A 144,179-nucleotide genomic window follows, 5' to 3' on the forward strand; every position below is an offset into this window, starting at 1 on the left:
TACATAAGTTCAAGAAGAGGACGAGATAGAGGAGGTTGTGGACGCAGCCAAGGAGGTGGTCGAACAGGTAATCAGAATTATGGCCAGCAGCAGCAACAACAACAGTCCCAGAATTCACAACAACAACAACACGCAGGTGGAATAGGCCAATTCAAAGGCAGGGGGAGTCAAAGAGGTCGTGGAAATTGGCAAAGGTAGTATAATGATACACGTGGATGCTTTTATTGTGGGTAAGCCTAGACATGTGCAGGCAGATTGTTATAAGAAGCAGGCTGACATGCAAAATGGAAAATTGCAGCAAAACAACTATGCATCCTCGAGCAGAAACAATGAGGATAATGAAAGGTAATTTGTTATGCAGCATGTCGTTAATGCCATGTCTGAAAATGTAGAAGCAGCACATAAAGATGATGTATGGTATGTTGATTCAGGTGCTTCGAACCACATGACAAGTCATGGGGAGTGGTTCAAGAAGATGGAAAACCTTGAAAGACCAGGTTTTGTGGAAACAGGGGATAACACTGCTCATCCAATTGCCCATGTTAGAGATGTGCCATTGTCTATGCAGGATGGCAAAGTGAAGTACCTTGCAGAGATGTACTTCATGTTCCGAACATAACAAAGAATCTGGTTTCAGTTGGCCAGATGATTGAGCAGGGTTTGCAGGTTCGGTTTAATCCTGATGGTTGTTATGTTGAAGACTTTAAAGACAAGTGCAGGTTGGTTGCAAAAGGCAACAGAGTGGGCAGAATGTTTACATTGAATGTAAACATGCCTGAAGTAAGTGCTACGATGTTTGCAAATGGTTCAAGAATTGTTGCAGACACAGACATTTGGCATAAAAGAATTGGACATGTGAATGTGCAGAGAATGAAGTCTATGCAGACTAAAGGAATTGTGACAGGGCTGCCAAAGTTTAAAGTTGAAGGTATGCAGAAAATATGTGAAGCATGCCAATTTGGAAAGCAAACAAAGCATGTATTTCCACGTAACAGAAATGTGAGCAGAAATGCACTAGATGTTGTGCATTCATATGTATGGGGTCTTACGAAGACCATGTCTATGGGAGGCTGCAAGTATTATGTGACATTTATTCACAACACAAGGAAAGTGTGGGTATACTTCATGAAGGAGAAAGGTGAGGTGTTCACTCACTTTCAAAATTTCAGAGTGGCTAAAAAGCAAACAGGGAAATATGTAAAGTGCCTAAGGTCAGATGGAGGGGGAGAGTACTTCTCCAATGAGTTCTCTGAACTTTTGAAGAAGAATGGTATTCGGAGACAGTTTACATGTAGATACACTCCGCAGCAAAATGGAGTTGCTGAGCGGAAAAACATGCACATTGCTGAGATTGCGCGAGCATTGATGGAAGAGAAGATTATGCCGCATAGCTATTGGGGGCTGAGGCTGTTTCTACATTAGTTTACATCATGAACAGGACTCCAACTGCAGCCATACATGATGTAACTCTAGAGGAGAGGTTTACTGGTAGAAAACCTGATTCGTCTCTCATTTGAAAGTCTTTGGATGCATTGCATATGTGCATGTGCCAGATGAGCTGAGAACTAAGGTGGATCCAAAAGCCGAAAAATGTGTGTTTATTGGATATTCCCTTGAGCAAAAGGGATACAGGTGTTATAACCCTGCTACACGTGAGTTGAGGGTAAGCAGGGATGTTGTTTTTGATGAGATGAGCAGCTGGTATGCTGCTGAAAAGCTGTTGGGACTGATGTGAGTGGAAATGTGGTTGCACAGAGAATGCAAGTCAGCAATCACAGTCTTTGAGTGGACCAGGAGAGTCCTCATCTAGTGGTTCAGTTGATAGACCATGGAGTGGCAGGCTGCGTAATAATACCAGTCCTGCAAATGTGATTAGTACATCACATAAAGGCAAAGAGAAAGTGGTTGAGCCCCTTAGTATGCCTGACATTTTTACAGGGCATTCTCATGTTGATAGAGAGTAGTGGCTCAGAGATATGAGCCTTGATGAGGAGCTTGGGATACCAGCTACTATGAGAACACCTGGTGTAAAGAAGGCTATGGAAGCCATGAATGCAAAGCTGCGAAGATCTGGGAGAGTGAAGAACCTTGTGCAGAGGTTTATCTATGATGGTTATGTGGCACATCACTATGCATACATGGCAAAAGTTGTATAGGTTATAGAGCCCACATGCATTGATGAGGCTGTTGGAAATGTGTGTTGGGAGATGGATGTATGGAAATGAGACTTGGGATTTAGTGCAATTGCCTGAAGGCAAGAAAGCCATTGGATGCAAGTGGGTGTACCGTAAGTAAAACATAACAGTGATGGAAGCATAAACAGGTACAAGGCTAGATTGGTAGCCAAAGGATATGCGCAGACATATGGCATTAATTATGAGGAAACTTTCAGCCCAGTTGCCAAGATGGCAACAATGAGAGTTGTGATAGCAGTGGCTGTGTCAAAGCAATGGTCTTTACATTAGATGGATGTAAAGAATGCATTCTTGCATGGGGATTTGCAGGAAGAGGTGTATATGTTGCAGCCACCTAGTTATGAGGATGTGAGTCACCCCGAGCATGTTTGCAGGTTGAAGAAAGCCTTGTATGGCTTAAAACAAGCACCAAGAGCATGGTCTGACAAGATTTCTGAATATCTTGTCACTATTGGCTTTCATGTAGCCAACGCAGATTTCTCGCTGTATGTGAGACACAGTGATAAAGGGGTTGTGCTTGTTGTCATCTATGTAGATGACCTGATCATTATGGGGGACCTTGATGCAGAGATCTTTGATGTAAAGATCTTTCTTAGACAGAAGTTTGAGATGAAGGATCTGGGGAAGCTCAGATATTTCTTGGGCATTGAGGTGATTAGGTCACCACATGGTATTGGATTACTGGAGAGAGAGACAGTATGGCTTGGACATGTTGTCCAAGTATGGTATGACAGGCTGTAAGCCTATCTCAGTGCCATTGGATCAGAATGACAAGTTGAGTGCAGATTCAGGAGAGATTATGGAGGATCCTACTATGTATAGGTGCATAGTAGGAAGCTTGATCTACATGACGATCACCAGGCCCGATTTGAGCTATGTTGTTGGGTTGGTGAGTCAGTTTATGCAGGTTCCACGGAAGCCGCATTTGGATGCATTGAGACGCATACTGAGGTATGTGAGGTCTACTTTGCATTGTGAACTATTTTATGAAATTGGGACAGAAATATGTGTACATGGGTACACAGATGCTGATTGGGCTGGTAGTATCTCAGATAGAAGATCTACTAGTGGCTTCATGTTTTCTTTGGGGAGTACTGCTGTGACTTGGAGCAGCAAGAAGCAGCCTATCAAGTACAGAGGCCGAGTACAAAGGTGTTGCTATGGCAACAAGAAGCAGCCTACGGTTGCTCTATCAAGTACAGAGGCCGAGTACAATAGACAAGTTGTCATTTTTTGTGACAACATTAGCAGTATACAGTTGGCCAAGAACCTAGTTTTTCATGCTTGCACGAAGCATATAGAGGACCACTACCATTTCGTTAGAGAGAAGGTCTTGGCAGGAGACGTTGACCTTGTTTATGTCAGCACACAGGATCAGGTCGCTAACATCTTCACCAAAGCATTGGGTACAGAGAAGCTCCGCAGATTCAGGGCTTCGCTTGGTGTACATGAGATGGAGTTGAGCTCGAGGGGGAGTGTTGAGATATCGAGCTCATCTAGTGAGGCGGTGGACACTGATGACCCGCCTGGGGGATAGGCCCCACACTTACACCACTGGCATGGTTGGTGAGATCATGGGTGATATGCAGCCAGTGGGATGACAGTCTGTGTGACAGCCATTCTAGAGACTGGCATAGTTATAGCGCCAACTCATTTAGTTGGGTTCACACTATAGAGAACCCTAGTATGTATTTGGTTGATTGAGTACCTTTTCATATTATGTACTCTTATCTTTGTATATGGTGTGTTGAGTGTTGTGTGAAGAAGAAGAAGATTTTCAGCCTCTCACCTTGTGTGTTCTCTTTTAGGGTTTTGTGAGTGCTAGTGAGGTGGTGGACACTGATGACCCGCCTGGGGGATAGGCCCCACACTTACACCACTGGCATGGTTGGTGAGATCATGGGTGATATGCGGCCAGTGGGATGAGAGGCTGTGTGACAGCCATTCTAGAGACTGGCATAGTTATAGCGCCAACTCATTTAGTTGGGTTCACACTATAGAGAACCCTAGTATGTATTTGGTTGAGTACCTTTTCATATTCTGTACTCTTATCTTTGTATATGGTGTGTTGAGTGTTGTGTGAAGAAGAATAATATTTTCAGCCTCACCTTGTGTGTTCTCTTTTAGGGTTTTGTGAGTGTGTGTGTGCTTGCAAGAGCTCAAGCTCTCTTCTCCCCTGCATCTTTTCACTTCTTGCTACCCCAACTAATAACAGAACTTCCAAGAAGAAACATAAAGTTGCTAGTCTCTTGTGTAAGACACTACGAGCCCCCAATCCATGTACATGTACTTGTACTCTAGCCTCATAGAAAAGTCTATAGTGTACTACAAACTTGAGTATCCTTCTATAGCTGCATCCAAGTGTGGCTTCCTGGGGCTCCATATAAACTGACTCACCAATCAAATAGTATAGTTTAAATCTTGCTTGGTGATAGTCATGTAAATCAAACTCTCTACAATACGCTTGTACATATTAGGATCCTCCAAAGATTAAGATCACCTGTATTTGTAGCTAGCCAATTTTGTGCTATGCTCTAATGGCACTGAGATTGGCTTACAACATGTCATTCCATACTTGGAAAACATGTACAAAGCATACTGCCACTGTAAAAGTCAAATCCCATCATGTGATCTTATCACCTCTATACCCAGGAAGTATCACAACTCACCTAAATCCTTCATCTTAAACTTCTTCTTGAGGAGCATCTTCACCTCATGAATAACATCACTGTCCCTTGTGACAATCAAGTCATCAATGTAGATGACTACTAGAATAATCTCCATGTCAGTCTTCTAGATATATGAAATCCAACAGTGACAAGATACTCTCCTATCTTCTCTGACTATTGTGCAACCTACAAACCCTTGGTGTGCATGGTCTACATATCTTGGTAGCTGTACCATGTAAACCTTCTCTTGTAAATCACCATGTATAAATGATTCTTTACATCCATCTGGTGTAAAGGCCATTTCTTAGAAGTAGCCGTAGCAATGATTGCTCTCACAGTTGCCCTCCTAACAACTAGATTGAAAGTCTCCTCACTGTCAATCACTTAGGTTTGTGCATATCCCCTGGCTTTACTAATCTTGCCTTATACCTGCTTGCAGACCCATCTAAATTTTGTTTTTCTTTATAGACCCACTTCTAGGTACCGTCTTCTTCTTAGGCAAAGGCACAAACTCCCATGTCTCATTTACATCCAATGCAGCCATCTCTTCATCTTCCCAATACTTATGTCTAAGTGCCTCCTCAAAGCGTGCGGGCTTTACCTCTTGTATTGTGTTGACTATATATACATAACGATGGGCTGTATACCCATCATATCTCAACCTATTCACTATATATCTTACCCTCGTAGACCTGCTCGTACACTTGAATCAATGCTTGGTGTTCTTGACGCTGCTTTGGCTCTTTATGCACCTGGTGTAACCATAACAGGGATCCAAAACTCCTCATCAAGGCTCTATTCTGAGCCACTATCCCCATTGATAAATTAATGACATACTGAAATATCAAACATTACGATACGCAAATCCACCTTCTCTTTTTCCTTTCGTGACACGTGAATTCGCTAAATTTTCAGTTGTAATACCATCGAATGATGAGTCAAAATTCATGGCATTTTGCCTCAACCTTCGTGACCGAGATCTAAAAATAGACGTTGACTACGTACCTATGATTGCTGCTCTCCATTTGCTACAGCCACAACCTCTATTGAATCCTTCATTATTGTATACCATCTCCTTATCTCATAAAAAACAATATCTCTACTCACTCACATCTCATGAATAGTGGGATTATAACATCTATAACCTTTATGCTCAAGGGAGTATCTAATAAAGATACATTTTTCTACCTTAGGATCCAGTTTGCTCCTCACTTCATTCGGCACTTTCTTCAACCCCATTTGGATGTAGTGTACCTGGATATAATCTGTCTCTTTATCCCATACTCTCTTAGATAATCACTAAATTCATTGGATAAATATTCTCTCCCACCATGTGATCTTAGGCATTTTATATGCATGTCTTTGTCTTTCTTAACAATAGCCTTGAAGCTCTGAAAGTGTATAAACACTTTACTTTTCTCTTTCATGAAATATACCTACACCTTCCTAGTGTGGTCATCATCAATGAAAGATACATAATACATCCTTTGATTGGATGCCATTTTTGTTAGTCCCCAAATACCACATCCAATGGTCTTCGACTCGCATTCCTATCATATGAAAATACATGCTTAGATTGTTTTCTCGATTGGTATGCTTCACATACTTTGTAAATTCCATCTACTTTGAACTTCGGCAGCACAACTATAACAATGCTTTGGACATGCATATTTTTAAGCCATCGCTGAATATAGACATGACTGATACGCTTATGAGGATATTCTTCTTTAGTCAAACCCACACTCAGGGGTGTTAAATCACCTTGCAGGGAGCTTCACATGGCCATCCCCTCTCCTTGAGCAACCCAAGCACATCCCCCATTGACTCTACATCCACCCCCTTGTCGCAAGATAGCTTATGGAGACATCTTCCTCGATGTAGAGTTACGACCCTCTCTCCCCTCCACCTTCCACCTCTGCTAAGAACAATAACCCAGGTCACATACTTGCTTCTCCACCCCCAAACCCTCACCACTCTCCTACCACTCCAAGCAAAGACTTCAATGGACTTGGGGACCCCGCTAAGCCCTTTTAGCCTCTACAACCCATCGACCAACCTCAAAGTAGGTAGGATCCCGAAACCCTCTGTGTCAAAGAGTCCAAACAGATCCCCCCTCCCCAAACTTGCCCCATCCAACTGAAGCAACCCCCTCGATCCTACACAGAGTTTGAGCTAGCCCTCCAAGTTCTAGGTATCGTTTCTTCCCCACACATTTGAGGACCCCAGTCTCATCATTGATAGAACTGACATCTCGCTATCTTGAGGAGAAGATGAAGAGCGGAGCAGAGCCACCACCCCAAGGAACACAGAGGATACAAGAGGCCTCATGCCAATGCCCACCCCATCATCAACCATAGAATGATGGGAGAACAACCCATTTGAAGCCCGTTTGGAGAGGTCTTGTCATCCTCTCTGAGAGGATTATCACTATATCATGATCCTCTCACTATATCCTGATCGTTGTCTCCTTTGTCCTCTTGCTTCACATTGACGGAAGGCTTCATGGACTAATAAAAGGCATGTGCCTCCCTGTACTCCTTATCTTAGATATCCTGAGGTATGTTGCACCACCTAGGGTTTGAAAAATGTCATTAAGCAGTCATGCTTGCAAGATGTTGAAGCACTACATACATCATCAAAACATATCTAGACAATCAAATGATTTGATAATGATATTTCGCAACATTGTGTTCTTCTAGAAGCAATAAAATATATTGGTAAACTTGAAAATTGTCATTTAGGTGCTAAAGAGATGTTGGTGGGGCGATCTTGCATGAGCTACTGCTACTTCCACGCGCTGTGGTCGTCTAGTTGAGGGCTGCACATATGATGATGGAGGGGGCTGGGAAAGGTGCAATGGATCGCGTATTGGAGTCTGTTAACACCCGGCATCAGGTGGCTTACAAGGTGACGGTGAGGTGGTGTCAGGGAGGGTTGGTGGGTGGATGCTGCTCCTAGGTTGGGCTTGGTGGAGATTCTCGGGTGGAGGTTCCTGTCGCTGGTCAATCGGTTTGGGGGTAGGCACGGGGCGAGAGCAAGGGGGGTGTCCTTAAGGAAACTCTTCCTGGGGATCTATGCGAGGCTTCTTGGATGGTCGTCTCCGAGGGTGGTAGCTCCAAACTTTCTAGCTGTGGCGTTAATGTAAATGTTGTGCACCTTGTGATGGAACAGGACCACCCAGAGTTCACAAGGTGCACAACATTTAAAAATAGACATCGACTACGTACCTATGATTGCTGCTCTCCATTTGCTACAGCCACATTGTTGTTTACATCAACCTCCATTGAATCCTTCATTGTTGTATACCATCTCCTTATCTCATAAAAAATAATATCTCTACTCACTCATATCTCATGAATAGTGGGATTATAACATCTATAACCTTTATGCTCAAGGGAGTATCTAATAAAGATGCATTTTTCTACCTTAGGATCCAGTTTGCTCCTCACTTCATTCGGCACTTTCTTCAATCCCATTTGGATGTAGTGTACCTGGATATAATCTGTCTCTTTATCCCATGCTCTCTTAGATAATCACTAAATTCATTGGAGAAATATTCTCTCCCACCATGTGATCTTAGGCATCTTATATGCATGTAGACTTTGTCTTTCTTAACAATAGCCTTGAGGCTCCGAAAGTGTATAAACACTTTACTTTTCTCTTTCATGAAATATACCTACACCTTCCTAGTGTGGTCATCAATGAAAGATACATAATACATCCTGATTGGATGCCATTTTTGTTAGTCCCCAAATACCACATCCAATGGTCTTCAACTCGCATTCCTATCATGTGAAAATACATGCTTAGATTGTTTTCTCGATTGGTATGCTTCACATACTTTGTAAATTCTATCTACTTTGAACTTCGGCACAACTATAACAATGCTTTGGGCATATAAGCCATCACTGAATATAGACATGACTAATACGCTTACGAGGATATTCTTCTTTAGTCAAACCCCCTATAGATTCCACACTCAGGGGTGTTAAATCACCTTGCAGGGAGCTTCACATGGCCATCCCCTCTCCTTGAGCAACCCAAGCACATCCCCGATTGGCTCTACATCCACCCCCTTGTTGCAAGATAGCTTATGGAGACATCTTCCTCGATGTAGAATTACGACCCTCTCTCCCCTCCACCTTCCACCTCTTCTAAGAACAATAACCCGGTTCACATACCTACTTCTCCACCCCCAAACCCTCTGAACCACTCTCCTACCACTCCAAGCAAAGACTTCAATGGACTTGGGGACCCCGCTTAAGCCCTTTTAGCCTCTGCAACCCATCAACCAGCCTCAAAGTAGGTAGGATCCCGAAACCCTCTGTGTCAAAGAGTCCAAACAAATCCCCCCCCTCCCCAAACTTGCCCCATCCAACTGAAGCAACCCCCTCGATCCTACACAGAGTTTGAGCTAGCCCTCCAAGTTCTAGGTATCGTTTCTTCCACACATTTGAGGACCCCAGTCTCATCATTGATAGAACTGACATCTCCCTCATCAAGGGCTATCTTGAGGAGAAGATGAAGACTGGAGCAGAGCCACCACCCCAAGGAACACAGAGGATACAAGAGGCCTCATGCCAATGCCCACCCCATCATCAACCATAGAATGATGGGAGAACAACCCATTTGAAGTCCGTTTGGAGAGGCCTTGTCATCCTCTCTGAGAGGATTATCACTATATCCTAATCCTCTCACTCTATCCTCTGCTTTTTCTAGTAGGAAACTCAATGGAGCTAAGATGAACTACACGACCATAGAAACAAAAGGGTTGGCCATGGTCTACGGTGAAAAAGTACATCCACTATCTTTTAGCCAACAAAGTAGTATTCTTTATGGATCACCAGGCATTGTTATATCTTGTTAATAAGCCTTGCATAATAGAACATACTTACATGTTGGTTGCTCTTACTCTTAGATTTTTACTTGAGGCAATGTAAAGAAAGAAACACAACATGTTCTAATTGATCGTATTCCCACGAATTCCTAACGGCAAGCCCACCAACCAACTAGAATCGATGATGATCTCCCAAATGTGTACTTGTTTAAGATAGACATGATGTTGCCTTATTGGAGCAATGAAATATCTTGATAACTTGCAAATGGTTTTTTGCAAGATCAACCATTAAACAAAGATAAGATGCAATGGCTTATCAAGCTAGCAGAATAACTATATAAGTTAGGTAAAGATGATATTTTGCAGAAGTGTGTTCAAGATAAGATGCAGTGGCTTATCAAGCTATGTGAGTTAGGTAAAGATGATATTCTGCAGAAGTGTGTTCAAGAGGATAAATTTATACACATGTTAGAGAATGCACACTCTAGGATTGTAGGAGGACACTTTGGTGGGAAGTGACATCACAGAAGGTTCTCCAAGCAGGACTATGGTGGGTGGCCAACACTATTTGGAAATGCAACAAAATTTGTCAAAGGTTGTGATGAGTGTCAACAATTCACTGTACCACACTTTGGTGGGAACTGACATCACAGAAGGTTCTCCAAGCAAGACTATGGTGGGTGGCCAACACTATTTGGAAATGCAACAAAATTTGTCAAAGGTTGTGATGAGTGTCTACAATTCACAACATAGGGACATCATACCCCTCACTCCAGTTATAGTCCAACAACCTCTTAAGAAATGGGGAATTGACTTTGTAGGACTCATTAGCCCTACCGCACAAAAAACCCAATCTCTCTATATCATAGTACCAACATATTATTTCACCAAAGCCAGGACTACTAGGAAGGCCAATGCTTGTACTACTACTAAATTCCTATATGAGTAGGTTATTTCTAGATTTAGATACTGTTTAGAAAAGTTGTAGCTTCACAACAAGCATGACAAATCCAAGGAGTAAGAACCCATCTAGCAAACCCTCAAGCTCTACCAATCCTATTGCTTGGACTCCTCGCAATCCAATCCCACACAAGAGAGGGAAGCTAGAAAGCTTTCTCTCCACCTATACTATCTCTCTCTCTCTCAATATCTCCCTCTCCATAGCTACATAGCTAATCATAAGACAAGAATCATGCAATCATCAAGCTCTTAACATGCACACACATCCTTACACAAGGATGCAAGCAAGATAACAAGACTCATAGCCATAGATATGCAAGATATGGAAATACTCAAGAGATAGGAAATCACAAGAGAGTGCAAGTAGAGAAGCTCCCTAAGCTAGAGCTCGATGTTGATTGTATTACACGAATCCCTTTACACACTCCCCTAATTCACGTATATAGAATTAGGGCTTAGCTTGCCCACACTGATAGGGTGTCCATAACTAGATAGTTCTCATGTATTTACAAGCCTTATCAGTGAGGCCGGTCAAGAGCCTTTTACACACCCCTAGTCTTGTTCAACTCTATGTTGAGCTTTCAGTTGGTCTCGTCTTTTTGTTTGAGATACATGTTTGATTTTTCTAGGTGGTTCTATAGTCTCAGCTTTTTGTGTTTCTTTAAAAAGTGCATCTTGATGTTAGATGTAAGAGTTCATAAGGTGCTCGTATTTTGCCTCCAACAAGGCCTTTGAGCCCTGAATGTGTTGATCATCCATTTCTAGTGTGCTTATGGTAGCCTGGGCTTCTTGGAGCTTTACTTCATAGTGCTCAGCTTTGGAGGTGTGGAATTGTAACAATTGAGTGTGCTAAAGATAATTGATTATTCGGCATAAGCTTTGGTAACGTGGAGGGGCTATTATGGCTTCCTTTACTTTCTTTGCCTCTTTTGAGAGCCTTCTAAATTGGCATGTCCATTGAGACATGACTATAGCCCTATCTGCCTCTTGGGTGTCTACTTGCTTCTGCTCATTAGCCTCTCCTTCAGTCTATCTATGGGCTATAGTTTAGCTTCTTATTTCTTTGGGTCCTCCCCCTTCTTAGTTGTTTTGGCCTCCTATGTGTCTGTGTCTATCTATAAGAGCCAAATTGTTCTAACAATTAGCCATGCTCATTGATAGTGATAAACAACTTTCTTCTCCATTTCTTCGGCTTCACGCATTCTTGTGTGCATGCACATGCGTGCACACATTTACATGTGCATGTAATCCTCTAGATATAAGCTGATCATTGGTGCATGTAATCCTTTAGATATAAGTTGATCATTGGTCCTTACATGAGATAGTTGTGGTATTTGAGTTTTGCATCCTAGTCAACATTAAAGAAGGCTTGGTACTTTTGAAGTGTCGCATGCTCTCATGTAATATGGAAAGGAAAAAAACTATGTTAGGACAAAAGTGATCACCCTTTACTTTTCTAGCCAACACCTTATTGCATACTAAGTAGACTGGGCATGAGCTAGATGACGATTAGGATATATTAAAAAATGTGTAAGGGTCACTATCTAATCTATCTTCCTTGCATCATGCAAAGATAGGGAGTCGTGTTTAAACAATCTAAATAGGCAAGCACATCAATGTATGAAAGCTAGGCTCCACACCCAAGGGGGTCGCCTTATGTTTATGTAATAGCATGGTAGTTAATGGAGGGGGGATATTTTTAATTGAGAGACTAACATGCATATACATGTAGGAGGGGATTAAACAAGTAGTTGTTTAATTTGATTTATGTATGTATATTTACATAAGGGGTTGAAAATTCAAAATCTTAACATATGTACATACAAGAGGGGGTAAACAATTGTGTAAAAAATATTAAATGGGTATTTTACATACATGCATGCTTACACCTGGTTATATGGGTTTTTATAGAGTGACTACCTCGAGAGGCTACATCAATTGTATGCATTATTTAAAGATTGCTCATATAGGCTAAGATTATAAAGTTCCTCACTCATGATTTTCATGTTCCCATAGTTGACATGATTTTCATTTCTGGTTACATGTGGTAAACAGAAATGTATGCATGCTTACACTGGTTATATGGGTTTTTATAGAGTGACTACCTCGAGAGGCTACATCAATTGTATGCATTGTTTAAAGATTGCTCATATAGGTTAAGATCATAAAGTTCCTTACTCATCTATTTTACATACATGCATCCTTACACCTGGTTATATGGGTTTTTATAGAGTGACTACCTCGAGAGTCAATTGTATGCATTGTTTAAAGATTGCTCATATAGGTTAAGAAAGTTCCTCACTCATGATTTTCATGTTCCCATAGTTGACATGATTTTCATTTTTGTTTACATACAAGAGGGGTAAACAATTGTGTAAAAAATATTAAATGGGTATTTTACATACATGCATGCTTACACCTGGGTTATATGGGTTTTTATAGAGTGACTACCTCGAGAGGCTACATCAATTGTATGCATTGTTTAAAGATTGCTCATATAGGTTAAGATTATAAAGTTCCTCACTCATGATTTTCATGTTCCCATAGTTGACATGATTTTCATTTCTGTTTACATGTGGTAATTATAGAGTGACTGCCTCAAGAGGTTACATCAATTGTGTGCATTGTTGAAAGATTGTGCGTATAAACTAAGATTACAGAATTCCTCACTCATGATTTTCATGTTACCATTGTTGTTAAATGAAAAGAAAACAACCATCCAAGATGTTTTGCAATTAAGTGGAACTTTAAAGAGGAAAGCGTGATGGATATCACCATTGAAATGCAACCACACTCCCATTTCAACTACCAAGACTCACAATTTCCAAAAATAAGGTTATAGAGGTTCAAAACTTGTTGGATGAAGTAGGGGATTCATGTGGTCTATGTATGTCTCATTTGGTTGGCATGGTGGTCATTCATATATACAAGAAGTAGGATCTTCACAATACAACTTTAAAACTCAAAATTTCACAATAACACAAATAGAGAAGAATATCATATTATTGAAGTGATAAAATAGATGACAAAGTCACACCTGTGTGCTTCTATGAAGAGCTTCTATGGCTGATCCAAAACTGCTAAGATGAGGTTGCATGCTCGTAGAAGCTAGGGAGTAAACTCACAGTGATGAGTGATGAACTGTGTAGAGAAGGGGCTAGCCATATTTATACAGGTATGTATATGCAAAGCATCACATGGAGCAACCATGTAGGTCCGTGGTCATACTCGATACTATCATCCGAGTGTAGAGTCGACCCATAAAAGTACTAGAAACTGCTAGGCAGTTGTCCCACTTCCCACAACCATCTGGGCTCATCTTGTCCCCACAATATCAAGACAAGGTGTCCAAGAGTAAAGTCTACCTACTTCATGTATGAATCAGCCCACTACAACATGTAGCATCCAACAAGGATTTGATTGCCATGGACATCAAAGGTTTAGGTTCTAACTCATGGTTTTCCCAACAACTCACTCCAATCCTTCGATCAGCTCACTTGCGGACTTCATCCCACATACATGTGACAAGCTAGTCTCCTCTCTTTTGACACTCAAATGTGTGACTAACAACTAATGATTGTTCTCTAAAAATATATATACTAAGGTTATAGTCTTTAATTTCCACGACACATTATGCTATAATCCTAAATATGGTTGATGCTCTCATTATTCTTCTCCAAAAGGCCACCTTCCATATTCTAATCGTTTTCTTTTAAAAAAATATGATATTGTACATTTTAGTTAGAGCCCTTGATTTTTCGAATTAATTGTTCAACAAGTGTTTTTTTTTTCTTTATACGTGCATTCACATGTACTTCTGGCTCCACGTTGTGTATGAATATTTACCATTTATTTCCGAATGCATCAAGAATCAACAGGCACACCGAGCCCGTTAATCTTAGTCTTGTGAGTGAATAGCGATTCGTAAGGAACACTTTAATGCAAAGGTAATTTCAATTGCACCTCTATTTATTGTTCTCATTTGTGGTGCCCAAAGCATATCTCGAATGCAAGCATCTTTCTCATTGCATATCCGATCAACAACAACAATAATAATAATAATAATGTAGAAGTGGGTGGGGAGAACATATTGCCAATGGTCATCCTCTTGTGATCTTGTTTGGACTAACCGTTTTCCTCCTAATGATGCCCAAACCCTTTTCACCTCGCACTCCTCTTCTTCTTGCCACTCCAGTGGTTTATGCCCAAACTTATTTTACTCTCTACTCTTCCCAGCTCCTTTACCTCTGCCCCAGGAAAACAAGAGACCCTACCCTTGCATTTGTAAAATTCCTCTCATAATTTCCCGCCTCCAAAGTTATTGTAAAAGAGCAAGCAAAAGAAAATTGTTAAAACTAACATACCATCAACTAACGATCAATTGATACATATATAAGTATTCAATTTATTAAATTCTTGAATACTTCATGCATCGAGCACCATCACTAAGCACGGATCAAGAACCACTAGAATTTGTGATCTTATCGCAGGTACCATGCTGATCTTCCAAGTATGGAGCTCCACAGTTTCACGCCATGTGACATGCAGGCAACTTTCGACATAGAGAACCTTCTTGATAGAGAAAATGCAGTTACTTGTCAAAAAACATACAAGTAATCTCATGCAATGAGAAGTTCCAACTCTTTCGTTTCGTGAATTGAAAATGGATCTGCAGGAGCTGAAAATATAATTATCAACATTTTTTGTTGACATTGTGTCATGATCCTCATTTACAAACGTTATTATTTTCAAATGAGCCTTATATTCATTACTTAACAAAGCAGGCAGGCAGCATTAAAGTGGACAAGGAATATCGCCTGTCCACTTTTTTATAGGCAGGCAGCATTAAAATGGACCATGTTCAGTACAACCCCAACCATTTCACCTCTGCTCACTCTGAGAAGTTTTTGACAAGGGGGCCCGAGCCCTTCGGGAAGCCCTGCGACAATGTTATGTGGAAGACTGTCCAGAAATACCCAAACCTACCCTGATGGCGACTAGCATAACATGTCTCTAGAGTAGGGCTCACAACAGGACACACTGCACATCACCAACCCAAAACTGGTAATTAGGTTGAGTATGTCCATGTGGCAACCAAGTGCGGGGTGCACTTTGACAACTGGGTTTACAAAAACGGATAGAGATTGAGAGACCGTTACAGCCACACATGTTGGCACATGCGTTTGTCATTAAGAAATCTCAACTGCATTTGGAAAGTAACTCTTAAGTTTTGGTATATCAGATAGCACACGTTACATCCTCACATACTACAATCAAATCATAAGTGAAAGATGATGGCATGATAGCAGCCAGAAGAGAACCATAAAGGAGATCGGCAAGGTTCTTCAGCATATTTTGTTGGGAATACAAAGCAGGGGAAAACGGACTGTGTGCAGCTTTATACCATATGGACCTTTCCAGTCCTAGATTAACTCTAACCGAAAACTCTAGCTTCCGCCTCCCTGGCACGCTCGTCTTCTGACTCCGACTCTTCGGATCCTTCAGCATCCAAATCAGCGGGTTGTCCAGCTTCTTGGCCGGATGAGGGCTGCATCTTGCTCCTTTTCTCCATGCGTTTTTGCTTCTTCTTCTGACGCTTTGCCCTCTTTTTTGCAGTACGGTCCTCTGCAACCTTCAGCCTCGACTCTCTCCGAGCTAGAAACTCCGATTCCTCATTCCTCTTCTGATAATCCACCTCCATGCGAGCAAGACGATCTTGTTCCCGGCGTCGCATTTGTCGATACTGCCCACAATAAATTGCAAGTCAGCAAAAAAGTGCAAGCCATAACTTATGATAGAATACACAAGACAATCTACCTTTCCTACTCAAAATATAAATTGGCTTGCTAAGGTTACCTATAGGTCTGCAGTGTCAGCACAGTGTCATTTACTCATGTCATGTGCATGTGCATGGGCATGCCTAATCCAAGGCTACTCCGGATAGGCAGTAGATAAACATCTAGATTAAAGCTCTAGCATGGGTCCAGGTGTGCACAGAAGACAGCCAAATGGACAAAGGCCCTGTTGGCCAGGTCTGAAATGCTTATGGAGCAGGTTGGCAGCATATATAAATATATGGGATTTTTCTGCGCTGGTCGGCCAGTTTCTTGGGCATGTGCTGGGCCTATAAAAGGCTAGACCATGGGTCACTCTTAGCATCACACTCCCCAATGGAATGGGGTCTTAGATTAGGGTTTTGTTTACCTTTTGGAAAGGCCTAAGGCCACAGACAGTGTACTCTTATGAATATACTGAAAATACAGTCATTTCTCTCTCTCCATTCTCTGTCTATGCTGATTGTACTTGCATCACGTGTTCCTATGCAGTGCTTAGGGCTGAAAGGAGAGTATCACATGTTCCTATGCAGTGCTTAGGGCTGAAGGTGTGCAGTCCAAGGAGAGTAACACGACATGGAAGAAGTTCCTAGTAGGTTAATTGGTGGTGTTACACAAGGGCCCAAGGGATGGCAGTCCTGTGAGTTGGGTGCCACTTGGACACACGAGGAAAGGCTTTCAAGCAACAGTTCCATGGGAGGATGATCCTCCAAGGGGTGGAATGAGAGTGCCACACTCAATACTCAAGAATAGAAGACCAGAGAAAGTGTTTAGGGACAAGGCATGAAGGGATGGGGGACAGGATGGATCAGATGCATAGATCTTCATCAGATTTGGCGTGGATTTGGAAACCGGGCCGGGTTTTCAATGAAAAGATTGCCAAGAGGGAAGGATGACGGGTTTCGGACTCCGTGAATAGACAATGGGATGATGACAGTCATCCAAGAACAGAAGATGGAATCCCGTCATCAAGTTTAGCAAAGGGGGATGTCGTATGCAAGACATGTGCATGCTCATTCCATGAGCTAATCTCTGATAGGTAGCAGGAAAAACACAGGTTCAGGGGCATTAGCCAAGCTTGATGGTGTGCAAGAGAACCCAGGGGAAGTACAGGAGCCTGTCAACTGCAGAATCAGAGCTGGCCGACATAGTCTTCAAGTCGGATTCAAGATGATGCTCGCCGATAGGTCGGCCAGGTCTCATGCACCAAGAAAAGCTATAGAAGGGGCTATGCCAAGTTGTTAGGACTCACTCACTCCTCTAGGGAGTAGGGTCAAGAATAGGTTTAGATTAGTGAACACCACCTTTTGATGGCAGCCCAAGGCTGGCCAAGAATTGTACACCTTTTTGTACTACAGGGCTGAAAGAAGACACCCAAAGCTTCTGCATGTGACAAACTTATCATGGTGTTGGCTGCAGGAAGGATTTTCCTTGTCCAAGGACCTGGCCGACAAAAGGTCGGCCGGTCCATTTGGTCTTCAAAGGCCCATATATGGCAGGAGCTTGGCTCGCAGATGATCTTCTCTCACCTTTTGGGTGTTAGGCCATAGACTAGGTTTAGAGTAGGTGATACTACCTTTTATGGGGCAGCCTATGGCTTGTCAAGATTGTACCTTTTTGTACTATATGAAAGTACTGAAAACTCATCTTTTGTATGCATTTTGCATCTACATGTTCCTACAAGGTGTTTAGGGCTGAAAGAAGACTCCCTGAGTTTCCGCATGTGACACAATGTCACATGCACCCATGCACTAAGGTGCAATGTGACATACTTGCTCATCATCAATGCCATACTCGTACAAAAGTAGTACCTTTTTTAAGATTATTTGTCGTACACCGTGACCCCATTGTGAGCCCTAGTCCAAGGATATGTCAGGCACGAGCTACGTAGGTCTTTCCAAGCCTTAGTTGTCAAAGTCTGTCACTTCACCCACTTGGAGAACAATCAGTTCATGTAGGCTAACCTTGCATAGCAAGCATATAGAAGCATGTAGAAGTGTTAGCAAAGACATTCAAGGCTCTAGGCGGGCCCTATGGCCAGCCTATGAGCCTTGCTTGTGGGCCACCATGGGCCATACCAATAGGGGCATACAAGGTGTCTTATACACAATCAGCAACCCTACAGGGGATTGGGCAGCCTGTCGGCGAGTGTCAGCCAGCAGCCAAGATAGCCTCTATCATACCTGTGAAGAGATGATGAGAAGTGAGAGCATTTAATGCTAATGCCAGCAATCATGAACATTATTTACTACCCAACAGCAGTCCACATGACTGACCACCAGCTTATGAGCATATATAAGAAGCCCTCAGCCCTTGCATAAATCATTTCATTCTTTTATAAACATTGCAAAAGTATGTGTGCTTGAGTCTTTCGACTTGTGTACATACATCAATTCAGCCAAGCACTCATTGTGTATCAAATGCAGAAGCTATGGGAGTCTTCTTTCAACCCTAAACATCATCTTGGAACAACCTTATGCAAAACACAAGCAAGAGAGATGGAGAGAAGAGAGAGAGAGAGAGAGAAAGCTGAGTTTTAGTATATTCTTTAGTACAAAAAGGGTACATTCTTGGCTAGAGGCCTTGGCTGCCCCTCAAAAGGTGAAGGAATGAATGAGTCAAAACAATGAGCCAGAATTGCCTTTTATAGGTCTTGAATCCCTTATGGACTGGCCAACCTCTTGTCGGTCAGATCCTCGACAAAATATTCCATTGTTGTTGCAGGCGACACGAGTATATTCCCTTCATGAGATTTGCATTCCGTACCCGTACTCATCCGATGAGCACCTTCCGTACTTTCCGTACCACTCCATACGTACCGTACCTCGTATGGATAAGGTCTTCGTACCAAATATGATGTTCAATGTACAACACTTATTTGGCTCATTTTTTAGTCAGTGGTCTTTGCTCAGTAGTTAATAGATTAGTTGTCATTTCAATATTACCATTGTCTTTCATGCTATTTTTGTATGGATGCTAGATATTTCTTATTTTACACACATACATACATACATACATATGTATGTATGTATGTATGTATGTATGTATATGTATGTATGTATGTATGTATAGTAAAAAACGTGAACATACTTAACATACTTATCTTGATGCGTGCTTTACGTACTCGTACCGTACACGTACCATACCGCACCGTACCTAAAGTACTCAACCACTATGATGAGATGGATCATAGCCTCCCGAGTCCTCCACAAGGTATTCCTGCCCGTGCTAGCAGCACAAGCTCCTGTGTTTGGTCCAAAACTGATTCTTTATCTGTTGCCCTTCAAGGATTAGCCCCTGGGATTAGCCATGCACATGACATCCCCCTTTGCTAAACTTGATGATGGGATTCCAACTTCTGTTCTTGGATGACTGTCATCATCCCTTTGTCTCTTCCTGGCATCCCAAACCTGTCATCCTTCCCTTCTTGGCAACCTTTTCATTGAAAACCATGCCTGGTCTCCAAATCCAACTCCAACCAAATCTGCTGAAGGTCCGTGCATCTGTTCCATCTTGTCCCCTACCCCTTCTGATGGGGAGAAAACCAGAATTAGGGTTTAGAGTTCATTCATGGGAGACATACACAGAGAAGAACAAGGGAGAGAGAGAGTTGTGGGGATAAGTCAACTCATGAGGCATGAGTGTGTGACTCCCCTATCACACATGTATATTGCACTAGTACACATAGTGCACTTAGTACATTAAAAGTACTAAGTGTACTATGTACTATAACTTATGGGCTTGTACACACTATAAGGGTGGGCATTATGCCTTTACCCCAACAACCTCCCACTTAAAGGCAAAGTGCCCTTAAGTAAAGGAAAAGAAAAAAAAATCAGCATGTACATGATAATATACAAGGCCATATCAAGGCTGAAAATGGCCTCATCCAATGCCCATCAAGTGTCTGCAATGAGCAAACCGCTCCGGAGGCAAACTCTTCGTCAACAGATCAGCCGGGTTGTCATCCGTATGAATCTTAACAAGCTGAATTTGCTTGTTCTCTATCACCTCTCTGATGAAGTGATACTTCACATCCACATGCTTCGTCTTTGCATGAAAAACAGGGTTCTTTGCCAACTGAATGGCACTCTGACTGTCACAATGCAACAATGGAATATCCCCTGTATAACCCAAATCAACCACTAACCGAGATAGCCATAATGCCTCCTTGCAAGCCTCTGTGGCTGCAATATACTCGGCCTCTGTAGTAGATAAGGCAATGCACTTCTGCATCCTGGATATCCATGACACAACACCTCCTGTGAATGTAAATACATAACCGGTAGTAGACTTCTGGTTATCTGGATGACCGGCATAATCCGAATCCGTATAACCATGCACTAATGCATCCTGTTTGCCAAAACAAATGCACAAATCCTGTGTGCCCTTCAGGTATCTCATGACACCTTTCACTGCTTCCCAATGCTTCTTGCCAGGGTTGGCCATGTATCTAGAAACCACTCCCACTGCAAATGCAATATCCGGCCTAGTAGCAACCATGGCATACATGAGACTGCCACAAGCTGAAGCATACGGAATCTTGGCCATATCAGCCCTGTCTCTATCTGACTGTGGGCTGTCCATAGCACTGAGTTTCACATATGGAGGCAAAGGAGTACTAGACTTCTTCCCCCCGTCCATATTGAACCTCTGCAAGACTTTGCCAATGTATTCCTTCTGAGACAAATACAACACATGCTGATTTCTGTCCCGAAGTATCCGCATACCCAAGATGTGATTTGCATCACCCAAATCCTTCATATCAAAGGTTTGATGCAGCCTCTGCTTCAAGGCATCCATCTCTTTACGAGATTTCCCGGCAATCAACATATCATCAACATACAAAATGAGAATCAAGAGACTGCCATCCAAAGCTTTCTTGGTGTACAAGCAGTGATCTATGTCACTTCTCCTGAATTTCTGAGATTTCATGAATGTATCAAATTTATGATACCATTCTCTTGGTGCCTGTTTGAGCCCATAAAGACTCTTTTTCAGCTTGCATACAAGCTTCTCCTTTCCACTCACTGCATAACCCTCTGGCTGCTGCATATATATCTCCTCATGGAGATCACCGTGAAGAAAAGCAGTCTTCACATCCATCTGAATCAAGTCCAGATCATCATGCGCAACCAAAGCCAACACAGCTCTAAGTGTGGTCATTTTGACCACTGGAGAGAAGATCTCATCAAAGTCCACACCATATTCCTGCTTGAAGCCCTTAGCCACTAACCTGGCTTTGTATCTTGGCTTTGCATCTGGTGCAACTTTGAGCCTGTATACCCACTTGCATGGCAAAACCTTCTTGCCTGCAGGCAAATGCACCAACTTCCATGTTTCATTTTTATGCAGAGAATCCATCTCTGACTTCATGGCACGCTCCCATAGAGCTTTGTCTGCCCTCTGTAAAGCCTCTTTGTAACATGAGGGCTCCCCACAGTCAGTGAGCATCAAGTAGTCAACCCCTGGAACAAACCTGTCAGGGGCTCTGGAGGGTCTAGTGGACCTCCGTACCCAATGACCATCATTTGCAGGTTGCTGTCCAGCCTGCATATCACCCATTGGTGGCTCCTGTTCCATGCCATAAGGCTGAAAAATCATGCCCGGTATCTCCTCTAACTGTGGTATATCCATAGGGATATCTTCTGCCATATCTGGCTGTCCATTTGGACCATTTTCAGCACCATTTAAGGGCTGGTTTTCCTGCTGTAATGGCTGATTTACAGCCCTTTGTTGTTGTCCATGATGTCCATCATCATCAAAGATGACTCTGCCAGGCTCCTGTTGCCTTGCAGGCTCCTTATACATGCATGTTTCATCAAAAATGACATCATTGCTGCGTATGATCTTTCTATTTGTGGGATCCCAAAGTCTATACCCCATTTCACCTCTGTCACCATATCCTAGGAATATGCATTTGTCAGACTTAGGATCAAGTTTGGTGCGCATTTCCCTGCGTATGTGCACGTACGCAACGCAACCAAACACTCTCAAGTGCTTGTATGATGGAGGCTTCCCTGTCCATACTTCTTCTGGCACTTTCCCACCAAGCCTCGTGTTAGGTGACCTGTTTATAAGGTGAACGGCTGTCATAACAGCTTCAGCCCAAAAACCATGAGGTAATGCAGCATGTGACAACATAGAACGGACCTTCTCCTGTATGGTCCTGTTCATCCTCTCTGCTGTCCCGTTTTGTGGAGGATCATAAGGAGTAGAGAGCTCCCTCTTGATGCCTTTAGCATCACAAAAGTCCTGAAACTGTTTGGACATATACTCTCCACCATTGTCGGAACGCAAAGCCTTCAGTGTTTTGCCAGTTTGATTCTCAACAAGAGCAACAAACTTCTGAAACACTGAGAAAGTATCACTCTTCAAACGAAGAGGATAAACCCACACCTTGCGTGTGGCATCATCAATAAAAGACACAAAGTATTTTGCCCCTCCCAAAGAAAGCTGAGGCATCTCACATACATCTGTATGCACAAGCTCTAACTGAGCATCTTTCTGTCCAAGAGCTTTCTTGTGGGGGCACTGTAGTTGCCTACCATATATACAATGCTCACAAAATTGAAAACTTGAAAACTTTAGAGAAGGCAAGTAACCCAAACGAGACAATTGCTCCATTCCCTTGACACTCATGTGTCCCAACCGGCTATGCCACGTAGAAATTTCCGGCAGCTCGGTTGCATTTACATTAGCATGGTGACAAACACCTGCATGCATGAAGTAAAGAGTGTCCACCTTAGAGCCTCTGGCAACAACCAGTGAGCCCTTACTAATCTTCCACTTTCCACTACCAAATGTGGTAACATAATCAGCATCATCAAGCTGTCCAGTAGAAAGCAGATTCTTCTTGATCTCAGGTACATGCCTGACATCATGGAGCATAAGCTGTGAGCCATCTGAAAATACAAGCCTCACATCACCTCTGCCAAGAATTTTGCATGCATGGTTATCACCCAAATAAACCACTCCTTCATTGCCAGCAGTGTACCTGACAAACAAGTCTCTGCAACCTGTGACATGAAAGGAGGCACCTGAATCAATGATCCATGAGTGCATACCATGACCACCTGTAAGAAGTGAATGGGCATCAAGTGAAGACGTAAAGAGGACCTCATCCTCACTGCCACCTGCATGTGACACATTGATTTCTTCGATCTTGACTCCACTTTTGCCCTTTGGCTTTACATCTTTGGCTTCATCCTTGTCTTTGTCTTTGCCTTTTCCCTTTTCTTTTTGATCATTTTTCCATTTATAGCATTGCTTTTTGATGTGTCCCTTCTTGCCACAATAATGGCATTCCAAATCCTTTTTGGAGCGAGACTTGCTCCTTCCCCTTTCTTGGCTTTTCCCCCTTTGCTGGGATCTCCCACGTGCATTCATTGCATTGGACTTTCCAACAGAGTTGTTCTTCCTATTCATCTCTTCTTGAAGAAGAGCACCCTCAACATCTGCATATGACAGCATAGCATTCGAATTGCTAGTGGCTGTCCTGAATGTGTCCCAACTCTCTGGCAAAGTGCATAACAAAAAAGTGGCTTTGAACTCATCGTCCATTGCCAGCTTTTGATTGATAACTTGGCTGACAATACCATTAAACTCATTGAGATGGGCTGTCATAGATGCCCCTTCCTTCATCTGAAGACCTATGAGTTTCTTCAACCAATACACTTTGCTTGAGGCACTTTGTTGGGCATACAAGTCCTGCAATCTCTGCCACATTCCCCAAGCTGTCTTCTCTTCACGAATGCTGAAAAGTAATGAGTCTGACACAGACAACATGATAGTAGATGCCAGCTCATCCATATCTTCCCACTCTTCAGCTGTAAGAGAAGCGGGCATCACACCCCTTTCTTTGATAGGCTTGTGCTGCTTTTTCTGGAGCAACACATTGTAGCACTGGGTTTGCCAAATATCATAGTTATGCGAGCCTTCAAGCTTCTTGATGTGAAGCAATGAAGAGCTCTCACCTGTGGTTGCCATAGCAATATGCAACCTTTAATGCCTGACTCCCTGCAAATGTGCTAACACTGCACCCAAAATGTGCAAACACTGCACCCAAAGCACACAAAGTGCTCACAAATGTTCTCCCAAGCTTTATCTCCCACTGCGGAAGCAAGAATGCAACTTTTCTCCCACTTTATGTGATGAAAACACCAAAATCTGGTTGCTGCAGATTTTGGACAGCACCTTAAATGTGCTCTTTTGCCCTTCCAAAGTACTGTACAGCAGTACCAAGTGCTCACCAATGATGTACCAAACCTGTACCGGCAATTTCAGCAGCTGAAATTGAACCTTTTGGTCACTCAAAACAGTGTACAGCCATGCCAAAACTTGCACAAAGCTGTGCCAAATCTGTACCAGCAGGTACAGTAGCAATAAATGCTCTCCTGGCTGTCCAAATGAGTGAAAATCAGACTTTTACAGTCTCGAACACTGCATACAACAGTCCCGAACAGAAATTGGGCAAAAGCCCCTTGACTGCAAGCTGATTTTTGAGGATTCAAGGCATAAATGGCTTGCCTGCTGCTTTGCCAAGCTCAACAAGCATACGAACTTGAAAAGCCCCTTGATTTGAGATCAATTTCTGATCATGCATGGTACATTGGCGCACATGAAGGCATCCAGAGTGTTCACGATGCTTCCCCCTGGCCACATATACATCAAATACATGAAAGCCCCTTGATTTACAGGCACATTGAGTGCTTGTAAGGCATCAGCACATTATCCACATCATCAAATGCGATTGCCTGCATGCAAATCAACCAAATCGGCACAAAAGCCCCTTGATTTGCACTGCAATTTGCTGCAATTTTGCCCAAATGTGCGATTTTTCACATCATACAGCATGTATGAGTGCTTAATTGCACAATTACATCAAAAGCCCCAAATTTCGACATCCAATTTCCTCTGAAATTTCTGATTTTTTTCTGATTTGTAGGTTGATTTCTGTTGCAGGAGAGGGGGGGGCGTGATGAATATACTGGTGCTGTATTGATGCAGATGCTGATGATCCTGCAGCTGTGCAGGTAGGGAGGACGGCTGGTTTCACCTCTGCTGAAGGGCTTCAAGAGATACCAGCTTCGCTTCTGGCCTCTTCACCGAGTAGCAGCGCTACATACGACCAGGCGCCTACCCCCCTTGCGTGTAGCGCCAGCGCTAGGCGAATCTAGCCAAGCGATGACGTAGAAGGCGAACCCAGGCGGACAGCCACCCGACTCGTCGATTGCAAGTGTAGGCGCCACCCGACTCGTCGACTGCAAGTGTAGTGATGCTGCTTTCGTTCACGCCACGTTTGCACGTCAGTTGAGAGCGCCGCTGCTGCCTTCGCCACTCGCTCGCCTCCACGCTCAAGCCTGCTTTCGCCTAGCGCATCTACGCCAGTTGGCCAGCTCATGCTTCGCCTATCGCTTCGTTCAGTTCGCTGCGATTTTTGTGGCTTTACGCCTAGCGCCTGCCTGCGACCTTCTACGCCATCGCTCCCAGCTGCTGTTTTCGCCTAGCGTATGTACGCCCAGCGCTATCTCCGCCAGCAGCGCTAGTCTTCGCCTGAGTATAGACAAAGGCCTACGACTGCCTAGTCTACCACTTCACCAGCTCCACGTAATCAGTTGATGGAAGCAGGCGACCAGCAGTTGATGGAAGCAGGATACGACCAGAACAGACTTTGGACAGAAATCATCAAGGAGAAGAGGAAGGGAGGGATCACTAAGGGCTCTGATACCAGTTGATGGGGAGAAAACCAGAATTAGGGTTTAGAGTTCATTCATGGGAGACATACACAGAGAAGAACAAGGGAGAGAGAGAGTTGTGGGGATAAGTCAACTCATGAGGCATGAGTGTGTGACTCCCCTATCACACATGTATATTGCACTAGTACACATAGTGCACTTAGTACATTAAAAGTACTAAGTGTACTATGTACTATAACTTATGGGCTTGTACACACTATAAGGGTGGGCATTATGCCTTTACCCCAACACCTTCATGCCCTGTACCTGAACACTTTCTCTAGTCTTCTTTTCCTGAGTATTGAGTCTGGCACTCTCACTCCACCCCTTGGAGGATCATCCTCCCTTGGAACCGTTGCCTGAAAGCCTTCCTTGGTATGCCCCAAGTGGCATCCGACTCACAGGACTGCCATTCCCCTTGAGTCTTGTGGAACACCACCAACCAACCTCCTGCGAACTTCTTCCATGCCTTGTGTTACGCTCCTTGGACTGTGCACCTTCATCTAGGACTGAATCAGTGTTTAGCCTTGTTGAACCTGATGCTCTGATACCAATGTCATATGCGGAAGCTCTGGGAGTCTTCATTCGCCCTAAACACTATCCTGGAACAACTTAATGCAAAACGCAAGCAAGAGAGATGGATAGAAGAGAGAGAGAGCTGAGTTTCAGTATATTCTATAGTACAAAAAGGGTACATTCTTGGCTAGCCCTTGGCTGCCCCTCAAAAGGTGGAAACACCTAATCTAAGCCTATTCTATGACTCAGCCCCTTGGAGGACTGAATGAGTCAAAACAATGACCTAGCCCAGCCTTTTACAGGCCTTGAATCCCTTATGGACTCGCTGACCTGTTGTTGGCCAGGTCCTGGACAATTATTGCTACAGCCGACATGACTATATTCCCTTCATGAGCTGGCTATCAGCCTCCTGAGTCCTCCACAAGATATTCTTGCCCATGCTAGTAGCACAAGCTCTTGTGTCTGGTCCAAAACTGGTTCTTTATCTATTGCCCTTGAAGGATCAGCCCCTAGGATTAGCATGTACATGTGCATGCACATGACATTGTGCTACAGCCCAAGGCAAAAGCTATCTTCAGCATTCAGCCTTCAGTATTGCATCTCCCTTAGCATATCTAGGTGTGCATAATGCTCTCCGAAATGGCTTCACAATTGTCTTCAACCCGTTTGTTGCTTCGATGACGTTTGGTCTACATCATCCTTGCATTTGGCATTCCTCAATCAACCATCTTCACTAAGTTTTATGCACTGTAAAGAAGTTCTCCAAAGCAATAAAGTAAATACTCCTCTTGCTTGCGAGAGGGGGCCCTTAAGTGGGTACATTGGGACCCAATCTAGTCACTAGTGTCGTCTCTACATTCTCTCTCTATCTCCTGTGAGTAAAGATTAAAGTGGATTGCTTCATAAACCCTTAACCCTAACCCTAAAAATCAAAAACCCTAAATCAACAAATCGGCCTTAGAATTAGATATAGCAAGAGTTGTATGGAAGAGCAAGAGAGAATGCCCCATCCAATTTCCCTTAATTTTTCCAATTTTGCTTAATTTATGAATTCCCCAAAATTCTGTAAAAAAGCCAAAAAACAAAAAAGATAGTATGCTGCAGAGATACTCGGGTACCTTGAAACGTTCTGGCATCTTCACCACTCTTTGTACATCGGTTGGCAACGTTTGGGCCGAATCGGCACCCTCATGAAGGGTCACGACTTACGACATTCTAACCAAAAAAAAAAAAACCAAGGCTTATGTTATAAGGCTTAAAAGCCTTTGCTTAGACACGTAAGCAACCCGACAAGCCATGGCCCAGCCAACCCGACCAGCCACAGCCAACCCGACCAGCCGCAGCCAGCTTGGTCATGTTTTTTATTAAAAAAAACAAATAATAATAATTTTTTTACACAAAAAAAATGATCACCATCATGCTACACTGCGTAAACTTCCACCCGCGTTAAGACCCTTTTCCGGGTGCATCTCCTACGTACATGCTCGGGCTACCAATTTTTCTCTGCACTTGCAGCAATGGCCAAAGACATTCCCAACATTAGTTTCATTGATGAGCCTGACCTCTTGAATCTCCTCCACAATTCTCCTGCAGAGACAGTCCATTCCGACCCAGTCCCGGAGGTCCCAATCTCCTCCCGGAACCCCAAAGTGCTGCACCCGATTCTGAACCAGTGGATTCCACTCCAATTCTTCACTCAGAGGCGCCGGCCAGCCCTACTAGAATCGAAATCAGCCCGTAACAATGCAGTAGACTATGAGGTACAATTTTCTTTGCCCTTTGGTGATGATGATGTTGAACCAACCATCAATTATCATTTATCCCTAGCTTTTTCCCTTCCCAGAATTGATCTTTGGGGACTTTGGGGTATATTTATCCTCGCCGAACCAAGCTATCTCAAACATTACACCCATATTCTCACCCGACAGCCACATCTGTGTTCAGTTATCGACAAGTGTCAATTGGGCAGTTATCAGGTGCATCAGCTTGCGGAGCTGCCTTGTTGTTTCCATTGTCGGCCTGCCACTCCTGATTACACATTGCGGTCGGTAGTTCCCTCTCCAGTCGCCTCACCCTCGGTGCTCGAGCCTTTACTTACTCCCGAGGCTTCCCCGGTGGTAATTGCTTCTCTGGCCTCTCCGGTTCTTCCCACTCGCAAGCCTGGTGAACCCTTGTCTCAGGACCCCTTTTATCGGGTGGTCATTAGCAGCGTCACCAACGAGAGTTTTTCCCCCCATGCCACACCCTTCGGGCTGTCCATTGGATGGTCCTCACTAGGGCTCAAGCAGCCCGTCTCGCCGCCGAAGCCGCTGCAGTTCGAGATATGGCAGAGCATGGTGACGACAACGACCGACAAGGTCGTGATGCAGATGATGATATGGACCGGCTGGCCCAGCCTATAGATGATGAAGAAGACTGTGTTGAACCACCGAGCGAGTTGCAGCAGCTCCGGTCTCGAGTGCTGACAATGCAACTCCATTTCAAGCGAATGATGGAGAAGTTGACTTCCCGGATGGATGCCATCCAAATGAAGGCTGTAGCAGTGCCCTCTCCTTCCAGTTCCAGAGCTTCAATGGCGGCCCTTGCAGACAATCTGGTTGACATTCCTCCAGATGTCGATAACGAAGACGTAAGAATATTGTATCGCTTATTTCAAACCAATAATTCTAAGAAAATTGATTTAAAACCACCTCAACCGTACGATGGAAAAAGAAACAAAAGAACAATAGACCAGTGGATTTTTAAAATGAATCTGTACTTTGGGAATTATAATCTGTCAGAGCCCAAGAAAGTCGCATTTGCCTCCTCCCTCTTGTCGGACACGGCCTTTTTATAGTGGTAACGCCGTGTAGCTGATCAAAAGACTACTCCCACTTGGGACAAGTTTTAGCACGCCCTTCGCAAGTAGTTTGAACCAGCAAAAGCAAATTTTCGGAGCTTCGCTCTCTTTCCAAAAGTGGCTCTTTGTCGTCGTACATTACCCAATTCACGAAGTTGGAACTCGAGGTGGCCAATCTCACGACGACAGACAAGCTCCATTACTTTGTGGAAGGTCTACATCCATCACTTAGACGTGAAGTTCGGAAGTACAACCCAACCTCAGTCCAGGATGCCATTCAGTTTGCAAAGCACATCAACGATATTAATTTTCCAGTGCCAGACAAGATCTAGGCCAGTCTTCTTAACAACAACCGCAACAAGATCGATTCCAAAGGCGCTCGACTTCTCAACAAGGAGATCGTCAACAACAACCTCGACAGCAATCAAACTTTCGACAACAACGACAGCAGAACTCGACTTCTCAACAAGGAGATCGTCAACAACAGCCTCGACAGCAATCAAACTTTCGACAGCAACGGCAGCAGAACTTGAATTCAAATCTTCGGCCAAGTCGTTTTGGAGACTCCTCCAATCGTCGCCAGCAACACAACCACAAAGTCCCAAGAGATGGCTTGTGCACAATCTGCGGTGGTGACCATCGCTGGTTCGAGTGTCCTAAGCAGCCCGATACCAGTAATGTCCGGAAGAATTCCAATTTTGAAGTCTCGACATCGGATTCTGGCCCGACAGCATTAGGTAAAAGAAAGAAGATTGCTAGTTCCATCTTGCAAACTACAATCTCTCCAATTATAGCCCAGGAAGCAGATGACCGTGATACGGAGACCATTGCACAAGCTCGAGTCCCCTTGGCATCCTAGGTGCTTACCCTCCTTGGTTCAGTTGCAGACAAGCCTGTAAATGTTTTGATCGACAGCGGTTGTTCCACAAACTTCATTGGCACCGCTATGGTCAGACGACTTCATCTTCGTACCAAGCAGAATAAACATCCTTCTACAATCGAATTAGCAGATGGTTCTACCTTGGAATGCGACAAGTTGGTTGCAGGGTTATCCTTTTCAATCGACAATTATCGAGATAAGCTGGATTTTGAAGTCATGCCTCTCTCTCGCTATGACATCATCCTTGGGCAAGCATGGTTGCACCAGTATGATCCCTTAATCATTTTTCGAAATGATACATTGCAATTTGTCAAAGGAAATCAATGTTTTCACTTACAATGACTTTTCAGTCATAAGCCTCCTCCAGTCATTTCTGCTTTGCAAGCCAAGCGGTTAATTCGCAAAAGAAATGCGCCAGCAGCCCTTCTCATGGTGCAGGCAATGGACGTAGACGATTCAGCCTCGCCATCAACAATCTCCTATTTGCAGCAACCATTCTTCCAAGAGTTTGTTGATTTGTTTCCAAATGAATTACCTAACGAGTTGCCGCCTAGACATCCAATTGATCTTGTCCCTGGCGGTACTCCTTCTAGAGCTCCTTATCGTGTCTCATTTGCAGAATCACAAGAGATCCAAAAGCAGCTCAAGGAACTTCTTGACAAAGGACATATTCGCCCAAGCAAGAGTCCCTTTGGTGCTCCAGTCCTGTAGGTGAAAAAGAAAGACGGTTCAATTCGTCTTTGCATTGATTACCCTGCACTTAACAAGCTGACAATTAAGAACAAGTTTCCCTTGCCATGCATCGATAAACTGTTTGATCAACTTCTCGGTACAAAGGTGTTCTCCAAGATTGACCTGAAATCAAATTTGTATTCATCAAGGAGATGAGTACAAGACAGCTTTTCGAACGAAGTATGGTCATTATGAATTCTTGGTAATTCATTTCGGGTTAACCAATGCCCCAGCTACATTTATGACTCTTATGAATGAGATATTTGGACCACATCTGGATAAGTTTGTCATCATTTATCTTGATGATATTTTGGTCTTCAATAAGACAATCAGTGAGCATAAAGAGCATCTTTGGATTGTGTTCTCAATTCTTTGAGCCAATGTTCTCTTCATCAACAAGAAGAAGAGAGAATTTTTCAAAGTTCATCTAGAGTATTTGGGACACATCATTTCCATAGATGGCATTTCAGTGGATCCTAAGAAGATTGAAGTTATTGTCAAGTGGCCAATTCTAGTGACAATTTCTGATCTTTCTTGGATCTTGCTAACTTTTATCACACGAAGGTGTACCGATTTTCCGAAATTGCAGCCCCTCTAACAAAGTTGACAAAGTAAGAAAGGCTTCAATGGCCCCCTGAAGCAGAAGCAGCTTTTGCAGCACTAAAAGAGGCCTTGACTACTCCTCTCGTTCTGGCAATTGCAAATCCTACTCTTGGGTTTGAAGTAATGATTGATGCTTCCGATCGTGCTTCCGGTGGTGTTCTTATGCAGCTTGGATGTGTCATTGCTTTTGACAGTCATAAGTTTTCAACCATACAAATGAGGTATCCAGTTTATGACAAGGAATTTTTGGCGATAGTTCATGCTTATCGTACTTGGAAGCATTATCTTCTTGGAGCAGATTAAGTTGTTAAGATAGATTATCATTCCTTAAAGTATATCTTCACTCAGCCTGTGATGAATCCTTGACAAGGCAGATGGGTTGAATTTTTATCGAATTTTCACATGACTATTGAGTATGTGCCTGGCCTTCAGAATGTTGCGGCTAATGCTCTTAGTCGCATGCCTCAAGCAACCGTGATGGCAATTTCTATAGTGACAATGGAGATCCCAGATTGTTTTAAAGATCAGTATTTTACTAATAAGGATTTCTCAAGTGCTTTTCATGTTTTGCATTCGACACAGCCGACTCCTTCAGAATTGAAGATTTATGCTTCATACTCTCTTATGGATGGTCTTGTTTATTATCAAGATCACATATGCGTGCCGCACAATGCACATTTGCAAAAGATTTTACTGCGTGAACATCATGAAGTACCTTATGCAACACACCCTGGAGTAAACAAGACGTATAGATTATTGACGTCGTCTTATCACTGGCCTCAGATGAGACAAGATGTTATTAAGTTTGTTGCAGCATGCCACTCTTGTCAACAGATGAAACCTGGTAGACAATTACCTCAAGGTCTTCTTCAGCCCTTGCCAGTACCACAAGAAAGATGGGAAAGTATTAGTATGGATTTAGTTACTTCCTTGCCGACGTCTTCCAAGGGAAACACAGATTCTTGTGGTTGTGGATCGAATTTCTAAATTGGCTCACTTCATTCCTTGTAAGAAAGGAGCTACTGCGCCAGACGTTGCTTCATTATTTGTGGAGTATATTTTCAAGATTCATGGCCTACCAAAGTCGATTATTTCTGATCGTGATCCGAAGTTTACTGGACATTTTTGGACTTTGTTATTCAAGTCTCTTGGAACTAATCTCTTGTTCAGTTCAGCTTATCATTCTCAGACAGATGGTTAGACTAAAAGAGTGAATTAGATTGTAGAGGAAATGCTTCGACATTATATTCAGTCTCAATTGGCATCATGGGAAGATTGTTTGTCTTTGGTAGAGTTTGCCTACAATAATTTTGTCCATTCGGCAATCGAAATGACTCCTTTTCAAGCAATGTATGGTCATACACTAGTTATGCTGACAAATTTTGTTTTGCAACATAAAGTGGCATTAGCTGACCAATTAGTTCAAGAAATGCAAGACATTATTCTTCAAATTCGTGATTAGATGATTCGAGTTCAAGAGAAATATCAAAAGAATGCAAACAAGAGCAGAAGACATACAGAGTTCAACGAAGGTGATCTTGTTCTACTATATGTTGCGTCTCATCGGTATAAGACAATAAAGTTCGTATTTCCGAAACTCAGGCCTAGATTCTATGGTCCTTTTCGGATTTTGAAGAAGAATTCACAACTCAGTTATAAGTTGGAACTTCCTCCTTCTTGGGAAAAGATTCATCCGACCTTTTATATTTCTTGGCTTAAGAAGTAGTATGTTCAAGGAGATTCGCCTATACCAGATGTTTCCTCCTATGTTCCTGAAATTGAAGATGAACATTTTATATTAATTCTTGAGGAGATTCTAGATGTTCGAGAGAAAGAGACTCGGAAAAAGCTTACCACGGAGTTTCTTGTTAAGTGGAAAGATCTGGATGAGTCAGATTCTACACGGCAAACTTACTAGAAGGTGCTGCCCCAGGGACCAAGGTTGATGTGTACGTACTGTACGTTGTGTATATGTACGTACTGTACGTTGTTCCGTACAGTAAAAATTTTTATGTACGTAAAAATACGTACCATTGGCAAACAATAGGACATTCAACACCTTTCTACATTTAAGGTACATAAAAGTTTGAAACATTCAAGAATCAAAATAAACCAATTTGCATGTAGTATGTACTAATTTCAAAACACACATCATATACTTGACACAATGGCTGTCAAGACAAAATAGACGTAGAAAGGCTCATACTAGAGCATACAAATAACAAATGTCTGATGTCAACCTAAAAGGCTCATACTAGAGCATACAAATAACAAATCATAAATGTCTGATGTCAAGAGTCAAGACTCAAAAGTAAAAAACACTAAGCAATAACAAAGAGTCTCGACTCGACTCTCGAGACTCTACTCTCTGAATCTCAAAACTCCTCATCGGATGAGGATGATGACACTCCTGAAGAGAGCAAGTCCCCATCTGTCAGGACGTTGCCCTCTTCATCATACTCTGGCTCTGCCATCATACTCTGCTGTCCTGGATCATCATCCTCCGTAGGCTGAATGAGAGGAACAGCCTCATTTGCCCGTCTCCGAGGAGTACGGACAGGAAGCTTTCCTCGCCGAATGGTCTCTCGTCGTGAAACTTCTGGACCTGCATCTCACCCGACTAACGGGAGACTGAGAACTCGCGCACGTGACCTCGTCACACGTCGATCCACACTCTCCAGCTCTCTGTGCAGCATGCGAATAATCTCCTCCTGATCGTTTCTCACAAGCTGCTGCTGCTGCTGCTGCTGCTGCTCAATCTCCTCTGCACTCCCCTCCGAGACCAACTTCAATTTTGATGGATCTGTCTGTTAAAAAACAAAATGCAATTCAGTGTTCACATTATTAACAGCGTAGAAAGTAGCAATTAGTAATTACAAATATTCGCTTGTAATATGTATAAACGCTAGCCCAAAGTTTCAACTTTCTAACCTGCTTGGGTGTCCCCAAAGCGTGGTAATCTCGCACAAGCTTCATATTTGCTCGGCAGTAGACCAATCTCTCTAGCTGTGCAGTGCTGAGTCGATTACGGATCTTCGTGTGAATTAGCGAATAAGCGCTCCAATTGCGCTCGCATCCACCAGCAGAGCAATCCTACATGTCACATGTGCATTGTGACGTGTCAATGGTGACAAATTACAATGGACATTGGACATGGTCATAGACAATAGACAGTGGACAATGAACCATGGTCCCAGGTCCATAACACATGTATGAAAAATGTAAAGATAGAAAACTTTACCTGTGAGAGGACACGTAAAGCGATACGAGTGAGCTTTGGAAGACCTTGTCTTCCATAACTCTGCCACCATGTAAGAGAGAACTTCGTTGCCTCCGGCCTCAACGCCACAGCTCTAGTAAAGGATGACCCTAAATTATTTTCATAGCTTGCGAGCTCTGCATCAATGTCCAACTGCTCATCCTCCTCGCAAATCAAGCCAATGTACGCATCCTTGCCCTGTAGTAGACTCCTGTCATTAAAAAGAGTTGGCTTCTTGTAGAAAGGATGAAGCAATGCAGCCATCGCACGAATGGGCCGACTCATAAATGTCCATCTCTTGTCTACAATAGCCAAGATCTCTTCCCGACTGTAAAAGCATTGACGCAACATTAGTTAACAGGCTGAATTTTGATTATAGTATTTACTATTATACATTATAGTATTATACTAAATATTTAATAGACTCTAGAGTAATCATTGCAGAAGCAAGTACATACCGATCAAGCGCCAGTGATCTGCAGCCTCTGATGTGTGTCTTCATCTCTGAGAAGAGATGACAGACTAGGCCCATGGTGGAGCCCTCCATGTCTGTGACACGCAGCAACACATAAATTGGCTGCAATGCTACTATCATAGCCTGCACCTCCGACCAAAAGGACTCATCAAGCACCCGCCGCTGTATGTATCTAGTGGACTCCTCCTGTGCGTGATGCATCTCTCTCCACTTCGGGTCCACTACTGTCTGTAGAAGTGGATCCCTCACTGCATAGAGTCGCTGCAACACAAGATACATATATGCAAATCTGGTCTTCAAGGGCCGCACCATGTCAAGTGTACTGTGACTCCTAAAGATAGCCAATGCCTTGTGCTTTTTGCGAAAAAAAGTAGTCATTTTTGTGGCATCGGAAACAATAGGCAACACCCATGTTTACTTCCGAATGTCCTCCATCAACAAGTCAAGACAGTGAGCTGCACATGGAGTCCAGACAATGTTCTTAAACTCTGCCTCAATCATCTCACCCATAGCCTTGCAATTGGAGGCATTGTCAGTAATAACCTGCACCACATTCTCTGGGCCAACCTCAAGTATAGCCTGCCGGATGTGCTCATAGATAAACTCACCTGTAATCCGCTCTCCAGCCTTTCCTGCATCAACAGCACGCAAGAAGTACGTGCCAAGGCAAGACGACACAAGAATATTAATGATGTGTCGCCTACGAATGTCACTCCAGCCATCTGAAATGATGGTGCACCCAAACTGCCCCCAACCTGCCTTCACTGGTACCAATGCCTTATCTATCAATGCTTTCTGCTCCTCAAGCGTAGTGGTCCGCATCTTATTGTATTCCAACCCCGACCAATCCTCTGTGTGTCCAACCTGGGCTATGGAGAGTGCAAGCAATCTCCATCTCAGCCACTTTTTGGCGCTCCTTCACCCAAGAAAGAGAGGCCACTCGAGAAGGCAAGGTAGTCTGCCTTGGTGCATGCATCTCTCCATCATCCTCCACATAGTCCTGCTGCTCATGCATGGTACGAGCCCTCTTCCTACTGCCAGTGGGCTGCTCCTCCTGAACCTGTGAAGAACCACCCAAGTCTCCCAAGAGTGCATCATGGAGAGCATCCTGTGTCTGTTGACTACCTTTCACCTTTTTCCCTGCACCCATTGCTGGAAAATTCTCAGCAATCAACTTATCCCTAATGTCCTTTGGTACTGCCTTGCACCCTGCACAGTTATTGGTTGTGCCAATGCCTGTCAAGTGCATAACGACGCGAGAAATGGTACTGGTGAGCTGAAAGTTGCAATACTTGCATTGCCATCGTCGCGTGCCAGATCCAGCTTGCCCTGGCGTGTTGACAATGCGGATCACATTGGTGTGCTCTTGCCAATACGGGTTAGTTGGCTTAGGCATGATGGCTCTTGAGACTTTTGTCTGCACCTGCCAAGTGCGCAGCACATATGCAAGAGAAAGAGATAAGACTCAAGACTCAAGAGGGAGAGAAAGAGAGAGAGAGGAAGATGCTCAGTTTACCTACACGCACGCCTGGCGGCAAAGTTCCAACGCTGTGGTCGCCTGGTCTTTTTCGAAAACTTTCTGCTCTCGCCTCTCTGTAACGCACGCTCTCTGGAGTCCAATAATTAAAGTTGAAAGGCCTAGTATTTATCCAAAGGCCAGCCGCCAGGCGGGCGCCCATTCATACACGCTCGGCGATTTTCAGCCAAAAAAAAACCCACACGGATCAGATCCGTACGTACGTATATATCAACCATGCCAGGGACCAAATCGATATGATGATCCTCAGGATGAGAGGGTGGAAAACTGAGTGGGAGATCATCCTTAAGCAAAATGTCTGAATGAGAAAGGAGATCTGCCAACTAAGGAACTAAAGAAGAAGATGAGACAGTTGTTATCGATGAGATAGAAACTGTTTGAGCACGAACATAAATCAATGCTCCTTCTGCTCTCTTGCAGATAGCTCATCGGGACTGGAGATGAGAAATCATAGGAATGCCAAGAATGCTCCTATCCCCACAAATCATGACAGGCTCAGGAAAACCTTTAGAGATCATAGAAAGTTCTTGAATTATTCATGACAGGCTCAGGAAAACCTTTAGAGATAATAAAAAGTTCTTGATTTATTGCTTTTCTAGCTTCAAGGCCTTGCTTTTTGGCCCTCGAGCTGCTTTTTGGAAAAGCATCTTTTAGTTTTTTTGTTAGGTTTAGGGTTCCGCATACAAACACACGCAGAGAATAAACAGCAACAAGAACACTACATAGATCGTGATTCATGCTCACACAAAGAGGGATAGCATAGAATGTGTGGAGCTCAAGAGTTGACTCCATAATATCAAAATACAATAATAATGGAAGTGTCCTTTCACACTAGATGTCCAAGGGAAAAAACCCAAAGGAAGAAAAGTACCCTTGGTTAGCCCATGTTCACATGTGGTACTACTCATAGCATAGATGTCAATAAATCCCCCCTATAGTGGCAATGTGAACCTGTATAAGCTCGGTAGCAGATCACTCTCTATAGGAGAGTAAGCCTAAAGCTTTGCGGAAAGCTTCAAACTTCTCTCGAGGCAACGCCTTTGTGACAAGGTGGTTCCAAACGTAGTGAACGATACGTTTAGTACGTTTGAAAAACGTGCTGAAAAGATTCCAAATGAAGTCAACACTGCCCCCCATATATATGTATATAAAATTTATAGTTTACTTATAAAATTTTGAAATATGACGTTTGAAGATTCATCAATGAACATTAAAGCACTTACTAATACTATACAACCTTTAATTTTAATTTTGCACAACTTACAACTTACAAGTCACAAGTGATAATGGCAAATGCAAATATCAAATAAAATAATTAAACAATGAACAGAGATGAAAGTGAGATGGATCATGGATAAATCCAAAATCATAAGACTGTAGACATATGTCATACATGATACTACAAAGAATATGATCTCAATTCATATTCCTAGAGGCTAGGCTCCTCAAACTAAGAGCTTGGGCTTGACAAACAAAGCTAAGTCTAGACTAGTCACCAAAAAAAAAAACTTGTAACTATAAACTATAATAGCAGCTAGCTACTCATCTAAACCAGATGATAACTCTGAAGAAATATCTCCATCCATCAACATGTTGCCATCCAAGTCATAGTCAAGCTCTCTGACCATCGGCACTGTAGGAATGGCGTCACTCGTATCTATGGACCCCTCATCTGAGGGACCATCATCATCATCATCATGTGCAAGAGACTCGCGCTGCTGAGCTATCTGAGCACAGCCTCGCCCTCAAACCCACCACGACGGCCTCGACCACTTGGACTGCTAGTAGAAGCTCCATGAGCATCACATCTACAATACTCATAGCTCGTGATCGAGCACGTGTAACCCTGTGATCTATGCTCTCAAGCTCTCTGTGAAGCTCTCGGTATATCTCCTCTTACTCATCTCGCAACCAATCCTCCTGAAGCTAAGCCTCCGCATCACTAGTATGAGCGAGGGACCTATCGAAGATAAAGGGATCCACCTGCCACATGTGACATGGCACATAACACACATCAAGAGTCAATACTCAATGCTCAATGCTCATGAGCATTCATTAGGACTCAAGAGTCAATGCTCACGAGGTTACGCATAATGAAGTTTAATAATAAACATTTCGAGTTGGCAGGTAATTTACCTCTTTCACACCAGTGGCTGTCTTGAGTGTGCGCAAAAGACGGAGGTTGGATCGACAAAACACCAACCTCTCTTACTCCCAAGTACTCAAGCGATTACGGATCTTAGTGTGCACAAGAGAGTATGCATTGCAATTCCGCTCGCATGCACCAGCAAAGCAACTCTACACATGCCACATAGCACTAGCAAATGTCAAAAGACAAGATTACACATTGGCTGCATTGTACAAACTAAGAACTTCAAAGTTACAAACCTGAGATAGCAATCTAAAGACCACTTTCTGGACAGTTTTGGCCTGGTATCCATGGATGTCCCACGTAAGTGGTTTCACCTTCCCCTGAACTGATGAGGCATTCAACTTGCCAAAGAAAACTCCCACCCCATTGCGGTAAACGACCAACTCCTCATCAAAGGTTACCATGTCATCATAGCTAAGCACTTGAGACATGTAAGCAGCCTTGAGCAAATTGAGTTGCGTGTTTGTTTGGAGCTCGACCTTGTTGAACATCGGATGGAGTAATGCTGCAATCCCATGAATGGGACGATGCATGAAATGCCATCGTGAGTCAACAATGGCCATTACCTCGCCACGTTTGATATTCCAAAATAGATATCCAATAGTAAGTATATCATATAACCAAAATTACACCACGTGCCATAAACCATATTACATAATAGATATTGGTCCTTGGATATACCTAGTAGGAGTGATAGTTGACGAGGTGACTAATGACACCATCTCTCTCATCCAATGAAAATGATGATAGAGGAACCCCAATGTAGAGCCCTCCATGTCGCTGAATCAGATGAAGACATACATGGGTTTGAAGCCCTCAATATCAAACCAAAAAGACTCATCCAACACTTTGCGTTGGATGTATCGAGTGGGCTCGCTGGTCGAATCACGCATCTCCCTCCATGCCGGTGATACCACCGAGGCTCGAAGTGCATCCTATACCTCATGTAGCATGCTAAGCACAAGATACATATAGGCAAATCGGGTCTTGGATGGCCGCACCATGTCCAAGTGTGAGTGGGATCGGAAGATAGATAATGCCAAGCGTTTCTTCTTGAAGAAGGTAGTGATGCGTACGGTCTCATGCACAACCAGCTTCACCCATCGAAGCTTCCCAATGTCCTCCATCATGAGGTCCAAGCAGTGTGCAGCACATGGAATCCACACAATGGATGGGATCTCTGCCTCAATCATCTCTCCCATGCTCTTGCAGTTGGACGCATTGTCCGTAATGACCTGCACCACATTCTCTTGGCCAATATCAGTAGTAGCCTCCTTGATGTGCTGGAAGATGAATGCTGCAGTGATCCTCTCCTTTGCCTTGCCTGCATCCACAGCACACAAGAAATATGTGCCCATGCAACTAGAAACAAGGATGTTGATGATATGTCTTCTCCACACATCACTCCATCCATCTGAAATGATACTACAACCATGCTTCTTCCAACAATCTCTTATTGCCTCTAGTGCATTCGCTATGCGCTGTTTCTCATCCTGTAGCATGGTTGTCCGCATCTTCTGTTAGTCTAATCCATACCAGTTCTCACATGGACCTACATTGGAGACAGCTTTAATCATTCTCTTCCATTGATCCGAGCGAAGGACATTGAAAGAGATATTGCACTCAATGAGAGTGCGCTCTATCTCTATCTCTACCTTCTGCTGCCTCTCCTCCACCCACGAGGATTGGTTCAATGTACCACGTAGAGTGGCTTGATGGTGTCGTCCTGCACTACCACATGCAATATCCTCCACATGAGACTATCCATCATCTACTCTAGCCCTCTTTCGGCTAGGGCCTGCACCTGAACCTGTGGATGGCCCTTCCACTGAGCCTGACTATGACATCTGTCCACCCACATATGAACATGTTGGCTCCCCAACGGCTGATGGGCCCATATGCACAGGTGTATCTAGCTGCTCATCCTTAATGATGACTCTACCAGCCCTACCAAGCTATGATCCGAGGAACATCCGTGGGTTTTCCCGTCGAATCTCATCAACCACCTCCTGTGGTGCATTTACACATGGTCCAATGCCACCTCCCGTACCTTGGCCAACATGATAAATAACACGAGTGGATGTGCTAGTAAATATTCCTCCACAATATTTGCACTTCCACACGCGCATGTTGGAGCACCTGACACCTGGGGTGTTGGGTGTGCCTTGAATGATGGTGTGCTTTGCCCATACGGAACTCAGTGCACGCGGCATCTATGGCATATGCACAAAAAGCAATCAAGAAAATGGAGAAATGTCAAGACGACTCAACAGTGTTATAATAAATATTTCAAGCACAAAACGATTCAGCCTGTGTGTAGGGGAGGTGCGGCAGAGGGAACCTTGTGGGCATAGTTGTCAGGTACAATACCATACGGTTCGTACGATACGACTCCATATGGGAAAATACGGTACGATATTAAAAAAATTTCTTGTCATACGATAAAATATGGTGTTTTAAAAAAATACTTATAAACTTAGGTATTTCCAATTCCAAATATGGAGTATTTTAGAAAGAAGGGAAGCATCATAGTACAGAGGAAGCTCGAACAACCATAGATAAGCCCAAAAAAAAAAACATTACCTCCCAAAAAAAATAATTTTTACAAAAAAAAGTCGGAAAAAAAATATTTTTTGCCAAAATCCGTACGAGTCCGTACGATGAGCCGTCATACGCCGTACGGAAACAACCCTGCTTGTGGGAGAGAGTCTGAGAGAGAGAGAGAGAGAAAGAAAGAAAGAAAGAAAGATATATTAACGTCCTGTCGAGGCCAAAGCTGACCTATAGGACAGATCAGAATACATCTTTAATTTGAATGTCAGTTGGAGAGAGAGAGAGAAATGAAATGAAATGAAATGTTATATTAACGTCTTCAAAAGGCCATAATGACCTATGAGACCAAAAGTTACATCATGGTGGATCTGATACAATGTCTGGATAAAAAAACCCAGAAAATGAAAAATAAAGATGATACTACAGGCACCTAGAAAATGAAACTGGAAATGGAAGGTAAACAGAAACCCTTATAGGGTGTGAATATAGTGAGGGGGGGGGGGGGGTACGCTATGGAGGTGAGTGGAATATAGTGAGGGGATACAATATCATGTGGGACGGAGGGGTACACTAGAGAGAGAGAGAGAGAGAGAGAGAGAGAGAGAGAAATGAAATGAAATGAAAATGAAATGATATATTAACGTCTTCAGAAGGCCAAAATGACCTATGAGACCAAAAAGGTTACAACAATTGGTGGATCTGATACAATGTCTGTGTAAGGAAAGCTAAAAACAACTAAACAACTAACTGAAACTGAAACAACTATGAGGAAAAGTACGGTACTAGGAGCTCCTAATGGATAACATCTGGGAGGAAAACTCCAGCAACACATCATACACATCACTATCCAAAGATGTCTCTCATCGGTCGATGGCGGATATCCTCAATGTCCTCCATGGTGAGTACTCTGACTGGACGTCTCCCATGCCGTGCTAGTATGGTCTTGATCCTCTGTTGTAGTCTCCGCCGGTGTCGAGATGGGCCTCTCATCTTGGGGCGCCTGGACCGCCCCAGCTCTATAGCCCGATCAATCAGTGTACCTCTGGTGCTGTTGTACTCTGGGGCTAGCTGCAATGCCTGCTGGCCTGACTGCTCAATCTCTAGTCGAAAGAAGTCTGTAATCTGCCTCTGTAGGTGTCTCTCCCTCTCTGATCCCCTCCCTCTCAGGAGACCCTCTCTATGTCTACGCAGCTCCAGCAAGTACAATCGGAGGCATCTCTGATCCTGGTATCTCATGACTCTAGAAAGTGGTCCGAAGCCCTCTCTGAACAGGCAGTGAAAGCGGCCTCGTATCTCATAATATACTGGACAGTGACATATGTAATGTAACTTTGTCTCTGGCTCCATCTGGCACAGCTGACAAATCCTGGCCTCAGCTGGTACTCCTCTGAATCTGCCAGTCTCAATCTCTAGCTGGTGTGAGGATGTGCGCATCTGACCAATAGCACACCGTACCCCATGAGAAAGATGAGTATCCATGTAGCTGGGTCTAATCACAAACCCATCCTCCGTGAGCTGGAGAAGATGATCTCTATAGAAAGCCATCTTCGTACCAAGCTCATGTGTCGGCTGTATCCATGTCCTCCTAGTGTCTAGCTGAGTCAAGTCCTGCCTGATAAGTCTGGTAATCTCTGCCCGTGTGAGAGAGAGGGAGGGTGCATCCAGGGAGTACTCAAATGGAGGTAGCCTGTCCATACTAAAGCCATGCAGCTGGAACCAAGCTGTCATCTGTGCATACCAACATGATCCGTCTCCCTGTGATGCCAACTGTCGTGAAGACTCCAGGGCTAAGCGAGCATATCTATCTCTAGGGAGAGCCCAAGTGCTATGTATAAAGGAGACTGATCGAGTGAGTGCCTCTACTACCAATGGGGGGGCAGCCATCTCTGCACGGATAATATCATGTGGTATGGAGGCCTTGGCCCTAATCATCCGAGAAATCATAGAAACCAAGGACCTCTCCATACGTCTCCATCCATGGGTGCTACCAGCTCGGCTGTGGTGATAGGTCCCCATATCTCCACTCCATACAGCATGGCTGAAGTGACCAAAGTGTCAAAGAGCCAGAGCTTTGTTCGAGGTTCCTGAAACTGAACCTGCGAACACATCCTCTCTAGTCTCCCCAATGCTGCATAAGCTCTCGTCAATCTGGTCTCCGCTGCTCTCCTCAAGGAAAATAGTGGGCCACTAAAAACCACACCAAGGTAAGTATATGCATCTGTATACTCCACTGTCTCCTGACCATATGTAAAGGTGGGTATTGACCTCCTAACCCACTGTGCTGTGGTGTTAAACACCATCACCTTGGTTTTACCAAGGTTAACAGACAATCCACTGTCCTCTGCAAACGTGTGCAATGCATCCAAATGACGCTGCATCCCCTCTGGAGAATCTGAGATCAGCACAATATCATCAGCATACAATAACAGCAGAATCCATGTCCCTGCTAGCTGTGCTCCTATTTAGTGGCCCACTATTTTCCTTGAGGAGAGCAGCGGAGACCAGATTGACGAGAGCTTATGCAGCATTGGGGAGACTAGAGAGGATGTGTTCGCAGGTTCAGTTTCAGGAACCTCGAACAAAGCTCTGGCTCTTTGACACTTTGGTCACTATTTTCCTGAAACTGAACCTGCGAACACATCCTCTCTAGTCTCCCCAATGCTGCATAAGCTCTCGTCAATCTGGTCTCCGCTGCTCTCCTCAAGGAAAATAGTGGGCCACTAAAAACCACACCAAGGTAAGTATATGCATCTGTATACTCCACTGTCTCCTGACCATATGTAAAGGTGGGTATTGACCTCCTAACCCACTGTGCTGTGGTGTTAAACACCATCACCTTGGTTTTACCAAGGTTAACAGACAATCCACTGTCCTCTGCAAACGTGTGCAATGCATCCAAATGACGCTGCATCCCCTCTGGAGAATCTGAGATCAGCACAATATCATCAGCATACAATAACAGCAGAATCCATGTCCCTGCTAGCTGTGCTCCTCTGTCACCCTCCCGCTCTACATAGTCTGAAACCTCATCCACATACATCCCAAATAAGGTGGGAGAAAGGGGGCAGCCCTGTTTCACCCCAATAGTGTGCAGAGAGAGAGAGAGAGAGAGAGAGAGAGAGAGAGACTTGAGCGTGTGCGCGAGAGAGAAAGAAAGAAAGAAAGAAAGCTGTATTAACGTCTACTAGAGGCCGAACTCGACCTATGAGACAAATCAATGTACAACTGTCAATGTCTTCTGGATGTCCAGAAAAAAAAGGACAAAATGAACATGAAATAAAGTATGAAAGTATTGAGCTAGTGGGGGGGTGTGATGGATGGAGCACTACTGCTAGAGGCTCAATATGCAACCTATATGCGCGGGGGAGAGAGAGAGAGAGAGAGAGAGAGAGAGAGAGAGAGAGAGAGAGAGAAAGAAAGTTATATTAACGTCTACAAAAGACCCCAAGGGCCTATGAGATCAAAAGTAATACAATGGTACCATGGGTACACTCAGCCATGGAAAACTAAAAGAAAAAGTAAAATGAAAACATGTGACAGTACATGTGATCAACAGATGATCCTGTGTACAGTGAGAGATGCTGTGATCAGCTACTGTCGATACCCACCTCGGCCAGAACCGATCTGATGGTGGAGTGAATGTCAGGCCTCTGTGATGGGAGTGTGACATGTCGACGGAGAACCTCATGAATCCGTCTCTGTATGGTGGAGGGTCCTGATGCTCTGGGTCGGGGACGTCTCGCTCGCAGAATAGATCCAGCTCTCTCACTAAGAACTCCTATGGGGCGTGGAGCTGGATTGTGGGTATGGGTATGGGTGGTGGGCTCTGATGTCTTAGTAGAGGAACTGTTGTGGGCAGTAGATTCCGATGTGGATGTATGTAGCACAAGGAAATCTATGATGGCTCTCTCTGAGGTGTCCTGTCGGAGCCGGGACTCTCTCAGCATGCTGCCTCAACACTACATCCCTGTGTCGTCTAAGCTCCATCAAGTACATGCCCAAGCACCTCTAATCCTCAAACTGTATCACCCGTGTGAGTGGTCCGAATCCCTCTCAGAAGAGAGAGAGAGAGAGAGAGAGAGAGAGAGAGAGAGAGAGACTTGCGGGAGAGGGAGAGGGGGAGAGAGAGAGAGAGAGAAAGATAGATAGATAGATAGATATATTAAGCGTCTACTAAAGACCCAATGGGCCTATGAGACCAAAGTGATACAATAATGTCCATGGCATATCTCATCATGGAATGGAAAATAAAACAGAATGAAAACATAAATATAGCTAAGAGAGAGAGAGAGAGAGAGAGAGAGAGAGAGAGAGAGTTGCACGGAGGGGGGAGGGGAGAGAGAGAGAAAGAAGAAAGAAAGAAAGAAAGCTGTATTAACGTAGAGAGAGAGAGAGAAAGAGAGAGAGAGAGAGAGAGAGAAAGAAAGAAAGAAAGATTTTATTAACGTCTTCCAAAAGACCGAACTCGGCCTATGAGACAAATCGGAGTACCTGTATGGGGTATCCTCTGTCATCCCAACAAAATGAAAAAGTACTGAATAAAAAAGCTGAATCTGGGTGTGCAGGGGATGGAGCTCTATTACTAGAAGAATGCAAAGCTATATGCATGGAGTATACAATCATGATATGCAACCTAGCTAGCTGCATCCTGTACCATACTGGGGGTATAAAATGGTATACATCAGTGAAGGGGGTGTCCACAGCTCCCTGAAGAACATGCCTGGGTGTGCTCTGAAGCGAGCCAGTCGCTCCGCACCCTCTCTGTGAAACTGAGCTCTGATCTCTGTCATCTCTCTCTGGTATAGGCGTGGTGTCCGAAAGCCAGGTGTCCTCTGTCTCCTGCGGGCTCTAAGTGTCTCTGCTCTCTGGAGAGTAATTCCCTGCCGTGTAGGGGCTGGGAGGGGTATGGATCTCTGAAAAAATGTAGTGATCTCTGTCTATCGCCCCCCCTCTGGAGCTGTCTGAGCCTGTAATAATGTCTCTCTGTGGCGCTGTATGTCTAGAATGTATCTCCCCAGTATGCGCTGGTCTGCTGTCTCAAAGATCTGGCGTAGGGAATGTGGCTCTCTGAATAAAATGGGATATCTCTCTCTGATGGCTGTATATGCTCTGCATCTGCATACATAATGCTCCTCACTCTCCACCTCCTCTCTGCACAATCTGCATACCCTCTCCTCTCGGGGGATCCGTGCTGCTCTGCCAATCTCAATCTCCAATCAGTGTGATGAAACTCTGAGCTGACCAATAGCCACTCGGGAGCCGTGTGGTAAAAAGCCCTCCATGTATCTAGGCCTCTCTATAAATCCATCATCAGTGATACTCATGAAGTGATCTCTGTAGTATAGCATCTTCGGTGGAAGAGGCTGTGTAGGCGATATCCATGTCTCTCGTGTATAGAGCTGCCATAGATCCTGTCTCAATACTCTGTTCCTCTCACTATGAGAGAGACGGATATGTGGTGCATCCCTGTCATACTGGAATGGTGGTAGATGATCCATGTCTAGGCCATGCTGTGAGAACCAATGTGTGACCTGTGCATACCATGATCCTCTGTCTCCTGCCTCAGCCAACTGTCTAGATGCCTGAAAAGCTCTGTATGATAATCTGTCCTGTGGCATCTCTCTGAATCTGTCTAGCAGGCATATAGTCTAAAATATGGCCTCTACCATCATAGGAGGCGCAGCAAACTCTGCTCGGATAATGTCATGAGGTACTGACGGTTTGCTGCGTATCATGCATGCCATCATGAGGGCCTGTGGTCTCTCTATCTGTGTCCACCAATGGGTAGCAAGGCCTGGCGCCCATACTGCTGCTCCATACATCAATGCCGGTGTGACTAATGTGTCAAATAGCCACCCCTTCGTCCGGGGCTCCTGAAAATGCGCTTGGTGGCACTGTCTCTCTAGCATAGCCAATGCTGCATATCCCCGTGTCAATCTAGCTCTGGCTGCTGAACCCATGGTAAAGCGTGTGGCTGTTGCAGAGAAGGTAACCCCTAGGTACACGTATGATGTCACCACCTCCACCTGGCATCCTGCGAGAGTGAATGTCAGCTGACTCCTGCCCTGTCTCGATGTATGAAAGACCATAACCTTGGTTTTCCCAAGGTTCACAGTAAGACCCCTCTGTGTGCAAAAATCATCGAGTGCATGTAGATGCTGCTGTAGACCACCTGGGGACTCAGACACTAATACAATATCATCAGCATAGAGCATAATATGTACTGAGGTACCTGCTAAATCAACTCCATCTCCGCCTCCCCGTGTAATGAAGTCAGCCACCTCATCAATGTATAACCCAAATAGCGTGGGGGAAAGTGGGCATCCTTGCTTCACACCAATGGTGCTAGCAATAGTCTCGGACATACCTCCTGGACATCTGACTCGCCCAAAAACCTGCTCATATAATGCATAGATGCCCCATGTCATATCTGCTGGTATGCCAAGAGGCTGCAAGCGCTGAAAGAGCCTCTCTCGTGGTACTGTGTCAAATGCCTTGCGGAAATCCACAAAGCAGCAATAGAGCTTTCTCTTCCTCACTCTGGCTGTCAGTGGCCTGGTCTGTGCCCCATAGGCCCCAAACCGCTAATCCATGGGTCGGCCATCAATGATGACCCGACCATCTCGATAGAAGGCCTTCTTACCTTCTCTCCTCGCGTGTAAGACTCGTGGCATGCAAGTTCTCCTATGCTCAAGCTGCATCCTCGTGAGATCATCATCCAAGAAAATAGGAGCTCCCTCTAAACCCCGTAGTATGACCCTCTTCCTCACGAAGGTGACCCTCTCGGTCTCTCCTGCAAACTGTAGGATGAGGGCTCGCTTGCGTGTTGAGTCTTTCCCGGCTCTCCACGCTTTGGTGAAGGGGAGAGGGTGCTCTTCCTTGTAGCCGAGCTTCATGCATAGAAGCTGTCCATCTTTCTCGGGAGTGGAGTCGGGTGTCTCGGCTATACCTGTGACTCGAATGTTGAGGCGGCGGGCATGCCTCATCTTCTCCTCCTCAATGGTGGTGTGAGTTGAACGTGTGCGGGAGAAGGAGAGAGAGAGAGAGAGAGAGAGAGAGAGAGAGAGAGTTGAGCGTGTGCGGGAGGGGGGGAGAAAATGAAATGAAATGATATATTAACGTCTCTAAGAGTCCATAGTGGCCTATGAGACCAAAACTGAGAGTACATTTGAAGTTGGTGTCTCATCAACGAGAACAACTAAATGAGACTAAAAAGTACAATAAACTGATTGTCCTACAGTTATAAGAACAGAACTCTAAGACTCCGAGATGATACTGAGTAGAAAATACTGGAAAATACTAGAAAATGTATATCAGGTAGATCCATGTATGCTGATCAGTTGAAGTGTTGCCCTCTCCTTAGATCAAGTATCTCCGCCATGGGGCTGTCTAGAATGGAGAGGTCGTAGAAGCGAGGTAGGCGCCTTCGATGCCGAGCAATAATGGCTCTGATATGGCGATGGTGAGGATGCCGTGGTCGGGATCTTGGTGGACGTGGCCGACGAGCACGACATAAGATAACTACTCTATCACTAGTGACTCCCTGGGAGCGTGGTCGGTGCCCTGATGGCCCAATGGAGGAGGTATCAAGAGGTGTGTGGGCTGGGTTGCTAGTGCTGGTGCCGAAGAAATCTGTCAAGGTCCTACATCATAGCTCGGCCTCCTGTCTGCCAAGAGGGAGAAAGAAAGAAAGAAAGAGATTTTATTAACGTCTTCCAAAAGACCGAACTCGGCCTATGAGAGAGAGAGAGAGAGAGAGAGATTGACTTGAGCGTGTGCAGTAGACTTGAGCGTTGCACAGATCAGCAGGAGAACCTTGAGCGCCGCACAGAGGCTGTTGCACGCACGTAAGGAAAAGCGGAAAAAAAAAAGACGACGTTAACGTTCATCTATTTTTTTAACCTACAAAATCATAAGTGTCACGTTTACTAACGTTAGTGAACGTTCCAAACGTTTGGATTAAATCCAAATGTCGTTTGGATGCAACCTTGCTTCGTGAACAGATTTGTAACATTGTCCTGTGTAGAGCAGTAAGATAATGAGATCTCCCCTACATGAATCCTCTCCCCCCTTGACATAGTGATAATGAATCTCTATGTGCTTAGTACATGCATGAAACACTGGGTTTCGGGCCACGGCTATAGCACTCTGACTATCAGTGAGTATGGTGGTGGGTGTTTGCTGACACTAGCGAAGATCAATCATCAATCTCCTCAGCCATACACAATCTATCGTGGCTGTAAAGGCTACCTTGTACTCGGCCTCATAAGTAGATGTGGCAACAGTGGGCTGCTTTTTGCTCAACCATGATATGCATGAATGCCCCAAAAAAGAAACAATTCCCACTCGTGGATTGCTGTGTATCATAGTCACCAGCCCAATCCAAATCGTTGTAAGCATGTAACTGCAAGCAGCCCCCCCTCGGATATACCAATGCAAGATCCAGGGAGCCCTGAAGATAGCGGAAGATCCGCTTCACTGCTTGCCAATGCTTTGTACATGGGCTATGCATAAATTTGCTACACTGGGAAACCCCAAACTGAATATCCGGGCATAAGTATATGAGGCAGTCCACTGCTTGGCTGTAAACACTCGTATCAAAAGGCTCTCCAACACCATACATGCTCAATTTCAGCCCTGGCTCCATCGGAGTAGAGATGGGCTTACAATCTTGAAACCCAAATTTGTGCAACAGTTTTTGAATGTACTTTGATTGGTGTACATAAATCCCAACAGCTGTCAGCACAAATTGTATGCCCAAATAATAATGCAACAATCCTAAATCTGTCATCTCAAATGACGTTTGCAATTCAACTTTGAATGCTGTAAATTTCTCCATATCATTCCCAGTTAGCAACATGTCATCCACATAAAGAATGAGCATAATCAAAGTGCCATGATCGTCTTTCACATAGAGGGTGCTCTCAGTTGGACTATTGCGAAAACCCTGCGTGGTCAAATAAGTATGTATCTTCTCATACCAAGCTCGGGGAGCTTAATTGAGACCATAAAGTGCTTTTCCAAGCTTGCATACTTTGTTTTCATGACCATGCATCACAAAACCAATGGACTGATTTACATAAACTTCTTCCTGCAAATCCCCATTGAGAAAAGCTGATTTTATGTCCAACTGTCTTCCAGATGTATTGTATGTGCCAAGGATTAAGAAGAACTTGTTGTCCGTCTCCTCTTTTGCTAAAAGAGGATATGGAGTGAATTTGAGGACGACAGATGCACATTGAAAGGCCGTGAAGGTGGCTATGCATTGGTCACTTCCGACACATTGTACCATGGGTTATTACAGCTTGACAGGTTTGACACGAGAGAGCATGATGCTCATGTGGTTACCACTCTGACACCTGCCATGCAAGAGCCAAAATTGTGGCATGCTAGGTTTGGGCATGTGAATTATGGCAGTTTGATACTATTGCAAAGGCATAAAATGGTACAGGATATGCCTCATGTAGAGCTGCCACCAAAACATGCATTTGAAGGGTGCATATTGGGTACGATGCACAGAAATGCATTCCCAAAAGATGGATTAGGGCTGTCCGGAAATTACAGCTTGTACACTGATGTGTGGGGTCCTATGCGGACACCATCTAATGGAACGCATCTATACTTTGTAACCTTTATCGATGACTACTCCAGATTTGCTTGGGTGCATCCCTTGAAAGCAAAATCTGATGTATTTGCATGTTTTCAGCATTTTGTGGCACAAGCTGAAAATCAAACAGGTTGCAAAGTGCAGACCCTCCGTACAGATCGAGGAGGGGAATACATGTCCATTGCTTTCAAAGCTTTTATGGCAGAAAAAGGCATAAAGCATCAACGCACGATGCCATATTCTCCTCAGCAAAATGATGTTGCTGAGAGAAAGAACAGGTCTTTGATGGAAATGTCTAGATACATGGTTAAAGGCAAAGGCTTTCCTCGCAAATTCTGGATGGATGCCCTACCAAAGCATTGAAAACCATAACGCCATATGAGGCCTAGCATGAAAGGAAACCTAAAGTTGATCACTTTAGAGTTTTCGGATGTATAGCTTATGCACATGTACCTCAGCAATTGCGAGGTAAGCTTGATGACAAAGCAACTAAGTGCATATTTGTGGGTTACAGCAGTGGCAGTAAAGGCTACCGTCTCTTTCTTTAACACAGGATTTTGGCCAGCAGAGATGTTGTGTTTGCTGAAAATTCAGACCAGGCACCTTCAGGCCCACTTAACATGTTTGAAGGACTACTCTCGTTGGGAATTGATGGCACAAGAGATCAGCCGTCAACTTTGCCTAATGGACAGCATTTCGGTGCTCAAAATCAGCCCATGAATGAGCTCATTACACCTAGAGGAAGCAATGGAGCAAGAGCGGACAGCCGGAGGAGGCTAGAGTTGTGCCTCGTTGACTGCTCGTTACATTATAGGAGAGTAAACTTTCAGCTCCCCTTGGTAGCAAGACACGGGCTGGTTCACGTAATGCAAGAGAACAGGCAGATGTTGCTTGCATGAATACACTTTGTGATGCGGATGAGACAGATTCATTTGAAGAGGCTCGTGAGGATGAGCATTGCGCAAAAGCCATGCAAAATGAGATGGATTCTATCCATAAAAACAGCATATGGAATTTGGTAGACTTGCTTGCTGGCAAGAAGCCCATTGGCACAAGTTGGGTATAGAAGTTGAAAAGAAAGTCTGATGGTACCATTGACAGGTACAAGGCCAGGCTAGTGGCCAAAGAATATGCCCAAAAAAAGGGCATTGGTTATGATGAGACTTTTGCCCCTACTTCTCGTATGGCCACAGTTAGATGTGTTGTTGCATTGGCTGCCCATCATGGATGGAAAGTGCATCATAAGTATGCACCATCTACTGTTGTGAGGATCACCTCACCGACACCCTGAACCGGATAAGAAGAATTGTTTGCACATGTTACCCGTTTGCCTTCAGGGACAGCCATAAGCTTCTTAAACAAATCCCTCTGTGAGGTAATGTGTTTAGAAGCACCACTGTCAAAGTACCATGTGTCGAGTCTTTCATTGACACTGAGAGACATATGCTCCAATGATGCATCATAACTGCAAGTAAAAAAAGTCCACTCATCTATTAGAAGTCATCTCCTGTCTATATTCATACACCAGGGCCTCTGTTGTGGGTGTGCCCGCCCTGTATAAGGTGTTTTATCATTTTTCCACACTCCCCGTATTTTTTCCTATTTTTTCCCATTTTTTCTAGTGGTGGGAGGGTTGCCAGAGGATGCCAGGAGCACTCCAGTGCTGGCCGACTGCATGTTTATCAGTCGTAGGCTGCTGGGCTGCTGGCCGACTGGATTTCCTCAGTCATGGGCATTTATCTGCTGGCCGACTGCATTTATGCAATCGTGGGACTTTTTTCAGCAGTCGTGGGCACTTTATCTGCTGGCAGACTGCCCTCTCAGGGATGTATATATAGCCCCTTTGCCCCCACCACTTCCTCATTCAGTTTTCTCGGGATCTTGTGTATAGAGAAGAGTTTACACACCTATCTCTCTGTGTTTCTTGTGCTGTTTATTTTCTGCAGTCTACTTGCTCTTGTCTACCCAAGTTTGGTTATCATTTCCGCTGCATATTCTGACATGGTATCAGAGCCCTAGGCTCTAGACAGATCTTGGGCGTCTTTCTGAGCAAGAGGGGGAGCGTTAGGCTGCTGATTGGTGGACTGTTTTGGGCTGAACGGGAAGAGAAGGTGCAAGAGGAAGGCGGGCAAAGGTGCTGGACAGCCACTTGCAGGTTTTCAGATTTTTTTTCCCCACCCACCCACCCTTTTCAGGTTACTCTCCGCGATGGCAGATTTACTAGAGATGGCTGAGAAGCACATGAAGATTCCGACTCTCCCCACGTTCCCAGTGGATCGTCAGTTGGACGGGTCCAATTACGGCATCTGGAAGGTCATGATGGAGTCGGTTCTGGAGTCATATGACCTTGCTGATTTTATTATCATCGGGGTGCCGCGGCCGGAAGCTGAGGAAGGGGAGTTATTATCGACGAGGAAGGACCGAGAGGCACAGGCACACATGTGGGATCGTGTCAACGCCAGGGTCCGGTCGTTTATTTTCCTCAATTGCACACCACAAGTGATCAATCATGTGAAGCACATGACGCTGGCGAGAGGCATATGGGAGCACTTGGCTTCTTTGTATAACAGGGTGTCACCCATGAAACGGATCTCCTTGGAAGTGCAGATGCGGGTTATGAACCCTGCAAAGTCTTCGACGATGCGGGAACACATTAACAAGCTGCAGGCCCTTCAGCAGGAAGTCCTACAAGCTGGGAAAGAGATATCATCTGAAGATATGGCCACCACTTTGCTTTCCCACTTGCCTGGTCAGTATTCTGCTTTCTATTCCTCGTTGATCACGAGTGGCAGGCTCAGCACCATTACTTGGGAGGAGCTTGTGCCAATGGTCTTGGACCAGGAGGAACGTTTCACGAACCCTCCTCACGGCGGAGGTTCAGAGGCCTTAACTGGCCAACGGTCGAAAGGCCGGAATACCAACAAGGGCAAAGGGAAAGCTTCACCAGAGAAGTCTTCTGAGAAGAAGCTTGATCCAGAACGAGAGAAGCTGAAGGCCGAAAGATCTTGTAATGATTGTGGCGAGAAAGGTGTTGGGTTTTATGCTGTGTATGCACCCAGAGGAGTGCTAGTGATCATCAATAGATTACTGGGGCACTTTTTACTTCAGTTAGTGGAGGTTTTTTCCCCCAGTTTAGCTTAGTTTCACTTATAAGCAGTTTATAGGTGTTTTGGTCCACCCGGCACATTTTATGGCTGGACATGTGAACACATCTCTTTAGGTCACTTATTATGTGGCTATTGTACTTCACATTTTTTTGATCAACTGAATACACTGAAGTCGTGTTCTCTCTCTGTTGCTCTCCACGCCTGTTTGCAGCATCTCCAAACCCTAACCCTAACACTCCATTAGCCTTCATTTGGTATCAAAGCTGTGTTGGCCTGCCATTGCCCAGCTTGTACACAGCCGCCTTCTGTTACTGTCCGTACTGCACTGTCCGTACATCTGCCCGTACACTACGCCGTCTACAATACCCATACAGCCTCGCCAGCAGCTGCCGTACCTGTTCGCCGCCGTACTGCAGCTTCAGTTCCTGTCAACGCCGCCTTCCACTGGTATCGTACTGTACCAGCCCGTACAGCACCTGTCAGCGCCGACTGTACCTGTCAACGCCGACTGTACCTGTCAACGCCGACTGCACCAGTCAGCTGTCAACACCGACTGCATCTGTCAGATCCCCTCGTACTGTATCTGCCTTCCTGCATACAGTCAACTGCACCAGCTGTACCTGGTCGCCCTGCCCGCTCAACACAGTAAACGTACCTGCACACAGTAAACATTTGCAGTCGCCTTCTGTTCCGTACAGTACAAGTCGACTGTACTTGCACAGTACAGTCAACTGTACTTATTCATTTGGTGGACTGTACCTGCATATATTCAACCTACTCAGTACAACTGTGGTAAGCATTACAAATTTTGTTTTTTGGACAATTCTATTTTCTCTGTGAAAATCTACAGGCACAACAGGCAAACTTTCTTGCAAAGAAGTCTACAGGCTTTTTGCACAATTTTGGATGCAGTGAATTTGGGCATTTTTGGGGCATTTTGGCATTGTGTACGTCGTCTTTACTGCTCTACTCAGTCATTGGTGCATTGAGCTGCACATTCAGAGGATTGAGAGTGCAGGCATATTTGGGTGAACTATATTCAGTGGAGTACAGTTGTTTTCAGGGTTCTTGCTATTGGGTTTTTTGATACACAGGTACAACATTGTACATAGGCATAATGGCAAATCAACAGCAGAGTGATGTATTCACGTATTCGTCTAAGGAAGACAAATTGGACGGCACGAACTACTCCTTGTGGAGTTTTATGCTGAAAAATGTGCTTGTGGCAAAAGGTCTTTGGGATTTTGTTAGTGGTGATGAACCACGTCCAGGTCCATTGGCTCCAGAGACTCCTCCCCAAGGGGGTGCTCGTGGACAAGGACAACAGGTACAGGCTCCAGGGTAGCCATTGCCTGTTCAAAGAACAAATGCTCAAAAGACATGGGATGCCAGGGATGCACAAGCTTTGTCACTCATTGCATTGTCAGTACAGAGGTCTATTATACCTCATATTCGTTCAGTTGGCTCTTCACAGAATGCATGGGTGACTTTGGAGCAGATGTATGCTGCTCGTAATGAGGCTCGGATCTCATTTTTGAAAAGAGAGCTGGAAAATCAAAAAATGAATGAAGGAGATGATATGTCTAGCCACTTAAACAAGCTGCAGGATTTGAGAGAGCAACTCATCAATGTGGATGAGATTATTCCTGAGACACAGCTTGTGTCCACCATCTTGCACTCTTTGCCAAGATCTTACTTGGCTTTTCATACCTCTTTGAACCTCAGCATGAGGAATGCTGTTGAACCCCTCAAGTATCAGGAACTTGTTGCTCTCTTGCTACAAGAAGAGCAAATGAGGAAGAATATGAATATGAACACAAGTGCCGAACAAGCATTTACTACAGGTCAAAAGGGGAAAGGAAAAACTCAGCCAAAGAGTTCAAATCAGAATTCAGGTGATGGTGGTTCATCTCAGGATACCAAGAAAGGTGATGGACAGCCCAAGAAGAAGGGCAAATGTCATTACTGTAAGAAGCCAGGTCACCACATCACTGAATGTAGGAAGAGGATTGCCAAAGAGAAGGCAAAGGAAGCTGGGATGTCTGTTAATGATGCTTCTAAAGCTCCTCCAGAGACTGCTTCTTTTGTTGAGGACAGGGATTACTGTTTTTATACATGCAGCTATGATGCCTCTTGGTCTTCACAGGCACTCAGTATGACAGAGCATGCATGTACTTGGTATTTTGATAGTGGTGCCTCAAAGCATATCACATCTCGCAGGGATTTGTTTAGTCATGTTGGCCCTGCCCCTATTGGCAAAACTGTTCAGTGTGCCAACAATGCTTCATATCCAGTTCGTGGCATTGGGGAGATTCAGCTCACAGCCATTGATGGCTCCATTTTCCGCCTTACAGATGCCTTATATGTACCAGGGATAAAGAAGAATTTGTTGTCCATTTCTTCTTTAGCACATTGTGGTATGCAAGTCCACTTTGATGATGATAAATGCATGGTCAGAGACAAAGCTAATGCTTTGACCTTGATGCTTACTGGTACATTATGTCATGGACTTTATCAGTTGGATGCATTTCAGCCAGTGGATCAGTCTGCTTATAATGCATTCACTCTTACTCCAGCTATGGTTGATGCCGAGTTATGGCATGCTCGCATGGGACATGTAAATTTTGGTAGTCTTATGCTTATGCAGCGACATGACATGTTTACAGATCTACCTCTCATGGAGAAGCCTCCAGATCACATTTGTGAAGGATGTATTTTGGGAAAAATGCATAGGTTTTCCTTCCCATGTGATCAGGCTCTACGAGCAACTGCAAAGTTGCAGCTTATACACAGTGATCTTTGTGGTCCCATGCAGACGAAGTCATTAGGTGGTTGCTTCTATTTTGCAACATTTATTGATGACTTCTCTCGTATATGCTGGGTCTATCCTTTGACACACAAATCACAGGTATATGATGCATTTTTGGCCTTTGTAGCACTTGCTGAGACAGAGTCAGGATGCAAGGTTAAGACTCTCCGTTCTGACCGAGGGGGGGAATATATGTCACACATGTTGAATTCCTTTCTTGGGAGTAGAGGTATAAAACATCAGTATACTACTCCTTATACTCCACAGCAGAATGGGGTTGCAGAAAGGAAGAATCGGTCACTCATGGAGACGGCCACATGTATGCTAAAGGCAAAAAGGCTACCACATATCTTTTGGGTGGAAGCTGTCATGTATGCTTGTCATATTTTGAATCGATGTCCCACAAAGGCATTGGTTTCCATTACTCCTTTTGAGGCTTGGCATGGCCGCAAGCCTTCGGTATCACATTTTCGTATCTTTGGGTGTCTTGCATATGCACACATACCCAAAGAGTTGAGGAAGAAGTTGGATGATAAAGCCACAAAATGCATTTTTGTTGGGTATAGCCGTGAGAGCAAGGGCAACCGGTTATATGACCCACTATCCAGGAAGATATTCACTAGTCGGGATGTGATTTTTTATGAAAAATCAGAAATATCCATGGCTGGTTATGATGCAAATCAGGCTGAAAATGATGCGTTTGAAGGTCTACTACCTATGGAGTTTCATTCCACAGTTGGTGATCCAACTCATGAGGGTACAAGACAGCCAGCAAATGATGTAGGTGGTGCAGAAATTCAGCAGCAAATTGAGCCAGAAGCTGAACCAAATATGGGGCAGCAGGCACCACAGGTCAGACACATACCTAGATGGTATTTGAGGACATTACAGGACAGCCATTTAGAGGGTCCTCTTGCTGGTCGTACTCGTAGGGAGACACGGACCAATGAGCATGCACACATCATGGATTTGAATCTGGTTATGGCAGCCAGTTTACAGGATGATGATGAGCCTGATTCATTTGTGGATGCACGAGATAATGTGCATTGGAACAAAGCCATGCAGAATGAGCTTGATTCTATTAAAAGGAATCAAACATGGGATTTGGTTGATCTGCCCAAAGGCAAGAAAGCAATTGGTACTAAATGGGTCTATAAGTTGAAAAGACATGCAGATGGATCCATTGACAGGTACAAAGCCCGTCTAGTTGCAAAGGGCTATGCACAGAAAAAGGGCATTGATTATGAGGAGACATTTGCTCCTACATCCCGTATGTCGACACGTAGGTGTGTCATTGCATTGGCTGCACATCGTGGTTGGGTTGTTCACCAGTTAGACATAAAGACTGCATTCCTACATGGGGACCTCGAGGAGGAAGTTGAGGGCCGGATGGAGATTATTCCCGACGGAAAGGGGGGCAAGCATGCTTCCCGTGTTCTTTATGTCCCTGCTCTGGGTTTTCATCTTTTGTCAGTGCATGAGGTATGCAAGACTGGCTTTCGGGTGGAATTTGAGGAACATTCAGTTGCTCTAAGGGACCGTGAGACAGGCAAAGTTGTTTGGGAAGGCGGCGTGGAGAATGGCATCTACAAGCTCTCTGCACTCTCCTCATTGACAGGCTCTCAGGTCGGAGATTTGTGGCACTTTCGTTTTGGCCACTTAAATGTGGATGCTTTGCGGCGCACCTTCCGGGACCAGATGGTGGTTGGCTTGCCAGATGTTGGTAATAGGCAAGGACGCTGCAGTTCTTGCATACGTGGTAAGCAGCACAAGGAATCCTTTCCGAAGCAGGCTTCCAGGCGGGCTTCGAAACCATTGGAGTTGATTCACACTGACTTGTGTGGACCACAGCAGATACCATCCTTGGGAGGATCTCTCTACTTCATGCTGCTTGTTGATGATTGTACCAGATTCACGTGGGTCTACTTTCTTTCACAGAAGGACCAGGCTTTTGCTCGGTTCAAGGATTGGCATGTGATGGTGGAGAAAGAGTCTGGATATCAGGTTAAGACTCTCAGGGCTGATAAAGGAGGTGAATTCTCCTCAACTGTATTTTTCAGGTTTTGTGCAGATCATGGCATCAAAAGGGAATTGGCCAATACCGGTTCGCCTTCGGAGAATGGAGTTGTTGAACGTAAGAACAGGACTGTGGTGGAGATGGCGAGGACCATGCTGAAGCATCGTGATCTTCCTCGTCCACTTTGGGGTGAGGCTGTGGCAACGGCTGTCCATACCATTAACCGCTCTCCGACGACTTCTGTACCCAATATGACTCCATTTGAGGCATATTTTGGCAGGAAACCCGATGTCTCGCACTTCCGTGTCTTTGGGAGTGACGCGTATGTACATATTCCGAAGAAGCAGAGGGGGAAGCTTGACTCCAAGTCCCGCAAGCTGGTATTTGTGGGGTATAACTCTCTTTCCAAGGGATACAGGTTGTATGATCCAGAGAGGAATGAGATTGTTGTCAGCCGGGATGTGGTCTTTGACGAGCATGTTCCACCATCCATTGTCGAGGAGCCGCCACTTCTTGGAGATCCAGAGAAGTCTGATGATGATTCCCAGTCTTTCATTCCAGTTGATCTACCTCAGTCATCACAGGAGGTTGAGCCCGCAGCTGGAGTTGAACCCCCGTGACCACAGGAGGCTCCACGATCTGTTCGAGTACCTAGGTGGTTGTTAGACACCCTTCGGGAGTCAGGTGTCACGGAGCTACCCTCCGAGTGGACCACAGAGGACGGCCCTCGAAGATCACATCGAGTCCGAGATAAAAGCAACACGGCGGAGCTTCTTCAGGTGAACTATGCCTTGATGTCTCGTATCATGCGGGACAAAGAGCCCACTTCCGTAAAGGAAGCCCTTTCACAGGATACTTGGAGGAAAGCCATGCAGGTGGAACTTGATGCCATCGAGAAGAACAACACTTGGGAGTTGGTACCGAGGCCGTCGAAGCGGTCAATCATTGGTGTCAAATGGGTCTTTAAGACCAAATACGCGTCTGATGGGTCGGTGGACAAACACAAAGCCAAGCTTGTGGCTAAAGGTTATGCTCAGCGGCCAGGCATCGACTACGAGGATACCTTTGCACCGACAGCGCGGATGACCACAATTCGGACCGTTCTTGCCCTTGCTTCTTCTCAGAGGTGGCCCGTGTATCAGATGGATGTAAAATCTGCGTTCCTTAATGGTGACCTGCAGGAGGAGGTGTACGTTGAGTAGCCTCCCGGCTTTATTGTTCCAAGATCGGAAGGGATGGTTTACAGGTTACGTAAGGCCTTGTATGGTCTTAAGCAGGCTCCCAGGGCTTGGAATCAGAAGATTGATTCCTTCTTTATTCGGACTGGATTTCAGAGATCGGTTGCAGATCCGAACCTGTATCTCTTTCGGGAACGCGGCATGGTCACACTCATCATCCTTTATGTGGATGATCTCATTCTCACCGGCGGTCATGTGGAGCACATTGGAGTGACGAAGGCTGCCTTGTCAAAGGAGTTTGAGATGACCGACTTAGACTTACTCCACTTCTTCTTGGGATTGGAGATCTGGCAGACCCAGAGGGGGTTTTTCGTCTCTCAGCAGCGGTATGTTCATGAGTTGCTTGAGGAATTTGGGATGGAGAACTACAAGCCTATTACTTCGCCGATGGACCCGCACACAAAGTTAACCGTTACAGATCCTTGTGAGCCAGTTGATGCCTCGCAGTACCGGAAGTTAGTTGGTTCATTGATCTGGTTGCTGAACACCAGATTGGACTTGAGCTTCTCCGTAGGGCTGTTGAGCTCTTTTATGCAGACGCCATTGAAGTCTCATTGGGACGCAGGATTGCGGTGAAGGCATGGGGCTCAGTGGATCAGAATGTAAGTTCTTCAAGCGAAGCCGTCGCGGAGGATAGCAATGTTTTCTAGGTAAAGTCAAGTTGCCAGACGTCCAAGGATGACAGTGAGGAGACACGGCAGGGAATGAGGGATGATGACAGTCATCCAAAGAGGTAGGTTGGATCCTCGTCATCAAGTTTAGCAGGGGGAATGTCACGTGCATGCCACGTGGACATGCTTCTGCCCTGATCTGGATAGGCAGTAGGACAGAGTCAGACACCTTTTTAGGGCTGAGTGGGACCAAGAGGGCTGTAGCCAATGACCACCAACAGAGGATGAGAAGGCGTGGACCAGGCGACAGAGCCTCACAAGGCTATGAAGGGCAGCGTGGAGCTTTCATTAGTGCAGCCAGCAGTCGATAGGTAGCCAGCAGCAGCCCGACAGGAGGGAAACGCCAGAATTGTGTTGGTCGGCAGCATTAAATGCTGGTCAGCCAGATTTGGTCCAATTGGCTCAGTTTGGGTCCAGTCGGCCAGTTTTGCAAGGGCCTATATAAAGAGGGCCAGGTCTCTTAGTCATTCATTCAAGTTCCCACTTGGGACTTGGGTCATTAGTTAGAAGTGCAAGAACCTTTTCAAGGGAAGCTCAGCTTCCAACATGGCATTGTAACAGACAAGTATATGAATAAGATTTTGAGTAGGTTAGGTTACTGTTTCCTCTCGTGTTTTTATCCAGTTGTTTGTGCATCAAGCATCTAGTGGGAGTGCTGCGTTTTCTTATGAGTATTGTTATGGATTTTATCTTTGGATTGCCAAAGTCAGGGAATGATGGTATATGGACCTTTTCAGGATACCAGAAGATCAACCATGTATGTCATCGGTTTGACCTTTCAGATCGTTGAAGGATATATAATGCCCTCCATGACAATTTATGGAAACCATGTATGTACATGGTTACCCCTTGAGGAGCTTGTTTTGAAGGATCCACCAGGGGTGGAAGAGCTAGAACAAATTCTTTTTCATTCTGTGATGCAAAATGGATGCCAGAAAAGTACTTCAAAGACTATCCATATATACTTTGAGTTTATGAGGAAGTGGTTGGTTCAGATATATTTGAAGTACATGCATATAGATGTCTTGCGATCAAGAGGGAGGGATTGAACCTCGAGTCCTTTTCATTGCATATATATTGGATTGGAATTGATCATTATTCTGTTTATATAATGGTTACTTGGACATGCTCTAGTTTGGGTGGCAATGATGCCCGATAGCCCAAGGAGCATGTATTTGGGTGGCAACGATGCTAGATGACCCATTGACGGCAACGATGCCAGAATTGCCGGATGACCCATTGGACGACAACGATGCCAGATATCTTGGACTTCACAACCGGGTGGTCATTGCGACCAGATGGCCTAGATGATTGTATTGGATTTCACAGTTGGGCGGTCATTGCGACTAGATGATCTAGATGACTGTATTGGATTTCATAGTCACGCGGTCAATGTGACTAGATGGCCCATATGACTATTGAGGAACTCTCGGGTGGTCCTAGTGACCAGATGGCCTTGATTGATAGTCTGAGCGGTTTCCCTCGGGAGCTAGATAGCTCAATACGGTTTCTGATGAAACCAAATAGGACAATCCATAAACAAGAGGATCATTACTTGTGCACTGCATACTTATGTATGTTTGAATTTCTTTGACTTTGTGTGTTGTTTTTGATGTATGGACAATGCTTGGATTTATGGCATGTAGTCCACTGGGCTCCAGACTACCTAACTAGTACCTAGAATACCCAGTAAACACGAATGATGCATACTTGTTTGTTGACTAGCTTTTGCCTAGTTCTTGCAGGAGGTAGGTATGCAATTATTTTATCTAACACATGTGACAGGCCGTGAAGACGTGCCATCAAGAACAAAGACATTGATCAAAGATAAGGCATAGAGATGTTGCCAGATGAGCAAATGACACTACAAATGTGGGGAATGACCAGATGCAAAAGCTCACCCCGACAGGGCTAGTAGTGGAAAATATTTGAAACATATGGATGTGCTTGGAACACTTGCAGTTCGCAGTTGAGGACAACTGCGATATAAGAGGGAGGGAATGTAACTATTTGGCCCTCCTAACTCTATTTCACATGATGGAACACATGCTCGGACACATGGACAGGTTGATGAAAGCATGGGAACAGGGATCATGAAGGTGGGCCAAGAAAAAGCACCAATTTTGGACAAAAAGCAAGAAAAAGAAAAAAGTCAAACTAAGTTGACGGCGAGCTAAGAGCACCATTGAAAAAAGGAGACTGAGCCGGATCAAAAATATTGGCATCTATGCTATGAGTAGTGTCACATGTGAACATGGGCTAACCAAGGGCACTTTTCTCCCTTTGGGTTTTTTCCCTTGGCCATCTGTGTGAAATGACACCACCATTATTATTGTATTTTGATATTATGGAGTCAACTCTTGAGATCCACACATTCTATGCTATCCCTCTTTGTGTGAGCATCAATCACAATCTCTCTCGTGTTCTTGCTGCTGTTTATTCTTTGTGTGTCTATGTCTATAGAACCCTAACCCTAATAGTGGTATTAGAGCAAGGTTGCCCCCCTTCTGCACGGAGTTCTATTCACGTAGTTCTGTCCGTTGACACTCTGCGGTTCCGTCAACAGGCATGCAGCTCCGTTGGCATAAGTTTTCGTCCGCCCGGGTGTGCTCTTTTCCACCGCTGCCTAGCCTCCGTGTCGCCCGTTTTAGTTTCCAATTCAGGCGGCGCTAGTGCCGAGGGCTCCACCACCGCCCCGCCACTCGGCGGCGCTCTCACCAAAGTGGGCGACGGCTGACTGAGCTCAGCACACTTGTGGCTAATGTGGCATTGGACAGAATTCTGAAAAAATTTGGGTCCATCTATCCGTCGCCATCCCCTCTTCCGGCCGGCATTCCGTCTTCCGGCCACTCCCCATCGCGTTGACGCCATCGCTGTCACCGGAGGCCTTCGTGCCGTCGACACTCGCAGCTCCCGTCACTGTTGCCCGCCTGCTAGGTCGCTCATCGTTGCCGATCCCGTACCGGGACGTCCAGTTGCCGGACCCTCCTGTCTGTCGGACTCGGCTACCGTCGAGAGCAAGAATTTGTTGTCTTCATCATCATCCTCCAATTGGGCAGATCCCTTCCACGAAGGCTTGGTTTGCATCTTTGAGAAGGTCAGCTTCAGCAACTCCTATCTTCGCTGCGCGCCTAGAGGTCTGTCATCTCCCGTCGGTTGACAATCTTTGCAAAATCAGGGTTACAGCTGTTCAAGTAACTGATTTTTTGTTCAGTTCATGGGGCTTTTGTGAAATATTTGCTTCATTGCAAAAATCAGGTGCAGGAAGCAAGACATGGCAACATTTGGGTGCGCATGAGTCCAATTAACTCACTAGGGTCACCAACCCTTCCATGAGTTCACATACTCACTCAACAAAGTCACCGACTCTTCATGACTCATTGACCAGAGTCACGAACTCTTTCATGAGTTCACACACTCACTAGGGTCACCAACCCTTTGCATGAGTGTACACATTCAATAGTCAAAGTCACCAACTCTTCTTACTGACTTAAGAGTGTCACCAACTTTAATCACTCATTAGAGTCACCAACTCTTGTATGAGTGAATCCATGCTCCAGGAAATCCTTCCACATGTCACAGACCTCTAGAGGATTGTGACATTGCAGGCTCCTCTTCTTCATCCATTGATGAATCCACCTCTGTGGAGTTGTTCTTGTCACTGATGGTCAGCTACTTCTTCATTGAACGATATTGTGGATGAAGCCTTCTCTTCTACCTGATGAGACTACTCCTCGAACACCACATCACAGCTGACATTTATCTTCTTTGCCTCCAGTCATATAACCGGTAACCCTTCGTCTCCATACTGTACCCCAAGAAGATACACTTCCTACTCTTAGAATCCCACTTGGTTCTTGATGAGTTTCGAACATGAATATGATAGTCACAACCAAATGTCATGAAATATACACTTGAAGGTTTCTTACCAGAATAAGCCTCTTAAGGTGTCATGCCCTACACTACCTTTATGTAACTCAGTTATGCGCTGTTGTGTTAATTTCCTCGGCCAAAAAAGAATTTTGCATTTCTTTCTCTTTGAGCATACTCCATGTCATCTCCACAATTGTGCGATTCTTGCATTTTACAACACTAGTTTGTTGTAGAGTATAAGTAACTATCAAATCTCTCGACCCCATGTTCCTTGAAATAGGCACTGAATTTACCTGATGTGAATTCTCCTCCTCAATCTGTGCAAAACTTCTTCAGCCTCTTTCATGTCTCATTCTCTACCAAGCTATGCCATATTTTGAATTTTCCAAAAGCTTCAGCCTTATTCCAAAGAAAATACACCCACATCTTCCTATTGAAGTTATCGATTAGTAACAAAAAATAGGCAGAACCACCCAATGCAGTGGTTGGCATTGTACCACAAAAATCTACATGAACAAGCTCTAGAGGAGCCTTTGCACCATTCTTGCTATCTTGTGGAAATGCATGTCAATGTTGCTTGTCTATCATACAAGCTTCACATACATTTGACATCTCAAAAAATACTAGTAGATGTTACACAATCCCAATCCTTTGCATCTCTTTTAAGACTACAAACTTGCATAGTCACAAGGGACGGGGGACGGTAACGGGGGACGGGGACGGGACGGGGGACGGCCATAAGTAGGGAACGGGGACGGGGGAGGAAACGGCACTCAAAAAATACTTTTTTTTTTTAAGTTTTTCTACTCCACACTTATTCTACTTTGGAAGTACATCAAAATACGTCGTGACCCGAGTGTGAGCCCTCAGTCCAGGGACAGTCAAGCACGAGCTACATAGGTCAATCTCTGAGCTTTAGAGGTTAGTCAGTTGTCAATCCTCTTAACCCACTTGGAGAAAGCATCACTTAGAAGCATGTAGTTGTTAACCTTAGCATTAAATGCATGTAATGCATTCTAGGTTCATTCACATAGAAGGGGGCCAGCCCCAACTTGGGCTAGCCTTGCAAAGGCATCCAAGGCCTTTGCCATGCAGTCGGCTGCTGCCAACAGGTGTTGCTATAGCCCGACCAGTAGCTCTTGGGCAGCCGACTGTGCATGTGAGCATTAATTACTGCAGCCGACTGTGCATAATACCAGTCGTGGGCATTTCTTGCAGTCGACAGGGTCTTTGCATCAGCTGACTGGCATTTATGGAGTCGTGGGACATTTTTGCACCAGCCGACAGCCTTTTAAGGCAGCCAACTGCTGTCCGGAAGATGTATAAAAGCATTGCCTCAGCCCACACAAATTCATTCAGGTATATTCAGCACAGTACCTTCAGTTTGCAGCATCCACACATTCCAGGCTAAGAAGGGGGATACTCTTCACATTCAGCCAGCATATGTGCAATCCTACAGCTTTCTGGACTTGCATCAGTGGCCAAGCCTCAAGGAGAGTCTTCAGCAGAGCCTCGGGATAGCTGGATACTCAGCCGACGTACGGTCTTCCTCGTCCTTGCGTTGGGCATTCATATCATTTGTACTCAGCATTGTACAGCATTTCTCCAAAGAATAATATATTCTACATTTTTTTTAGATTTTTGCAATTTTTTTGCATAATTAGTGTAATTTGCATAATTAGTATTTTTTAGCGTAATTCGCAAATACTCTTGCTTGTAGGGGGGGGCCTTCAATGGGTATTGGGACCCAATACTGTGTCGTCTTCTACATTCTTATTCTCTTCTCTCTCTCATGTCCCATGCCATGCGGATTGCGATTGGCCAGATACGGGTTTCATCCCACCACCTCAAAGTGGAGACAGGTAGAGCTGAGCGCATCTTCATAACTGGGAAGCTCATACGGAGATCCAGAGAGGAGAGGATCTGCCGATTATGCCACACAGAGGTTGAGACGGAGGAGCATTACATATGCCGCTGCCCAGTATACTATGAGATCCGCAAGAGGTTTCACTGTCTATTTTGTGAGGGATTTGGTCCACTCTCCAGGATCATTGACTTCCAGGACCGGCGTTGCCTAGGCCTCTTCCTGCTTGAGCTCCGCAGACAAGACACCTTCTTGAGAGAGCTTCAGCCCCAGACACCCCGCCCCCTCCCTCGCCAGCCAACCATCACCAGTTTCTTCCGGACCCAGGAGGTGGAGGACACCAATATAGTGGATCTTGTGGACCCTCCACGAGCTGCTTCGAACCTACCTCGCCAGAGAGGAGTTACCTCAGACCGAGCTTCCGCACTCCAGCGTGCCCCCCCCCCCCCCCCCCGCCCCCCCGCGGTCGGCCACGATCACCTCATCAGCTCCAGATCCAGGACATGCTCCACCGCCATCGAGCTACCTTTCCACGTGACATAGCTGAGGGAGACCTCTCGGCCATACTCATTAGCCCCATGCTTGATATTTTGGAGAGTGGTATACCATCTACTCGGAGCTGATGTTGCTCTCATGTTTCTATGTTCTTAGTATTCCATGGACAGTTTTGTATCACCCCATTGAAATAACTATGTTTATGTTTATGTTTTCTTTCTGTTTTATTTTCAAGTCCATGATGAGATATGCCATGGACATTATTGTATCTCATAGGCCCATTGGGTCTTTAGTAGATGCTTAATATATCTTTCTTTCTACTCTCTAAAGTTGATGCTAAAGATTCTCACCACATAAACACTTGGGGCACACCAAGAAAGGCTTTCAGGCAACAGTTCCAAGGGACGATGATCCTCCAAGGGATGGAGTGAGAGTGCCAGACTCATTTCTCAAGTTCAGGGATAGGGCAGGAACGGAATGGAGACTGGATGGAACAAATGCATAGATCTTCATCAGAATTAGAGTGGATTTGGAAACTGGGCTGGGTGTTCAGTGAAAAGATTGCCAGAGAGGGAAGAAGGACAAAGGGACTCCAGGAATAGAGAATGGAATGATGACATTCATCCAAGAAAACAGATTGGAATCTCGTCATCAAGTTTAGCAGAGGGGGATGTCATGTGCAAGACATGCACTAGCTGAGCATGATGAGGAGAGCAACCAGATAAAGATGTCGAAATACGCAGCAGATATGAGAAACTGCTGAGAGTACAACGTAGCAAGACACCAACATGAAGATGAGCAAACGCAAGAGAGCCTCCAGCAGGCAAAAACGCTGAAGTGTGTGTGGAAGAGAAAACGCAGATGAGAGATAGTGTGGCTGTGTGAACTCTACAATATATACAATAGATCCGATACAATACTCAACACAAAGTGTGGGGGGGCAAGGGGTGATATTTATATCACCCCTCAGGGCTGGTCGGCCAGCCTAAAAGCAGCCAACAGCACCCTCGATGTCCACGATTGCTAAAAATAGCAAGTCGGCCAGTATAATCCACTTGGCCTGGACAGGTAGAGTCGGCCAGCACAAAATCTGTCCTACGACCAGAAATATAAGAAAAAACATGGAAAAAAATGGGGAAAATTGATAGGAACTCCTGGGTGGACATACCCACAACAAAGGCCCTCTATGAGCACTATGGTACAGACAGGATGACTGCTAACACCCCCTCTCAGCTCTTGGATGTGGAACCAACCCCAGTGAGCTGGAGTGCCGCCGGAGCATAGCCTGAGGTAGAGACTTCATGAAGAGATCCGTTGCATTGTCTTCCGTTGAACAAAACTCTAGCACGATGTCATCAGCAAAAAAATTCTCACGAACAAAGTGACTCTGGATGACCGTGGGTTCCTCATGTGGAAACCCAATCTCGCCAAGTAACCTCTGCAACTGCACCACCTCTCGCAAGCAGCACCACAAGCAACCCGGTACTCTGCCTCTGTATATGACAAGGCAATAGTCGGCTGCCTCTTGCTGCTCCATGAAACAGCTCCTGAGCCGAGGGTAAAACAATAGCCTGATGTAAATCTCCTCGTGTCTGGATCTCCTCCCCAATCTGAGTCACTCCAACCGTGGAGTCTGACTCCATCCGTCATTCCCCCTCTAGGATCACAGCAGAGTCCAAGATCCTTTGTACGCTGCAGAAACCACGAGATCCGCAATCCTACGTCCCAATGAGTCTTCAAAGGCGTCTGCAAAAATGAGCTTAACAGCCCCACCAGGAAGCTCAAGTCCAATCTAGTGTTCAGCAACCAAATCAATGAACCAAACCGCTTCCGAAACAAAGAGGCATCAACCTACTCACAAGGATCATCAACTGTAACTTTCGTATGCCAAGTCCTGGAACCTGCTGAAGACCACACAAGGCCTTCCAACCTGTAAACCACCCCCTCTGAACCCGGAACCTCAAAGCTTGGAAGTTGCGCAACATCCGCCTCCGCCTGCAAGTCACCATCTGCCGCTTGCTTGGCTGTCCTACAAGCCCCCTGGGAAAGAGCTTCCTCAATTGCAAGAGGCTCTTCATCCCGACTGATACGAGACATCAGCGCATAGTTCACTTGTAAAGGCTCCTCTGACTAACGAAAGCAAGGACTGTAATGTTCCTGCCTACTGCTACCAACATCTGGCAAGCCATCCACCATCTGGTCTCAGAAAGCCTACTGCAACATATCCACATTCAAGTGGTCATGACGAAATTGCCACACATCACCCAACTGAGAACCTGTAAGAGAGAGTGCTCAGAGTTTGTAAATCCCATTCTCCATTAGTTGTCTTCATTTCCACTGTGCATTCTGACATGGTATCAGAGCCCCAATTGGCTTGAAGGTTGGAGACAAGTTGGCCAGCATAATCCAGTCGGCCTGGACAGGTAGAGTCAGCCAGCACAAAATCTACCCCACGACTAGAAAAATAAGGAAAAACATGGGAAAAAATGATAGGAGCTCCTGGTCGGCACACCCACAACAAAGGCCCTCTGTGAGCACTATGGTACAAACAGGAGATGACTGCTAACAAAAGACAGATCAGAACCAGAGATTAGGAGCATGAATTGCTAGTTGTAACACGCGGAAGCTTTGAGGGTCTTCTTTCAACCCTAAACACTCCTAGAAACATGCAGATGCAAAACGCAGATATGAAGAGAGAGTAGAGAGAGAGAGATGTGCTGGAAATTCAGTATATTACTATAGTACAAAAAGGTACTCTTCTACAGCCCTAGGCTGTCTTCATAAAAGGGTGATAAACACCAAAATCCTGATCCCTACTTGGACCCCTAAAGACCCAATCCCTAGAGGATTGAACTACAATGATGAGCACACTGCCCCTTTTATAGGACTTCACAAAGACTTGGCCAACTGGCCGACTGCTGGTCGGCCAGTCCACAGTCCATTAAATCCCTTCAGCACTGCCCGACTGGATATTCCTCCTTGATCATGATGCGCCTGCTGCCGCCTTGCCCTCTGGTTCAACCGACCAGCTATCTTTGCTTCTAATGCATTGTCAAGATGCCCTCCAGGCCTTGCTCTAAGTCCACACTTGTCCTCTTGTGCTCAAATCCTAACTCTATCTGGTTCATTCTCTTTATCTGGCTGCCTTTTCTGGACCAGCACCTGAGAATGTCCATGGCATTTATCATGCACATGACACTAGTTTTGGCAAGGATTTGACTAATGATGGACATGGAGGGGCTGCTGGCCAGCAGATACAGGTTGATGTCCTGTTGGCTATAGCAAAATTCGAATGTTTATCCAGGTAGCTGGCTGACCAACAATCAGCCAGTTTATGGTGTCATGTCCAGCCTATAAAAGGCAATTTTGCTCAACGATTTGATCCATTCATGCCAACAATGGATTGGGTCATAGAATTAGGCCAAGACTAGGGTTTACACCTTTTCATGGAAGGCAACCAAGGGCTGCAAGACTGTTATACCTTTTTGTACTTTGTGATATACTGAATACTCAGCTATCTCTCTTTCTCTTCTCTCTCTTATGCATGCGTTTTGCATCAACATGTTCCCAAATGGTGTTTAGGACTGAAAGAAGACTCCCAGAGCTTCCGCATGTAACACCTAGAGCGTATGCTCTGATACCATGTAAGAAAACACAATAGCGAAAGCAAGATCTTCACAATACAAAGTACTAAATTGCAAAAAAAAAGTGGAGAGTAAATAATATTACTACTTACAAACTTTGATTATAAATTGATGGCTATCCACCCACTCATCTACTCCGGGTAAGGAGCTATGATGGCAAATCTAGACAGACGTTGGACAAAGAATGTCTTGCTTACAAGAGTGCTTGAACACAATGAACTCGATGATTAACAAAGGCTGCCAAACTGGTCTATCTATAGTACCCAATATCGGCATATGCGTAGATCGGTCATGTCGGCCAACCCACAACTTGATCCAAAATGACCAACCGTCTGTATCATCCGGTTAGGATCATACTACTATGTGCAGCTCCCACAGTCCGTGAGATCATCTAGACCCTCAAACGGGCCCCGTAACCCAAGAACAATGTATCCTCGATTCCATTCACTAATGCGGTCACATAGCTTGCACAAGCATACATCCTACTTGGTAGTGTGCGAAATCTACATAAGCCATCTCCTAACCATTTGGCCACATTCGGCCACCATTCGTGTCTAAACTCGGAACTACCCGGTGCCCTAGTGCTCACCACAACGGCTACTCCTTATATAGAGAGCCTTACAAAATAGGGCACATCCATCACCCACAACAACACGAGAGCGGAGCATTGAGCAAATGCTTTTCCAACATGAATGGTAGTAGCAAGTAACGCGATTGATGACAAAAATTTATTCTTCCTATTCTGACACCACTCTGCATCCCCCAGCCAAGCCAAAATGACTAACTCCTGACAAATATGGAAGTATGCATACATCTGCATCATGCCCAGTGGTTACCCATTCAAAACACGTGTCAACCAGTGTTAAGCTCAGCTTATTACATTTCAACCAATTTTCAGGGATCATCATTTTTTTAATCAGAATCCAAATCAATTCATCAATTCTTGATTCAGTTGTAGTGTGCAAGAAATCGATACATTTGGTTCAAAGGGACTGAAGAAACCATGACTTTCAGTTCTACATCCTCAAACGAACTAGGGTTGAGCATCTGCCACTAAGTTAAGATGTGGCCATCAAAATTTGGTCCAAAAATAACTCCAAGTCTCACCGACAGAATTTCTTTTACCTCGATTGAACTAGAGAATTGATCTGGTTTGAGCTGGATGGCAGAAACCAAACAACCAGTACATAAGGTCACACCAAATCATCATAAATTCAGTCACCTCCCTCTCGAGTTCCAGTGTATGCTGATGCAAATCCACAGTGAATTATATGCATGAAAGAATATTCTTGAGTGCTGCATCTGTCCTCTTGTCACCTTTGCACTTGGGACACACTTACTTTGAGTGCAGAACTTCATGACAGCTGACACCGGTTCTCTTCGAAATGACGCTCCATTTTCTCTTCAAAAGAAAAACCTACTGGGGAATTTTTCCCCGGAACAACAGGTCAACCTGTTGGCCTGCTGTAGATAACCACGATGTGGTAAAAATCCCCCAAGTTTGAGCATTAATGTGACACCGGTTCTCTTCGAAATGATGCTCCATTTTCTCTTCAAAAGAAAAACCTACTGGGGAATTTTTCCCCGGAACAACAGGTCAACCTGTTGGCCTGCTGTAGATAACCACGATGTGGTAAAAATCCCCCAAGTTTGAGCATTGATGAAATTTTACATCCCTGACCCCTAGCCAGCCTTGAAACAGTCCCCAAACCTGCACTTTAAGCTCCATACTGCAATCTGGCTAGACTCCCTGTCCCTACTTCGCTCCTTCCGTGCCCATCACTGTAATTCTCATATGCTGTTGCCTCCGGAAACTGTAATATCCCATCAGAGGTATGCACCTGCTTTACCTTACCTTTTTTTATACTCAATGGCCTTGTCCCTTTATCAAATAGTGGCCTGTATGTCTCCTAAATTGACCTGTACCATGCCCTAGGAGACATGGCACATGCTACTGATAGAAGACAACTTCTTTTGCAAGAAAGTGTAGGCGTTATCCTAGTAAATCTATGTTGTTTTTTTTTAGAAAGAAAAGAAGCACCTGATGGAAGTCTCCTGATCCAGAGCCGGCGGAGCTGCCGGATGTATTGCTAATGCGGACGGGGACCTGCTCGAGGATGCGGCGGAGCTTGACCTCCAGGTCTTCGTCTTCGGCTTTAGGAGGCGCAGCACCGTCCGATGGCGCCGCTACCACCGCCAGCTGAAGGTCCGAGTCCTGTTGCAGAGCCACAATCTGTGTGTTCCCATCCGTGTAGGTTTGAGAAGTAGTGTAGCGAGGCATGAGTTAACCCCTCTCTCTCGCTCTGGCTTCTTCACCTGTGTGAATTAATTGCACAATACAATAGACAATGCTAATTGGCAGTCCAAATCTTGGTTTGCCTCTATTAATTAAACTACCCACACTCTTGAGCGCCCTTTCACACTCGAGCCGGGAGCTCTGGCACATCGCAATTCCCAGATTAGTGGGGATATATATTCGGCCACACAGCAATTTACACATTAGTGTGGATAATATTATGGATAAGTAATTGTTGCCTCTAGACTTGTTAAAGTATCGTTTTAAGCCTTAGAAGCCTTAGTTTATTTGGCTTGTATACAGTCGGGACCCTGCAGCACCCTAGTCGTCTATTAGGGGGTAAAAAATCACATGCTTGGTTGTTTCTGCAGTTCTCGATCACCATGGCTGTGGATGAAAAAACACGTGGAAAAGCATGGAAAGTAATATTGCCCAAACATCCGAGGTGTGAAAAAAAGAGCTGCTTAAAAAGAGCAAGAAGCTCTGGTGTGTACCTTGTTTTTGCATCCAATTTTCATAAATTAAATTGCTAATTGTATTCAGTGCTTTTGTTTATTACCTATTTATAAGCTTTTATATACATTGCCTAGCTACTTGATGATTTCTTTCGATTCTTTGTTCAACATAGTCATCCCAACTGCTCGCCAAAAAAAAAAAAAAGAGTCACTTCTAGTAAATCACCGAGTATCTTGCAAACAGTCTAAAGACCAAGTCTTTCAAGGTATCACAGTCACTGTGGTAGTGGGTAGTGGGAGTGGGTAATAAGGACATTGACTTGTCTTTCTGGGAACCAATCGAAGAGTTCGTGAAGATGGAATGCATGAAAGGTATGTTTACCATAGGAGGAACACTTCACCATCTTCACTTTCAGATGATCGTAGAGATCATGTCTACATCAGTAATAGTTGTAGGTAGACTACTCAAGTCCTATGGCCCAGGAAAGCCCAATGAAGAGATTGTCATGTGTAGATCAAGCAAATCTGTGTGCATATCTTTGAAGGTATGATGGGATATTGCATGAAGGACCTTCACAAGCCCCACTTTTGGTTCTTTGTCCACAACATTACTCCCAAAGAAATTACGAGAAGTAGGCAAATCTATGCTCTATATGGGAAAGTAGATCTCAAAAATAACGTATGTTTTACATCAATCCATCTTTGTCCACACCATTACTCTCGAAGAAATTACGATGGGAAATCTATGCTCTATATGGGAAAGCAAATCTCAAAAATAACATATGTTTTACACTAATCAATCTTTTTGTGTATATGGGCAGTTACATCAGTAATAGGTTTGGAATCACACTGCCCCCAACAACACTACTACGTACATTATGCACAGGTAATGATACCCAAATGCCTCCTGGTGGATAATCCCCAAAACTAGAATCACACTGCCAATAACACTATTGTGTATGTTATGCACAAGTAAAGATTACCAAGATGCCTCTTGGATATTCCCCAAAACTAGAATCAGTAGGATTTGAAGGGGGCAAAATTTATATAGAATGTGATGAAGCTACCTTCAAAGTGTCAGATAGAGAATATCAAGAAAATGTTCTCCATGCCCCCAAAAACACATGGGTATTATGATGTTGCCAATAGCATTTTTTGTTGATGAGGAGGCTTGCATTGATGAAGACAAGGAAGACCTACAATACAAAGCTACTTTGGAGGAAGACCAAACCCAATTGTCATCTTAGATAGTGAAGAAGAAGTACCAGAAAAGGACTAGTCTTATGGTTTCATGTATGTGTGTGTGTAATTGTATTGCAGAGATCAAAAGAGCAATTATGGAAGGACACATCTCTCCTAGGAGAGATACCAGTGATGTAGCTTTTATCTAACAGTTGCAATGTGTTTCCTTTCCTATGTTTGCAAGAGTGATGCTTTACGTGGTCTTTTCACTTATGTGTGCTTCAATTTTCAAGCTTGCAATGTGTTTCCTTTGCTATGTTTGCAAGAGTGATACTTTACGTGGTCTATTCACTTATGTGTGCTTCAATTTTCAAGCTTGCAAATAAAGGGCATTCAAGTACCCAATTGTTTGTTGCTACAATAGCACTTGCAAAGCACTGACTTTGAAGAGAGGCTCTGTAAATATGCACTCCCAAGTGCCTTTATAATAAAAGCTTTATAGTTTTAATTTTGTCCATGGTGTAAAAAAGCACACTATAAGAGATCAACCTAATACCATTGTATATACCTACGAAAACTACCCACGGCATCAGTAAGATCGTTGGTACAAGACCATCGGTATAATCGTTAGTATACTCATCGGTACTATCGACGTCTTTGCCTAAAACTACCCACGGCATCAGTATGATCGTTGTTACAAGACCATCGGTATAATCGTTAGTATACTCATCGGTACTATCGACGTCTTTACCGACTATTATACCAACGCTTTCTTTGAAACAAACGTTGGTATATGCATCAGGCTTTTACCATCGCATATACCGACATATATACTAACCAACATACCCTCGAGCTCTGGGAGATGCCACATGGCAATTCCCAGATTAGTGGGGATAATATTATGGATTTGGTGACCGGCGTGATGTTCCTCCCCCTCACGCTCGAGCGGGGGAGAGCTCGAGAGCTCGGCCACACAACAGTTCCCAGATTAGTGTGGATAATATTATGGATAGGTAAGTGTCGCCTATAGAGTGGAGTAAACCTTTCACTTGTTAAAAGTATCATTTTAAGCCTTAGAAGCCTTAGTTTATTTGCCTTGTTTTTTGTAAGTTGCCAGCCAGACCGATAAGTATGCAATTGAGACCAAGCTTCGAAGCATGCAGCACCCTAGTCTATTTGGGGGGTGATAAATCACATGCTTGGTTGTCTCTGAAGCTCTAGGTCGCCATGGTTATGGATGTGGAAAATCATGGAAGGTAATACTGAACATTAGTTTCCTATTATTTTTGACATGGTCATTTCTTTCCATCTTGACCTTTGTCTAGTGTGCTCCTGCTCTCATGAAAGTCTACCCTCAAAGATATAACAAGAATGATGTTTGTTCTACGTCCATGTGTTGCCACTCATCTCCCATCACTTGCTCATGAAGCTTCAAGAAGGTCAACACATGTAGCTGTACTCAAGATCATTAATCCTCTAGCTGGAGGTGCTAGTGTGACAACAAAAATCTGAGGTGTGAAAAAAAGAGCAAGAAGCTCGCATGTGTGCCTCATCTTTTGCACCTAATTTTCATAAATTAAATTGCTAATTTTAATTAGTGCTTTTTTTAATTGCCTATTTGTAAGCTTTTATATACATTGCCTAGTTGCTTTGATGATTTCTTTTGTTTCTTTGTTTCAAGGTCAACATAGTCATCCCAACAGCTTGCCAAAAAAAGAGAGAGTTACTTCCAGTAAATCACCGAGTATCTTGCAAACATCAAATTCCCAAACCCAAAGACCAAGCCTTTTGAGGTATCAGAGTCGTTGTAGCAGTGGGTAGTGGGACTGGGTAATAAGGACATTGACTTGTCTTTTTGGGAACCAATTGAAGAGTAGTTCATGAAGATGAAATGTATGAAAGGTATGTGTACCATAGGGGGGACACTTAACCAATCATCATCTTCACTTTTAGATGATCGTAAACCATAAGGTCTACATCGATAATAGTTATAGGTAGACTCCTCAAGTCATATATGGCCTAGGAAAGCCCAACAAAGACATTATCGTGTGTAGGTCCTTCTACGCTCTATATGGGAAAGTAGATCTAAAAAATAGCATATGTTTTACACCAATCAATCTATTTGAAAGAACCTATGTGTATATGGACAATTACACCAGTAATTGGTTTGGAATCACATTGCCAACAACACTACTACGTATGTTATGCACAGGTAAAGATTACCCCAATGCCTCCTAGATAATCCCCAAAATTGGAATCACACTGCCAATAACACTACTACGTATGTTATGCAGAAACACTACTGTGTATGTTATGCATAGGTAAAGATTACTGAGATGCCTCTTGAATAATCCCTAGAACTAGAATCGGTAGGATTTGAAGGTGGAAAATTTTATATGGAATGTGATGAAGCTGCCTTCATAGATTCACATAGAGAATGTCAAGAAAATGTTCTTAATGCCCCAAAAAATACATGGGTGTTATGATGTTTCCCAATAGCCTTTTTCATGAAGAGGAGGCTTACATTGATGAAGACAATGAAGACCTACAATATAAAGCTACCCCAAGAGGAAGACCAAACCCAATTGTCATCTCGGATAGTGAAGAAGAAGTACTAGAAGAGGATTAGCCTCATGGTTTCATGTATGTGTGTGCGATCGACATTAAAAGAGAAATTGGGGAAGGACACGGCTTCATTCTCATCTCTCCTAAGTGATGTAGATTTTATGTAACAACAGCTGTGCAATGTCTTTCCTTTGTTATGCTTGCGAGAGTGCTACTTTTTGTGGTTTATTCACTTATGTGTGCTCCAATTTTTATGCTTGCAATAAAGGGCTTTCAAGTGCCCACTTGAAACATGGCATATCTCATCATGGAATGGAAAATAAAACAAAAATAAAACATAGCTATGTCACTAGGGTGATACAAAATGAGAGAGAGAGAGAGAGAGAGCTTCAATCTTCTGCGCATAACAAGAGCATCAACACCACCATAGCTACCATATTCTCATCGTCGCAATGAGAGCAACGAACATGTAGAAAAGAGAAGGTGTCACCACATCATTGCTAGTAGCGATTGGCTTCTCTAGCACACGGGAGAGAGAGAGAGAGAGCTTCAATCTTCTGCGCATAACAAGAGCATCAACACCACCATAGCTACCATATTCTCATCGTCGCAATGAGAGCAACGAACATGTAGAAAAGAGAAGGTGTCACCACATCATTGCTAGTAGCGATTGGCTTCTCTAGCACACGGTTCGTGTGTGGTGTCTTGGCTAATGGAAGATCTTTAGATATCTTGTGAGTGCCTCCTCCTTGCTTCGATTCATGGGCTATCTGCTTCCATTGGTGTGGGTTGGTTGGTTGGACATAGCTGTGCATTGGCAACTTTTGTGGTTGCTTTGCGCGGTTGTCTAGTGGTAGTTCCTACACATTAAGATTGTGGATTCTCACAGGTGTGGACATTCGCAAGGCTGTTTTATTTTTAAAGTTCATTTTAAAAGCACTATTTTTTCAAAAAGCTAAAAAAACTAAAGAGCTTCTAAGTCCACAATGATGACCTTTTTCCTTGAAGCGTGTTCATACACATGCTTGGTACTCTTGTGTGTAGGCTTCTTCATGTCATTTTTTGAGGACTACTGAAGCATGGGAGTAGCGCGAAGATATTTTGGCCATAGTGGAGAAGAGGTGGAAGTGGCTGCGAAGACCTATCCATGGTCTAGCCACCTTTATTGCATCCAGCCTACAAATTGCCAGCCCTCTTCAATGACATGGAGTTGGTCGATGACGCAGATGATAGATCATTGTGTAGAGAGGCTTTTGTGGAAGAGGCTTATATCCTTTTGCGTTTAGCATCATAGATATCCATTAAAGTTAGATCCTCTTCCTTGTAGTATGGTACTGTCAACTCTTTGTCGTTGACCATCATGATAACCCTATCGCTAGCAAAGCATAGTGGTGCTTGGACAGCAATAGTCCCTTTATGCCCCAAGAGCAAATCTGCTTCTAACACATACTCAACCACAAAAAACTTGCAAGTGAGGGGGTTAGTTTCAATATACATTATATGTTTAAAGTACCCCATACATGGCATGTTCAAGTCTTGTGTAAAGGTAATCCTTTCAGGATGTGCCGTGAGTGTTGGTTGACCTAACAAATCCCATAACTCGAGGGTCATAAAATTGTGTTCTCTTGTTGGATAAAGCTGTGCTTGAGCTGTGGTGATTTTATCTTAAATTTTCAATCCAACCAAAATCCTAAGGATCTTTTTAGTAAGATATGTTAGAAGTTCCAGCTCCTCCAAGGTCTCTTTCTCTTGTAATAGCAATTATACATTGCTTGCAGGAGTTTTCAAGGTGACTATTTGCATGGAGTCATCTATTGAATACCATGATTCACCTATCCAAGTTCCATCAAGGACGACATCATACTCAAGTGAATCTAGAGTAACATGAAATGTGAATTCCATATCGGTTGTTTGAGCAATGTATCTTAAGTAACATGAAACTTCAATGTTTTGTCCCTTTGCTCCCCTTACAAGACTATTGTCTGTAGGGATGAGTCAATGATACCCAAGTGTCTATTGTCACGATGTTATGACTAGCTCGAGGTCTAATCATTGCACGTTTGCGATTAACATCATTGCTTGTAGGGAAATCCAACCATACCATGATAGAAACTTCCAAAGGAACCATGGACGTTTCAGTTTTTGTTTCAGCGTCAGATCCTATTTCTGTTTCATAGTCCCATTCACTTTCATCCCCTGTTTAGATCTCAGCTTTTTCAAGAGTGCCCAATGCGTACACTGGCACACTTGGCCCTTTGACAATTCTTAATGAGGTCTGTTTGGAAACTTGTGAACCCTCACAGTCCTATTTTATGGAGTTCTTTATGTCTTGGTGTAACTCAGGTTGAGCCCTTAAAGGTGCAAGTGCTGATGTGATGCTGGCTTTATCATGAGAGAAGAGCATTCCTCCAAATGAGGTTTTGAGAGACTGTTTTATTCTTGTAAGGGAATTATTAAATTCCTCACGTGCTTTCTCAAGCATATAGTTCGTACAATCTGTTTCAAATGACTCTTGTGTAGAGAGTATGTCTTCCTATTGAAAGGGGAAGCGATACTCATCTAGGCTTTGTATTTTGGTTGCTATTTTAGGATTGGCATTATGAGGCTCAATCACAACCGGTGACCCTGTAAGACATTCAACCAAGCTAAGCATACTCTCCTAAGATTGCCTTTTGCGTTCCACATATGTCATGTGATCATTATTATCCATTTGGGGTGGTTGGGTGGGTTCTAGTTTCTTGATTGGTCTATGTGGTGCACTGAGCGAAGAGTAAGAACTTGTTTCATCCTCACTTAGTGACGTACTAGAACTTATTTCATCGTCTGACTTTCTTTGGATTGTCAGTTTTTCATTATGTTTACCCATGCGATGAGATCAAATTTTCTTTTGGGTTTTTGTATCCTATGTTGCATATATGGGTGTTGAGGCTTGTGTGGTGGTCTTTGAGGTGGATGCTTCTGCATCATGTATAGCTTTTGGCTCTTTTGTGTTTATGTCCCCTTTTGGGTTTATGTCCTCTCTACAGGCTTCTTTTCCTTGTCTTTTAATTCACCTTTGGTTTCGATAGTTTGTAGTCCCTTGTTTTTCTTGGGTTTAGAAGGTTTTGCTTTTTCTTTTGGGTTCTGCTTTAAAGCATGTTCTTCTACCCATGTTGAGGTATTGTCTTTTACATTTTTTTAAAGTATTTCTTGTGCTTTGGGTTGTAAGCGTGTAAGCACATTCAAGGGTACCATGGCCAGTTGCCTGTTTTATACACTTAAGATGTTAAGAGTTGAATTTTGTGAGACAAGTTGCATTGAAGCAACTCGTCTTGGGCAATCTTGGAACATGTGATCAATGCCACATCATTTACACATGGGTCACAAGGTGTCAGTGACTATGGGCATGGAAGTATTCCAAACTGTGCAGTCTACCACCCTGTGAGGTCCACGACAACAAAAACACTGAAATGTTCGATTAAGTGCTTCCTGAGCAGTTTCTACCCTTTGGACTATTTATGTGAGATGGAGGTTTTGAGTCCATTGTGGATGAAGTGGGACACTTTTTAGTATCATGGTCAAAAGTTTTACAATATATGCAGTATAAAGAATAGGTGTCTTGTATGCACAATGAGGATTGGGATAATCGTAGTGATTGCACTCAACACAAGGCATTTTGTTCCTCACTCGTAGAGGCATTAAGGATGTCTGGTTTTGAAGGTTTTAATCCTCTTAGAGATGCTGGCTGTAAGGTTTTAAGCAAGGCTGCATAAAATTTTGGGAATGTCAATTTCGAGATCGATCTTTCTTTTGCCATTGCCTCACTTGGTTTAGATGAGGAACACCTCATAGCATGATCATCTTCTAGCATGTTGTCATCTAAACGTATTGCTTCTTTATAACATTGATCGAATGTTTCCGGATTGGATACAATGATTAAGTTGTGTAAGCTGTTATTCTTTAAGCCTATCATGAAACATCTCTTCAATTGAACATTGCTTAATTTTTCCCATGACTCACAATGTGTGTCCAAGAGTTTTATCCGAAGGATAAAATCTCTAATGGATTCATGTGGTTGACGCTCAATTGAATAGAGTTCTATTGCTGCACTCCACTGATCACCTTGTCAAGCTAATTTGAAGGTTTTGAAGTTGGTCTTGATCGTAGGCATCAATGTGATGAACCATCGACTAGCTTTTCCCTCTAAGCATGGGTTCAACACATGTACCTTGATGAGATAGTTGGGATTTCCAAAGGCTTCATATCTCTGTTCAAACATTTGAATGAATTGAACAGGGTCTATTGTTACGTCATATTTACCCATAATTTTAAAAATTTATATGGTCGTATTTTTGTATGAGTCACTAAGGCCGTATGTGAGTGCTCTTGTGTTGGGAGAGACTCACTGATTCCTTGGGCTATCCTCCTTCCTAGACTAGTCAGTATGTCCAGGGTGTGGGTATCCAGGAAAGGGTTGATACTTATAGGATTTGCAAGAATGTTAGGCAAGGGACCAAAGTCTGATAGGATCAAAGTGATAAGAGTGTAAAACCCGATGACATGCTTGTTATAGGCATGGCCAATGGTATTGGGAGGTGAATTTGCGGCATAGATCTCAATTGCTCGAAGATGTCAGCCATTGGGTTTAGTCCTTGTGTGATCCCTGGCACTCCCTCTATGGTGGCCATGTCGGAGTACCTAAATACTCCTTAATAAGCAAACACAGTTTTTTTTTTTTGCTTTTTATATTCTCCCACATCCCGTTACAGCCTCAAGAGGCTTTTTATATTCTCCCACAGCCCGTTATTACAGCCTTAAGAGGCTTGGCGTACTCTTCGTTAGATCAAACGGATGTCCGTTCGCTCTAAATAACTTAGGCGCTATACGCACGTGAACGACCTTAGATATAATTTTACGAAAAAAGTGTATGCTAGTAACTTCCAGATGGAAGAGGAGGTCCTAAAACCTATTTTCCATCATTTTCTTAAGACGAAAAAATTTCTCGAGAATTTTTTCCCTATTTCGCAGCACGTTTTTTAGAGTGTTCCAAAAGGAATATTGAAAAACTCTGTATGAGGGAGTTGTAGTATTTTTGAAGTACTACAACTTTGTTTTCTTAATTCATTCGTGATTTTGTCATTTAGACCCTTAAAAAGTAGCCCGAATATGGCTCGTCGTCGTTTTCATATGCTATTTTTTACGATTTTTTGTGGTTTTTGGGTTGGTTTTTGTCTCAAATTTTGAGGCTGCTGGTCGAAGGCCAGAATGGTCGATTTTGACTTCGAACAACTGGGTCCATAGTTGAAGAGCTCGACGTCAGCTTTTTGATGAGCCCTAGAGCGCCTTCATCGGATATACGGTTTAGGAGATATGGGCCTCCAAACAGGGGTGTTTTCTAGAGTCTTTTATTACTATTTTTTGGCCAACGGACCCCTTTTCATGTCAATGGACTTCAAGGATTTTATAAATTTTAGAAAAAAAATTTAAAAGGTTCCGTGAACCGTGAAGTTTTTGCGAATTTTTTTTTAAAAGGTATCATGAACTTTTTAGGTTTTGTGAATTGTGAAGTTTTCAGGTTTTGTAAACTGTGAAGTTTTCGCGAATTTAAAAAAAAAGGTTCCATGAACCTTTTAGGTTCTGTGTACTGTGAAGTTTTCGCAAAATCTTTTTATAAAAAAAAAGTTCCATGAACTGTGAAGTTTTTACAACAAAAAAATTTAAAAGGTTCTGTGAACCGTGAGCTTTTCGTGATTTTTTTAAAATTATTTTTGGAGTCTAGTGGGAAATATGAATTTCCCTTTTTGGGGGAGATATTTTTCGAATTTAAAATAGAAGGAATATGGGCATTTTTTCAAAAAGGTAAGTGGGAATAAAAAAGTCAACCTTTTAAATGACCCCCCTTACACCCTTCATAAATGACCCCCAAAATGGACAATTGACAACTCATGAGCATCTACTCATTGGATGCTCATTAGCCTTAATGAGTTATGTAAAAAAGTGATTAAAGATTAATTCAAGATTAATACTTTTCAAGGACTCTAATTAACCACTAATCCCTATTTAATTCACACAATTGAACACATCATTGGATAGAGCAAGGGAATGCTAATCTTTGTGCATCAATAATTGTGTAAATTAATCTAAAATAGGAGATTAATTAGACTCTTAATTATGGTCTCATCTTTTAAGGCAAAATTAAGCAAAGAGAGTCAAATTTCTCTAATTGATAAGAAAATTGATGTGATTAGGTGTTTTGATGCATCTAGATGCTCTCAAAACACTCAAAAACACCAATTTCGACTACTCATATGATCAATTTAGACTCAATTAACATATTTTCTAAATTTTTTTGCCTCTTGAGTAAGATTAATCACCCTTAATGACAAAAACCAATCCATTAAGAGAAATTAGTCAAATTCAAGTATTTTTTAATGGTTTTAATTTTTTTTTGAAATATTAAGCTACTCTTAATGCTTGCTAACACTCTAATCTAAACAATTTCAACAACATAATTAAAATAAAATTAATGATCTTAGTTCTATGTTTAACACTAAAGAGAGCTAACATTTACTAAAAATTACATTCTATTGCATTGTTTGATGTAATGGATGCAAATTGCATAAGAGGGCTATGCATAAGCCCTATGCATAGCCTAGCCCTATTGCATAAGAGAGCTATGCATAAGCCCTATTGCGACGTATGCATAAGCCCTATTGCATAAGAGGGCTATGCATAGGGCGCTCATGCATATCCTATGCATAAGGCTATGCATAAGTCCTATTGTATAAGAGGGCTATGCATAGGGCGCTCATGCATAGCCTATGCATAAGGCTATGCATAAGCCCTATGCATAAGGGTATGCATAAGCCCTATGCATAAGAGGGCTATGCACAAAGAAGCCTATTTTCCTATTGACCTAACCATAATCCCCGGCACCCCAGGGTGAAAAAACATAAAGACAAGAAGCACAAATGAAGAAAGAGGGCTTATCGTATGAGAAGCCTAATACAAACTATGCATAAGCCCTAAGAACATGAAAAACCACAAAAACAACAACAAAAACAACAAATTAATCTAAAAATTAAGCAAAAAGCATTCTTTTCAAAAACAAAAAAGAGAGCTATTCTACACCAAATCTCACACAAATCACCATCAAATCCACATCTTTTTCATGGGAAACCATTAATCAAAATAATGGGCAATGGATTATGAGTAGATCAGAGGTAAAACGATGGAAAAATCCAAGGGATGGCTCCTCGGTAGCGGCGCCAAAAATGTTATGGCTTACCCTAACTCTCCTTGAAACACATCTAAAAAGAGATTACTTGGTGAACCACAACTATCGTGAGGATCTTTCCAATGGCCGAGCTCGTAACCCTTGAGGTCTCCAAGCTTTACAACTCCTTAAGAAGCACGAAAATCAAGGGCACAAAAGCTTAATAATCAAATTCTAACATGTCATAAGGTGCAAAGATTTTGGATAGTCAAATCAATGAATGATGTGGCAACTAAAAACATCCACTCTACTTGGCAGACATTAAGAAATGTTACTAGAAAGTAAGTGGTGATATTGGACTAAAAAATGTAATAGCTAAGCTAATCAAAGTAGCATTTACAACACAAAAATTAATTTACATAGGCTTTAAAAGCACGAGAAAAGCACCACCTTCTAAATGTACCATTTTTAAACTGATAGATATTGTAATGGTCTAATATTCAATTATATAGAGGTGATTAAGTTAAGTAACTAGCTAATAGATAAAGGACATCTTCAAATAACCAAGTATTCAGTCAAATAAATACAATACCAATGGGAGACTCTCACGTTCCTTGACATGGTGCAACCTTTACGTACACTCACTTGAATATAATTTATTAAATAGGCTAGAAAGTACTAGTTTTTACTTAAATTATTTCAACATTGCTTCCATTACTTTGCTTACATACTATGGATAAACATTGACAAACCCATAGTATTCTTTATTTCAAAGATAGAATATCTACTAGCTCACCTTTCTAGATCTATATATAATTAATCATGAAATCCTTGAATATTGAAGGAACCCTTTAATAGATGCCTCTTCTATAGTGCACAAATGAAACTTGATCTTACTTAAGGATCCCAAGACAATACATAAAAAACTTTTTGACCATTGCAATTCTATTTTAGGAAAAAAGATTTCTAAATGTCTCCTTAGAAGGCTCTATAGTCTTCTACCTAAGACAATGCTTAAAAATCTTTTACCTAAGATAATACTATAGTATTCTACCTAAGACAATACATAAAAAACTTCTACCTAAAATAATACTATAGTCTTCTACCTAAGACAATTGTTAATCCTTGCTGGAGACCTCTATGGCATTGATGCCGGCCATTGTATCATTTTCACCTTCTTTGGGCCATAGGCGCCAAAATGGTTGCAATTCACTTAAAAGCCATCATGTATTATATTTGCGTGTGTGCTCGCCACTTGTCTATGAGAAACACACCACGAGATCAAGGAGTTTAGGTTACCTTTGGACGAGTGTTTACACTAGCCTAGGTGGGCTAGAGAGCACTTGAGAACCTTATTTTTAAAGTTTATCCGCCCAAATGGTGTAAACCCTAGAAATGAAGGAGATAAGGAAAAAGCAAAGAGCTAACCTCTCATTGTCAAGTATTCTTTTATTCTAATTCAATGGATTTCTCTTCTTCTCTACTATATTATGCTATTTATTTCTTGCTTGTTGAGCTCTTGTATGTTGAGCTCACAACAAGCATTGTCAAGCATTCTTTTATTCTAATTCAATGGATTTCTCTTCTTCTCTAATATATTATGCTATTGCTTTCTTGCTTGTTGAGCTCTTGTATGCTTGCTCGCATGTATACGATAAGAGAGTGAGTGTGTGAGATTGAGTTGTAAGGAGGAGGGTCGAGCTTCCATTGATATGCGACATAGCGGGGCCACCGATGGAGTGGAGATTTCGGGTGCTTTGGTGTGGCGACAACACTACCTACAAGAATCCTAGGCAACCAGCTTTCATGAGGTGAGTGACACACCCCGATTTTGCATTTGTGGACTAGGCCACAAAATACTAGTTTCTTAGTTATTGTTTGTGCTCTCGAGTGATGTTGGGCAAAACCCCATGATATTGGTTTGTTCCCTGTATTATTTCCATAACACTTGGGCTTTCCATAAGTAGCATCACTGCCAGGGAATAGCCCCACCGCATAGCCATAGTGCATTTTGAAAGTTTTTGAATAGTTAAAATCTATAATGTTTCTAATTTTTTCAAGAAAGGAGTAGATAAGAAATCCCAAAAAACCTTTGATTTGGTTGCATTGTTCTTATTTTTGTCGCATTTTCTTGTTATCTTAGGAAATCTGAGTTTAGTTTTTCTTGTTGCCATAAACCCGTGAGTCTTTAATTTTTGCAATTCACGCTTTGGTCAATTTATGCTTTTCTATTTTCTTTTCATTTTCATTTTCACATAAAAAACAATAATTTGGGCTTGAAATTGAAAGAATTGTTAAATAGACCTTAAATTTGGGCTCTAGTTTGCAGGTTTTCTCTGTGTTTTTGCATTGTTGCTAATAATCCTCCTGTAATTTGGGCCATTAGTCATTAGTCTTTTGGCTGGCCGCCTTGAATGAGTGTAGGATTTTAGGCCCTAAGTTAAAGAGGAAATCTTGGAGAATCCAAAAATCCTGACACCACCCCTTTTCAGCAGGTAAACTCTATTCAACTGAAAAAAAGAAATCAAAATCGTAAAAAGTAAAAAAGAAAAAAAAGAAAAAAAAGAAATGAAATAGTTATCCCTGACAGAGCAGGCAAAAATAATATAAATATTTTGGAAAAGTGCATGCACAAACTCTCTAGATATTGGTTTTAGGCTGCGGGAATCACGTTGGTACTTGCACCACACCCCAAAAAGTTTAAAATTTGCATAAACTTACTATACAAACTGGTGCTTGGGTGCCCTAAAAAAAGTGCATATACAACCCTTCCCAAAGCGTTCAGAATTATCTTAAACTCACTTTGGACAAATCACTGTAACACCCAAAAAATTAAAAGAATAAAAATTGACCATTCAATTCCTTTGTCCCCGACCAAAACCCTAGGTCATATGCACTATAGTCTGGATGTGTGTTTAAGGCCAATGTAGAGGACAATGCATTTGTTGAGCTAGAGATGTACCAACCTACTCTAGGCTCTAGACCTTCGATTGGAACCCAATTTAGCATAGTAGTACAGGGTCCTAGACTCTCCACTAGACACCTTGTTTGAACTTGACTCAATGGAAGGCTCTCAAGATTTAGGGAGAGAAAGCCATGCCCCATAGCCACATCAGCTAGACCGCCTTCCAGCCATGTTTATTTGTATGGCAAGTTATCTTAGAGGTTTGACTTTGGCTGCCTATTGCCTATGAACCACTCTACAATACTACATACCAGCCCATCAATCGAGGAGTTGAGGTTGACTCTAGAGCAACACCATATGTAGCCTCGTGTTGTAAAGAGGAACCTTGCACATTGATAGTAGCTCCTACTACACCTGTTGTTACTCTACCCATTGATCCACCTCCTACACAAGTGCTTATGCTTGATGATAGAACATTAGAAGAAGTGTAGGAAGTAGAGATACTAATTTAGGCTGCTAGAGCAAAAGAAGAGGATACTTTGCATTTGGCACAACAATCATTAGTGGCCCAGGTAGCTTATTCTTCCCAAAACCAATCCCAAGCTAGGATCACGTAGGTAATACCTGATAACCAAGAAATGACTAGTGACAACCAAGACATAACTAGTGACAACCAAAACCAGTCCCAAGCTAGAACCACATAGGTAATACCTGACAACCAAGACACGACTAGTGACATTACACATGCCTCCAAGTGGAGACTAGGCGTGAAAATCCTAGACCAATGTCTACTTATTTACAGAAGATTGTGAGTACGTAATAACAGAAACTCTTATAAATTTTGGGACTTCCTAAATGAATGACTTTATTTGGGAAGAGATTGTCCAGACAGTCTTTGGAGCCACGACTGAGGAAAAATATTTGCAGGGCATTTGTGAATACACATAAAGGATCATTGAACATGAAAGGGTATAAAAACCTATGGAGTAAGTCAGGACATCCAAGGATAGACACCCCACAATGAGTGAAATGGAAACACCCCAACAATGAGTGAAATGGAAAGACCTCCAGTAAACCCACAAGACCTTACCACCATTATAGTTTCACTTGGCTATACCTTGGACTATACTACACCCTCTATCCTACAAGGCCATATAAGAACCCAAGAACTAGATAGCACGAGCTTCACCTTAATAGATTCTAGAGTTCTCTCCACACGAGACGATGCTAGCACACTTCCCAACCCAATGATTGGTGACACACCACTAAACTATGGCTCCTATGACCAATGCAACATCATTTCCTCTTAGCCACATGCCCATGGTTACCACAGTAGCCACCACCATAGTTTCTTCAACCCCTATAAATACAGTTCATGATCCTAATATAGCTACCATTTCCAACCAAGCCATAGGAGGAGCATCCACTTCACTGTTCCACTCTAGCACAGAGATGCCACACTCACATCCTAGGGTTAGAATGATACTGCTAAGCCAGACCAATGCCACCACATGATCACTTAACTATAGCACCAGTGGGACCCATGCAACTTAGTTAGGAAGGTTGAGGAAAATGCAAGGAATTTTGACACATCATTTGGTGGTACTAAAAGTGTTGAAAATTTTACAAATTCACATGTATCACCATGTAATGGAAAAGAGAACCTTTCATAATGCCATGTTGTTTCAATAGGGTCATTCCTTTGTTTATGGGAATAGTGGCTCATAAAAAAGCCTTAATAAGGAGTTTGGGACTCTATTTGTTATTACACCTAGTGTCATAGGAGTGAGATTTTTGAAATATTTTATTATCCCCAATAAAAGAAAGCTTGTAAAGCAAGTTTGGGCTAAAATAGCCATGTAATCTATTATTGATAGAATAAAAATACTATAAAAATTCTCAAGCGGGGATACTTTTGGATACATGGGGGGGCAGTTGGGACCCAATATGAAGTTCTCTCGCGTTTGTACTTTTTATTGGCACGCTTCTCGAGGTCCTTGTACTTTCTCATTTCAATGGTATTAGAGCCGAGAGTACGCTCCGTTAGCATAAAGGTGTGGGTTTGGGGCACTCAGACGGCCCAGGACCTAGTTGGTCCTATGTGTGAAGGTGAAGAATGGAAGCACGAAACCCAAGTAACTAACGCGGATGGCGACGTGTCAAAGTGCTAGTAAGAGGATGGCCCACAACAGTGGAGTGGACATGCAAACATTGCGCAGTGTGTAGGCCACCCTACAATTGGCAAAGCACATGCCCGTTGGCTATACAAGGCGCCGGGACAATACGCCCGCCGCCCCCAGGACCTGGTTGGTCCTATGGTGTGAAGGTGAAGAATGGCAGCATGAAACCCAAGTAACTAACGCGGATGTGGCGACATGTCAAAGTGCTAGTAAGAGGATGGCCCACAACAGTGGAGTGGACATGCAAACATTACGAAGTGTGTAGGCCGCCCTACAGTTGGCAAAGCACACGCCCGTTGGCTATACAAGGTGTCGGGACAATACGCACATCGCCCCCAGGACCTGGTTGGTCATATGTGTGAAGGTGAAGAATGGCAGCACGAAACCCAAGTAACTAATGCGGATGGCGACGTGTCAAAGCGCTAGTAAGAGGATGGCCCACAATAGTGGAGTGGACATGCAAACATTGTGCAGTGTGTGTAGGCCACCCTCCTATAGTTGGCAAAGCACACGCCCGTTGGCTATACAAGGCACCAGGACAATACGCCCGTCGCACCTAGGACCTGGTTGGTCCTATGTGTGAAGGTGAAGAATGGCAGCACGAAACCCAAGTAACTAACGCGGATGGCGACGTGTCAAAGCGCTAGCAAGAGGATGGCCCACAATAGTGGAGTGGACATGCAAACATTGCGCAGTGTGTAGGCCGCCCTACAGTTGGCAAAGCACACGCCCGTTGGCTATACAAGGCATCGAGACAATACGCCCGCCGCCCCCAGGACGACCTGGTTGGTCCTATGTGTGAAGGTGAAGAATGGCAACACGAAACCCAAGTAACTACGTGGATGGCGACGTGTCAAAGTGCTAGCAAGAGGATGGCCCACAATAGTGGAGTGGACATGCAAACATTGCGCAGTGTGTAGGCCGCCCTACAGTTGGCAAAGCACACGCCCGTTGGCTATGGGACAATACGCCCGTCGCCCCCAGGACCTGGTTGGTCCTATGTGTGAAGGTGAAGAATGGCAGCACGAAACCCAAGTAACTAACGCACGCCGGCGGATGGCGACGTGTCAAAGCGCTGCAAGAGGATGGCCCACAACAGTGGAGTGGAACATTACGCAGTGTGTAGGCCGTCCTAAAGTTGGCAAAGTACACGCTCGTTGGCTATACAAGGTGCCGGGATAATACGCCCGCCGCCCCCAGGACCTGGTTGGTGGTCCTATGTGTGAAGGTGAAGAATGGCAGCACGAAACCCAAGTAACTAACGCGGATGGCGACGTGTCAAAGTGCTAGCAAGAGGATGGCCCACAACAGTGGAGTGGACATGCAAACATTGCGCAGTGTGTAGGCCGCCGGAAATAATCGACCGAGAGAAGACAAGCGACGGCAACAACAAGTCGACTAGCTACGCCGGCAGAGCGGGTGTCTCCTTAAGAGACAAAGGGAAACACGTAATGATTCTTCCCTTTATACCCTTTCCACCAACAAACGAACAAAATGCTATGTGGGATTAAGGATAATTGTGTGGGTGCGTGTGGAGAGCCGTGAGAAGGAGAAGGACAAAAGAAGAAGAAGAGGAGGAGAGAGAAGAAAGAGAAGAAGAAGAGGAGAGACAAGAAAGAGAAGAAGAGGAGGAGAGAGAAGGAAATATATATATATATATATATATATATATATATATATATATATATATATATATATAAATAAGGGTTTTATTGCTATATGAGACCAAAAATAAATAATTGTTATGTCCAAACTACATTCGTCGCCTCTGTAGGGATACGGGACTTGAGTAAATTTTTGGTTGTTCACCTAGCTCAAAGTCAACGTTATTCTAGACTATTTGATTATTTCTTAAGTAGTTTATATCGTAATCATGAAGGTAATAGTTTTGCGTTTATGCATGAGTATAGGTATGTTGTGTTGTATTGTGTAAGCATGATGTGCATGTTATACCAATGATCTTCCAACAATTTTTATCTCGACTTACACACGATAAGTCCTTATCTTTACCGAATAATTAAGTTTTCAATTATTCACAAATTGTTCTAAATTCTCTATTTCTCTTAACCTTTTCATTTTGTAGCCAACAATACATCACGGTAAGACTCTCTTACTTTTGGATTTTATTTTTACATCATCAAGTTTTATTTAATATTTGTAATTTCACTTGGACTCGATGATGATGAAGAAACAAGAAACCATTCTCTCCTATTAAAGTTATGATTGTTGTCAATCACTATATGTGTTTAAATACTGTAGGGAAAACTTGTATTCTTACATGTCGTATATAAATAATTATTTTAGTTGAAAATTAAATTTAACTTAACAATTTTATAATTTTGTATTAACATGTAAAAAATGTACATGTATTGTCTTGCAAAAACTTGTATCCTTTCAAGTATATGTGCCTATTTTATTGTGCCATCTCAACTCTAATGTTTTCCAATCTTGAATTCATAGACCACACATGAAAAACCTTTGGGGCTGATGTTTAAGCATCTGGAAATTTTTTGATTATTTTATGATAACCTTAATTTTGAATGCTTTGTATCACGGGTGATTCTGTGTAAAATACAATTTGCATTCAAGCTTCGTGCGATAGTCATCACACTTTGTGTGGGAGTCGCATCTGTGTGCATCACCTAAGGGTGAGTGACTATAGTGGGTAGTAAGTCGAGGCTTTGTGCGCCACACCTACGGTGTAAGACTTCACTATAGCTTAGTGCGCCACATCTTTCTAGTGACTATAGTGGGTAGTAAATCGAGGTTTTGTGCGCCACATCTATGCGGTGTGAGACTTCACTATAGCTTAGTGCACCACTTCTTTCTATTTTGTGGGTACTCAGATAACGGCTTTCTGCGCAACACCTGTATGGTGTGTGGCTGAACTATAGCTTAGTGCATCACATATGAGCTATAATTACTTCTGCAAACCTACTGATTTGTGATCTTCTATGCAACTGAGGTTAGTTGCTCTTTAAACAGGAGGACTGTCATAGGAGTGAGATTTTTGAAATATTTTACTATCCAATTTTTGTAAAAAGAAAGCTCGTAGAGCAAGCTTGGGTTAAAATAGCCATGTAATCTATTTTTGATGGAATAAAAATACTCAAGCGGGGATGCTTTTGGACACATGCTTGGGGGGGCAGTTGGGACGAAATCAGATGTTCTCTCACGTATGTACTTTTTGTTGGCATGATTCTCGAGGTCCCCTATACTTTCTCGTTTCACCTGGTGTACAAGGAACCAATACAGTGTTGATGAGAACACCTAGTAGTGCTCCAAGTGTGCATGCAAGTCTACAAGGGTCAGATATCTAGTGGATAGGTTGAGATATAATGGATATGTAACCCATCATTGTGTATATATGGTCAAAGAAATGCAAGAGATAGAGTCCACATATTTTGAGGAAGCACTTTGACAAAAGCATTGGGAAATAAGCATTAGGAACCTTCCATGGTCCATTTCGGTCATGACATCTAATCCAATATATTCTTTGATGTAGTTAGCATATTCTTGGTGTTTACACATTTTTGGTATACCTTACACATTCTCAATGTTGTAAACACATCCCAAGTCTATTATTCTTGGTGTTTACACATTATTCCAAGTATATATTCCTGGTGTTTACACATTATTCCAAGTCTATATTTCTGGTTTTACACATTATTCTAGGTGGTTACACATTATTCCAAGTCTATTATTCCAGGTGTTTACACATTTTTGGTGTACCTTACACATTCTTGGTGTTGTAAACACATTCCAAGCCTTGTGACATCTACTTCCGTTGTTTTTCTTATCTGCATGTTTTGAGGCTCTCATTATAGGGGTACACATCAAGAAGTTGCAAAAATAAGGAAATCTAGTATGTATGGCAGTGTAGCATTCAAGGCACACGGTGTCCATAAGAACCGATTCCCATCATCATACCATTGGCCACTTATAAAGCATACCTTTTGGTATCTTTTGAATAAAGGTTCTCATGGCAGGAGAGTAGCACATACTTATAGTGGTGCAGGTATAGGAGGGAACTTTAGAAGAGAATATCCTTGGGAGGTATAGGAGGGAACTTTAAAAGAGAATATCCTTGTTAAACTCAAGATTGGGAGCTCCTTTCTTCTTGCTTATCTTGTTCCTTTCCTAATTTTTATCCTAATTCTTACATGCTTTTATGTTTATGTTTGTCATTAGCTTGGAGTCTTATTGAGTTGCTTGCTTGCATGAGTAAGTGCTTAAGTGTGTGTATGTGTTCTTGAGGTAAGCTTGCTTGATTCTTGTCTTATTGAGTTGCTTGCTTGCATGTGTGAGTGCTTAAGTGTGTGTTTGTGTGCTTGAGGTAAGCTTGCTTGATTCTTGCCTATGACTAACTAGATGTGGAGAGAGAGAGAGAGAGAGAGAGAGAGAGAGAGAGAGAGAGAGAGAGAGAGAGAGAGAGAGAGAGAGAGAGATTGCTAGCTTCTCTCTCATAAGTGATGAAGCTCCAAACATTGGATTGGTAGAGCTTGATGGATTGACCACCCTTGAGGTTTCCATTCCCAATGCACTTTCATCGTCTAGACAATGCTTATTGTTGTGAAGATATAACTTCCTTAAACAAGAGTCGTCTTGCTGTACTGCCGGGGAGTAAAACTAGTGCTAGAGTGCAATAGGAGAATTCTTTATTAATCCATTGTTTGTTTAAGTTTTCCCATGAGTTTCAAAATTTATGTAGATTAATTCAGTCTTAAGTTGCAAAACTTATGGTAGATTAGTTTTCCCATGAGTTACAAAACTTATGGTAGATTAGTGTGTTGAAAGTGTGATTAGAGTAGGAGTTGTGTGGTTTTTTTGCTAACCTTAGTCATCTTATTTTCTATGTTTTCTTCTTTTTTAATCAATTAGTGATGGAAGAAGGAAGGGCAACCCTCCAAGTGCTTAGGTTGAAGTCTCACAACCTCCTAGGTATCAATTTCATCATTAATTGCTTCATTTTTATCCAATTTTCACTTAATAAGGCTAATTAAAAACTTTCAATTCTTGAAAAAGTTCTTGACAACCTATTGGCCTAGGAGATAAATTAGGCCCCACAGGAAGGGCAGAGGCAAGATTATGTAGGAAAAACAGGTAGAATTATTCTCTAGAAAGTCCAATTGTTCACCTATGAAGTGTGATTGTTAGCATCAGGGTCCAATCGCTTAGGATTGAGCAAGCGTGGATTGCAAAGTCTACTAATCATCGCGTGGCAGTTTTCGGTCTACAAAGGTATAAACAACAACATTTACTAAATGGGGAGTTATGCTAGTGAGACTGACTGAATCTAATAGGGAACCTGCACATTAATGAATGTACAAAAATCTAGGAAACTATCAGCAGATTGGCAGTATAGTAGGCAAAAGAACAGTAAAGGGACATGCACATTGAATGCACAAAAAATCCAAGGAATCCATTAGACTTATAGTCGGCGCGGAACTACCACGTAGGAAGTGCAATTGTCAACAATCCAATCATGGAATGGTTCAATCCTCGTGCAGCTGATTGGGTGTACGAGCAACTGCCAAGGTTTAATCCTACAATTGTCAACAATCCAATCATGGAATGGTTCAATCCTCGTGCAGCTGATTGGGTGTACGAGCAACTGCCAAGGTTTAATCCTACAATAACCTTCATAGACCAATCATAATTATGAATCAAGTACAAGCACTCGTGTATGAATGACCAATCACAAGAAATCTAGTCTCATCGACGATTGTTGGAAAGTCCAATTACTGCAGAGACTGATCACTGTGGATAACCCAGTTGCCATAGTCGTCCAATGTGATCATCGATTGGTGAGTCCAATCATTGACGAGACTGATCATCCGTCACATAAAATATAATCATAATAAGTTCAATCATGTAATCAAACTAGTCCAATTGTTCGATTAGAGATTCTAGGGAGAAAAATTTCAATGATCATAGAGATTGATTTTCACAAATTTCTAGATCGGTGTGAGATCCAAGGACCTCCAAAAGACTAGCCATTCCTTAAAACACACAAAAACTTAAAAAACCATAAAAAAACATAAAATTTTTAATACTTAAAGACATTCAAAAACCAAGAAAAATCATAAAATTATTCCTAGCAAGTGATTTTAGAATTGGACCAAGTGCTTATAAATTTACATTTGAGGTAAATCATTGTGACTTCATACCCAAACCTAATGTTTAAGCATAAAACATTATCATATTTTTAACACAAGGGAGTGGAATAGGACCAAGAGTCAATCTAACCATCCTAGTAGCTCCAAATTCTAGTTTTAGAAATAGACTAGGAATCCTTCACAACGGAGGATACTAGATCAGGAATGTGGGACATTGGCCCAATTCAGCATCCAAACACGAAAATGGCCAAACGAGACCATGGAGTGTACATCTCATTGGAAGGAGCCAAAAGGCCCTAAGCCAACTATGAGCAAGCAAAGTAGAGGCTAGCCCAGTAACACCAGAACTAGTGAAGCGTATCTTGTTTTACAATGCTATGGCTTCCACATGACTACCAAGTCCCATTCTTCATTGACACTAATGAGATACTCTTGTTTATCATTAGCTATGAAGTCTTGTTGAGTTGTTTGCTTGCATGTGTGAGTGCTTGAGTGTGTGTGTGTGTGTGTGTGTGTGTGTGTGTGTGCGTGCTTGAGGTAAGGTTCTTGCTTGTGATTAACTAAATGTGGAGTGTGATTGAGAGAGAGAGAGAAAGAGAGAGATGGGGTGAGTAGAGAGGAAGCTTGGTACCTTATCCCTAAGTGATTAGGAGGTGATTAGATTATAGAGGAGGTCCATGCATTGGATTGGTGGAGCTTGAGGGCTTGATCACCCTTGAGGTTTCCATTCCCACATTCAATGTACTTTCATGCTGGATAAAGAAGAGGCGTCACTCCCACTCTCGGGAAGTAGATCTAGTGCTAGAGTGGAATAAAAACATTATATTAATCCATTGTTTGTTTTGGTTTTCCCATGAGTTGCAAAACTTGTGGTAGATTGACTGTGTGTTGAGACTTTGAGTGAGCAGGAGGAAGCTTGCTAGATTCTCTCTCTTATTAGATTGAATATTGGATTAAGAGGGTCAAACTATTGGGATTAGGAGAGCTTGAGGGCTTGACAACCCTTGAGGTCTCCATTCTAATGAGAAATGTGTTGTCACATGAATCTAAACAGGTTAGTACTTCTAGTATTGACATTGTTTGAGAGACTACAACTTCTCTACACAAAGAGGCACCATTGTTACCGAGAGTAGAGATAATACTAGAGTGGAAGTGGGGACATTCTAATGATCCATTATTTGTTTTTTCATGCTTCGTGAGTTGTAAAACTTGTGGTATAGTGATTATGTGTGGAGTTTAGTGTGTGATTTAGAGTGCAATGATGTGTTTTGTGTAAGTAGATTAAGCTTTTCCTAACCCATAACCCTTTTCTTATGTTTTTTTATTGATTTTGCTTTTCATAGGTGAAGATGGATGGTTGAGTTAAGGTCCGCCTTACAAGATTGACGTTAGCAATCTCTCTTGTTAGGATTTTACATTGACATCATGAGCATTAAATTAGGTTAATTGGGCTAATTAGGCTCAATTTAGCAAATTTTCACTATTTCCAAAAATTGGCCCATTTTACTCAATTAGTCCCACAGTAATGATTCAATTTGTTATTTTAGGCATAGAATAATAAAATTGGCATCATTGCCAAGTTGATTTGCAGCAAAAACTAGAAGAAAAATAGTAAAAAAACCTCTCTTTTTTTGGAATCGTGAAACTTAGTCAATTTTTTTGATTCGAGAGTAAGATCGTTTGGGTAGATGCTTTAAACACTTTCTAGATATTTCTAACAATTATGACTAGTGAATGACCACTAGCCTCTATCTACACCTAGAGTACAAGCTCCAAGAGCATGGGAAATTGAAAGACCAGATTGTCACCACAAAAATGGAGAGCTATAAGCCTACCATTAGCCAATGGGATACTAGTAGGGGGATACCCCCAATGTGCTTTAAGAGCCTTTACCACAAGCATTAATTGGAGTACTATTAATCCCATTTTGGATTAACAAATATGCTCCTCCATTTGAGGACATCAATAAGTGTCATGCAAAGGCACTATAAAAGTTGTACATTATGAGATATTGGCCACCCAAGGCCTTAAGTAAGTTTTTGGTGCCCAAGTGTGAATAAGGGTCAATTGTATATATAAGGCATTTTCTCATAAATGAATGGACATAATCCCCCTTTGTGCTATGAGAGTTCTTGCTTTTGTCTTGAGAGAGAGATTGAAAGAGAGCATTCTAGCACATGTACCTTCTCTATACTTGTATGTTGTATGCTTGTATGGAGGAGTGAGAGAGAGTGATTACCTTGTGTGGTGGTGTGAGCGACTCTACGGTGACAATGTGGAGGTGGAGCTTGGAGGATTGGAGCTTCTCAAGTGAGCTTGGAGACCTTAAGGGACACAAGCTCAAAGCATTGGTAAGTGCTCTATAACAATTGTGTTGTATTGCTTTTTCCAAGGGTGAATGCATTGAGTTCCTTCTTGGAGAGGTGTGATAGCCCATAACATTTTTGACACCACTGCCAGGGAAACACCTTTGTTTCTTCCATCCTCTTTGAGTTTCAGCTCCCATTACATAAGTTTCATCACTGCCTTTGCATTCTGGTAGTGCCTTATGTATGGAATGAATGGATAAGATCTGAGTGGAAGTGAAAAGTTGTGAGAAATTGGTTGTTTTTGTTGTGTGGTTATGTAGTGGAGTGGCCTTCGAAGAAAGCTCCACTATTTTTTCTAGTCAATTTTGACGTTTGTATCATCAGAATCGTTAACGTGAACGAGCACGGTGATATTCTTATCTTCTTTCCTTGTAAAATTTATAAAAATCACAAAATAAGGAGCCATTGGTTGTGCCTTGAACTCGTATTACATTCTTTATGCGTGGCACAATCATTTCGGAAGCATCTGGATATGTATTTTGCACCCAAACTCATCTTAGTCGATGCAGGAATTCTCCACGTGAAACTGCAGGAGACTAGTTTATGACGTGAACTACTCTCTGCAATCTCACGGTGTGAAATGCTCTTGAAATCATCGCCATAATTAGCACCACAATTCACGGGATTACCTTGCTAAAAATAGGTAGCCTTATCGTGACACCTATGACACCACGGGTATGATAAAATTAAGATCCGTGAACTAGTAGAAAATGTTTCACGATGTGAACGATTTATATTTCACGACGTGAACTGATTCAGAGCACTTCACGACGTGAACCAATTTCCTTTCACGACGTGAACCGATTCCATTTCACAACGTGAACCGATTCCACTTCACGACATGAACTAGATAGGACCTCACGATGTGAACCGTTTTCATGGACTTCACGATGTGAACTATTTTTATAGTTTCACACTTTAACCAGATCTAGCTCACGAACCTGGTATTGTTAGATTAAGGATAAGAAAGTGCTTGAAACTAGTAAAAATTATAACAAGGTAACGTGGATTTTTGAGTTCAAAGCAAGAATTTTGAGCACGTGAAAGTATAGAAAATTGTTCACGACATGAACGGTTCTCTAACTTTTCACATCGTGAACTGTACTCTGCACTCTCACGGCCTCAGAAAACAAATCGATAGTATCTTACCAGAATTTAATTGGGTAGCAAAATAGCTTATCAAATCATATGTACTTGAGGTCTGGAAAGCTCATCGGAGATGACCTCACTCCTGATGATAGTGCATTCCTATCAAAAGAGTGTTGGTTCAGGCCACTCACAGTGAGCACTCAATTGAATGTCTTAAGGAATCTAACCACTGTCGAGACTAGTAGTGAAGAATCCATGGAAGAAGGGTTGCAATACTCTGGGTTTGGGGAAGAGGAGAAACCACCCTCCCCTACTAGATCGAGTGGTATCATTGATATAACCCAGGGATTTTTTGGTCTCCAAACTAGCAATGATGAAGAGGCGCAATCTGCGGGCACGGGTCCGTCAACCAATGCTGGACTTGGTCCAAGGTAAGAATTACCTATCCAACCTTCAAATTCTAGGTTGTCAAACATTGGCACCCCCTAAATGAGAAGAGACATGGAAAGCGTAGCCAGGATAGATCAAGTATTCTTCCCAACCTTAGAGGAAGTAGAATTAGATCTGAAAAGGATTGAAGTAGAACGGTAGCTATGAGAATTGAGCTTCATGAAACAAGAGCTTGATACTCAAAGGGCTAGGGCCGAACAAAAGGAGACGAGAAATGTGAACTTACTTCAATCACGTGGCAAAGAGCCAGAAATAGTCATGGGCAGGAGTGAAGGAGAAATTCCAAACTTAGAGCCCATTAATGAACAACCAAGAGTGGAGGAGGGGTTTGTAACCCTAGATGAAGTGGATAATCTACCAAGAGAAACGGGTGAAGTGGAAGACCGCCTATACACCAAGAAGGACATCGAGCAGATGATCAATCATCCCATGTTCTTACAAGACATGGAGCTCTTAATTCTACAAAGGCGTATAGAGGCGACTAATGATGAGCCGCTCCAAAATGAAGTGGCTGGACTGTCCTATAGACCAAAAATGCCTAGAGAAGAGCCAATGTTGGTAGAGGACGAGGTCTAGGTAGGGGGGGAGTAGCCCCTCAAAGACCAAGGGTGGATCCAACCATAGATCTTAATGCGACCACAAGGACACATTTGTTGAATATGGTTGTGGGAATGGGCCGAGGAATTGTCAAGGAACTAGGCACTTCTTTAGAATCCAGACCATCCCAAATGAAGCCAAACATCATTTCAAAGCTCATACAAAAATTCTATGGGGATGGGGATCCGATTCAACATGTAGAGATCTTTGAGTCCACATGTGAAACCTGCGGGATAGTAAGTGATGTAACCGTGATTCATGCTTTCTCACTGACCCTAGAAGGAAAAGTGCATCAATGGTTCTGAACCCTCAAGCCAAAAGATAAGATTAATTTCACGTGGCTCAAGAATGTGTTTGTGCCAAGCTTTGCCATAAGTGGTGATAGATGGAGTCATGTGGCACAGCTGCACAACATCAAACAAAAAGAAATGGAGTCGATATGCGAGAATATGTGTCTCGGCTAAAGCACTTGAAGTCAAGGTGCAAACTATGGGAGAGGCTAATTGATGATCCTGCAGCTGTAGTGATTTGCATAGGTGGTGCTGGTAAGGCCAATGGAGCTCTAGGTGCCAACAAAATAGAGTAATGGCCTTGCTCTTAAGTGTGGGCATTCAGTGGTAGTGTGATTCAATCTACACATAGAACACCACACCAATTCTCTACAAGGGTAAAGATGGGTATGCCCTTGCCCAGATGCTTCTTTTCCATCCTTTACCTTTAATTTTTCTAGTATTGCATTATTGAGTTCATCCACTGTCATATTCCCAACCTGCTTGCTTCGAGTTCCAATCTCTTGGTGGTGACTCAAAACTCACGAAGTCGTTATTGCCGAAGATATTTTGATATCTTTTTTGGTTGTGGCAATTCCAGCATATTGTCTTCATATTCAATTGCCAGGTTACCTAGGGGGTTGTTTCGGTTACATGACACTTCACCTCTTCCACCACCTGTTCTACCACCACAATCACCACAGGCTAAAGTCAACCAAGTATTGATTGAAGAGCCATCAGAAGATATGGATATGGTGCGTGAAGTAGAAATCAATGGTGAGTATTATGAGGAAGCTGTGGAGATTGCACCAAAATTTTATGTCTTACAAAATAACATGCTAGTAACTGTGTTTCAAACCACGATACAGTGGAAGGGTAAAGACATAAACGCAAATATGAGGAGAGGACCACTACAATGTTTTGGTTGCGATGGACCGCATCGAATCGCTAAATGGCCGAATAAGAATGTGGTCCATATGCATCAACCTCAACAATTGACTGCACCACCTAATGACATGCCAGTACTTACTTGTACTAAATGTGGGATTGATCATTTGATCAAAGATTTTCCATACCACTCAAGTGGTTTGGATTGCACTTCTAAACCAGGCCACTGTCCGAACCATAAGTGTGTAACCTAGAAACATAATGCCACTCAATGTCCTGACGTGAGCCCAAGCCCAATTAGGGGACAAAGGGAAGAACCCAGCAGATGCAACCACTTGTAGAGCTGGCAGGAGAAGGAGGCTAAAAAAAGTGGGTAAGGGTGACACCAGAGTCACAATTCAAGATGGATCTGAAGAAGATACAATCAACACTGGATCCACTCAATCAAGAGGAGAGGGATCAATCGCTCAAACTAAATGAGCTTGACCAAGAAATGCAAGGGGAAAGACCATTAACTCCTAAAGGAGTTGGTGAATACCCAAATGCTGAAGAGGAGATACGGAAGCTTGAAGAAGCTAGTGCGCTAGTAGAAGAGTGTCAACGACTTCACGAAGCCAAGTTATGAGCTAACCGGGTCAGGGATACAATGTATCTAAGAAAGGAACCAGCAAGGGAAAGGGAATTGGACATACCTACTCCAATTTCAGAGGAGACGAAAGAGGGATCTCAAGGAAACACGATGTCAAGAATGTTTGAGGAAGATGCTCAGGATGAGTCCATCCATTCATTCCCTAGGGATAGATGCAAGACGCACACATGGAAGGAACTCTCAATTGCCAGAGAACCCATAGATATAGGCAGTCTCACAGCTATACTATCCACTTCTATGCAAATGCCATACTATAGGCAGTCTCACAGCTATACTATCCACTTCTATGCAAATGCCATTGGGACAACTGCTATGCAGTTCACCAACATTGTGGGAAGACATAAAGGAATGGGTAGAGGACGGACTAAGGCTAGCCGACACTACAGGGATGTTCAGTCACCTCTAGCAGAGAAAGAATCTTAAAACACATAAGCAAAAGAACAACCAGAGTCATCAAAATACGAGTTAATCAATTGGGGCATTATTACAAAAGTGATGACACTAATGCTACAATCCCAATTCATCATAATGGATACCAGGCATTGGCTATCTTGGATGGTGGGGTAGGGGTTAGCATCATCACAAAACAATGTTGGAAAAATTAGAGAAAACCTGATCTGAAAAGAGTAGATCTTATCATTAAAATGGCAGTCGGAACATCTTCAAGGCCCATTGGGCTTTTAGAGAATGTGCGACTCAAACTCTTTACATTTAGCTACCATCATATATTTGTAGTAATGGAATTTCTATGCCAACCATACTTATATGACATAATACTGGGGAGACCCTTCATGATGAGGGAATCTAAATTGGTGCATGATTGGGCATTAGACCATGTGTATGTTCGTAGGGATTTGCAAATTCTAAAGATAGATCTGAGAACATGGAAAGCACACCCCATGGAAGGGAAACTATTTGGTAATGATTCGGTTACAACCGAGTGAACCACATCCATACAAATATGCCAGCCCACGATGGAAATTTTCAAAGAGGAAGAGGAAATATAAATGTATACATCACTTCCTCCTCAGGATTTCAATGAAAACTGGATGCATGTGCTAACCACTATAGATGTGATGCGACCCCGAGGAACCCAATATGTAGAATCTGGGACTATTCCCCGAGGAACCCAATATGTAGAATCTGGGACTATTCCCCGAGGAACCCAATATGTAGAATCTAGGACTATTCCCACTACCTCTGTCTGTATGGTCAATTGGCAATTGATGAGGAATTGGAGGAGGAAGTTTCTAGCATAGAAGGGACTAGATCACAAGGCCGTACCAGTGCCCAACGCCTTAGAAGATGGCGAAAGCAAAAATGATATATCGCTCGATGAAATGCCTTGCTAAGAAAACCCATGAATGCCCAGTGGTTGAGAAACCTCATGCCCAATGGCTGAGATACCTCGAAGCTACTAAGGTACATGACGAGTTTTCTAAGGATTGGGGTGAGGAATTGAGTAAGATATTCCTTGAAGGAAAACATAGGGAGCAAGTTATTCTTCGAGAATCGGAACTGCCTAAGCTTACGAAAGTTGGGCGCCAAAAACGAAACAAAGCTTTAGCAGAAGCTGAGCGAGAGGTTAGGAAAGTTATGGCTAAAACAAAAAGTGAGAATGAGGATAAACCAGACCTGCTTTCAGTACCAGACCATTTCAAAACCTACACAATTGACGAACGAAAGGTGGTGCAACTAACGGCAAAAAGAGGTAAGGAAGATGGGTTGTCCACATCATACGATGGCCCAGTTAAAGTTAAGAAAATTGATATTGTAGAACCAGGGGAGGAAACAAACCTGTTTATATCGCTAAGGACTTGACTTTGGTTGAAGAAAATGAGCTTGTTGCTCTCCTTAAAGAGTTTAAGGATTGTTTTGCCTGGAACTACAAAGAGATGAAGGGTGTACCACCTAAAGTGGTGCAACATACGATCCCAGTCCATGGACAGATCAACTAGGCAAAAACTATACTAGATGGATCCTAAATATGTTGAAATTGTAAAGGAGGAAATCGATAAACTCATTGCTACGGATTTCATTTATGAGATAGAACATATGGTAGATTGGTTGTCATGAATCATAATAGTGCCAAAAAAGAATGTGAAACTTTGGGTATGTGTGGATCTCAAAAAGGTCAACATAGCTACTAGGAAGGACCATTACCCATTGCCTTATACGGAACACATTTTGGAGAGAGCATTTGGTGAAGAAGCTTTTAGCTTCTTAGATGGATTTTTTGGCTACAATCAGGTGTCTATAGCGTCCGAAGACCAGCGTGGATTGCAAAAAGGTCAACATAGCTACTAGGAAGAAGAACCATTACCCATTGTCTTATACGGAACACATTTTGTAGAGAGCATGTAAGATTCCTCCCCCCAGCCCTCATGATGTCCAGTATCTTCCCTTGTAATTCATTCCCCTCTTCAGAAATATAAAAGATCTTGTTTCTACCTGTTTTGGCCTAGAGAGAGAAAATATTCTAGAGAGATAATATTCAGATTTTAAATATTTTTGGATAGAAAAATACCTCATCTTATTAAAATAAGTTCCCTTGAAACAGAAGTTCAAAAAGATTTTCAGAAGGTGTATTAGAAATTAAGTTTAATCTGTTCAAGAGGCATTATCCTGGGGGTGAAGATTTTTTTGAAATTTTAAATTAAGGTTCCTATGGACCAATAAGATTCATACAAATGTAGGGAGGAGATAAATGAAGAAATAAAAGGAAAATCTCCCAAAAATGAGTAAATACTCACATAAGATGAAGAGTTGACTAAGGACAAGGTTAATAGTTAAAAAAGAGAGATATTTAGGTGAAATGATGCATTTTTGACACCTCTGCATGGGGGAATTCCCCTCATGAAGAGGGTGCCTATTTCACATGCTTGAATGAGTTTCAAACTCCCAAATAATGAGATATTTTCATCTCTTCTCTCTCCTGTTTCAACTAGATCCAAAGTGAGCAAAACTGACCTAAAAATGGTCAAAAATTGACCAAACTGATCTGGAAAAATCTAGAATCAGTTTGCTTGGCTAGAGGCTCACTTTTTCCTATAAATAGAAGCCCTCCCCTTTGTTGAAACTTAATAGTGTTTTATGCACTGTTACTCTGCTCCTCCCAAGCCAAGAACTGTGAATTTATTAATAATTCACTAGTTTTTGACATTTCCCTCTTCCAAAGATTGGTGGCCACTCTTGTTACAAACAAGAGTTGAACCCTCAAACCATCAAGCCAAAGGAAAGCTCCAAGAAATTATGTAAGTAAAGATTCTTGTATTTTTCTTTATTGATTTTATGTTTTTCTAATGTTTATGATTGTTTGAAGTGATAAATGGATGTTATGCCTTGATCGAAAGGCTTTTCCCCTCTCTCTTCTTAGAATCAACCCTTCTTTATCCTAGTTAAGTGAAAATTATTAGAATTAAACTTTTTATAATGTTTTCTCTTTTATAAGTGAATTTTGATTAGTATAGATTACTTTAAATCAATTAGAGTTAATTTTTAAGACAAAATTAAGTAGGAAAAATTCAAAATTGGTCAGCCATACAAAGGAGGTTATGGCAAAATTTTTGGAAATAAGAATTATCTTTTATTATGCTAAAAGAGTAATTCCTATCAATTCTATACTCTAAAAGTGTCATTTTCATGCATAGAAGATGCATATTGATTATTATTATTCTTATGCATAAAGGAATAAATTTCTTTTATTATGAAAGTGTTACTTTCATCAAAATAGATTTTTATGCATAAAGGAATAATTTTCTTTTATTATGAAAGTGTTACTTTCATCAAAATGGATTTTTAGGCATAAAAGATTATGTTATTATTATAAAAGTATTACTTTCATTATATTTGATTTTCATGCATAGAGGTATGCATAAAAGATTATTATTTTATTATTGTAAAAGTGTTACTTTTATCATATTTGATTTTCATGCATAGAGGTATGCATAAAAGATTATTATTTTATTATAAAAGTGTTACTTTTATCATATTTGATTTTCATGCATAAAGGTATGCATAAAAGATTATTATTTTATTATAAAAGTGTTACTTTTATCATATTTGATTTTTATGCATAGAAGTATGCATAAAAGATTATTTTTTTATAAAAGTGTTACTTTCATCATAAATGATTTTATGCATAAAAGATAATTTTTTAATATTAAAAGAGTGATTTTCATCATAAATGATTTTATGCATAAATAGGATGCATAAGAAAAATTCTTTTATTCTAAAAGTGTAATTCTTACTAAATTGGATTTATGCATGAAAAGATGCATAAAGAAATCTATTTTTAGTTCAAAAGAGTTATTTTCGTCAATTTTGATTTTATGCATAGGAAGATGCATTAAAGAATTGATTTTCTATTCAAAAGTGTCATTCTCATTTAAAATAAATTTATGCATAGGAAGATGCATAAAAGATTGATTTTTATTTTGAAAGTGTTAGTCTCCTTAAAATGGAATTTATGCATAAATAAATGTGTAAAGAAATCTTATATCGAAAATAAGAATTCTCTTGTATTCTATAAAGAGATATGAGGATGTGAAACGAATCAATTAGATGAAAATGAACGAGGAATAGATGGAGATGTATGTATGTGAAAGAATAGATGTAGTTATATGTATATGAAAGAAATGATGTAGATGTGGAATGTGGATATGGATGTATGAATGAGAATGAGAATGTGAATGTGGATGTATGTGAATGTGAATGTGGATGTGTGAATGGGGATATGGATATAGATATGGAATGTGGATGTGGATGTATGTGAATGTGAATGAGGATGTGGAATGTGGATATGAATGTGAATGTGGATGTATGAATGTAGATGTGGATGTGGATGTATGAATGTGGATTTGGATGTGGATGTATGAATGTGGATGTGAAAATGGATGTATGGATGTAGATGTGAATGTGGATGTGTGTGTGGAATAATGAATGCAAATATGAATATGAATGGATATGAAGTCGATATGGGTGAATGGATGAGATGAGATGTCATGTGAATCAGAATGTGAATGAATAATATAAGATCTGAACGAATGAGTTATAATGAGAAATGGATGTGATGAGACGTAATGTAAATTAAGAAAGATAGGAATGGATGTTATGTGAAGTGAATGAATCCGATGTGATGGGATGAAAAATGATGTATCTGGTCAAGAATGGATACACATATGAATTGGAATTGGATTAAGTAATATGGATTGATATGGAATAATGTGGAATGACGAGAGTTCAATATAGAAACTGTATTTGTAAACTGTTCTCGCAAATGACTGTTTTATGTCAAAGATGCTAGGGAAGCATTTTGACTGTCTTGAGTATGTGGTCGTAGAGACCTACCTGATAAAGTTGCAACAGCTGACGGAGAGTCAATGGAGGACGTCTCGCATAGCAAGGTCGACCGAGGTCTTGACCAACCTCGGTTTGATTTAAATGGTGAGCTTCCGGTACGGTGGATGAGGGACCAGGGAAGCGGCCTATGAGTGAAGCGCTAGGCGAAGGATCCTAGAGGGTGCTGACCATACGGTGCTCGGGCTATGAGTGAAGCGCTAGGCGAAGGATCCTAGAGGGTGCTGACCATACGGTGCTCGGGCTCTGGGTCGCCGAAGATACCCACACGTGCGTCTCGTGGAAGATATTGGAATAAGGAGTAAGAGTTGTTTTCTGAAACCGGGCATGGATCTGGTTGATTGACCTTGCTGGTCCTCAACAGATGAGTCCATGGCTCTTTTATATGGATCTGTTGGTTGATCTTGCTGATCTTCCACGGAGATTCCATTTTGTTATGTGAATATATTGCCGGTTACTATGAGCTAGGAACTATCGAAAAGGCCCCTGAGTGAACAGGTGGTGAGCGTTCTAGTTGCCAATGATGCCATAAGTACATCGATGAATGAATGATTATATATATGGATTCAACCAGAGATTTTGAGGATAGTGATCAATGACATAATGGTTTCATTAAAGGATTGTTTTAAAGTTAGCTGATGCTGAGAAAAAGGCAATTTCATATTGGGTGGGTAAGTGATGTGACTAGTTTTATGTTTGCATGAACTTCTGGCTAGGGTGCCTGGGAACTCTTTTCCTTGGTACCCGGGACAAAACCTAACCAAATTCCTAATTGGATCCCATCACTACAGTGGTTGGGCGGTTGGCTAACCCATGGGACTGGATGGGGTTAGGCTGGACTGATGGATCCGTCGAAAATTGAGACTCAATTTTTGTTTAGTTCGATAGATGAAGTAAATCCCGGACAAAAATTGTTCTATGGAAAAAGGATCAACGGCTGTGCCTCTCGGCGGTGAGGAAAAAAGCGTTGGTCTCTATGATCCAAGTGCAATTTGTCCCTTGAATCTGACTATGGAACTCACGAGTTCGGTCAGATCAGTTCAGTTAAGTAAGGCTTTTGACTACGTTAGGGAAAAGCTATCCTGGTAGAATCGCCCGTGCTTTCCGGGCAAGAGAAGTTTTTCCAAGTTCGGTTTGGAAGAATCGAGGAATTAGTCACCTGTTCGGATATCCATGGGCGAGGCCCCGAGTGTGGGACCCTGCCCCAGGTAAGATGTGCTACTTCCGCTGCTAGCACCCCGAATCCGTTGCACGGTGGGGAACATGGATCTTACAGTTGGTATCAGAGCTATTTGGCTAATAAGGATCAACCGAGAAGCCAAATATGTCAAAAATTTATCACAAGAAGCACTAAAAGGTTGTAATTGTGTGATAAAATTTACACAATTTGATATTTAAATTGAAATTCGTAAATTGGTAATTGGGTCTTTAGATGGAAGTACCACAATTGCATGGAATCCCTGACTTGCTTGAGGCCTAGACATGATGGTATTTATCTTATAGTTCCAAGAACCATGACTACCCGTATGTACCGAGGGTATAACTGCAGCTCTTTACTGGCAGTATATACGAGTAAATCTAAGACTTGAAATTATAAGCATTAATGCTATCTAGTTGATGAATTCGAATGTGATTGATATGATTTTTAAATTCTGGTTGTGAACTGATGAGTTGATTTGGATTCTGATTGAAAAATGATGATCCCTGAAATTTGGTTGAAATATAATAAACTGAGCAAAACCACAATGAAGATGAATGGGACGAGTCCCTGTGATAATGTTCGTAGCTAGAATGACGTTAATGACTTCAGCCAATCACTATGAGATTAGTGGATTGTGCTGGCAAATTGCTACTATTAACTTGATCAGTGGATCAAGTTAAGGGATGATAAATTAAAAATATGAAAAATTGAAATCCCCCATGGAGGATTGTTTAGATAGAAAAATTCAGTCTGATGGACCATTACTGTGTTAAAGATATGAATGAGATATTCTGAATGAATTATTAACTGATAATGCATTCTATATGAGTATCTTTATCCCTTGATTCTGTGGAGAGCCGACCTATTTAGAGAACCCCAGAATAAGTTGAATCAAAATTCGGATTGAATCATAAATAAAGAGACTTAACAAGAATTTTCGTATTGATAGGAACATGGATCGAGGTCGTCATGGTAGAAATGTTAACCCCCAACTCGATGAAGAAGAGCTCGACCTGGATGTTCGTAAAACTCTTCATAGTTCGCAGCCTGGACCTTTCAAGGGTGAAGGAAAAAACTTGGGCGAGACTGTGGAGAAGTGGATCGAATCAATGGAAGAATACTTCGATGTCACCGGGTACAATGAGAAGAGCAAAATGGCCCTTGCAAGGCTGAAGATAGTGGAGACAGCTAGAGTGGCATGGAGAAACCACTGCAAGACAAACTGTCTCGACCAAAATACCCAAACCTGGACCGATCTCAAGGCTTACCTCAGAAAGAGGTTTTGTCCCCCCAGGCTTTCTTGAAATTAAGATGAATGAGTTCTTGGAACTAAAGCAGGAAACCCGAAAAATTGAAGAGTACCATCAGGCTTTTGCCCTTCTCCTTAAATATTCCCCTCAATTGGATGAAGAGCAGCTGATGGCCAGGTTCATTTGGGGAATGAACGAGCCATTAGATACTTTAGTCAAGAATGCCAAACCTATTTTCATGGCCGAAGCAGTTCGGATGGCGAAGGATTTCGCCAAAGCCTTTGATGTCAAAGTCCCGCCAAAGCCAGCACTATCACCTTTCAAAAGGTTTTTATTCTTCGAAGATGATTCCAACCTTCCTCCACCTAAGAGATATCAGGGTCAAACCCAGGATATGGGAAGTTCCAAAATGGAAGAAATGTCCTTTTCCCGAAACTCAATCCCCTGGAATTCAACTTCAGAAGTTCCACCCTTGAAATGCTATAACTGTCAAGGATTTGGACATCGCAGTGTATGGATTGCCCAACTCCTTTTGGATCAAGGTTTTCAGGGCAGGAAAATCAGGGGTCAAGATTCTAGACTCCAACCCCTTCCTTCCAGAGTTCTATCCACCGCCAAAATCAGGGAAATCCCAGAGGTAGACCCTTTATCCAACCTGCAGTTTCAACCCAAAGTAATGCAAGACCTCCACCTCAGAATAGGGGAAGTCAAAGAGAGTTGTTCCCAAATCGGCCGTCCACTTCCAAAGCAGTAACGCTGGCAGTGATTGAAGAAGAAGAAGAAGATTAAAAAGATCATACTCCACCTGCGAGATGAGGACATCTCGCGTTTTTTAAGTGCGGTAGAATGTAAGATTCCTCCCCCCCAGCCCTCATGATGTCCAGTATCTTCCCCTGTAATTCATTCCCCTCTTCAGAAATATAAAAGATCTTGTTTCTACCTGTTTTGGCCTAGAGAGAGAAAATATTCTAGAGAGATAATATTCAAATTTTAAATATTTTTGGATAGAAAAATACCTCATCTTATTAAAATAAGTTCCCCTAAAACAGAAGTTCAAAAAGATTTTCAGAAGAAGATTTTCAGAAGGTGCATTAGAAATTAAGTATAATCTGTTCAAGAGGCATTATCCTAGGGGTGAAGATTTTTTCAAAATTTTAAATTAAGGTTCCTATGGTTCATCCAAATGTAGGGAGGAGATAAATGAAGAAAGCAAAACTGACCTAAAAATGGTCAAAAATTGACCAAACTGATCTGGAAAAATCTAGAATCAGTTTGCTTGGTTAGAGACTCACTTTTTCCTATAAATAGAAGCCCTCCCCTTTGTTGAAACTTAATAGTGGTTTATGCACTGTTACTCTGCTCCTCCCAAGCCAAGAACTGTGAATTTATTAATAATTCACTAGTTTTTGACATTTTCCTCTTCCAAAGATTGGTGGCCACTCTTGTTACAAACAAGAGTTGAACCCTCAAACCATCAAGCCAAAGGAAAGCTCCAAGAAATTATGTAAGTAGAGATTCTTGTATTTTTCTTTATTGATTTTATGTTTTTCTAATGTTTATGATTGTTTGAAGTGATAAATGGATGTTATGCCTTGATCGAAAGGCTTTTCTCCTCTCTCTTCTTAGAATCAACCCTTCTTTATCCTAGTTAAGTGAAAATGATTGGAATTAAACTTTTTATAATGTTTTCTCTTTTATAAGTGAATTTTGATTAGTATAGATTACTTTAAATCAATTAGAGTTAATTTTTAAGACAAAATTAACTAGGAAAAATTGAAAAATGGTCAGCCATACAAAGGAGGTTATGGCAAAATTTTTGGAAATAAGAATTATCTTTTATTATGCTAAAAGAGTAATTCCTATCAATTCTATACTCTAAAAGCGTCATTTTCATGCATAGAAGATGCATATTGATTATTATTATTCTTATGCATAAAGGAATAAATTTCTTTTATTATGAAAGTGTTACTTTCATCAAAATAGATTTTTATGCATAAAGGAATAATTTTCTTTCATTATGAAAGTGTTACTTTCATCAAAATGGATTTTTAGGCATAAAAGATTATGTTATTATTATAAAAGTATTACTTTCATTATATTTGATTTTCATGCATAGAGGTATGCATAAAAGAGTATTATTTTATTATAAAAGTGTTACTTTTATCATATTTGATTTTCATGCATAGAGGTATGCATAAAAGATTATTATTTTATTATAAAAGTGTTACTTTTATCATATTTGATTTTCATGCATAGAGGTATGCATAAAAGATTATTATTTTATTATAAAAGTGTTACTTTTATCATATTTGATTTTCATGCATAAAGATATGCATAAAAGATTATTATTTTATTATAAAAGTGTTACTTTTATCATATTTGATTTTCATGCATAGAAGTATGCATAAAAGATTATTTTTTTATAAAAGTGTTACTTTCATCATAAATGATTTTATGCATAAAAGATATTTTTTTATATTAAAAGAGTGATTTTCATCATAAATGATTTTATGCATAAATAGGATGCATAAGAAAAATTCTTTTATTCTAAAAGTGTAATTCCTACTAAATTGGATTTATGCATGGAAAGATGCATAAAGAAATCTATTTTTAGTTCAAAAGAGTTATTTTCGTCAATTTTGATTTTATGCATAGGAAGATGCATTAAAGAATTGATTTTCTATTCAAAAGTGTCATTGTCATTTAAAATGAATTTATGCATAGGAAGATGCATAAAAGATTGATTTTTATTTCGAAAGTGTTAGTCTCCTTAAAATGGAATTTATGCATAAATAAATGCGTAAAGAAATCTTATATCGAAAATAAGAATTCTCTTGTATTCTATAAAGAGATATGAGGATGTGAAACGAATCAATTAGATGAAAATGAACGAGGAATAGACGGAGATGTATGTATGTGAAAGAATAGATGTAGTTATATGTATGTGAAAGAAATGATGTAGATGTGGAATGTGGATATGGATGTATGAATGAGAATGAGAATGTGAATGTGGATGTATGTGGATGTATGTGAATGTGAATGTGGATGTGTGAATGGGGATATGGATGTAGATATGGAATGTGGATGTGGATGTATGTGAATGTGAATGAGGATGTGGAATGTGGATATGGATGTATGGATGTGAATGTGAATGTGGATGTATGAATGTAGATGTGGATGTGGATGTATGAATGTGGATGTGAAAATGGATGTATGGATGTAGATGTGAATGTGGATGTACGAATGTGGATGTGTGTGTGGAATAATGAATGCAAATATGAATGTGAATGGATATGAAGTCGATATGAGCGAATGGATGAGATGAGATGTGGTCGTAGAGACCTACCTGATAAATTTGCAACAGCTGACGGAGAGTCAACGGAGAGTCAATGGAGGATGTCTCGCGTAGCAAGGTCGGCCGAGGTCTTGACCAGCCTCGGTTCGATTTAAATGGTGAGCTTCCGGTATGGTGGATGAGGGACCAGGGAAGCGGCCTATGAGTGAAGCGCTAGGTGACCTACGAAGGATCCTAGAGGGTGCTGACCATACGGTGCTCGGGCTCTGGGTCGCCGAAGATACCCACACGTGCGTCGTGAAAGATATTGGAATAAGGAGTAAGAGTTGTTTTTTGAAACCGGGCATGGATCTGGTTGATTGACCTTACTGGTCCTCAAAAACGGATGAGTCCATGGCTTTTTTATATGGATCTGTTGGTTGATCTTGCTGATCTTCCACGGAGATTCCATTTTGTTATGTGAATATATTGCTGGTTACTATGAGCTAGGAACTATCGAAAAGGCCCCTGAGTGAACAGGTGGTGAGCGTTCTAGTTGCCAATGATGCCATAAGTACACTGATGAATAAATGATTAGAAATATGGATTCAACCAGAGATTTTGAGGATAGTGATCAATGACATAATGGTTTCATTAAAAGATTGTTTTAAAGTTAGCTGATGCTGAGAAAAAGGCAATTTCATATTGGGTGCGTAAGTGGTGTGACTAGTTTTATGTTTGCATGAACTTCCAGCTAGGGGCCTGGGAACTCTTTTCCTTGGTACCCGGGATAAAACGTAACCAAATTCCTAATTGGATCCCATCACTACAGTGGTTGGGCGGTTGGCTAACCCATGGGACTAGATGGGGTTAGGCTGGACTGATGGATCCGAAAATCGAGACTCAATTTTTGTTTAGTTCGATAGATGAAGTAAATCCTGGACAAAAATTGTTCTATGGAAAAAGGATCAACGGCTGTGCCTCTCGGCGGTGAGGAAAAAAGCGTTGATCTCTATGATCCAAGTGCAATTTATTCCTTGAATCTGACTATGGAACTTACGAGTTCGGTCAGATCAGTTCAGTTAAGTAAGGCTTTTGACTACGTTAGGGGAAAGCTATCCTGGTGGAATCGCCCGTGCTTTCTGGGCAAGAGAAGTTTTTCCAAGTTCGGTTTGGAAGAATCGAGGAATTAGTCACCTGTCCGGATATCCGTGGGCGAGGCCCCGAGTGTGGGACCCTGCCCCATGCAAGATGTGCTACTTCCGTTGCTAGCACCCCGAATCCATTGCACGGTGGGGAACAGGGATCTTACAGAGCATTTGGTGAAGAAGCTTTTAGCTTCTTAGATGGATTTTTTGGCTACAATCAGGTGTCTATAGCGTCCGAAGACCAGTATAAGACAACCTTCTATACAATGTGGGGGACGCTTGCTTACAAAGTCATGCCTTTGGGTCTCACCAACGCCCCAATAACATTCCAACGATTAAGGTGCACATCCTTTAAAGACTACTTGCAAAAGTGGTTGGAGGTATCCATTGATGATCTTTGTGCACACTCTCTCGATGGACAGACCATTTGACTTGCTTGAGAAAGGTGTTTGAGCGATGTTGATTGTATTGTATATCCTTAAACCCTTTAAAATACCAATTTTGGGTCAAACACGGTGTGATATTGGGACATATTGTCTCTAAGAACGGTATATTCATTGATGACAACAAGGTCAAGTTGATCTTGGAATCGCTCCCACCTACTAATTACAAAGGTGTGCAAAGATTTATGGGCCACGTTGGGTATTACCGCTGCTTCATAATATTTTATGCTGAAATTGCCAGACCATTATATAAGCTACTCAGCTACTCACTGTCTTTCAATGGACTCAAGAATGCCAAGAAGCATATGATAAATTGAAGCGAGAGCTCTGGCTAGCATGCCAATTTTAAGACCACGTAATTGGGACCTTATATTTCATGTGCACATCAATGCATTGAACTTTGCTATTGGATACATATTGGCATAGCCTGGTGAGTTCAAATTGGACTACCCAATCTGCTTCGCTAGTTGCCAATTGAATGATGCAGACGTGAATTATACTACCATAGAACGAGAAGGCCTGGCCATGGTTTATGTAGTCAAGAAGTATCGACATTACATATTGGCCAACAAATTTGTATTCTTTGTGGACCATCATGCCTTATCATACTTGGTGAACAAGCCTTGCACCACGGGAAGAATCACACGCACTGGTTGTTATTACTATTAGAATTTGACTTCACGATTATGGTGAGAAAGGGAACACAGCATGTGTTGGTTGATTATATGTCAAGGATTTCAAATGGAAAACTGGCAACATGTGTTGATGATAACCTCCCTAATGCTTATTTGTTTACACTGGACATGGTACCTGAATGGAGCGAGGAAATATCAGATTATCTAGCTTATGGTTTTTTGTGAACGACCCTCGAACGACCCTTGAACAAAGATAAAATGCGATAACTTATTAAGCTTGCTACACCTTATCAATTAATTGGTGGAGAACAATACAAGCTAGGTCAGGACAATGTCTTAAGGAGATGCATGAGGGAAGACGAGTTCATCTCACGATATTGGATGAAGCACATTCGGGGGTGGAGGAGTTGTGCATCCATCATATGTAATCGTGGCCACAGACTATTTCACGAAATGGGCAGAAGCCAGAGCCTCTAAGCGAGCTGATGCATGAACAACAGCTAAGTTCTTATATGAGCAAATCATTTCGAGATTCGGTTGCCCATTTGAGTTAGTCAGTGATCATGGTTCACATTTCATTAATGAGGTGATTAATCACTTACTTGCTATCATCACGTTATTATCCACAGGTTAATGATCAAGTGGAGAGTACAAACAAGATTTTGCGTACTATCTTGACAAACGGATTGGAAACAAGCTAACGGCAGCCTTATGGGCATATCGAACATCGTATAAGATAGCGAGATGGGATATACTCCCTTCCATCTAGCTTATGGTGTTGAAGCAGTAATGCCTATGGAGTACCTAGTTCCAAGCTTGAGAATTGTAGTGCAAGAAGGTTTGACTGAGAATGCATTAGCTGAAAGGCTAATAGATTTAGAGAAACTTGATGAAACCAGACTAAATGCATCACATGGTCTTATGGTCAAAAAATTACGAAGAAAACATTGATTCGACAATAACCCAAAACAAAAGGAACTAGAAACGGGGGGCCTTGTCCTCATATATGGTGTAGGGAGAACTAGAAAAAAGAAACTCAAGTACAGAGGGTTAGGACCCGAGTGTCCGAGATCACACCTTAGGGGTTGGTTAGAATTGAGACAATTGAGGGCATACAAATGGAGGGTTACATCAATGGAAGCAAGCTTAAAAAATATTTTGGACCATTGACCCAAGAGATGCTCTTGCAAGAACATCTTTTAATTAAAACAACAGAAGGAGCTCGCAAAAGAAACAATCCAGCAAGCTCAAGAAGAATCTAAGGCAAGAGAGACCAAGGCCAAATAGATACTCCAAAAGAGGATGTTGCATGTGAACGTGGCTTCACTAACTCTCCTTGATGAGGATGAACTAAACATTGAGCCATCACTGGTCAGGGTGGGAGTCTCTACAGCTAAATGTTATGCAACAAGCATTGCATTGATAGATACAGGATCAAGTCATAACCTGATCTTATATGAGACATGGGTAGCTCTAGACAAACTGCACCTTGAGGCCACCAATGCACAAGTACAAAGTGTGCACTTGATAACTATGAAAGATGAGGGATTTCTAAGTGTTAATGCTTTGGCATTAGAAATAATTCCTTGGTTGGGAAGGTGTTTGTTATGCCTGCAGGATCGATGGAGGAGGAAATGATCCTGGGACGATCTTGGATTTACGCCAGTAGCTGTAATATCCAATGGGAGAAGAGGATGACACAGTTGAACGTCATTTCCGTGCCCTTATATGGAGCCCGATAAACAAAGGGAAGCAAGCCATGATTGAGGATATGGAAACACCAAGCATGGTAACAGCAGCTCACGTACGAGAGAAGGAATCAACCCCACAATCCATATGCAAAAAATAGCCAAAGTCACAAGGTACTCAGCAGTGGGTGCCTAAGGGTCAACTTGGAAAAACCAGCTATAAAAAGATGAGAAGGGTGTAAATAAGGAATCAAGGAAAAAAGTTCACAGAGCAGACAAGGGAGGACATAAATGGTCTTCAAATGTAAGCTGGCAATATTCCAAACAAAACAACATGCCACAAAGCCCTCGTAAGCAATGGGTTCGTAAGGAATTGCTAGTGGCACAAGGCTATTACTAGGGCAATACAACAGTATGGGTTCGTAAAGGAATTGCTAGTGGCACAAGGCTATTACCAGGGCAATATAACAGTATGGGTGCCCAAATTCCAGCCAAAGCCCATTGTTGCAAATATCTACAAAATACAAAGAAAAGGGCAATAAAGGTATTCAGAACCAACTCCCGACTAAAACAAATGCTAGGAATGCACAAACATTGGTGTGGAGGAAGAAACCAATCCAAACAGGATGAGCTAAGTATAACAAAACCACTACCTGTAATCACCCCACGATAGAGGAGCTAGGCAATGTTATTGAAAAGAAGAAAAAGAAGGTGCAACAAATGGACATAGATACAAACCCCAAGCACTCTTCAGTTGGATGGAGGGAAAGATCAAGCACTCTCACACGAAGTTAAAATGCTTGTAACACCAACTGCCCAGAAGTGCCAAAGTACCACCTTGGTTTCCATGGTAATAAAAAAATAAAGGTATCCATTACTCAAAAATGGATACAAGGTAAAAATGGGGATCATTCACTTAATCCAACCTTTGAATGCATGATTGAGTGTGGGATCATGAATGGAACGTAGGGTATCAACCTTGCACACACTTGGCACAAAATAGTTCACATCATGAAAACTGGTTCTCAAAGGTTCACGTCGTGAACTAGTTCAAAATAGTTCATGTTGTGAACTGGTTCAAAAGGGTTCACGTCGTGAAACAGTCTAAATATTTCACGTTGTGAAACACTCTAAACAGTTCACGCCGTGAACTGGTCCTCAAAGGTTCATGTCGTGAAATGGTCACATTTTCTTGACCAATCATGGGAAGCCAGGTGGCATTCTTCATTAAGGCAGCCACCTAGTTCGACGGCTGTACCATAAAATTGATTTGCTTTCCCTTTTCCTGCATTTTACATTCGTTGTCTTCATCGTGTGCGCAACCCTCGAGCTTGCATTTCAACAATTTTGATTCTCATCTAATATCTACCTGTGCAAAGTCAACATATCCGGGTTGAGGTGTGGGGGCTTGTACCTTGCCTTTGCGTTTTCTTTTCGTGTTTTCAATTCTTTTCTTCTTGAGCATAAGTTGTATAATCGAAAGTGGTTGATTGAATAAGCTTGAATGATAGCTCCCCGTGTCGTCAATCACATACTTATCATCATCTCACAAACCCTACACTCTATTGGTAAATCACATCATGTATTCACAAAAACTGGTTATTGGTGGATATGAATCAAATTCACTCTTCAAAAACAAGGTATAAAACCTGCATTTTCACGAAACCACAACCTACACTTTCACGGTTTGTTCATTTCACGGAACCACCATTTCATGGGTTTAGGCCATTTCACGAAAACACCTTTCTCGGCTTAAAAACCTCCACTTTCACGATGTTGTCCATCTCACGGGTTTAGGCCATTTCACGGGAATATCTTTCACGGCCTAAAAACCTACACTTTCATGGAGACACCATTTCATGGAAAAATCATTTCACCGGTTTCGGCCATTTCACGGAAACATCTTTCACAGCTTAAAAACCTGCACTTTCACGATTTTGTCCATTTCACGAATTTAGGCCATTTCACTGGAACATCTTTCACAGCTTAAAAACCTGCACTTTCATGGAGACACCATTTCACGGGTTTAGGCCATTTCATGGAAACACCTTTTACGGCTTAAAAACATGCACTTTCACGAAACCACAGCATGCACTTTCACGGTTGTTTCATTTCACGAAAACACCATTTCACGGGTTTTAGGCCATTTCATGGGAACATCTTTCATGGCCTTAAAACTTGCACTTTCACAATTTTGTCCATTTCACGGGTTTAGGCCATTTCACGGGAACATCTTTCACGGCCTTAAAACTTGCACTTTCACGGAGACACCATTTCATGAAAAAATCATTTCACGGGCTTAGGCCATTTCACGGAAACACCTTTTATGGCATAAAAACCTGCACTTTCATAGTATTTACCCACCTCACGGGTTTTGGACAGTGTCGTCTCATGGTACTATCACGATGTGCACCTTCTCAATTTAAATTCATACCTCCTTATTTTCTCACACCACTAACACACTTCCCATCAAATTTAACCTTGACACTTTCAAAAAAAAAAAAAGAGAAAGAAGAAAGAAGAAGAAGAAAGAGGAAACAATAAGGCATGGAACATGCCCCCACCAGACAGCAAACTGGCCTTCTTCTCAATGTTACAGATGTCGACCTTAGCTACCTTTGACCTGGAAGCCAAAGAGACTCCAACAGTGACACAAGCCAGTGCAACAGGATCACTAGTTAGCAAAAAGAGAAGACCCACACGGGGCCCAAAATTGAGCTATCTGGGTCAGTATATGCCCATGCGCAATCATTAGCAAAGAACTCCACATTGCATATCGAAAGGTAGCTCTACAATACCACAATCCTAAGTGCTTATAGATTTTGGAGGATGCTAAAGTCAAGGAAAAACTAGAGAGAGTGGTGGATGGCACAATGTCTCCCCCGAACCATTGATACAGAGTTAGTACATCGAGACATACGACAAGGCCACAAAGAGGGGAAAGGTAACCAAAGCGGATGGCACCACAGAGTAGGTTTTATCACGGAAGAATTGATACAGGAGGCTCTACAATTACGATGACCACCAATTAAAATACACACACATAATTACAAAAAGATGCCCCTGGCTGAAGAAGAGTTCTTAAAACTCCAATGGGGCCGAGTATGACAACATCAAGGATGAAGTAACATAAAAGGCCTGTAGAGCAATGTCGCTCATTATGCAAGTAAAGCCAGTAGAGTAGATAGGTTTAACACGGTGCCCCTTAACATGATAGCCAAAGTGCATGAGGAAAAAGAAGATGACTGGGCTTATTACATCCATAGAGAAATGGAGAATTATCTAAAGGCACACCAATCCAAGATCTGCAACCCTTATTTAATGACACAGGTGCTGAATCACATAGCTTAGAGGCCTCTTCCAGATCTAGAACCAGAAGAAAGGATGCAACTGGCAGTGCAAATAGTAGCACCACCACTTACGCTGAAGAAATGTAGGAAGGACAAGACATACTGATGGAAACAAAAGAAATCATGAAGGAGATCAAGAAAGGGAGAAAGAAGAAGACTAAGAAGAAGATGAGAGGCATTATGCCGAACGTTGTTGGGGAGACACAAAGGATCGAGGCCGAGCTAGCCCAAGAAATAGCGTCATACCAAGAAGTACTAGGGTAGCAGGAAGCATCAAGTCTCAGCTTGACAGCACCTCTAGAGAGGACGGAAGCACACCATCTAACTCCCCCTCAAAGTCCGCAGAATTCAACAACCTCTAGAGAGGACGGAATCTTTCCCCTCTTAAAAATTCAACAACGTCAATTACACCTGCTTCTGCTGTTGAGCTGCAGAAAGAGTCATAACAGGAAGTGTTGCGAAGTAGAAACCCAAGGATACGAAGAAGCCACATGACTGGTGGATATAGGGAAACAACAAAGGGCTAAAGAGACACCAAGTCCCAGTAAAGGCAACATCTCGAGGATGTAGAGGAGATTCCAGAGATATCTTTCCTCCATAATATAGATTATGACAAATTCTTTCAAGAGATTGTGGAAGGACTGGAAGGACTCTTGTGCTTGCCACACTCTAGACTAGAAGGGGCAGCAACAAGTGCTTCCCTTTAGGAACAAGAGTGGCGCGTATGGCGATGCCATCTTCTTACAACCCATATGCCTCATGATCGAAATGCAACGCTATGGAAGCAAGTCCAAGAGGCCACCAATTAAGTTCAAACACTGCAAGAGCATCTAATAGCAGCAGAAGCAACACACATGGATGTCATCCTAAAAGCTTAAAGGTTGTCGAGGAGCAGGAAGTCAGATACCAAACACTCAAAAACAACAATCTTGTTATGAGTCAAACTTTAGTGTAAAAAATCAAGGAGAATACATAATTGAAAGTGCAGCTGGAACAAGCCAAGGAGTGAATTCAAAGGGAAGTCGCACATAACAAGAAACAAGCTGCTATCCAGGCTAAATAGCTACATGAGCTAAAACACACCTCCCAAGCCAAGGAAGACTAAATTCACTATCCTCAACTTTGAAAGAAGTAGATCAAAGAGTGCTCCAACTCCAACAAGAAAGAGAACATAGCAATAGAGCAAATGTAGAAAAAATACGAGCACTCAACGAGACCATCAGCACACCAATAAATCAGAAATGCAAAAGATGATGGATACACACAAAGAAGTAATGATGCAAATAACACAGTAGCTCTAAGCAAGTCAAGATTTGGCCACAGAAAGACTTCACAAGATTACAGAGGCTCAAGGAATGGAGGCTGTAGCCAGACGAGCACAGGAAGTAGCAACAAGGTGATTTGAAGAACTGGATGCTGCAAGGATGGTACGAGAAACAACTATTTTCGATCTTCTCACCACCAAGGACTCCCACATACAAGAGTTGGAGTGCCAGTTGGCAATCCAAGAACTCAGCCAACAACAAGAACTAATTGACGAGATGTGTCTACTCCTTGAGCGAGCCGCGGAGATAGGTTTGTTGCCACTAACTCCTCGGGCCCCTCCTCAAACTTTGACTCTCTTTTTGTCTACACTAACCCTCTCTTTACTCCAATATGATATTAATCTGTTTGATGACCTGAGCCTAGGAGAACTAACACTTATTAAACAAAATACAGAATGTGATGTTGATCCTACCGTCATCATGGGAGTTATTTGGGGGGACTTAGTACTGACTAATCCTAAGGATATTTTCTTCTATCCATTGCACCCCATTATGCTCAACCTTGTAGCTGGTGTCGAGTGCTACAAAACTCAGACATCCTGGACAGCAACGTCCATAAATTAGACTTGTTTGTTCCAGATGATATTAAATGAAATGCGGCCAACTATGTGGCTATAGCTCGCAGTTATTAATGGATCATAAGCCAAGGGTGGTAAGAGGTATATAATACTCACCAACATTTAAATCTGTGTGAGTCCACATTATATCATCCTTTTGGTATTCTTAAACTATATAAGAATATCCACAAACATCTAGAAGCCATGTTAACCACCACTATACTTTATAATTTTGATAAAACACATATTGAGTATCCTAACATATCTCCGGAGGATATCACTGTATATTTTCTAGACTTCTTTCTGAACCCTTAGAACTTCCCACTAACACTCCCGCCCCTGAGGAGTTGCCGGCACACCAGGCCCGCCGTCTCCACCACGGCCAACTCAAGAGGTTAGTCACACTCTACCACAAGATACACCTGAGCCATTCAATGATGATTCTATTCTCGAGTCTTTGTTTGCTGTAGAGTACGAAGGTTTAATAAGAGCCAGGAATCCTCTACTCAAGTCAAAGCTAATGTTCAAGGTGTTAATGCAAATAACACCCTTTGAACCTACTCGACGGATTTTACCCGAAGCCTATTCAGATGTTACACCAATGAAGCAGCCATATGTACCATACCCTCTCCAAGCACCAAGACCATAATTAGAAGAGATATTGCCTTTGGCTAGAGAGGGCACGTTATGGTACAATGTGGCACAACATACAAAGCTAGCAAACCCACACTTGACAGATCTACTCAAAATCAAAATTGTTACATTTATGATCATTTACTGCTTTCACAGTGGAGAAAGGCTAATCCAGTCCACACAAGAGGGGGTTAAACAACAATTATCACAGATGATGCCAACCCCAAACTGGAAGATTTTGGTATACAATCGGATTGGAGGAAAGAGTACCTTACAATTTCAGAATATAGCCATCAATATATGTGCGCACCACCAACATAGGGAGCAGACCCTTTGTACATGCCACTCAAGAGAAGGTGGACACCATTGGAGTTTCAAGAGGCAAAGCAAATAGATTCACATGTCTACTACAAATTCCCTATATTCTTACCAATAACATTTAGAGATATAGAGGAGCAAAGAAAGCAAACGCTGAGTTGGATACTTGCATGGCGCCGCATTCTGGACCTAGAAATGGTGGCCAGTGTTTGATTCCTAAAACTGATCATGGTTCGAATAGATCAACCCAAAGAAAGATATGATGGATATGGTGCTAATCAGCTGCAATTCGATATGAATCAAGGTCCTAGTGAGGCACGATGTTATATTATCATCGCCTACGGTATCTACCAGCATACATGCATGTCACATTCGAGGATATGGTTGACACTGGGTTTTGGAGATCACACACTGCATTCAGAAGAAGAACCCTTAAAAAGCTTCAGTCACACTGGAACTTCTATCGTCACTCACAAGTTTGGCGACCAGGTCTTTCGACCTCGGTGTAACAGGTTCTGAGGACAGAACCTACATCAGGTAGGGGGGATGTTAATCCCATTTTGGATTAACAAATATGCTCCTCCATTTGAGGACATTAATAAGTTTCATGTAAAGGAGATGTAAAGGCACTATAAAAGTTGTACATTATGAGATATTGGCCACCCAAGGCCTTAGTTAAGTAAGTTTTGGGCACCCGTGTGAATAAGGGCCAATTGTATGTAAGGCATTTTCTTATAATGAATGGACACAATCCCCCTTTGCGCTATGAGAGTTCTCGCTTTTGTCTTGAGAGAGAGCAATCTAGCACATGTTCCTTCTCTATACTTGTATGTTGTATGCTTGTATGGAGGAGTGATTACCTTGTGTGGTGGTGTGAGCGACTCTATGGTGACAGTGTGGAGGTGGAGTTTCTCAAGTAAGCTTGGATACCTCAAGGGACAAAAGCTCGAAGCATTGGTAAGTGCCCTATGACAGTTGTGCTCTATTGCTCTTTCCGAGGGTCAATGCATTAAGTTCCTTCTTGGAGGTGTGGTAGCCCATAACAAGTACCAGTCTATGGGTATTAGAAGCATCAGTTGGAGTACGAGCCTATGGGTGTACTAGAAGCATCAGTTTGAGTACCAACCTATGGGTATATGTGAGAGTAGCCTACACACTAGTATCCCCCAAAGCTGAACAAAGTTTTGTAGCCCCAATGGCTCTAAAGCCATGAGCCAAGCCTCAAAAATCTAGATCACGATCTCGTATTCCCAATAAAAGGAGAAGAGTACTAGATGCTAGACTGCATAGAGGAATAAGAGATGAGTATGATCATGGCCATCCAAGGATTAGAGCCTCTCATAAATCTTATTCCTCTATGCTAGACTGCATAGAGGAATAAGAGATGAGTATGATCATGGCCATCCAAGGATTAGAGCCTCTCATATATCTTTGTGTCAGAGTTTGATGAATCAAGGGACCTAGTTGCATTTAGACAAATTTATATGGCTAAGAAAGTAACCGATCCCAAAACTAAGATCGATGCCTTCGGATTGACCTTAGAAGGAAATCTTTTGTTGTGGTTCTAAATCTTGGAAGAGGAAACATGGAGGACCTCGAGCTAGCATTTACTATAGGATTCTTAAAGACTAGTGTCACAGCTCTATTATACACAGTTGTATAAAGCAACCTCAACAAAACTTGGTAAGAGATTGTATAAACCGGCTTAAGAACCTAAATAGCAGATGTTCTATTGAGAAAGAACTGAGCCTAACCAAGCATTGGTTAGTGATGAGGGTGGACACTTCCTGAACTAATTTATCTGAAATTTGATTGAATGTCATACGATCATTCATAAAAACTCCATACTATATTATCCACAAGCAAATGGCCAGGCAAAATCCACCAATCATGTATTAGAACAACAAATCTTAAGGAAGATTGTGAATAAGAATAGAATAGATTGGGATTAGAAGCTATATTCAGCACTCTGGGCATTTAGAACAACATATAAGGTAGCAACTAGAAGTAGTCCCTTCTCATTAGTATATGGTCTGGAATTAGTAGTCTCAATGGAATTTATAATCCCCAATTTTCAGGTGGTAACAATGACTCTCATAGATTATCTCCGGAAGAATCAGTCCCACGTTGATTATTGGAGCAATTTTTGCTACTAGCGATGGGCGAGAAAAGGCTCTAAAGTAGCTGGAATATTGATTTCATCTAGAAATGGTAGAAGATTTTTGTTGATAGAAATAATAAATTCAAATTTGTGACGTAGGTGACCTGGTATTATTGTTTAATTCCAAAATGGGTCCACATGAGTAAGGTCAAGTTAAGATGGACATGCCCATACCGAATACCTGCAAAGCTTGGCACCAAAATATTTGAATTAATATCACTGGATGGTGTGAAATTTCCAAAGATATTAGGCTAGTGATAGATTACTGGAAAAACATGATTGGAGAACTTGAGCAGCCAAACATCTCAGAGACATGAACACACACAAATTTTTGGCCACCAAGAACAAAGTTACACCATTAAGGTGGATAAAGTAGATGCTCACATTAACGAGTTCCAAGGCTATGAAGAATGGAATGAGCATTGGGCTTCAAAGTGGTAAGCCAAGGGAGGAGTTCATACCAATGATAGACATTAAGCAAGGTGACTTTTTCTTTGTGAGGCCATCTGACCCTATCAAAGCATCAAGATGGATGCAACATCTCCTAACTTCAAGAAAGTATTAATTCAGTATTGGGCTTTTAGCACCATGTGCTAAGAGGAAAGGTCTAAGTGATGCAGAAGTCTATGTTGATTATTAGAACAAGTATTTTGTGGATAGAGAATAGGTTGGATCCACATGTATAGGAATGTGTTGATGCGGTCATGTGGCCATGGACATCAAAATCCATAAATCCACCAAAGAAGATAAAGATTCCACAATTTGTATGTATCAAAGCACAAGAAGGCTTTCTTGTTAGTGGAATTTAGATAATGAGTGATGATTTTGTCCTTGATGATTTCCTAGCCTATCGGGGTGATATATTCTCTCATGTGATGTTTCTCATTTACTATGATCTTTCTTAAGTATTAACAAAAGACTTTGACCAATTTTCTTTCTCTTGGTGCAAGAAAAATGCAAAATCAAAGCAGAACATACTTTGCATAGTGTTTATTAACACCATCCTCTTGTACGATTATCAACATCTAGCAATCCATTGCTTCCCTAAATGGTGTTTATTAACACCACCAATCTCTAGCAATTCGTCATGCACACCATCATTACTACATTTCGCTTCCCAAAATTAACGGAATTATGGACATTAGAGAATGTCCTTTTAACATCTTCCAACATTTTGCCTCTAAGGAGCTAGATGAAAAATGTTGACACACTAACTAAACTCTTTATTAAAAGCATTATTAATGATGGCGGAGTCACCATTAAAAGGACAACACCTTAGAGAAGAATGTCCTTAATGAATTCCAACATTTTACCTTTAAGGAGATAGATTCTATCAAAACAAGGTTGAGTAGATAATATATGAGGATATATTCAACGATATTAAATAAAATAAACATCATTTTTGCATCTCTAGAATGGATAAAGCACCCAATAACCCCTTTGTCATATGGAAAAAACTTATTACATAGCTTGCCTCCTTAGAGCCCTTATAAACATATAAATTCTTTTTATCATTTATGCTCTCTATAATTATTTACCATAGTAAACCTTAGGTTAAAAAGCATAGACTACATTAGATCATCACATCAAAATTTCGCTATGGGGAGTTTTCAAACTTCCAAAATAATCTTTTAATTATGTTTGAGTCTAGGGTTCTTTGCACGGATGTCCTCTGAAATCTAAATATTTTGTAGTCAAGGTTTCTCTTCCTAGATTGTCCCCAAAAATTTAAATATTTTTTATGTTTTTTGGATATGTTGTAAAGCCTTGATGCTATAAAAAGTAATAACCTCAACTTTGGTGATAAGCTCTAGCATGACATGGGAGGTGCACATGGCTAGGTTGCCTCTTTGAAGTAATAACCTCAACTTTGGTGATAAGCTCTAGCAAGACATGGGAGGTGCACATGGCTAGGTTGCCTCTTTGAAGTGATGTGATGGAGTTGGGAGCTTGGTTGTTTCTTTTGAGTTTGGGTCTCACCATCTTCACTCAAAGGGCGGGTGTTGGAATTTTATCAGCCTCAGTGGTGTGAAAGGTTGTTTCTAATTTATTTTGTGAGAACACCCTCTTTGGTGTGTGAACGCCCCTTATCAAGGTCTAGGTCAAGAGATAAGACCATGGTGCCTATAAAAGTATGTACCTGGTTTCCTTATTATTATAATGTGAGTATCATACAAGTTGTGCAATCTCTCTCTCTCTCTCTCTCTCTCTCTCTCTCTCTCATATTTGAGCTCTATTACATATCTCTTTTCTCTTTCTCTCACTCACTCTCCTTCTAATCCTTGTACATCTTTACTATGGCTTGAAGCCCCATTTTCCTCCTTGAGCTTTCATCTCATTTCCGGTGCACACACACCATGGATGACTTCAAGCCTCCATACATCTTGGGCACACCTCGGTTTTCTACATTAATACCTTGATGATGACCCCGAACAAGAGAATCATGAAGTCTCCCTTAGTACACATAGCCATTTCTTGTAGATTGACCCAGTTTTAAAGTGAGCCAAAATGTACGAAGTCCCGAATTCTATCGAATCCACATATTGTGCCTTCATACCATCCAAATCTTTTCCTTGAATTTCTAGCACAGTCGACCCTTGCAAAGTCTAAATGGTAGACTATAACTTGGGCACTGTCTTGTGAACAATACACACATCAACACTTAAAATGTAATAGCCATAATGTGCAAAACAACTGAAAGATACATCACTACATAAGATAATCTACAAGAGAAAAGAACTACACAATACAATACCACTAGGGTCACGAACAAATTATGCATTGTTTTATGTAGTAGGTGTACCATTGGAGCTATATGGGTACACAGATGCAGATTGGGCAGGTATCATCTCAGGTAGGAGATCTACCAGTCGATTTATGTTTTCATTTAGGAGTGCTGTTGTGACATGGAGCAGCAAGAAGCAGCCCACAGTTGCCTTGTCAAGTACAAATGTAGAGTACAGGGAGCTATGGTGGTAGCGTCTGAGGTAGCTTGGTTACGCAAGCTACTTGTTGATTTGGGGTTGCATTTGGAGAGAAAGGTTGTCATATATTGTAGCAATCTTAGTAGTATATAGTTGGCTAGGAAACTAGTTTTCCAAGCGTGGACAAAACACATTGAGGTACATTACCACTTTATCTGCGGGAGAGAGTCTTGGCCGGTGACATCGACTTGACCTATGGTAGCACTCAGGAGGATCAGGTCGTTGACATCTTCACAAAGACCTTGGGATATGAGAAGCTCTGCAGATTTTGAGATATGCTTGGAGTTCATGAGTCGGAGTTGAGCTTGAGGGGGAGTGTTGAGATGTCAAGCTCAACATGAGCTGACACTCACGAGGCGCATGCATGACCGTTCGGCATCTACATCACTTGCGGGCTTAGTAGTTGGCATCGACATATCTTCACTAGAGATTCTAGAGCTGGCTACACTAACTAGTCCACACCTACCCACTCCACTTAGTGTGTTCACATTATGGACCGCTTGTATATACTCTATTATGTGTGTTAGTGGCTTTATCTTCTTTGTAGACCTTTTTTGTTGTGTGAAGAAGAAGAAGAATTTTCAGCCTGTGACTTTGTGTGAAGAAGAAGAAGAAGAATTTTCAGCCTCTGACTTTGTGTGTTCTCTTCTAGGGTTTGTGTGAGTGTGTGTGTCCTTGCAAGAACTCAAGCTCTCTTCTCCCCTACATCTTTTCAAGAATGTCGTTAGTGCCATTCTTTATATTGCCAAGAAAGACATAGTTGGGGAAGAATGTCACATTCTCTATGACCCAAGAAAGGCGTAGGGGGTCATTAGGAATAGGACAGTGGTTTATTAGGAAGAATAACACTAGTGCCATTCTTCCCCATAGGGTTATGGAGAATGACACTAGTGCCATTCTCCACCACCATAGGGTTATGGAGATTGACACTAATACCATTCTCCACCACAAAGTTATGAAGAATAGTAATAGTGCCATTCTTCCTTTGGGGTTATGGAGAATGACAATAATGCCATTCTCTATTACTCCAACAAAGGCATAAGTCTTATTCTTCAGACTCCAAGAAAGGCATATGGGATAATTTGGAATAGAGTAAGAAAGAATATAAACAATATAACAAGAGATAATGCCATTGTCCTTACCTCTAAGAAAGGCATAGTGGTGGGAAGAATGGCACTAGTGTCATTCTCTCCCATGGGCTTATGGAAATTGACATTAATGCCATTCTTTATCATGGGGTTATGAAGAATGACACTAGTGCCATTCTCTCCCATGGGATTATGGAGATTGACATTAATGACATTGTTCACAATGGGGTTATAGAAATTGACAATAATGCCATCTTCACCATGGGTTTATGGAGAATGGCAATGTTAACCACATATTGGTTAACACATTCTTATGACAACTATGTCCGCACACCTATGTAATGGGTGTCAGTACTATATTGTAAATCCTGTCATTTGATGAGGGAAACGCCCTAAAGACACTCCCAAGTATTGAGCTTCACAGGATAGATAAGAGGATCTTGGTCAGTTGGCCAAACCATAGATAAAAGCCTTGTAACTATATTTTGGGCGCCTCAGGTCACTTACTCTCGGGTGACCTAGTGGGAAAAGGCTTGGAACTAATAAATCCAATTTCTCTTGTTTGTAACTCATTCTCCCATTTGTGCAATAGAAGTGGAGTGTTCTCTCTTTCCCTCTCTCTTACAACTCTAATCTAGCATGTGTGGTGTGCTTAGGGTTAGGGTTTAGGAGTGATTAGTGCTAATCACTTGTTTCCTCATGCTTCCCTCTTGCTTCTTCTCTCCCTCTCTTGCTTGAGTGATTAGGTTACCAACGCGATCGTCTTCCGCGGAGATTCCACATGATCTTCACGAGAGAGGTTGCACCATCTATTGGATTAGAGAAATCGCCTCGAGGTGACAACGAGTGCAGGATGATGGTAGTGAGACGAGCGGCTATGGTGGAGCTCTTGAGCCTAGCTTGAGCTCGGCGGATAGGCAACTTCCCCCGACACGTTAGGGTAGGGTTTCCTTAACATCTTTGGCGTCATTGCTAGTAGGGAGCCCAAATCCGCTACTTTGTCAAAGCCATCTTTGATTCGAATCCGATGGAGTCTCCATGGCTCAATGCTAGGTAAGCTCTTTGGCATGCAATTTTTTTAGGTTTTTTGATGTATTTTATAGTTTTTTTGATGTTTTTGTTGTGATTTATGCATAGCTTTGTGTTTAGAGTAGGATTACTACTTGTTTGAGTGAAAAAACTTGAGACTTGGGTGATTAGAGAGCTAATCAAGAGGATTTTTGCTTAAACCTAGACTATTTTTCTTAATTTTCAGCTTAATCTTATGTTTCTTTTGATTAATTACTTTGCATAGGTAGGTTAGTATTGTTAGATAGAACTCTAATCCATCAAAAACTCTTTTGATTAATTACTTTGCATAGGTAGGTTAGTATTGTTAGATAGAACTCTAATCCATCAAAAACTCAAATAACCATAAATTATCTCTTAATTTTTACTAATTATCACTAATCTACTAGTTAGTATGATTAGTGAACTTAAAGAGAGCAAAAATAAAAAAATTGAGCCTAATTTCTTGTAATTAGACTAATTGAAGTGGCATTAGTGTTCTAAACACTTGCCTTAATCCAAATCCAGGTTTAGTTCACTCCCATTAGGCCTTAATTAGTAAGATTTAGCATTAATTAGGTTTCATTTGCCTAATGTTTCCTCTTTTGAGTGGAATAGAGGGATTAATTAGGGTGATCACATCATCAAATTAGCCCAAACATTGCTAATCCACCTATCAAATCACCATCCCTAAACTCCTAACAATTAGGGAGTAATTAGAGATCAAAGAAGAGGGTTTAAAGGCGATTTTTAACAATGGGATTAAGAAGATTAATCATTAGTTTAGTTAGAGTACCTCTAAATTAGTCAAAATTCTACTAATTAACCTAAGTGTATGACCGTACCAACCTAAGTATACGGACGTACCTTCCCAAAAAATTTAAAATAAAAAATTTACCATGGCCGTAGCTTCCTTAGCCAACAGCCGTAGCAACCTTAGCCACGAGCGTACTAACCTAAGCGTACGGTTGTATACCAACCTAAGCGTACGGACATACCGTCCCAAAAAATGAAAAAAAAAATTTAAATTTTTTACCACAGCCATACCTTCCTTAGCCATGATTATACCAACCTTAGCCACCACGGGCGTACAAACCTAAGCTAATCGCCATACCAACCTAAGCATACGGATGTACCTTCCCTCAAAATTTTTTAAAAATAAAATAAAAAAACCAAAAATTTTCAAATCTTTAGTGGTGCTTATGTTCCACCTCCCGGACTCACTAGGGTCATTTTTACACGTATAAAACACCTCAAAAGACCATTTTAACCTTAAGGATGTGTTCATGCGTGAGGTAAAAGAGAGCCAAAACTCTGATTTCGAGACCATGCATGCACCGTTGAAGCTTTTCTAAGCTTCCCAACCATGGACACCTTTTTGTCATGGTTACATGCCCCCAATGCCCCCATTCCATTTGAGAGCACCCTGGTCCCAATCGCACATTCACATGTGGTTGCCACGCCACACATGTTTGGCCGTGAGGATGAAATGATTTTTTGAAGAGCCCTCATCTACTTGGGCCCCTCCATACATGCACCCCAACGTGGATAGATCATCATCGACAGCCATCCAGATACATCTGCTGATGGGGAGACCATGGTGGGCACAAGCCTAGTCAATGGTATGACCCATCGTGTGGATCTTCTTAATCACCCCTGCTTTACACCAATAACTGTGCTTCATGCCTAATCCATCCGACCCATAACTTCTTCTTCGGCTCAACACCTATAGATCCTCGCCATCACTACCACTCCTATCAACACAAGATCCTAGAGCTTGAATGACAGAAGAAGACAAAGCACCGAAAGAAAAAGAGAGAACACCAAAACCCGATACCTTAATATCCATGGGAGCCAAGATACCCATCATGGTGTCTTGACCAAGATTCTTGAGCTTAATGAAAATCACCATCGACATACATCATCTTGGAGCGCAAGCAGTCACCATGCGCGTTGCCTCCTTGTTCCTTTGGAATTTTCCCCTCGCCACTTGCTTACTAACACCATTATTTTACTAACTCTTCCTTCCTCATACCACCTACCACTTGGATACTAGTCATTAAGTATTCCGTGCTAGTATATTTACTCACGTACTCTGACTCCTCTAATGAGGATGTCTAGTAGCAAAAAAGACAAAAGAGAAAAACAACAAAAACAAAATAAAGAAAACTACTGGGCACATACAAGAAAGCAAACTCATAACAGCCAATTAGACTAGTTGTATACTTAATTGAGAGTACTCCACTAACTTCTTTCCATGTTACTAACTTCCCCACCCCCTCTCATTTCTGGAGAGATAGGAGAACCAACCAAGTATGAAACTTCCTAGCATGCCTCAATAACCTCTCACTGATCATCACACGACCGACGAGGATGTGAATGAGTTTAGGAAAGGGAGTATGTTAACCACATATTTGTTAACACATTCCTACGACAGCTATGTTCGCACACTTATGTAATGAGCATCGGTACTATATTGTAAATCCCATCATTTCATGAGGGAAACGCCTTAAAGACGCTCCCAAGTATTGAGCTTTGAAGGACAGACAAGAGGATCTTGGTCAGTTGGCCAAACCATAGAGAAAAGCCTTGTAATTATGTTTTGGGTGCCCTGGGTCACTTACTCCTCCCGGGCGGCCTAGTGGGAAAAGGCTTGGAACTATAAAAGACAATTTCTCTTGTTTGTAACTCATTCTCCAATTTATGCAGCAATAGAAGTGGAGTGTTCTCTCTCTCCCTCTCTCTTGTAACTCTAATCTAGCATGTGTGGTGTGTGCTTAGGGTTAGGGTTTAGGAGTGATTAGTGCTAATCACTTGTTTCCTCATGCTTCCCTCTTGCTTCTTATCTCCCTATTGCTTGATTGATTAGGCTACCAAAGTGACCGACTTCCGTGGAGATCCCACACAATCTTTACAAAAGAGAGGTTGCACCACCTGCGTTGGATTAGAGCAACCGCCCCCTCAGGGTGACAATGAGTGTGGGAGGATGGCAGTTAACGAGCGGCTATAGTGGAGCTCTTGAGCCTAGCTTAAGCTCAACGGATAGGAAACTTTCAAGGACACGTTAGGGTAGGGTTTCCTTATTAGGAAATAGTGCCATTCTCCCCATGGAGTTATGGAGAATGGCGTAAGTGCCATTATCCATTACTCAAGGCATATAGGATAATTTTGGAACAAAATAACAGAGACTGATACTAGTGCCATTCTCTATACCTCATAGAAAGGTATAGTGGGGGAGGAATGGCACTAGTGCCATTCTCTATATCTCATAGAAAGGTATAGTGGGGGAGGAATGGCACTAGTGCCATTCTCTATACCTCGTAGAAAGGTATAGTATGTGAAGAATGGCATTAGTGCCATTTTCTAGGACTCCAAGAAAGGTGTAGGGGGTCATTATTAGGAATAGTATAGTGGGTGAGGAATGGCACTAGTGCCATTCTCTATACCTCATAGAAAGGCATAGTATGTGAAGAATGGCATTAGTGCCATTTTCTAGGACTCCAAGAAAGGTGTAGGGGGTCATTATTAGGAATAGGATAGGGAGTCATAATTGGGAAGAATGGCTCTAGTGTCATTATCCCATTTGGGGTTATGGAGATTGACACTAATGCCATTATTTCACCATGGGTTTATGGAGAATGGAAATAGTGTTATTATCCCCATGGGGTTATGGAGGATGGCAATAGTGCCATTCTCTAATACTTCAAGAAAGGAACTAGTCCCATTCTCCATGACTCCAAGAAAGGCATATGGGGTAATTTGGAATAGAACAAGAGAGAATGGCATTAGCGCCATTCTCCATACCTCATAGAAAGGCATAGTGGGGGAAGAATTATTGATGAATCCTAGAACTACATAATGGGAGAATGGCACTAATGCCATTCTCCATGACTCCAAGAAAGGTGTAGGGGGTCATTTGGAAGAATGGCACTAATGCCATTCTCCATGATTCCAAGAAAGGTGTTGTTAATGGATAACATACTACTTTACACAAACAAGATAAGGAAGAAGAGAAAGATGCATGCAAGGGTTGAATCTGATGAATGGCACTTAGCCAACCATATGAGGGGTAACTCTTCAATGTGAAGTTGCTAGGGGCTCACTCCACAGTCTCCTTGTGTCGCCCAAAGAGAGATCTAAGCTAGGTAGTGAGCAAGAGGGAAGGAGCTATAGTGTGGATAGCTTAACCTCTACCTCATGCTAATCGTATGCGAATGGGGCATGGTAGATAGCAATGAGAAGATAGAAGAGAAGAGAAGGGAGAGCACTACCATTCCTACTCACATACACCAACAATCCAAGCAAGCAGGACACAACACAAGCAAGCAAGACACAACACAAGCAAGCAAACAACCATAAACTCAAATGAGAGAGAGAGAGAGAGAGAGAGAGAGAGAGAGAGAGAGGGAAGGAAAAACTCAATTGAGACAAATGGGATTGTCCCTTTTCATATTTCATTAAATGTCTTATATACATGAGCTCATATTTACAATGTCCGGCCGCTCAATTGCAAGTGGGGGCCCAAAACTAGTCTTCCTAGTTTTCCTAGCTCTATGTACATGGCGTAAGCTCAATCATCCCATGTCTCATTTACAATTAGTGCATTGCGCGGCTACAAAAAGATGAGTAACAAAAGGCATAGTAGCCGTGTGAAGGTCATGTTAACTAGAGTGGTTAACCTACCCCCCTCCGTAAAGCAGGTCCATCCTTGGAACTAGTCGGAGCTATCTGTAGTAGATGGAATAGGTTCTAAAAAAGTCCCATCGCGAGGTAGGAACAGGAGGGACACGATGGAAGACCTGGTAGCTGGTCCAAAAGGTGGTCTCCAACCATCAAATCTTCAAAAATTTAGAGCCTCCAAGCAGGTATCTGCATAACGCGTTCATAATAGCCAAACAACTTCTTGAGAGTTGGCCCTTTGTTGATGTCAAGGCGAGGCCTTGGGCTCCTTCTTCGAAGTAGTGGTTCCATGTGGGGAATGACTTGAGCAAGGTGATGAATGAGGTTGAAAAAGCGTATAGTTCCAATCACCATTGGGTCGGGGACCTAGTACCGAAAGATAAAATCATGGAAACGCCGGATCATAGATTCTTCTATGCATGGATGGGGGCATGAACCATGGGAAGCTGAACTACAACTTTGGGTTTTTTTGTTGCTCTTCGTGGAATGTCTTCCAAGCCCACCATCTTCGAATGGGAAGGTAGTCGAGGCTGATCCTCATTGCGTGTGGCGTGTTATAGTAGACTTCCCAAATGAATGGTTTGTTGAGGAAAGGTCACCGCCGCCATGCCGGCTGCTTGCCCATGAGATCAAATGTTATGGGACGAGTAGCGACGGGTGGCTAGCTGTAGCCACCGCAAGTTTAAGGAGGGTGGTCATGCTGCCAATTTGTGTGCTTTGTGTTGAGGTAGGGGCGAAGAATATGGACATCCAGGCAGTCGATGATGTGGCTAAGAGGCTCATGCTGCGTCGATCGAGCAGGATGGCGATTGTCTGCTTGAAATCCGTTTGATCTAGGGGATCGCGCCAGTTTAGGGGTTTCATCGGAGGGTCGACTTCCTCCATCTCTCAGAAGGTGGCATTGGCGGGATTTCTCCTATTCTGACCTTGGGCTGGGGGGGCGGGGGAACCCGTTTGGTTACAGCTGGCACACATGATGGGGCCTCTTTGTTGGTGGTGGATTATGAGAAGTGGATGGTGATGGTAAAGAGGTTATAGCCGCATCTGGTATGTTTAGCTAGATTGCCCTTGGCTTTTTCCCATCAAACCGTATAATAAAAGACCCTCGTTAATAAGGTTGCTGCTGCCAGCTTGGGGTTTTAATATATTGCATGAAGCTCACGAAAAAGGTAATTAGACTAGTTTACCATATGGCCCTCGTGAACTCGAGCTAATGTGGTTAAGTTGCATATGTTAAAGCGGTTGGTCCACCTTGTAGTGAGTAGTAAAAACTATAATGCATAGGCAGGCATGATAAGATCTTCGTTGGCTATTATTTCCCATTCAACTCCATCCTTGTTGGCACTGCTCGTGTATAGACCAAGAGTGAGCTTTGGGGCGTTGTTGACGTGTACATATGGCTGCTCCATATGGGGAAGTGCACAAGCATCTCTCACAAGCTCCACACTAAACTAGACTTGGTGCTTCTACCCCTTGTTGTCCAAGACTTTGCCTGTGTGTTGATTGGCATTGTAAGTCTATGTGAAATATAGTGCATTGTACAGGTCAGGCCCCGAAGGCTCCAAGGTGGGTAATCTTCCCAAGCTGAGCTGTTCTAATTTATGTAGTACCAGAACGGGGGCAACTGCAATAGCTCTAAAGCACAAACCTGTGTAGTAAAGGAGCTTATGCTCTACTTTATGATTGTTCTTCATCAATGAATGGATGGTATGCCCATTGACCTGCTTCATTAGTGCTTCACCCAGCTCTCTCACCCAGGTGAGAGAGCTGGGTGGGGTTCTTGGCATACTCTTCAAAGCGGCCTCCAGCAGGTCTCTTCCTTCTTCGGAGAGAGGTGTGATGGAGAACTTCATGGGAGGAGTCAGAAGCATCAGATATGTTGCTGGCTAACTATGAGTGTGAGAGCTTGGGAGAAAAATTTGCAAGAGTTTGGCTAGGATGAGAGGGAAAAGTGAGGAAATGGAGGGGGGGATATTTATAATTATGGGAGGAGGGCATGGCCGTGTCCAGGGAATGGGCATGGAATTGTGATGGAATGGGCATAGGAAGTCAGGCAGTGTGAGTGAATAGGCACGGCAAGTCAGGGGAACGGGCATGGGAACTTGAGCGAACGGGTGTGGGAACTTGAGCGAACGGCTACAGCTTTAGAGTGGCTGAGCTAGCGGGTGTGGAAACTGACTTGGAAAAGCAAATAGGCATGCGCATGATGGAACGGGCATGGCACTGTGATGGAACGGGCATGGCACTGTGACAGAATGGGCATAGGAAGTCAGGCAGTGTGAGTGAACGGGCACGATAAGTCAGGGGAACGGGTGTGAGAACTTGAGCAAACGACTGCAGCTTTAGATTGGTTGAGTGAACGGGTGTGAGAACTGACTCGAAAAAGCAAACGGGCATGCAAATGATGTGGAAACAGAAGGAATGTTCGTGGGCTTGAGAGAAATTTTTTGGAACGGTTGCAGGCTTACAACAACAAATGGCCGACAGCAAACGGGGTGACGATGGAATGGCCGTTCCAAACTTGGGGCATCCATGGCAATTCAAGATTTGAGATGAGAATGGCTGTGGAAAACTTGGTACGGTTGTGGCAGATTTTTTTTTGGGTGCACCCTAAAATATGTATTGTACACAGAGGCTATGCTACCAGCACCACATTGTGGGTTTTGTACTGACCGCATGCCCAGTTGGCCAAGGAGAGGAGTCTATTCCAATTAGGCAATGGTGAGATAGGGGGTAGCACTTCCTGAAGGGATTCCGATGAGGGTGGTAAGGAAGTAGCTGAGGCTAAGGGGTTTATGGTAGCTTTGTAGTACTGTCGAGCCTTTGAATGATAGGCGGGGAGATTGCTGATGTTGAAGGTATATTTGTAAGGAAGTTCATTAGTGGAGGTGGTTGTGTCATACAGGACCTTCTACTTTCCTTTGTCTTGAGTAGTCTTCACTGCAGATGTTTTCTTGGGTACCCATTGATGGGTAGGCGATTGTGGTGTGACACAAGGTAGGGGTTTTGGTTGAAGAGGTTTGGGGATCCATATGTTATGATTGCCCTCATAGAAATTTTGGGGATCCATATGTTATGATTGCCCTCATAGAAATTTTGGGCACGGAGAAGAGGTTTTGGGATTCACTGAGGAGTTGATTTTGGAGGTTGACATTGAGGGTTTGGTTTAGGGTTAGAAATCCATGGAGGGTGCTTAGGCTTGCGCCTATTCTGTACCATGTAGACTTGAGGTCAGCAAATTGGTTGTTGTTTTGAGGGGGGACAAGAAGCGGTTAATGCCTATGGAAGGGGATTAATTAAGAGAAAGTTAATCTTTATGCTTATTTGTAATGCTTTCTTTAAGTAAATCTCTCTCTCTAAGTAAAGGTTGTAACAACCCTATCTTCTTCCCACGAAGAGCTTTCACTTTCTGATAAACGTCACAATGTTGCACATGAGTGAACACATCTTGCCTCATTCTTGGTTAGAAAAATTGTGATATTTTTATCTCTCCTCTCTCCTGGATCAAACCAAATAAAAAAGGGAGCCAAACTGATCCAAATCTTGTCCAAATTGAGTCAAAACTGAACCTGGAAAATTCTAGAACCCAGTTGGACTTGGTTAGTGGCCTCCCTCATCTATAAATATGAAAAGATGCAGGGGAGAAGAGAGCTTGAGCTCTTGCAAGCACACACACACTCACAAACCCCTAAAAGAGAACACACAAGGTGAGAGGCTGAAAATCTTCTTCTTCTTCACACAACACTCAACACACCATATACAAAGATAAGAGTACACACTATGAAAAGGTACTCAACCAAATACATACTAGCGTTCTCTATAGTGTGAACCCAACTAAATGAGCTGGTGCTATAACTATGCCAGTCTCTAGAATGGCTGTCACACACACAGCCTGTCATCCCACTGGCCGTATATCACCCATGATCTTACCAACCATGCTAGTGGTGTAAGTGTGGGGCCTATCCACCGCCTCACGAGATGAGCTCGATATCTCAACACTCCTCCGCGAGCTCAACTCCATCTCATGTACACCAAGCAAAGCCCTGAATCTGCGGAGCTTCTCTGTATACCCAATGCTTTGGTGAAGATGTCAGCGACTTGATCCTGTGTGCTGACATAAACAAGGTCAACGTCTCCTGCCAAAACCTTCTCTCTGACAAAATGGTAGTGGACCTCTATATTCTTTGTGCGAGCATGAAAAACTGGGATCCTAGCCAACTGTATACTGCTAATGTTGTCACAAAAAATGACAACTTGTCTATCTCCCACTGATAGACCCAAATTTGCAAGTAGCTTTCTCAACCAAGCTACCTCACATGCTGCCATAGCAGCACCTCTGTACTCTGCGTCTATACTTGATAGAGCAATCGTAGGCTGCTTCTTGTTGCTCCAAGTCACAGCAGCACTCCCCAAAGAAAACATGAAGCCACTAGTAGATCTTCTATTTGAGATACTACCAACCCAATCAGCATCTATGTAGACAATATGGCTTGGACATGTTGTCCAAGTATGGTATGACAGGCTATAAGCCTATCTCAGTGCCATTGGATCAGAATGGCAAGTTGACTGCAGATTCAGGAGAGATTTTGGAGGATCCTACTATATGTATAGGCGCATAGTAGGAAGCTTGATCTACATGACGATCACCAGGCCAGATTTGAGCTATGCTGTTAAGTTGGTGAGTCAATTTATGTAGGTTCCTCGGAAGCCGCATTTGGATGCATTGAGACGCATATTGAGGTATGTGAGATCTACTTTGCATTGTGGACTATTTTATGAAACTAGGACAGAGATATGTGTACATGGGTACATATATGTGAGGTCTACTTTGCATTGTGGACTATTTTATGAAACTGGGACAGAGATATGTGTACATCTACAGTAATCCAATACCATGTGGTGACCTAATCACCACAATGCCCAAGAAATATCTGAGCTCCCCCAGATTCTTCATCTCAAACTTCTGTCTAAGCAAGATCTTTACATCAAAGATCTCTGCATCATGGTCCCCCGTAATGATCAGGTCATCTACATAGATGACAACAAGCACAACCCCTCTATCACTGTGTCTCACATATAGTGAGAAATCTGCATTGGCTACATGTGAAAGCCAATGGTGTGACAAGATATTCAAAAATCTTGTCAAACCATGCTCTTGGTGCTTGTTTTAAGCCATACGAGGCTTTCTTCAACCTGCAAACATGCTCGGGGTGACTCACATCCTCATAACCAGGGTGGCTGCAACATATACACCTCTTCCTGCAAATCCCCATGCAAGAATGCATCCTTTACATACATATGATGTAAAGACCATGGCTTTGACGCAGCCACTGCTTTGACGCAGCCACATTGCTATCACAACTCTCACTGTTGCCATCTTGGCAACTGGGTTGAAAGTTTCCTCATAATCAATGCCATATGTCTGCGCATATCCTTTGGCTCTACCAATCTAGCCTTGTACCTGCTTATGCTTCCATCACTGTTATGTTTTACTTTGTACACCCACTTGCATCCAATGGCTTTCTTGCCTTCACGCAATTGCACTAAACCCCAAGTCTCATTTCCATATAGTGCATCCATCTCCTCATCCATAGCTTTCTCCAAACACACATTTCCAACAGCCTCATCAATGTATGTGGGCTCTACAACCTGTATAACTTTTGCCATGTATGCATAGTGATGTGCCACATAACCATCATAGGTAAACCTTTGCACAGGATTCTTCACTCTCCCAGATCTTCGCAGCTTTGCATTCATGGCTTCCATAGCCTTCTTTACACCAGATGTTCTCATAGCTGGTATCCCAAGATCCTTATCAAGGCTCATCTCTGAGCCACTAGACTCTTCATCAACATGAGAATGCCCTGCAGAAATGTCAGGCATACTAAGGGGCTCAATCACTTTCTCTTTGCTTTTATGTGATGTACTAATCACATTTGCAGGACTGGTATCATGACGCAGCTTGCCACTCCATGGTCTATCTGAACCACTAGATGAGGACTCTCCTGGTCCACTCAAAAGATTGTGATTGCTGACTTGCATTCTATGCAACCACATTTCCATCCACATTTCCACTCACATAAGCCCCAACATCTTCTTTTTCAGCAGCATACCAGTTGCTCATCTCATCATCAAAAACAACATCCCTGCTTACCCTCAACTCACGTTGTCAGGCGTTTTTCTGAAAGGTGTTTTGGGCTTGTGTACATATGGAATGCATGGCATGTGTGAGAGTTTTGCTTTGGAATGCCTTGGCATGTATACAGGGTGGACGGTTTGGCTGTAGGCTTGTGCAAGTTTATCCGGAACATGGTTTGCTGGGGGTGATATCAGTCGTTCGGCCGCTTGTTTGTGTGCGCGTCCCAAGAAACTGGGCATTGGAAGATTGCATTTGAAAGAGTGTGTGGAAGCATGGGAGAAATTAAAGATAAAGGGGCCAATGTCGCATTGAATTTGGTGTGAAATGGAAGGCTCTAAGCATGGTGGCCATTTTCTAAGCTTTAAAATAAACAATAAAATACACCATCGATGTGGCCAGCTTGAAGGAGACCACGTGGAAGTTTTGTTTGCTGCCAGCGCAGATGCTAGAAGGTTGGCGAAGAGTGGTGAGTCAGGTTTAGGTGAAAAGGTTGCCGCTTGGTACCGAGAGGCCTCTCTGGGTAGCGTGTGCAGAGCAAGAGGAGCTGACAAGCTGCAGAGAGCTTGGTGTAGCTGCTCTGCTGATGACGACTGAGGGCCAGGCGAGAGCTGGGGAGCCGCCTTGGTGATGTTGTGTAGTTGCTGAAGACAGGTGCGAGAGAAGCTGTCTGACGGGCAGCTTTCGAAACAAGAGGTGAGAGAAGCTGGTAGTGCAGGTGGGTTAGCTGGCGCGTTGGAGGGCTCACGACGACAACTGGGGTGACGAGCTGGATGCCCAGAACAAAAGACTAAGGTCAGCGAGGTGAGGCCGTTGGTGGTTAGCGACCAGAGAGAGGAAGGTGCTATGGCTAAGGCTAGTGAGGTGGGCGACGGGCACCAGATGACACAGCCGGATGCAAGAGGGCCAGCAGGCACTAGTAGGTGAGACGGGGCCGTTAGCACAGGTGGTCAGGTTGGCGGCACAAGAGAGGAAGCGGCTGCTGGATGCGCAGGGTTCTTTGGTTTGATGGTTTTGGCCATGGCTGCAATGGCAGGTGGTGCCAATGTGTGAGGGGAAACCGCGACTGAATAGAGAAGGACAGAGGTGTTGCTTTTGGCTGGTGGGGCCGGTAGCACTGCAGAGAAGCTGGCAAGAGAAGAGAGAGCAAGGGGGTTGCTGGTGGGGCGCCCTCTGAAGAGAGTTGATGATAGAAGGGGAGTTGGTCATAAGGAGTAGCTGGTGCACTAGTGGTCGTGGCGGTGGGCTGACGCAAGCGAAGGCAAGAGAGGTAGCTATTTCAGAGAGTGCTGGCGACACACACAGAAGTGATGGGCTGCAGAGAGAGTTGAGGGTAGCTGGTGGGGCACCCTCTGAAGAGAGAGTGGCCGGGTTCTTTCTGGTGTGTGGTTGCTGCAGCCACCCCACGGACGCTACGGCGGGTGGCTGGTCGTTTCGTGTATGGTTGCCGTCAGGAGAGAGAGTGCAGTGCAGAGACTGAAGGGTCAAAGTGTTGATGTGTTGTGGCTGGATGGCTTGGTCGTTAGACGCAAGGTTGTAATTCCAGAGGCAGTGTGGCTGTGGTCGAATTCCCTTGGCAGTAAATCCAGGCCTGAGTGTTTGTATGGTTGTGTGAGTAAGGCTTCTGTGTCGGGAGAAGCTTGTATGATGTGTTTACTGGGAATATAATTGCTGAGTGTTTACTTTGTCTATGGTGTCCCTGTTTTGTGCTGTCTTTATGGTGTGGGTGGTGTGGTGAGCCGTGAAAGAAGTGTTCCAGCCGGTGGTGGCTGGTGGTGTCCCCGTTCGTGTTGGTATTTCCAAGGCTATTGGAGTGGACAACTATAGAGGCAGGTGATTCCGTGTCCGAAATTTCTGACAACATATAGCAGGGTTATAACACCTGTATCCCTTTTGCTGAAGGGAATACCCAATAAACACACATTTTTCAGCTTTTGGATCCAACTTAGTTCTCAGCTTATCTGGCACACGCACATATGCAATGCATCCAAAGACTGAGACAAATCAGGTTTTCTACCAGTAAACCTCTCCTCTTGGAGTTACATCATGTATGGCTGCAGGCAGTTGGGGGAGTCCTGTTCATGATGTAAACTGCTGTAGAAACAGCCTCAGCCCAATAGCTATGCGGCATATTCTTCTCTCCCATCAATGCTCGCGCAATCTCAGCAATGTGCCTGTTTTTTCGCTCAGCAACTCCATTCAACTTTAAACTTTGGCAACCCTGTCACAATTCCTTTAGTCTACATAGACTTCATTCTTTGCACATTCACATGTCCAATTCTTTTATGCCAAATATATGTGTCTGCAACAATTCCTGAACTATTTGCAAACATTGCAGCACTCACTTTAGGCATGTTTACATTCAATGTAAACATTCTGCCCACTCTGTTGCCTTTTGCAACCAACCTGCACTTGTCTTTAAAGTCTTCAACATAACAACCATTAGGATTAAACCGAACCTGCAAACCCTGCTCAATCATCTGGCCAACTAAAACCAGATTCTTTGTTTATGTTCAGAACATGAAGTACATCTGCAAGGTACTTAACTTTGCCATCCTGCATAGACAATGGCATATCTCCAACATGGGCAAT

General features: G+C 42.6%; 2 protein-coding genes across 2 annotated transcripts; both read right to left on the reverse strand.

The window, feature by feature from the left end:
• Positions 1-15,785: 15,785 nt before the first annotated feature.
• LOC147625441 (PRKR-interacting protein) lies at positions 15,786-73,473 on the reverse strand. Its single transcript, XM_086818774.1, has 2 exons — positions 73,145-73,473; positions 15,786-16,404 (listed from the first exon to the last, which is right to left on the reverse strand). Exons 1-2 carry the CDS (start codon positions 73,382-73,384, stop codon positions 16,096-16,098), a joined length of 549 nt encoding a protein of 182 aa, XP_086674900.1. The 5' UTR covers positions 73,385-73,473; the 3' UTR covers positions 15,786-16,095.
• LOC147625442 (uncharacterized) lies at positions 33,994-35,942 on the reverse strand. The gene is made up of 3 exons (XM_086818773.1): positions 35,044-35,942; positions 34,734-34,895; positions 33,994-34,609 (listed from the first exon to the last, which is right to left on the reverse strand). Exons 1-3 carry the CDS (start codon positions 35,410-35,412, stop codon positions 34,415-34,417), a joined length of 726 nt encoding a protein of 241 aa, XP_086674899.1. The 5' UTR covers positions 35,413-35,942; the 3' UTR covers positions 33,994-34,414.
• Positions 73,474-144,179: the final 70,706 nt, after the last annotated feature.

This window comes from Cibotium barometz, chromosome 24 (genome assembly GCF_041138505.1).
Source record: "Cibotium barometz isolate CiBa-2024 chromosome 24, ASM4113850v1, whole genome shotgun sequence".
In the NCBI taxonomy this organism is placed as follows: Eukaryota; Viridiplantae; Streptophyta; class Polypodiopsida; order Cyatheales; family Cibotiaceae; genus Cibotium; species Cibotium barometz.

Bases quoted from the DNA above. Each gene is read 5' to 3' on its own strand.
- LOC147625442 (XM_086818773.1), bottom strand. From the start codon at position 35,412: ATGTTGCGTCAATGCTTTTACAGTCGGGAAGAGATCTTGGCTATTGTA. The intron at 34,896-35,043 runs GTAAAGTTTTCT...TGTGACATGTAG, and splicing joins CTTTACGTGTCCTCTCACAG to GATTGCTCTGCTGGTGGATG. The intron at 34,610-34,733 runs GTTAGAAAGTTG...GTTTTTTAACAG, and splicing joins CTTTGGGGACACCCAAGCAG to ACAGATCCATCAAAATTGAA.
- LOC147625441 (XM_086818774.1), bottom strand. From the start codon at position 73,384: ATGCCTCGCTACACTACTTCTCAAACCTACACGGATGGGAACACACAG. The intron at 16,405-73,144 runs GTGCTTCTTTTC...TATTGTGGGCAG, and splicing joins GATCAGGAGACTTCCATCAG to TATCGACAAATGCGACGCCG.